Raw genomic sequence first — 144,179 nt, forward strand, 5'->3', positions numbered from 1 at the left:
CTTCTCCTACACTTCCAACTACAAATGAGGACACTTCCTTTGCACATAGCTATTCTAAAACTACTGGAGAACAACATGAGTGGCTGCTTTTTGAGCAAGCAGTCTGAGTGCCATTCACATGGAATACACAGTTACTTCCATGCTCTTACTGTAGTGCTCCTACACTCTCCAGGATGGGAAAGATGAGTCCTCCCATAACTGCATGATGGCTATTTCTCTACCTGGGAATAGCAAAACTTTCTGCAAAACCCCTGTCCATCCTACTGCTGTTGTCTTTTTTCCTCTTCTCACTGTATTCATGATGAAATAAAGAATCACCACCCACCTTTGGATAAATACAGCTGCAATCAAATGAGTTAACACACGGAATTGAGTTCCCACTGTGTCTCCCATGTTTGTCTGATGAATTTATTTATGGAACAGTAGACACTCTGTGCCATGTAGGAAGCAGATAACATGGCATAGGCAAACCTCTCTGATTATTCCTGGGGCTCTTGCAGACCTCACCAAGCCAGGTCAGCCTGCACGTGGTAACTGCTGCTGTATTGGGATGGAAGAAATGAAAAACCAGCAGCACAGGAGTGCAAATGTCCAAGGGTCTGAAGAATTGTCAAAGGGTCACTTGCCCAGGCTGGACATCCAAAATGCTCATTTTCTGCACAGAAGGAATCTGCCAAAGGTTCCAGGGGAGAAGCAAAGGAAGAATTTAAAGACTGTAACAAAAGGAAAAAGCATAAGCTATCATGGATTTGGGTCTGGTTGTAGAGGTTCAAGAGATCAAAGCAGTAGCAACCAGAAGGGGCAAACCAGAAGCACCACACAGATAAGAGAAGAGATGAAAGCCAAAGCAAGCTTGGACAGGAGGCTGACACTGGTAAATGAGGAACTGGGGCTGGATTAAATAGGTAGTGCTTGATGTGTTGTCTAGTTCCTTTTTTAGCTTCATTGGTTTCTGCAGAACTGAAGCTTTGAGGGTTGGGGGTGGGATGGGAAATAAAAAATACTTCTTGCATTTTTTGTCCTTGCCAAGAAAAGCTTCTGTGTGTGAGTAATCTCTGTGCTGCCTGTGGAAGGAGCCTGTGCAAGGAACTGGGACAAGAAGTTCTTTTACACCCTCCTGGGCATAAAAACTGCTCAGAGCTTCAGTGAATCCCACACTGGGCTGTGGCATAGGCTGCCCAAAAGTCACCCTTGTGGGATACAGCTTTGTTCTACATGTTTGGGGGCCCAGATGATGCACAGTGTTTCCTTATAACTCGGGCCAGATGTGGATTGGGCCCTTGGACAAAAAGGGGAACCCTTTTCAGCTGATGGGGGTATCTTTGTTAATTTGGTATACTTTTAATATAAAGCATTCCTATTTCCTGGCCTGAAAGGGCAACCCAAAGATGTGCATTAGCAGATCCCATCATGGCCTCTTGACAAGGAATCAATTATTCAGTCAATGTATCAGGGACTGGGTGGATCCTCTCACTTCTGCAGCTCCTCCAAGCCAGCTCCTCTGGGTGAGCAGGTGAGGATGGTTTCTTCCCACAGCTGTCTTCTGTGAGCTGGGATTGCATCTCTCCTTTCTCTGAGACAGCCCACCTAGGCCTTCAGCTGGGAGAAGGAAGAAGAATAGAGTGAAGAAGAGCAAGAAGGACATGTCAGGAGAGGCTGTGGAGCTGGAGCAGGAGTTGTGGTATGGAGCAGTAAGCAAATCCTGTGGTAGGACTGACTGGGGTAGAGGGAGGGACTTTTCCAAGCAGTGGGACCTGAAAAGGAAAGGAACAAGCAATAACAACAGGCTAATGCTTGCTTCTGGGCAATTTCTGCAGCCCAGCAGTGTGGTGTGGAGGGAGAACAGGGATTGCTCTGAGTTACTCTGCCTAAAATGCATTTGAGGGCTGGCTGGGACCTGCATGAGCAAGTTGGGGGTGGAATCAGGTTGGAAAATGACATCTAAATGATTCTGTAGTTTGAGAGGTTGAGCTTGGGGTGGAGAGAGATGTGACCTGTGAATTTTTAGTTTCCCCCCCTCTCCTACTTCCTGTATCTGAAAGGATAACCACTGTGTCCTTCCCAGCCTCTTCTCTCTGTCCTTGCTGGGGCTCCGGGGGTATCCCCCACCCTGCTTGGGGTGAAAAGCAGGAAGGTCACGTTCCTGCTCGGTGGTGAGACCATGCCCCTGCCAAGGTCACCCAGGATTTGCGGGCTGCACTTAAAGAGCAGAGAACACCCAAATTTCCCTCCGCGATCTCCAGCTGCCATCTGCTGGTAACTGCGTCTGCAGAACCGGGAGCCGGCACATCACTGCTGGGCACCGTCCCGGGATGATGCCAGGTCTGGATGGGCATCCCTGGGGACCAGGACCAACTTGCCACACCAACTGGGGAAAAGCAGGGCACACGAGGTGGCAAAGAGCCGTCTGAGCTAAAGGGGCCTCGCCTCAAGGTCTGCAGGGGTGAATCAATCCTGTTCTAGCAGAGCACTGAAGGACAAGAAGGGTTTAAGTGCTGCAGTAAACTTGATGATTTACTGGAGATTAATTTTTTTTCTGAAGAGATATTAAACCTTCCTTATTAAACACTGGGCACAGAAAGGCAGGTTAGCAAAAAGTGAAAGAGGTTTTTGAGAGCTTGTGTCTTTGACTAGTGGGGTTTGGGAGTTTTTTGTTGGTTTGTTTGTTTTTAATTGAATTGAGCAACTTCAGAGCTGTTCTGCTGCATATTTGCCAAAAAAAAGATACGAGTCAAACAGCTCCCATGAATGCTGACTGTCCCTCAAAGTGTGAGCTGTAGGTTCATAGTGCTGTTTGTACCCCTGGCTGGGCTGGAAACACCCTCTCTTCCCCTGCCCACAGCCTGCACTGCCACTGCTCCTCTTCCCTCGGACCTTGTCAGGTCTGTCACATAACACAGTGGCCAGGCCTGTTGTGTGACCTGCCAGCAGTGATCTGTCCCCTCTGCAGACACCCCAACACGTCACCCCTTCTGCTCTGGGTTATAACACAAGGCCAATAGGTGTGTACATGGCCCTGTGACACCATTCCTGCCTTCCCTGCATGCAGGACTCTTGTAGGTGGGAGGAGAAAAGCCACAGATACTGCCAGGAGTAATCTGAGGAAGTTGTTTCCCTGGACTTGGAAGGGGGATTTCCTGGGGTGATCACAGGGAGGAGGTGATGAGGGTCTCTTGGTCCTTCTGAGCATCACGTCCCAGTGGGTGCATTGGTTAACACTGACTAAATTTGGTAAAGAACTAATAGCTTTGAATATGAAGTCTTTACAAGATTTATAAAGATAAATGATGGATCAGAAGAGAAAGAATCTATCAGTCCCACCACAAAGGAAAAATTGAAGTATGATGTTAACCCCCACAGTCAGTAGGGAATCCACAGGAGCGGTGTGCTCTGACCCTCAAAATGGATGTGTGAGACCTCACACCTTCCTCTGACACCACAGCTTCCTACACCAGGATGTACATCTAAAAAAAAAAAAAGCTGTTTTCATCAGTTTAATTGCTCTCTGAAGAGCTTTTTTCTGGGGGCCTTCTTGGAAACCCGTCCTTGGAGCTGCAGTTTGGAAGGCTGCACATTTCAGAGCAGAGGCTGTGCCAGGACAGTGTGGGAGTGTAAGAGTGGAGGGGGGCCTCAGCTGAACACCAGCATTGGCAATTCTCCTGTGAAACTGGTGAGGTTTATTGTTTTCCCTAAAGTCCCAGTTTCTGGAGTCATGGGACTGCAGTAAACTTCCCAAATTTCATGTAAATATGAGACTTTCTGTTAGAATTCATTATGGTGGAGAAGAGTATAAAAATGCACCCACTGGGAACAGAAACCAGAAAGAGCAAAAAGACTTCTCTGCTGAAAAAGAAAAAGAAGTCCTCATGATATCTAAGCCAATATCATTCAATTTTGGCCCCAAACTCAAGAATTTTTAAGGCTTGGAACTGGCAGTAACAAAGCTTTGCTGATGCTTTGGCAAAGAACAAGGGCATTATTTCTTGTGTCCTGGCCAGTGTCCCGAACTGGATGATTCCCCTTCCATACACTCAAAGCCCTCCCTGGAAATCCAGCTCCACATGGGGGAGTCTTTATCTCATTTTGTCCTCAGCTTCTCCAGGGCATCACGAAACATCAGCATCCTCCCACGCTAAGTCTCATCACACTGTGTGAGTTGATGGTAGTAGTTCATCAAGCCTGATGTATTCCTCAGAATATGAGCTGCTCAACTACAGTATAGGAATAAGTCATTGTTATTATTGTTATTATTATCACAGTGAAGATTAGCATTGGGGATGTTGCTGGAGAATGTCATAGTCTTTCTATCTCTTTATAATTTTTTTTTTTTTTGGTAGTGCAGCTAGGTTTGAAACTGGGCCGAAGAGGCTTTTTATTTTAGTTTTGTTTTAAGAAATCTCAGCCCTGGAGGGAGCTGTCATTTTGGGATGCTGATTACTTGTGCAAGTTGACAGGGAGCAAGGCGCCTCTCTGCGTAGTGATCCCAAGTCCTTTTGCCTAATCAAGCCAACACTGCAGGCTGTGTGTGGAGGATGTGTAACCCTATCTCACTGCCTGACAACTCCTTCAGTTTCAGACTTTGTTTCCTCAGTCCCCACAAACTGTAGCAAGCCATTAAGTTTGATTTTATTATTTTTTCCTGCTTCCTCCCACCCCCCTTCTCCCTCTTTCTTTCAGCAACCATTTTGTCTCAGCCTTCCTTTCTGGTTCTTTTCCTTAGGGATAGTAACCCTGAAGAGTGTACTCACTTCATATATGTCCTTGACCTTCAGAGCTTTTTGACACCCATTTTATCTACTAGTCAAAGAAAATTCAGCATCAATTCAAAAATTCTCTTTTCTACAAAAAAAAAGTATCTTATCTGTCCTATTTGCTTTGAAATGTGTTTGAGTTAGAAATGGATCAACAGGCTTTATAGCAAGCTCTTGCTGAAGCCAAAGAGAGGATCTTGCAGCTATAGGGTTTGACTCAAAGGCATGGACTTCCTTTCCACTCCCATGAGTCCGTAACACAGTGACTACAGGAAAATGACAGTGAAATAGAGTTGTCTTTCATTGAGCCTGGATGTGAAAAGACCACTCACTAGAGCAAGAGTAGCTGCTGCCCCAGACACTCAAGGCTGCATTCAAGGGAGGGTCAGCAGCTGAACTGTGCTGGCACAGATGCTTTCCTTAGAGCCTTGATGCAGACATGGCAAACAGACACTGAGTGAGGAAGCTGAACGTGAGGAGGGGAAGAAGGAGAACAGAAGATCATGGGGGAAACCTTGTAACTTTAATAAAAGCTCTGCAGAGCTCTGGGACAAAGTTCCAGCTGGGAAGAATCCTTTCCTTCATTTCTTCTATTGGACTTTATTATTTCTAGACAAGCGGGTTTGTACCAGACCTCACCTCCTGGGGCAACCTCCAAACCCCCAAACACTGACTGATCTGTCACGAGGGAGAATGCCCTTGTTCTGCCTCCTAACTCTAAAATTGATGGATCTAATTCTTACTTGCCATTTTTCTCCTGTCATGAAGGAGAAGGATTTTTTTAAACAGTCACCAAGCAGAGATGGATCAAGCTGCTGATACTTGTCTGAATTCACAGTTCCAAAACATCCAGGCTGTTGACATCTGTGGTTTAGTCTTGGGGCATTTTCTCTTGAAAATTTTCACATAGTGAAAATGTAAATGCTTTGAATCACTTTTTAGTTGTGTTTAGGGAGTGCTTTTTCAGTTTTTCACAAAGTATGGGTCAGAATCATTCAGCAAGGACTGTTTTCTTCCCCACTGCTTGATTTGTGAAAGGACTTTGCAAGGTCATACTGGGAAACAGAGACAGGCATTCTATTCCCTGTCCTGCAGGAGCTTTCCAGGTGATCATGCACCACCTCCAGTTTTACCAGTCTTGGTCTAAGTTCCATGTGATTCTCAAACAATGGATTGTATCAAGGGAATCTGGTTGTTCCTGTACTACCTACAAAATGTGTGTTTTGCAGGGTCTGTGAAGCATTACCATGCCTGCTTTGCTTTGGAGCATCACTGTCCCAGATAGCACGAGTTGTCTCTCCCTGCCCTCCCCCACAGCTGGCTGTCATCTTCGGGGGGACCCAGAGAGGATCAAACAAAGTGGACACGTTATTACTGCAACTCCTCCATCTCTTCTGCTTTGTTGATTTGTTATTACTAAATCTCCATCTTGCTGGTGGCAGCTAATGGTCACAGCCCACAACACTTTTATTGTGGAGCATCACCAGGAATATGCTAATTTACAGCTCAGATCATAGGGCTTATGTGGCCTTTACTTCCTTGCTGTTTCTCAGACTCACTTCATTTGTACTCCAAACCCGAGACATCTTTCCAGAAAAGCAATACCCAGAGTCCTAATACAGACTAAGACTACATCTCTTCGTGTCTTAAATTCGTTAAAAATGCTCTTATATAAAGATTTCTTTCCAGGGTTTTTACTCAGACTTCTGCATGGAGCTGGCAAAGACATTATGTAATAGCTAAATCTTCATTAGTTATATCTGTTTGCTTTGTGCCTTCATGACAGTGATGAAAGCTGTAAATAAGTATATTGTCCCATCTTAACAAGGATAGCGTATCCATCAATAAGGACACTTACCCTGCTGAGATCTTTGCAAGGCTGTACGGGGGAGTAAATTAAAGGGAGAACAACATTCTTCATCTAAAGTGTCCTTGTTCTGTCACTTAATGTTTTACCCTTGCTAATATTTTTCAAAGTCTGGCTGTTAGTCAAAGAAGTCACTCAGTAGATGTGACATATTTTATCCAGCCTAAGTCTACTTGGTCCTAGAATGATTTTTCTAGGCAACCATGGCTGGAAGTGTGACCTGAAACTCCTTCTGTGACTTCTCACCTTAATTTCCCAGCAGTCAGAGAAGTTTCCCAGTGAGATGTGTGGGGATGGAAGGGGGCAACCAGAGGAGGTTGCTTAGCTGAACAGGGAGGCACAAGCCTTGTTTGGGGTTGGAAATGAGTTGTCTGGATAAAGGCAGCTGGGATGAGGCTCCACTCTCAGTAATGTTCACTTCAGCCAAGAGTGACTGGTTGGTAACACCTCTCCTCTCATTAAACTCATTTAACTGTCCTAATTAGGTGAAGCAAAAGCTTTGTGGTAACTTGGAACTGTCTTGTGTGTCAAGGCTGTCCTTAGTTTACGTGCAGATGACAGGGTTGTGGGTTCACAGTGCTCAGGCAGGAGCTACAGGAGATCTTTGGGAGAGAGTGAGGAGGGGGCAAGTGATGGTCGGTGCCACTTGCTGGGAGAGGTCCATGCTTGCAGCTCCCTGACGAGGGGAAAGCCCAAATGAAGCACCTCCCATGTGAGCCCACCTGACTCTGCACCAGCATTGCATGGCTGAAACTGAGCACATGCACCCTGCTCGGGGACCTCTCCCTGTCCCCAGGAATGGACAGCAGCAGTTTCCAGCCCATGGAGGTGGGAGCTTTCTCCTGGTGTGATGGGGCACAAAGCATCCTGACCAGGTACTGAGATTCCCACTGAAACCAGCACATTCCCTCACTCCTCTGCATGGCATTTTATCACCGCTTCAGCACAGGTATCCCTGACTCACCCAGGATAAACAAACAAACAAAAATAATACAGGGAGTCTTGAAGTCATGGTCTTGCTCCAGGTTTATGGGATGCTCCAAGAGTGAAAATCAGAGTGTGGCCTGCAGAGGGAAGAAAAGAGCTGTGGTAGCACCACTGCACTTCCCGGGGGTCTGCTCTGCTTCCTGCTGCTCCTCTGGCACCGGCTCCGAGCTGAATAGCTGCCTTTAAACGTTAAATACATTCAAAGCCCATTCATATCAAACCAAAATTAAACAGCTGGATTTCATTCAAGAGTCATTCCCTCTGAGAAAGGGCTGAGAAGAAAATAACAGTTAGCTGAATGCCTCACCCATCCAGCACGCAGGAAACCCACCCTAGGAGGCAAGGTGAGAAGCGAGGCTGGGCTATCGCCTCACCTCATTGCATCGGTATCTGTGTGTAAGCCAGTTTCTCAATCCATTTAGAAATTCGCTAATTGTCATCGGAGCTATTTGCTGACGACTGTGAAGTAGCCTGATAATGAAGAGGAAGTCCATTTATTCGTTAGCATTTGCGAAAATAATTGCCTGTCACTTCACCGAGCATCCTTTACCCTAAAAACACTTGCTCTTTGGCACCTTTTTATTTTTTTGTTTGAGCTGCACACTTTGAAACGCCACTTACAATTTCCAGTCCCTGAAGGGCTCATTCTCAGCCGCTGTGACAGCAGTGAGGGCTCACACTCCACAAGAGGACACTAAACGTCCTGTCACTTCTGCTGCAAGGAGAGGAGAGCGTATTAACAGTGCTGCAGGCTGACTGCAGCTCCCAGGTACTGCTGTGGGGTTTACAGGGCTGCTACTCCTCTGCAGCCTGCCCCACACCTCTGCCAGGCATCATGGCAGGGCTGGGAGAAGCTGTGGATGCAGGGCTTGGTGCCAAGAAGACAAGGTAGTCCCAGCCCCACCATCTGAGCTTCAGGGGCTGCCTTCTGTCCCCTGATTGCTATACCTGCTCTCAGCCCTCACAAAGACAACAAAAAGACTGCATGAATCCAGGTATGCACCAGGAAGTAAGTCCTGAAGAGAGGAGGAAAGGTTCTTTGGAAGTTAGAAGAGTGATGTCTCAGGAGGGGGAAGGGGAGAAGAGGGAGATCTCTGTTCCTAAGCTCAGCCCTCTATGCCAGTTACCCCCTTGAGTACAGCCAACACTTCTACCAGTGCCTGTTCCTGCCATGGGTGACACCCCACAACATCTTCGTGCCCTGTGCTCACTGGCTCACCCCTCTCCATCGTGCCTGGTACTTCCTCTGCCACCACCACCGCTCCCATCAACACAGGCAACATAAACAAATTGTCCTTTTGCTTTGGGCAACCAAAATGCAGCCTTGCCTACAAGACCAAGGGGCTCTGAGCCCTCTGCCTTCTGAGGAAGATGGGTTTGCCATGGCAGGTAACCACATTCCAGGTGCCTCACCAGGCCCCTGGAGATGAGTGGGAGAGACAGTGTGTGCCACCCTCTGAATCAACAGAGATCTGCCTGCTTGCACCTGCTGGGTTTATGCTGCTGTCATATCTCTGACTCCAAGGGCCGCTTGTTTGTCAGCCGTGCTGAATTTTTATTGTTCCCTGGGTATGCGAATTCCCACATCTGTTCCCAGGGCAAGGAGCACCACATCTCCTGGGGGTGGATGGCCACCGGTGTTGACTTAGCAGTGCATGGAGCGGGAGATAAGCACTGTCCTGCTGCCGAGACCCAGCGGAGCCGTGCACCCCGCCCTGTGCTCTGTTCTTCTTGCCCGGGGCTCCTGCGGCAGGGCCAGGAGCCAGGGTGAGTGTCACACAACGCTGGAATGCATCATCCCCTTGGATGTGAGCAGGGACTCAGTCACAGCCCCACAGAAAACCCCGAAAGGAGCACACCTCTGCAGCTCATCCCAGGAGTGGGGAGCGGAGCAGCTCCTGCCTGGACAGGATCGAGGAGCTGCAAAGGAAGGGACGGCCACAGGTGCACTCAAGGTACCCTCTGTGCTCGAGTGGCAGCCCCTGCAATCCCACCCAGTTGCTCCAGCAGTGGGGTTGGCCACTGGGGTTTGGGATGATCCAGTCAGCGCAACAACATCCTGCCACCATAAGCCAGTGCCATGCTAGTGGGTCCAATGGGCTCGCAGCTGTCAGGAAGGGCTTGTTAGATGCATTTACTGCTCAGGGTGCAAGCTTGCAAGTGTTTGCAAGGGTTAATTGGTGCTAGTACAGCACCTTGGGAAGGTGGGGTGAAAGGCTGGGTCAGGCAGATGCTGTGAGTTGGGCTTGCCATGTGGAGGAGGATTCCTGGTTTGGGAAGACAGGAGGCACTGGCTGTGTTCACTTCTTGAGCAGGTATTTAATACATTTCAGGATTAGGCAACTGTCTTTTTCAGGTGCTGTGATGTTAAGAGGGAGAAGTGTGTGGGTGAGTGTAAATCAGCTCTGTGCAGAGAGAGCTGCCTGTTTACACCTGGGGATTTAGGCTTCCAGATATTTAATTTCTGGTAACTGTACTTCAGCTTGTTGAAACATTTCAGTCTTGAAAAACCTCTTGCGGATAATGAGACTATGGGGAGGCTCCGCTCCCAGGGAGCCTGAGACTGGGGAGCAGGGGTGGATATGGGCCTCATGTTAGCAGTGCAATTAATGAGCAAGTAGGTATCCAGCATTTGCAAGAGAACTCTAGGAGAGAGTGGGATAAAGCAAAATGAGAGAAACGTTTTGTTGCCTCCCTTGAAACCAAGAACAAGCAGGTTCACCTAAGTTTAAAATGTCCTCTGTGATATGTCATGTGGTGAGGGACTATGGGTGGTGGAGGGTGGGGGAGGTAGGAGATGGTTCTGCTTTGAGGTCTGGGGTCTGCCTGGAGAATGCTTGTGCCCCACAGCCAGCTCTGGAATGACTCTGCCAACCAGGATAGGAACGGTGGGTGATCCTCCCCAAGCTGTCCTAACAAAGGAGCAGAGGGGCTGTGTGACCCACATCCTGTGCCCTGGTTCAGGGAGGTCCCCCCATCTTGTCTCAAACCAGGCAGAGAAATGTCTCTGCTGCACTGGGAGCTGGTGGGACAGCAAGAAAGACCCATGGTTCACAGTTTGTTCTGTCACAGGGGCCTGCCCCTCATACCTGCCCATGCCCCAGGATAGCTGCTGCTCCTGCTGCCACTGCAGCTTCCCCGACTCATGCAGGTGACCTGGCTTGGGCTCTGCTTGTCGTACAATCCGTTTCACTCCTCTGCTGGCCGCATGCACAGGCTGGAGAGCCTGCCAAGGAAACTCAGCTGTCTCCTCCCTGCACTTCCCTTGTTGCTCTGTCCGCTGTCTGCCCACTGTGGCTGCAGGTCTCTGCAGCACAGACTATCCCTGAGCTGCAGCACGGGATGGGGAAGGAGGCACCATGTGGAGTGAGGAAAGGGGGCACCAGTGCACTCACCTGCAGCTGGTCCTGTCCCTGGGATGTGGGTGCTGGTGCTGACCCAGCCTGCAGAGAACCACATCCTTACCACCCCCACTAGGAAGAAAGACCAACTCCCCTCTAGGTAGCTCCTCTTAGGAGGAACTTTCCCCTATAGGATGCTGCAGAGAGAGTGATATGAAACTGGGGTGGGGGACAAGGCAATGTGACCTTTGCCTGTTTGCTGTCTCAGTGGATGTCACCAATGAGGAATCCTCACACTACAGAGCTATGTGGAGGTCCTCACTGATGAACCATGGAGACCAAGCCCCTGCTGGAAAACGTTAGCCACAGCCCTGCCTGGCTCCCACTCCCACCTTCTTCAACTTGTTAATTATTACAGGGGAAATGATGAAGGCCAGTGTGCAGCAAAGTCCAGTCTGAGCGAGAAGATCAGCAGTTTGCTCAGAGCCATGAGCCAGCCGATCCCAGCCAGCACAGAGCCGCCTGTGCTGCCAGGGGACACGGCAGCAGCCTTTGGAGTGGCAGACATCATCGTCCTGGTTCTGTACTTCGCCTTCGTCCTCACCGTCGGGATATGGGTGAGTCCCCGAGGGGACTGGGTTTGGGTCTACCTGAGGCAGAGACACTTAGATCCTCCCTGGACCCCTCCAGGGTACAAAGATGTTTGCCTGCAAATGGCATCCTCTGCACACACGGTTATCCCAGAGCCTATTGAGCAAGTGTGGGGGTGACAGTGACCCTCCTGTGAGCCCTCTCTCCCAGCTCACATGGGGACAACTGAGGGATCATTCCCTGGAGGTCATTGTGGGGATGATGCTTACCTCCTGTGCTGCAGAGCAATCTCATATCAGGGGTGGGCAGGCAGGAGGCAAAAGAAAAGCCTGGGGTGAAGAAGACTGAAACGAGGCTTCAAAATCTTTGGAAAGATTGTTGCTAAATATTTGTTGATGTTGTTTGGTGAAGGCCTCTGTCACAGAGACCTGCAGTGTTCTAGTTGGCTGAACTGCTTTTTCTTTCCCAATTGGTACATTCAAGGAGAAGTTATTAAACAGATAATAAGCAGCTTCTTTCCAAAGAAGTTTGACTATCAGAAACCTAGACAAGGAGCAGCAGAAGCAGTGGGCAAAACCTTGTGTATTTAACAGATCCACAAAGAAACTTTTGGAGCTGATACTGACACCAAGCATTAAGGATTCTCCTGGCTTGGTCTGACTCGAGGGCGGGTGAATGGGAGAAAACACTTTTCTTTTTCCTGTGCTTCCAGTCATCGATACGAGCAAGCCGAGGGACCATTGGAGGCTATTTCCTAGCTGGACGATCCATGACTTGGTGGCCTGTGAGTGAAACACATCCCTCTTTTTCTCAGGGTTTGAAAGCAATTCCAGATGCAAGGAGCGCAGATCTGGTGAGGAGACCCAGTCCCTACATGTTTTGACTGTATTCTTGAGTTGAAGGGGACAAATGAAGGATCCGTCAGGGATCATCGTATTCAGCTTTGCTAATGGGCTACCAGGCTAAAAGGGTAGCTCAGCATCTTCACATTTTTCCAACTCTCAATTTCTTTGCTAAAGACAGCAATGAAATTGTTCCTATTGATGGAAGTGAGGGAGTGCTTACAGCCTAGCTGGGTTTGAAACTGTTCGGCCCCAACCCACCACAGATAGTTGTACCCAAGTCAAGAGAGCATTAGGTAATCTAGGAATGTGCTATCCAGTAAAAAAGCATTTAGAGACTGAAGAAAAAATAATCCCAAAGCCCAGGACTTTCTGAGCCCTTGCTCTTTAGAGCAAAGTTGAGTTTATTGACTAACAATGTAAGGGATATAAACTTCAAACCACTGAAGTATAAATCTTCACTATGAAGAAAAAAATAATGGATTGAAGGCACCTCTTCTTGGGAGTGAAAGGTACATACAAAGATAATTTAAAGTTTGAAAGGAATAAAAACACCACAGGAATAAAGATTCTTCTCAGCCAATGCCAGACTGTATAACCCATATATCTCTCCAGTGAGTCATGGGTAACGGAATGCACTTCTCAACCAAAACACTGGTTTATTTTCTTTTTTTAACTTTGGCTGTGCGTTGCTCATAAATTCACTAGGCTAGATTTTCAGTCTGCTCCATCAGAGACACACATACCTCTCTAAAATATGTCATTTCTTAAATGTTCTTTATACTACTGTCTCGGCCAAGTGACATTTAATTGAAAATACTTAGCTTGATGGTTTTCTCTAATTAGGAGGGGGAAAATTAAAAGATATGAAAATGAAACATTTTTTCCTCAATTTTGTTCTTTTTTTTTCTTCTTCTTTTTTTTTTCCCCTTCTATTAAAAAAGCCCCAAAACAAATCCAAAACATTCTCACTGCTTTTGGCTCCAGCCACAGGTGACCACAGAGACTGTTGGGTACAGGTCAACTCTTGGCTCTTTGGAACCATTTTAGGTAAAAGAGCAACCTCTAATGCTGTTCCCTTTCCAGTTTTGTTTGTCAGAGCTGATTCCACCTCTGCAGCACTCCTGCAGGCTCAGCTCCTTGTGGCCTCCACCTTGAGTTCAAAACTGGCTTACATGTATTTTATTATTTTTTTTATGGGAGTGACAGCTTTCAGCTGTGAATTAAGCAACCTCAACTAAACCCTGATATTAAATTGCTGCCGCTCTGCAATGTATCTTCTCTATTTCTGTGTCTGATCTACATATCAGGAAAACTGGTTACATTTCTTGAGAGTACCAATTGCTAATTCATGTTGCAGCCAGCTCTCTAATCAAGAGTTTTCCTAGACAAGGAGGCAGAGCTGTCAGCAGGAGTCAGTGTGGATATTGATGTCATATTAATGTTTTACCTTGCTCAAAGGTGAGAAGCAGATCAACTATCATTCCTTATTTCACATGTAGCAATACTAAGGAGAGAAAAGCTCCTCCTAGGCAATGTGCCTAAAAGCAGACTTTAGGACAAAAGGGCTTGACTTGTCCTTTTGGTAACTCATTTGAGAGAGACTTGATGCTGGCATAAAGAAAGGAGGTGAGGCTTTGTGCCAATAAAAATAGTAATTTAGTCAGATAGCCTTTGCCCTGTTTAAGGAGCCTTAGAGCTGGCATTCTCCCAGTTAGGGTGTCAATGAGCCATGGTAGGGACAGCCTGCCATGCCCACAGCCTGCAGTTGAAGTTAACCTGAGTCATTAGCATTTTCCAGCCTGCTGCAGAGCTGGATCGCTTCGAACACACACACTGAACACAAAAGACCTGCATGTTTCTAACACCGTCCATGCCACGGTTCGGGGATCTCCTCCCTTAGGAGGAGCTTCGAGGGAGCACTCCTGTCACCGTGGATGTGTGAACCACCACCCCCCATGTTCAGTGTAAAACTTAAAAAGGGGCTGTCAGCAAGACACGGGGAGGTAGAGCAAGGGTCAGCAAGGTCAGAGCAGGCATGTTGCTGGCTGACTAACAAGGGAATGGAGAAATCCGTCACATTTCATGGACACTGAGGTATCTCTGGCTGACACCAGACCTCCCTCACCCTGCTGTTCTCCCCACAAGGGGCCTGTGTCTCAGGAGAACCACTGAAAAAGTGAACTCTGATTCTGAGTTTAAGCTTTGCATTGGGGTGGGGGCAGTGGAAGGGAGCGGGCACACATATTTTAAGATACAAAAATGTAGGGTTTTTTTCAGAAGGTGAAGGAAAACTCAACTGTCCATCAGCATCCAGCTACCTAACTACAAGGAGATGAAGTCCTGGGAAAAGGGGAAAATGCTTGGGCTGATATAGAAGTTCCTCAGGGTGACTCTGTGGGCTTTGTTCCTGTGCCATGTGTTTCAGATTGGGGCATCCCTGATGTCAAGCAATGTGGGCAGTGGCTTATTCATCGGCCTGGCGGGCACTGGAGCAGCTGGGGGCCTTGCTGTTGGGGCCTTTGAGTGGAACGTAAGTCAGTTTTCCTGTCAACTAAGATGTTGTTGTTTACAAATAGACTGTGGGTTTGCCTCCAAAATCAGGTGCTTATCAGTATCAGCAGCAACAAGTGCTCAAGCCTCATGAGAGAAGCCTCCAGATATTCCAAGAGCCTTGAAAACGTGAGACCTTTGTTTTAGTTTAAGTGGAATCCATTAGAATTATTAGCTCTTTGACCTTCTCAGAAGCACGTGGCCATAATTTTAAGCTTTAGTCTGCACTCATGAAGATTAAAATAAAAGATAACGAATGCTGGAAAGGTACTTGGATAATCACAGGATTCTGGGTACAGGGAGTTTAAAAAGCAAAAAAGGCAGCATGTTCTCCTAAATTCAGTGTAAATCCATGAGAATCAGCAACACTGCCTTCACCTGTCAGCTGCCAACATGTGGCATCTCTGGGGAGAACATCTGGGTGTGAAGGCAGGTCTGATTCTGCCCTGTGGAAGTGGCCTGGAAAATTGCCACTGACACCGCACAGAGCATGAAAACCAGGCCCTTTGTGTGCAATGCTAATGAAATTTCTCAGCTGCAGTGATGAGGAGTGAGATTAGTGCCAGCCTCACAATAAACATCACTCACTTAACTCTGAATCTCTTGTCTACATCAGCAGAGAGTGCTAATGGTGCTGGGTACTTGCCACAGCACAGGCAGGGCCCACCGAAAGCTCTTTCCTGGGATATCTATTCACTGGACTGTTTTTTTTTTTTTTTCTGGACCATTAAGATCACCTTTAAGTCCTTTGAGAAGAAACCAGAGACTGTGTTCAGCCTGGTACACATAGGACATACCAATATTGCTGTAATTTAGGAAATCTATTCAAGTCACTTTAGAAGCCCATGAAGACAAGATTGTACGTCAGGGCAAATCTAACTTCATGAGTTTAGATTAATTTCTTTCAGAGTGGAAAGGCACCTTAGATATGCCATTATTCTCTCCCTTTATCGTGGGACTTCACTCAGCCAGAGGGATCATATGAGCATCTTTCACCTCAGCCAGTCTCTGTCACTGCAGGAGCCATGGCTGTTCTCCTCAATCAGTCACAATCTCTGCTCACAGGGATCAGTTTCTTTTCTGAAAACTTAAGTAACTGATTGAAATAAAATCTGGACTAATGTAAGGTACTTGGATGAAAGGTAATGGCCCAAGACAGCCAGAGGGTGAGGTTTGATAATCCAATGACTTTTTTTTACCTTCAAGTTCTCCTGTTTGGGCTTTTACTGGGAATCAGAGAAAAAATACATAGTGGGAGATGCCCTTACACCTTCCAAAAGACTCTTCACCTGTGACAGAGCAACTGAACTGCCCCTTTATCTACCAGTGACAGAAGCACATCTGTGTCAGCCTGCAAGGAGAACAGCCCAGCAGAGTCTTGCCGTTGCTTATTTTTATGCTCCGCAGGGACAGTCTGCTGCCTCAGCCTCATCACTTGCTAATCAAGCAATAAACAGATGCTCCCATCCTGCTCTGAATCACTTAACTCTTCACTGACACAGCATCAGTGGCCTCAAAGGCCACCAAATACAGCACCATCTTTCAGAGAGCCACAGCAAACAGACACACCACCTTGACCGAAAGATCAGGAGATGGAATGGGATGTGCCACCCATGACAGAGAGACACAGGGCTTAGGAGAAGAACTTCAAAAGCTTCTAACTGAATTGTAGTAATTCCTCCAGTGGAGGAAGAAAAAGTTGGACTGCTTCTCCAATACACTGCAAGGCACTGTACCTTTGTGCTTTCTTAGGATGTCCACTGACAGAACAGAGGGAAAAGCTGTTCCCATGTGTTGAATCATGTGCCTTTATGTTCTGTCTCTTTAACAGGCCACCTGGGCACTTCTGGCCCTCGGCTGGATCTTTGTGCCTGTTTACATCTCAGCAGGAGTAGTCACCATGCCTGAGTACCTGCAGAAGAGATTTGGAGGGCAGAGGATACAAATCTACATGTCCATACTGTCCCTGATTCTCTACATATTCACCAAGATATCCGTATGTATCCAATTGAACACAAACCCTGTTGTCTAGGGCGGGGGTAGGTCATCCTGGTACAACTCAGGGCTGCTCCTGGAGAACTCAGATGTCCTTGAGAGGACCAGCTCAGCTCCCAGAAACAACAGCAGTGTGTTTGTGCTGCTCTGCTCAGGTAAACACTTGCCTCTGTATTGATCACAGAGACCTATCCTAAGAGAGAGAGCCCTCATTAAACAGCAACACACAGTGAGAACTTTACAGGGATGTGCACCTAATTACTAAACAGTATAAGTACCACGAGCTGTCTGCCTGCTTTTCCTCTTCTATCAGATCAAACCTGAGGCAATAGGGACAGAGGAAGGGCAGCATTACCCCATCTGAGAATCTGGCTGGCTGCATCTTGTAGAGGTGAAATTCTATTAAATTATCATAAACCTGCTGCTGTTCTTGTAGCTGAGTTTTCAGCATTAGGTATGTTATGGCTATTTCTTTTTCTTTCTATCACTTGTGTTGTACAAAAAGGGTAGAGTGTTCTGGCTTAAGACAAAACTCAGCATCTTTTCTGGATTGCTTGTAGCATTGTACCCTGCTGGTAACCAAAAAGTAATGTAAGCTACAAGGTATTTCCCCATTTAAATGCCATTCTTACAGAAGCAGAATTTATGCTCAGATACTAAGAACTACCTATGCCCTTGGAGGGAGAGGACGGTATTTCAGAGTCCATTACAGGGACTGAAAATGTCAGTCCTTTGTCTCCAGCTCGTTGTCCCAAGGCCAGTGCAAGTCAGTTTTTACTAGACCCTACTGCAGTATTTAGTTGCCAAATTGCCTTGGGAAGCACTGACTGGAGATTTGCTGCTGGTTTCAGAGTCCTTCTCCCAGGCTTATTATGTCTCAGGTCCTGGGAGGGACATGAAGAGGAGTTCCAGGCTGGAAGGGTGGGATAGATTTGCTCCTCTAATGGGCAGCTCTTGGTCATGTCACCCATTGCTGTCACCACTGCCACCAGGAGCTTTGCTCTGTGGGACTGAAGCATTGCCCTGGGTGAAGTCTTGCCAAGAGGCATTTGAAGCCTCCTTACCCATCAGGGGGTAAATGGAAGACCTCTCCTGCCACAGCCCACAGTGTGCACAGCCACACAGCCGTGTGGCAAAAGCAGAGCTGTCTTTCAGAATGACCTTCAGCAGAGCAGAATTTGCCAGTGCTTTTCAGAGCAGGACCCTGGCCCCCGTCAGTGCTGTTTCATCTCAGTGGTTTCTCCTCCGTGCAGCCAATTCACGCGTGGCTGATGGATGTGGCTGGTGGAGTTTATGGGCATGACAGGTGCTTTCTATTAAGGGGTGCTATTGTTTGTGCAGAGCTCATTTAGCGGCTGGCTGGACAGCAGGCAGTTGGTTACAAGAAGGATTTTTCTCCCTGTGCTTTCTGCCCAAACATAGGTTAACAACTAGGGCATTGCAGAGTCTTCTTGGCTTGCAAAGAAAACAAAGTATCTCAATAAGCAGTGTTGTCAGAGGACTGATCCTGCCTGGCTACAGAGGTGTTTGTGTTTCCTGCTGGGAAGTGAAACCCCAGAAGGCACCGTGATTCCTGTGATGTACTGGCTGTGCTAGTCCTGTCTCGGGTTTGCAGAGGGCAGGGATTGCACTGGGTCCTTGCTTTTAAGGTGCTAATAATTTCAGGCACCGCAAATGGAATTCTTGCCCCATCCCTCCTGTCTCCCTTGGCAAATGTCTCTTCACCTGTATCTCACTGCATTCCAGATTTACAGGTGTCCTTCAAACTGATTTCCCAACACAAATATCTCCCATATCACCTTCCGCAATTTTGAATGATATTATCTGTGTAATTCCGGGTTTCACCCCGTTTCTGGTGCCACTCTGCCAGAAGGTCCAAACAAAACACAGCCAATAGGGGTTTCTGTATTTCTAGTGAGGTCCTCAGCAGGTATAACCTGTTTTTTTTGGAGTCATTCTGGTAGGGTGAACTGCATGAACAGAAAAGCAAGCTGTTGACCTTTTCAGATAAATCATGGTGTAAGACACCAGTGATTCTATAGGGGTCTTTCAAGCAGGAGTGTCTCCTGGCCACTAGCCCACCAAGATGTAGTCCTGGGAAGAATGTGGTCTCTGCTTTCTATCCTGTGTCTGCCTGTGGATACATGGGCTCTCCTGCCCACGGATGTCTTCACAGTCAGCAAAAGGAGTGACAATTTCCACCAGTGCTTGTCTGTCCCAGTGAGGATTCTGTGACATGAAGATCATCTCTGTTTTGATGACGTTTTGGTCCCTTGGCATAGGACCTTGATTTTTACCCTCATGCTCCCGAGAACTCTGAGCTAAAGGAAAGTTTTTCCTTTTACTCAGAACAAGGTTCACAGCCAACAGCCCCAACAGCTCTGTCCTCCTCTTCACCTTCGTGGTGTCCTCCCTCGTCGACGCTTTCAGCCGCAGAGGGCTGCAAGCTGCTTTATTAGATTTCACTTGCACGAAGCACCACTAATGCCAGACTGCCCTTGGGTTTTTTTATTCCAGACAGACATTTTTTCCGGAGCATTGTTCATCCAAATCTCTTTGGGCTGGAACCTCTACTTGTCCACTGTGGTCTTGCTAGCAGTGACTGCTGTCTACACCATAGCTGGTAAATAGCTGATTTTAAAGGAAACGTTATGAACTGGAGCCTCAGATATAAGTTTTTCATTTCCTGCATAGGGGAAAGTGTTCAGGGCCTGGTCTGAGGGAGAGATTGCCCTGGTTGCTGGTAGTACCTGCCCTATCACTCCCAGCTGTTGGAGACCTCTGGTTATTCCCTCCTGGCCCAAGGGAAACTGGAATGGGGGAAACATTGCTGTTTTCTAGAGGGTTTCCTAACACTGCACAAGGTGCTCAGATCCCACTGCCCGTATTTGCTATTTTTTTCTTGTTCTGCAAAATTACCACCTTTAGATATTAGGATGATAAAATACCTCTGAGTTCTCTCATGAATGTGGAAAAGCCCTTCAGGCCATTCCTCATGGGAGGGCTTCTGACAGCTGTGGGCTCCTGGGGACCAGCTCAGTACCAGCTTCTCCAAGTGGGTCTGTCCTGAAATCACAGAGTTGGGGCCGAGGACAGCCTTTTTCCAGGTGAGGTACCTGTTTCCCTGTACGTGGTGACACACTCTGCCTGTTGTCCCTGGTTCTCCTGGCAGGTGGTTTAACAGCTGTGATTTACACGGACGTGCTGCAGACCGTGATCATGGTGCTGGGAGCTTTGGTCCTCATGTTCATAGGTAAGGGTTTAATGGTCCCAAGGCCATCAGACCTTAGCAGGGTGCCTCACCCTTTCATGTGTGGTGCAGAAATGAGTTTTAACCGTGCACAGAAGTGGTGCCAACACAGCTCTTATCCTCCAAGTCATCAGACTTGCTTCATCCTTTGCACTAGCTGTATGGAGGTGAGGCTCCAGATAACTTCACCTCGCTGGAGTTGCCAAAGAGCTTTGAAACATCACATTCTCAGAGTCAAATTCATCTCTCATTAAACTCATGTCAGTTCAGAGTAATCCTGCTGACTTTCACTGTTGATTTTGGGAGTTACTGTGGATTCATGTGGGCGTAACTGAGCACTGTAAAAAAATAAAAAGCAACAAGGGACTGACCATCATCAGTCTTTGCTTTAAACCTCCTTGGCAATCAGAAATATAGGTATATCTTTTTCCATGTCATACCTTGCTGCTCTAGCTCTTGAAGGGTGTCTGAGTAAAGACAAGATGCTGAGAACATTGTGAGGATTAGGATCATGGAGATTTTCCAGCATTGATCCTTTTCCAGGATGCACTATTTAAACCACAAGGACTCTGGGCAAAATCCAACTGACTTCTGTAGAAACCCTGACTGCCAAAAGCAAGGGTGGAATGAAAAGAAAGGAGATAAGAGGAAGATAAGAGAAAAAAGTAATCACGAGACTCAGATAAGACAGTAACTTTGCAGGATGTACCAGTCCTTAAATCACTGGCATTTTCTTTTCAGGATTTGAGAAAGTTGGCTGGTATGAAGGACTTCAGGAGAAATACAGCACAGCAATACCAAAGATCACAGTCCCAAACACGACCTGTCACCTCCCACGTGCAGATGCCTTTCATTTGTTCAGGGATCCCATCACAGGAGACATTCCTTGGCCTGGCCTTATATTTGGTCTCTCTGTGCTGGCTCTTTGGTGCTGGTGCACTGACCAGGTAAGGAAAGTCTTTCCCTCAGCAGATGAACCACCATGCTGTTACTTTCAGCCCAGTCCTCAGTTTGTGGATCTGTGAGCTGAAAAATTACCTGTGTCTCATTGTGCAGGAGTTACTACCATTTTACTGGTCTAGACCAGAATATCTCATTCCTTCCACCTTCTCAGCAAGCTGCTAATTTTGGGCACTTCTTAATGCAGTGAGAACAGGTTATTTTCTCCTGTCTTTATCCCACTGTGGTATGGTGAGTACTGGGAGTCTTCATGCAGTTAGCATGACAAGGGTATAAAAATGCTGGTCTGGAACTGGCTCTGCAGTGACCTTGTATAGACCTCCAGACAAGCCATTCATATTCCCAGATGTCTCATGTCTCTTATTCCTTTTCAAGCTACAAACAAGGAAATCTGTCTGTGTTTCTCAAGACACAGTGCTTCTGTACTTTAGGATGGGATAATTATGAAACCCCACCACTGAGCTTTCACCAAACCACCTACAGTCTGCTTCATTCCATGTCTCTTGCTGCCATACAGCTGCTGTCTCCAGCCCTCAAGGTGGCTTCATTTCAGTCAAGGGCGAAATTTTTCCTCTAAGGGAAATTTCCACGCTGCCCTCTCCTGTAGCCTGTGCACTGAGCTTGGAGCAGTGGCAGCAGGCTGCAGTCAACTGAGGTGGGAAAGTTGCCATTGGCATGCGAAACACCCTGGGATCCTGTCAGATGAAAGTCATCCATGAGAAGGAGAGACAGAGAGAGGATGGATCCTGCTCTCTCTCTGTTGTGCTTCCTTTTTACTCTCTGTTCCCTTTCTGCACTGATTGCAGGTGATAGTCCAGAGGTCTCTCTCTGCCAAGAACCTTTCCCATGCCAAAGGTGGATCGGTGCTGGGAGGATATCTGAAAATCTTCCCTATGTTTTTCCTTGTCATGCCAGGGATGATCAGCAGAGCTCTTTACCCAGGTAAGTCTTCCCATGTTCCTTGCCACAGGGCTTCGTATCTGCCAGGAGCACTAATCCCACACAGGTCTGCCAGCATTTTTACATCTTAGGAACTGCTGTCCTGCAGATGTGCTCATATAGATTCCTGTTGTACCCTGGTGTTCCCACACCCTTCCTCCACCTCCAGTTCTCCCACAGTGGCAGAAGTCAGTGGGAGTATCCATATGGGGCATATTTTCCACTGGGGCCATATAGCTCCATCCCTGTGGACCTTGCATCCATTTGTCTGAGGAAATCAGTGAAATGAAATGAAATACACGGAGCACTGAGGGCTGTCCTTCAGGTCCTATGGAAATACATTCATTAGGTATTTTGGAGAGTTTTAACAATCTACCACACAAATTCATTCAGTTCCTTGTGGATTATACAAAAGAACCCTCTGTTATCTCCCAAGGCACTCTCATTGCTGGTTTCTCCAGAGCATGCCTATTCCCAGGAAGAATACCTTGGTTAGGAGGACTACTCTTGGAGGAAAGTGCTTATCTCCCAGATTTCCTGAATAGGATTTAGTCAGCCTGCAACATCCCTGGGAACCCAGCTGACAGGTTCATGGAAACAATCCAGTTCCCACAAATGACAAATCATGAAGGATTACAATTATGCAACATCCAGGAGAGTTTTATCTGTGCCCTGAACAGAATTGCAAAATGTCATCTCAAAGCTTTACCTTTATTATAGGATGTAAAATACTGTTCAGCTCCCCTCATTGTAGCTGCATTCCAGCTGCAACCTCTGAATTTATATGAAACCATACAAAGCATCAGTATTTGTTCCCTTTAACTAAACAACCTGTGGCTCAGTGGGGTTTACACTGACTTCTTGTTTTCGTGTCTTCTACAGATGAAGTGGGCTGTGTGGACCCAGACATCTGTAAAAGGGTTTGTGGAGCTGCAGTGGGTTGTTCCAACATTGCCTACCCCAAACTGGTGATTGAACTCATGCCTGATGGTAAGAAACACACCTAGAGAGATGGCCATGAGCTTTGCACGAGGGGACCGGACTGCCCTTATCCATCCCAAGGATGTGGAAATCTTACTGCTGTTACCAGACATCAGGATGAAAATACCAGTGCTCAGGGGCCCAGGGTCTAGTGCTGATTTTCCTTCCCTCCTTTGCTCCCCCAGGGCTCCGGGGTTTGATGATTGCAGTGATGATGGCAGCCTTGATGAGTTCCCTCACCTCCATTTTCAACAGCAGCAGCACTCTCTTCGTTATAGACATCTGGCAGCGGATCCGCAGACAGGCTTCAGAGCAGGAGCTGATGGTTGTGGGCAGGTCCTTACATTTATTTATGTCTCGTTCCTCTCATCATCTGTTTTGACTGCAGCATTTAAATTCTTCAGGCTGGACTCACTGAGAAAAATCTGGTGCCTATAATACAGAGCAGGAACACAGCTTGGGAAGGAGCATTATGCTTTCTAGGTTCATCTTGGATAGACGTGGTCAGAGAGAAACACTGACTGTATCACTGAGCTGGGTAGACCATTAGCTCTGTCTTCTCTAAACTTATAAATACTGCTACAAATGTAGCTTTTAGAAAAGCCAAAGGTGCTCTGGGGTCATTGTCACCAGAGGTCTTTAAGAAAATATTATTTTTGCATCAGACAGGAGTGATACATTGCAATTACTCCTGGTTTGTGTTGGGGTTTTTTTTCAGGGAAAAGTACAAAGCTGATTCTCCCAGCTCTATCTCTTGTTCAGCAATATGGATAAACCTCTGTAACATGCAGTGCAAAGGTGAAGGAAGGTTATAATATACACCTGAGACCCCAAACCAATTTTAATAAGCAGAGACTGAGCATATTACCTGCTTGGAAAGGTGGCAGAAAGATTGTTTCCACAAGCTTCCAGCTCCTTTCTGTCTCATCCAAGAGCAAGGTCACTGAAGATCATTTCTCACTCTAGGACACACCAGGCTGAAGGGCTGGTTGTGGGTCCACTGCTGTTGTGGATCTCTCCTGCATGTCAACTGGCAAGTCTTAGCACAGCTCACTCTCAAGACTGTGAAGTTACCTTTGGGAATGAGTTGAATTACTTCCTAGAAGAGAACAATTTTCTCTTTTCTTGTGTACACAAGGAAAGGTTCCTGAGAGTGACCTTTGGATTTTTTCTTAGGAAATCCTGAGAGTAACTGGGAGTGTGTTTTGCTGCAGAACTTCATTTTCAGGTGGACTCCACCACCTGCAGAGCTAACAGAGTTTTATCATCATCTTTCAGAGTGTTTATCCTCATTCTTGTGGTCATCAGTATTCTCTGGATCCCAGTCATTCAATCAGCCAACAGTGGAAAGCTCTTTGACTACATTCAGTCCATAACCAGCTACCTGGCCCCACCCATCACAGCTCTCTTCATCCTGGCAATCTTCTGCAAGAGGATTAATGAGCCTGTAAGTGAAATGTCAACAACCAATTGATATGTGTATTTAATTTGATAAAATAAGTAAATATCTCTCCCCTCAGCACTTAGCCTTTGAGACTCTTTAAACTCAGAGCCAGTCCTGCTAAAGTGTGACAATGAGACAACCTTTCCCTGGTGTGTGTTAGTGAATCTTAGCCCAGTCTCTAGTGTGTGTTTGCTTCCAAGAAGTCACTGCAAGTGGCACTTCTTGGCAGTCTCATTTGAAAGCACGAAAGAGAAGTTGTTCTGCAATTTAGGGATGATGTGTTAAAGTCTATTTAGAGAAATAGTTAGGAGGAGATTCTTGCACTGTTCGTGCTCTATCTGTCCCACATTCAAGCACAGAGAGAGAAAATGAGGATTTTTAACTGAAAAAAAATCCCCCTTTGTTGCATGTCAGTGTGGATTTCCACCAGGCATGAAAAGTCTTGGGAGAGGAGAGGGAAAACTACAACCAAAGGTAACATGCAGTGACTTTCTTTGTGCTTGCTTTTCTCAGGGTGCTTTCTGGGGCCTCATGGTTGGGCTGGCTGTTGGTCTGGTTCGGATGATCATCGAGTTTATTTATAGCACACCCTCCTGTGGTGAGGAGGACAGAAGACCAGCTGTGCTAAAGGACTTGCACTACCTCTACTTTGCCCTCATCCTCTGTGTCCTCTCTGCGATTGTCACTGTCCTTATTAGTGTCTGCACCCCACCGATCCCTGAAGAAAAGGTAAGTGACTTGCAGTGACACCCTTTTCTCAGAGCCCCCCTTTGGTTACCAAAAACCTCTGAAATCTGCCCTTTTCTTTTCCTCCCATGGTTAAGAAATGGTGTGTAATGCATATGCTGCCAAGAAGCCCTTGCTCCTCAGCTTTCTATTCCCCAGGTCGCATAGTGTTAATGCTTCTGGGGCACTGAGTGCTTCAAATTGAGTGTGAGTTCCCATGCTGTGCCTGGAGCTGGGCAGACACCACAGCCCATCATAACTGGAATAGAAAGAAAAGAAGAAAGGGAAGGAGATGAAATTATATTACAGAGCACTGCTGAGGAGGAATTAAATATATCTAATTGTAGCATCTAGCCTGTTTCAGCAGAGCCAGCATCAATCTTGCAGGCAAACAAGATTAATATCTTTTGCAACATGGGCATTTAGGAAAATAACATTTTGTCCCAATGTGATCTCAATTAAATTTAATAACTTTGAGTGAAGCATAACTTTCTTTTACTTAGCACATTAAAATGGTGCAGAGTTGGGAGGTTTTATATAAAAAGACCTTAAAGCAACTCTTCCCAGTCCCAAGTTTTAAAGCAGCTGCCAATATAACAAAACTGCCATCCACCTCTAAGCAAAGGTTACTGGATCGATTTAAAAGACCTATTTTTTCCTGTCTAACTGCATGCATTTTCTATCTATTGCTTCCTCATAACCTGTAAAGCATTAACCAGTTCCATCAATGTTTGATGGGAATGTTAGTGGTGTCAAAGACACCCCTCTCCTAAAGATTACATGAAAGCAGGTGCTCAGATAGAGGAGATGAGGGGAGAGAGAGAGTCTTTGTGTCTGCTTGGAGATAAACTCTCAGCTTTTATTAGCTATCAGAGGATCCACATGGGAGAGAGAAATACTGGCAAGGAGGCAGCATTAGTTCTGCCGCTTACGTTGTTCACTACTGCTCAGGGGTGGCCAGATGGTTGCCAGCAATTAATTACTGTGGTTTAATGAGTTCCCACTCATCATCTGACCTGTGATAACTAAACATGTGCAGTGCTCCCTGCCCACAGCAACAGCAAGATAAGATGCATTAACACAGCACTGGCGAATAGGGAGCATCACACTGACAGTCCAGGAAATGAAGAAACTGGCCACAGCACCTACAGGATTTTTGCTGTGACCTCAGAGGTATGAAAACATTTAAGGCATCTTTCAGGAGGGGCAGTTCAGGATGAAGGCCTCCTATAATAGAATTAGGGAAAGAGAGGTTATGATCATAAGAGATTCCTCGGAGGATGTTTTCAGTGGTATTTCTACTGAAATGTGTGAGTTTATAGGTGCTGGATATGAGGCACCTTATTTGAAATATCCTTCAAAGAGCCAAAAAGGGCAGGCAGGACAGGATTTTGTCTGAAATGGCTGTGTGCAGTTATCCCAGAGGAACAAAGGATGAGAGGGGTGGTGGCTGGCACCCCAGGCACATCTGGAGAGCCAGGGAGAGAGGAGAGCTTGCTAAAGAGAACAGTCAAAGTGAAGGTGTGGGGTTTAAGCTGAAGTAGGAGACAGTGCTGCTGCCTGTCTGGCAGGAATCTGAGTGGTCAGCACTAAGACCAGCTATTTTTGTTTTTCTTAGTCAGACTCACCCCAGACATGAGTGCAGGTGTAGGTTTGGACCATCACTCTTGGTGTGGTGTTATCTCATGGTGCCCTGCAAGCAGGGCTTGTCTCCTCATCTCCAGTGAGTCTCTGGCTGTGCTGAGGTGGCTCAAGGTCAGAAGGAAAGGCAGGAGCTAGAAATCAGGGTGGACACGTCAGGCTCCAACTCTCTGGATAGAAACTGGCACAGGCCTTTGTGTTTGGCCATTATTTACCTCAAGTGGCATGGAAGTGGGCAATCCTATGGGGAAGAGCCTGTATGTCCCCCCTGATGGGCTGGTAGTGGGTGTCCTGGGTGACGATATCTGAAGTGCCAGTGCTTCCCAGTCCCCTGTGTTAGTCAGTTCCCTTTGGGAGCCTCGGATATTTCTCCCACAAGGATCGCACAGGGCTAGTCCTGCTAGTTCTTAACCGCAGTGCTTTGAGATGGAATGATGAAAGACATGGTATAAGAGCTAGGAATTGTGTCATTTGTTTTGTCAAGGAAAAAAGAAAAGAAAAACAAGCCAAAAAGACAAAGCCAAGGAAATACAGTGATAGATCATACCTCAGCAGATGTAAATCAGCATAGCTCCATTGCCTTCAAAGAACAGGAACAGCTGTTGAGCACAGTTATGTCGCTTTACACCGGCTGAGGATCTACACTGGACAACTTTAAATATTGAGTCTCAATGCTTTTGAGATAGTAAATGGGCAAAAGGAGAAAAGAGATTTGTATCTGATGTTTTAGTGGTACAGCTAATGTTCCTGGCTTTAAATGAATTACAATCTGAGAACTGCAAGCTGTAGCATTTTCTCCTGCTGTTTTGGACGTTCTCCCATCCCTGTGGTGATTGATGCTGTGCTGGAAAACAAGTATGCAAGGAATTTGTTTGGTATGCTCCAGAGTTCATATGTCTTCATTGTAGGTAGTCCATATTGTGTCACGCTGTCCTTGAAAACCCTGCAAAAGAGCTTACAATTAAATTTGAGACTGTGAAGCTGAAACACAACTGTCAGGTGCCAGATGGCATTTTGGAACAGAAGGATTTATTCTAGTTTACAAACAACAAAAGAAAAACTTTGCTGAGTTCTTGCAAACTCCTTTATCCAAGGAGACTGTGAGGGTGAAAAGGGAGAGGAACAGCCCACAAAGCACAAATGCTAGACCAACAGGTCAACTCCCCATGTGTCAGGGCTCACCCAGACAGGCTGATGGATTGGCAATTCCACCTGATGTACTCTGGGGTTGAATTGTTTTCCCCATGTCTTGAGGTCTGGCTTCAGTAGCTCCTTTTGGTGTATAGCCAAGGAGGAGCACCAAGCCCCCTTTGGCTGACTTGACCTCACCCTGTGCACTGTGAGGTGCTGCAGCTGAAGCTCCCACAGCATCATTTAGTGCCACTGAGAGCCAAACTCGCTCAGCTCCTGTGGGAACCAGGCACTCACAGAGGAGCAAACTAAGGAGGGGACACAGGGCTTCCCAGGGAGTGTCCACACAAGGGTCTGCAGTTGGGAGCAGAGCCACAGGGCTCCCCAGGACCCACCAAGCTGCTCCTTCCCTCTCCCCTGCCCTTGGGCATGGTGGCCTCAGGCAGCATTTCCAAGGTCCAAGCCAGTTATGCTGACACAGCTCCCCTCTCAGCAATTCTTCCTTATACTTTTGCCTGCTTTCTTCAGGCACGCAAAACACCATCATCTGCCTCCCCATCCCATTCCTTTGGAAGTCTGTGCCAAGGAAGCATAGCCAGCCCTGTGGAGGCCTCCATGGCCACACAGAGCTGCTGCTCTGCCCTGCATCTGTCCTTCTAGCAGTAGCAAAGAGGAGAAAGAGGGATCTCAAGGAATACAGTCAGCCAAAACCCACCACAGGGGAAGTGTTGGTGAGGTGCTTCACCAGGGAGCTCTCCAAGGTGGTGGTTTGCTTTGTTTGGCTACGACTGATGCACCAGCCCCTGGGTGGGTCAGTGGGATGATACGTCATGAGGTTACCTGTGTGCCTATACTGCTTTCCATTGGGAATTGCTTCCATCTGGTGGAGTCTGAGCCCCAGGTACACCCCAGCCCTGCCAGATTTTGCTGTAGTGTAAAGGGAGAGTGATTCAGTGATGTGAGGGAAGAGAAGAGAAAAGAAAAAGTTTTGGAAATCTTTTAGTACACTGAAACTTTGCTATGTTCCAGTGACATTTCCTAAGTGATTAAAAAAAAAAAAAATCCCTGAGAAAGATGAGGATCATCAAATCAAAGCAATTTAGCACATCATGACAAGAAAGATTAGCCCTGCCCAGTGCTCATCTTGGTTGAAAATGATTTAAATAAAGCTATAAATCTTCTGGAAATTATGCAACATTTTGTGTCAGCTGGAAACTCCTGCCTAGATTTGTGTGTGTAAAATTCAAAGATTAAACTCACGCTGCTTTGGAAGTGACCCATTTGAGACGTTCATTTCCACGTGGGCAGGGCAGGGAGGCAGCTGCTGCTCAGGCACACGTGTGACTTTGCCTGACCTGTTGTCACCACTGCCCCAGTGCCATCCTGCACCCCTCTGCCAGGCAGCTGTGGGTAGAACAGGAGGACAGGCCCATGGGCAGCTGTGTTTGAGAGGGATTGATGAGCGTGGTCCTTGCTGCCTGGCCTGGCCTGGCCAGGCACGGTTGGGAAGTGCTGATGCCCCCAGCCTCCTTGGTGTGCTGTGGTCAGCCAAAGCAGCCACAGGCCTGGCTTAAATCCAAAGCCCTGAGCCCCTGGGGTGGGTAACTCCACCCCACAGCTGCCAGAGGACCACTGAGAGGTTTGCAAAGTTGCTGCCTCCTGTGCACTCCCTGTGTGCACTCCCCAGCTGGAGAAGACTTTCAGACTTGCCCTGGGATGGGAGTTTCAGACCTTTTTGCATTTGTAAAGCAGAGGAGGTTGCAGACACAGCAGCCTGGCCAGGACTGATCGTCCTCTGTGGCTTTGGATGGTTCTTTCACTGAAAGAGTTCAGAGGGAGGTAATATCTTGTATTGGCCCAATTCTAGAATTGGAAACAAAATCTTCTAATGGTACAACTGCTGTTTGTGCCTCTTACCAGAGAGATATCTTGGCTTATTTATTTAATTTTTATTTGATTGATTTTATTACCCCTCTCCACTGGAGGGCTGCCATTCAGGATGCAGATCATCATTATTTCATGTCAATCATGTGAGACTAATAAAGAGGAAGCTGCTTCTTCCATGGCTACTAAAAGGTTACTCCTGATAGAGACAGGGATGGAACAGGTTATTTAAAAAAATAGAAGGAAAGAAGCTAGATTAATTCACACTTTTCCTCAGCTTTTTCATTTCGTTTGGATGGCACCACCTGTGCAGAAGGGAGGTGAGGGACAGTGGGAGATCACCCCAAATAGTTCTTTCAGCACCATCTTGGACCTGTGCTCCCCAAAGGGGGAGGTGACTGTCATGACACTTTGGGACTGACAGGCAATAACTTGTTTGTTCTCTGTCCCACTTTGCAGCTCTCATGCCTGACTTGGTGGACCAGACACAGAGAAGCACCTGCCATTGACCTGAAAAACTGCAAGAGTGAGGCAGCACAGATCAGTTCAGCCAATAGAGAGAATGACTTGGTCAACAGTGCAGAGTCAGGCGATAAGGAGGAGACAGGTAGGGTGATTGTCTGTGAACAGACACGCTCATGTGCATGTGAGGGCGCAGCCAGGACCTCATGCAAGTCCCTAAAGCTCATGAGAGGCCACCTGTTGCATTTACTGGAGTCTGGGCTTGTATTTACAGGTACAGCAGTTATAAGGATGTGACAAGTGAAAATGTTGTGCTTCTTGGTCCTCCCAACATCACTTCATGTTACAAATCTCTAAATGGTTCAGAAGACCTGCCAAAAAAAAAAAAAAAAAAAAACCCACCACTCAGTAAAGTGCTTTCCCTCCTCCTCCCTAGAACAAATGCAAACTACCCTGGTCCAGTTCTGCCCAAGTCACAGGCTGATTTTAGCACTTCAGGCCTGGACACTCAGCTGTTTGCTGGACTCCTTAGATGAGTTTAATGGGCACTTGGGAACATCCCTTGGGAGGGTGGAGGTCTGTGCTGCAGGGGCACTGCCCCTCACCCCGCTGACACTGGGGCTTTGTGCCATGACACTGCATCAATTTGTGTGCTTCACCAAGATGCCCCTGAGCTCCACAGCACTACTGCAGCCTTAGCCAAAGCAAGCAGCTACCACCAGCACTATGAAAGTCATGGCAGGCTCTGTAATTGCAACTTTCAGCATGTGAAAGTGGCATCCCTTCCTGTCCTCGTCATTGCTAGGATCAAACTCATCCAGTGGTGCTGCCACAAACTGTGTCAAAATAACATCGCGATCTGAAGGGACCGTGAGGCCCAGGGAGCAGACCTGTGCACTTTGTGGATGTTTACAAGCCTCAGTTCTCTCTTTTACATAATGCCAACAGTATCTTTCATCTTCTCTTAGGATATGAGGCATGGTTAAAACTCAGAGCTTAAATAGCTGTGTGACCTGCCAAGGGTATCTAATAAAAAAGAAAGCAAAGGGTCAAATGAGCTTAAGGAGTCATCAGGACCATGTAGCAGGAGATGCTACATAGGCAAGTTCTTTTCAGACTGGACAGAGCTTTATTCTGCAAATCTATTAAAAATTGCAGCTTTCTGGTTTTCAGCTTAACCTTCAAAGGTTACAGAGCAGAAACCTCAGAATAAAGGCACATACACAAGATTTCTTCACTCCTTCCTTTCGCTGGTCAGTCCAAAGGACACTGGTACCAATTACAGTCAAGTCAAACAGAAGTGTACAACTAAAGAAATCTCTTCCTTTTTTTTTTTTTTTTTGACCAGTAGAATAAGTTTTGGGTTGACTGCAGTCATTCAGCATTATTTATTAGTTCTTATCAATTCCTATTTCACTTAACTAGCTCAGATTTTTATAAACAAGTGTCTTGGTACTTTGGTAATTAGTAATGATGGGGAAGGAAATGTGAAACACAGCAGTTGACAGTTTAATGAGGTTTTTTTTCAGGGTAACACCTTTTTTCAAGGCCCTATGACATCCTGCATTTCAAAAAAAGGTTATATTTGGAAAGAACAGCCACTGAAATACACACAGCACCAGGCTGACAATTAAAACACACACTTCACCTGCCATGTCATGTGTAATAAACAAGCCAGGATATCTCTAAATGGACCATCATGCTGTCAGGAATTTTTGAAAGTGGATGGAAGCTGGGTTGGGGAGGAGGGGGAAGAGGTCTCTTAATTAACTAATGAGCGATTGGTGTTGCAATCAACTGACTGTAATCAGGCTGTGCTGTACATGGTTGAGGGATAAGTTTCCCTTTCCCTTTCTCTTTCCCTTTCCCATCCTGATATTGCATCTCCTACCCCAGGTGCCTCTCAAACCCCACTGCAGATTGGCTAATGCACCTCCAAACTAGTGGGAAGAGGGAGGGAAAGTGTCAGTAGGTTTTAACACCCGTTTTGTGGTCTGTCTCTTGCAGCAGCCAAGCCTCCCTGCTGGAAAATGGTGTATTTGTGGTTCTGTGGTCTGTCCACCAGCCCCACACCCACCCTGTCCCAGGAGGAGAGAGCTACCCTGGAGCAGAGACTCACCAGCATTGAGGAAAAGCCCCTGTGGAAGGCTGTTTGCAATGCCAATGCTGTTCTCCTGCTGGCCATTAATGTCTTCCTGTGGGCATATTTCAGCTGAGGTGGGAAGGTGGTTTCTCTCACCTTCCTGTCTAAGCTGGAAGCATCAGGTGACAGAGCCCCTGGTGATGGTCCCTGGAGGGACCCACTGGCACTCTGTGGCACAGCCCTCCCCTGGAGGCACTGCTTGCTGGGAATGACTGTGGGGCTCAGTTTCCCCATAGGGTGAGACCAAGACTCAACACCGGTCACGTCTGGGATGTGGGCCAAGTCTGGAGGTCTGGGGTCAAGTTTAAAGGTGCAAAGCCAAGCCCAGCAAGGAGCAAAGGCTTTGGAAAGCCCAGCTGTGGCTGGGTTCTTTCTCAGGGCTGACTTTGCACTTATGCATTTAGGGGAAGGACTTCTGGTTTACACTGATGTGCAGAAAGAGACTTAAACACACTCTGCAGCTTTTTTATATGGCTAAAATTCAAATTTAATTTTTAATTCAGTGGGAGACCATTGGATTAGCTCAGCAGTGACAACCTTGGCTCCCCAGCAACCCCAGGACCTGTGTTGGACCCCTTCCACCCCACCCCTCCTGCCTTGCTGGCATCAGCAGTGGGAACAGGGAGCTTCTTCCTGCTTCCCAAGCCCCCCATCCTGCCCACTCTGCTGTGTGACAGTGGGTCTCACAACAGCCCCAGCCTGTTTGCTCATCAGGCTGATGCTACCCCTTGACAGCATTACCAGCAATAAAGATGCCTTAGTAACCAAGCCAATCCTGACTTTGGGTTATTGTGGTGATCTGTCCTGCACTGACACACGAAGGGCTCCCTGGGACCACGGTGACCCTGCTGTCTCAGGGAAAAGAAATATCCTTCCCTGGGACCTGATCCAGGGCCTCGCTTTCTTGAGCAAGTTCAGGCTTCTCTGATCCATCCTGGTGCCACATGTGGTTTGTGGCACAGCCATAATCTTTTAAACCATAGAGAGACAGCAATAACCCCTGTTAATATCTGTGCCTGGTGGTTAGGATGCTCACCTAGAGAAGGCTAAAAATGCCCACAAGCATGTGATCCTGCACTCCAGCATCCAAGGGACATGTCCAGGTCACCAGGGATGGGCTGTGCAGGGAAGAGAAAATGAGTCATGATTCATCAAGGAGAGAAGAAACAAGGCTCTGTTTCCACCTGGCTCAGGAAGCCCGGGTCATGGTTCCACTGCTTGTCCTCAGTTTGGATGGAGGAGACTGAATTGGCCATGCAGGATGAGGTCTGTGCTGGCTTTATGCAGGTCAGTATAAGCATTTGCTTATTCTAAGAGGAAAAAGTAGATTTCCATTGAACAAGGGAGATCTCAGCCCCATCAGTTGCCCACCCATCCCTGGGGAAGAGGAATACAACACAGAATTTGTTCTGCCTTTCCACTCTTCGGTTTCAAGCAGGTAGTGCCCGGATCAGAGGGTGCCTCAAAACATTTAGAGGAAATCAAGTTACCAGCTGTGATTAAGAGCTGGTAAATGTCTAATAATAACAGGTACGTTTTTAGTGCATTTAGAAATATCAGGGCTCTCACCTCCTTGCCTAGAGCCGTGAGGTGCTGTGTGCTCCTGAGCCACGGAGACCCTCAGCAGCACTTGGCTCCGTGGCCTTATTGGCTTTTTTTTGGCCACACATCTGCTGAAGCCATGGGGAAAGCAATGCAGGACAGGATGAGCAAAACTGGGGCATTTTTTTTTTTTAACACTTGAGATTATCTTTTTCCCCCCAAGAAAAATTCAGTTTTGCAGAGAATAGAACTGAATTTGACTACGGTTTGTTTTTTTTTTTGGGAGGGGGTTGTTTGGTTGTTTTGGGTTTTTTTGGTTTGTTTTTTGTTTGTTTGTTTGTTGTTTGTTTGGTTTTTGTTTGGTTTTTTGGTTGGTTGGGGGGTTTTGTTTGTTTGTTTGTTTTTGTGGGTTTTTTGTTGTTGTTTTTTTAATGGCACAAATATTTTTGATCTTTGATTATATGATGTTGATTTCTTCCCCTCCCCATCTGACCTCCTGGGCCCTGGAAGATGAAGTTTCCTTTAAAATGCTGATGTCTATGTCAGTTAAAGCAATGTTTCCTGAGAGCTGTGACTGCATCTCTGAGCTTGGCCCTGAGAAGGAATGGAGACATCCGCACTGCCAGATGCAGCCAGCTGTGCACCCCACAGGAGGAACACATTTCATTGGTAAATTTATTTGACTTACTGCTCTGCTTTGAACCACTGAAGTGAAACAAAAGGAAAAAGAATTATTGGGGAGGGGGAGTCCGAAATGTTTCATTGAAATAAACCAAAGCTGTCTCAAAAACGTCCTGACCTTTCCATGTATTTTCAAGGAAAGCAACATAATTAGCTGCAAAAAAAAAAAAAAAAAACCCCAAATAAAAAAGATCTATAGAAGAAAAAAAATATTTTTCCTCCTGGTTGAATACTGAGGATGGGGTGAGTTTCCTTCTCGTGTTATTCCTCATTTCAGCCCCTCTGCTCTTTGAGAGCCGGGGCTTTGGCAATGACGGGCTCATCCGACGGCGGATGCGGTGTCGGCATCGGGATCCTGGGAGGTTTTCCTGGGGAGCAGGCTGTCATCACCCCAGGAGCACCGAGCAGCTCCTCACAGCACGGGATGGATCGCAGCAGCCTAACAAGAACACATCGCTCTCAGGGCTGCAACCAATATACGAGTCCATTGGCAGCAGATGTTATTAATGACGCCAATACATATTTTCTTATTAATCTTCCATACTAGGCTCGTGTCTATCTGCAAATGATTATCATTCATTTTCCTGACAAATCTATCAAGATCATTTATTACTGTTCGGCAAAGGATCTTCTTTTAAACAAAGATTAATAACATTGCATTTTATCTGGCTGGCTGAGCCAAAGGAAATGAAATTAACAATGAACCCTACAAACATGTCATCACTTTAATTTACCGGAAAATATTTTAAAATGTTATTTAAAACAGTATACACTGTGGTGGGCACAATTTATTACAAAGGAAAGAAGTGAAACCACATGCATTTTAGCAGGGTGGAGAGTAAACAAACAGGGCACTATGTTTTCTCTGGTTCCTCGCACTCGAGTTCTGGGCCAAGGAAGGAGCAGCACCCACAGGCTTCCTGCCATGCACAGATGGGCACCTGTGCCCAGGTGAATTGGAAGTCTCTGTATCTTGGTTAAAGTGGCTCCTAACCAGGATCACAAGCTCTCATCCTTGCAGGGAACACTGCCCTCCCTGCGTTCCTAAAAAGGGGAACTTCACCAGGGTGAAGTTGGTGGGGAGAGGAGGGCACATGTGGGCTGACAGAGTACCAGCACCCTTCTGCACCTTTGGTCCCTTAGGAGGAAAAGAAACAAACTCATTAAATTTAGCTGTTTTAGCTACCTTTCTTCTGCACCCTCTTCTTACTGTCCCTTCCCTTCATTTGAGCAAAATAATAACAATAACAATAATAATAATAATAATAATAATAAATAATAAATACCAAAGTACCTATCAGAATCCCTTTCCTACTTTTACTGCAAATAGTAATGCAAAAATTTCATATCAGCTTTGCTTTTGCATTACTTTATTTATACCTATGAACCTATATTCTAAGCCCTGTTTTTGTGCAGATATTCACCACTGTCTCTCCACAGGCCTTTTTCCATATGCCTGGCTCTGGGCTGTGTCACCTCTGGCAGTGGGAAATTACTCCTCTTCCCTGCTGTGGGAGAAGGAGAAGGTTGCTTAAAACAATTTTGAATTATGTAGCCAAGAAGTGTTTCTCCTAGAGGTAAGAAAGTCAACTTCCTACCTTCATTGGACTCATTTTATCTTACCCAGATACCAGGTTGGGAGCAGTGTTTTTAAACACCAGACAAAGGAAAATAACCCTGCTAACCTCACACTGGAGAAGTTTCAAAATGCTGACATACCAGCAAGAGGATTTCCAAGTGTGCATTTGTGTATTTCTGCAGAGCAGCAAAAGCACATGTACTAAACTGGCTGGTGTAACCACATATTTCATTGCTACATAACAAAGTATCCTGGATTTCTTTTGTAATTAAAAAGTCATCAGTGTAGCACAGGTCTTGAAAAATTAATGACAAATAAGACAAACCTGAATATACCCCAAAGCAGGGTTTGGCTCCTCTGCAGATTAAAAGGGAATGAGTTAATAAGAGAAGAAGGATGCCCCTCTGCTAAAACTGGAGCTGTATCTCCAGTGACTTTGGGGACACTCTGTAGTTTGATTTGAGAGCTCAGGCTGCACATGTCGAGGCCATACATACCAAAGCAGAACCAGACTCCAAACTTCTAAAAGGTCTCATCTGCTACTTTTACCTGGCATTTACTGGTAGAATTTGTGATGTTTGACTGAGCAATAACCACAGTGCACGTGGCAGAACATCTCTGTTTATTTCTTTATTATGTTACCAGTTCAGCCACCTTCTTTTTAGCATCATTGTAAATCTTGGCACAAAGACTGCAAGCTAAGAAGAAATGAGTTTCTGGCTAAGGTGTCCTAAAAGCTAAATACTCATTACATGAAAGAAAAAAGGATCTGCACCTTACTTCTGGTGTGACTGCATTCTGCTCCAGCTTTCAGCTGCTGGATTTCATCAAGCCCCTTCTGTTCATGAAGCACTTGTCTGTTATGAACTTAACACCACATAAATAAAAATCACAGACAGTGCATGCAGAGAAATAGGGCTTTATAATCATGGAAAGGCAAAAAAGGGGATAAAGCCAAAAGGAAGTGGCAAAGGACAAAATGGAGTGAATGCAAAAACCAAATTCAAGCGTCTCCTCTCACAGTCCTCTACACACATTTAATGAGGTACATTTATTTTCCTCATTTCAGACTACGCCAGCATAATGTGAGAGGTCCCATCCAACCTCCAGGGTTCTCCAAAGTCAGGGATGAACATTCTTTCTTTTATTTTCCTTGAAGAGTAAGAGCGATATACAGCGTGCTATGAGGGCAACACAAGGAGCAAGAGATGAAAGTGATTTTTTTTCAGCACAGATATAATGTTGGTGTCACAGCAATTTGAGATTTCTGTACAACCTCCTCTGAAGCATCTGAACATGAGTGAAGAAGCCAATTGCTGAGCTCCTGCCCCGACACTGTGTTGCTGTGGTGGCACTGGGCACTCTTCGGAGTCTGGTCAGGTCTGAAGTCCTAAAGGGGAGCAGGGAGGACTGTAGACATCCAATGGCTCTGATTCCTGACCTGGGATCCCATATCATACCTGAAGCCACCTTCATGCCTTCCCTCCCTTTGTCTCAAAAGCAATTTCCAACATCCCTGTGTGTCCCTCTCCATCACAGCACAGGGGTGATGTGATTTAAGCACGTGCCACCTGGCCACAGGCAGGCATCGAGGTATCCGTGTGCCATTCCAGCACAGCCCAAGATTCCATCAGCAAAAGCTGGAATACCATGCAGTGCAGTATTACAGATCAGCTGTCCAAGCAGGACCAGATGGCACCACCATGCCAAGGACAACAAACAGTTATTAAGTTGTCAGACTGAACCAAAGTCAGCCTGAGCTGCTGAGTCCGTGCCATTTCTGTGCACAATTCCCAGGAATAAGCTGTCCCAAAAGACACTGCAGAAAGGCTCCTGGAGAGGACACTTGAACAACTCTCTGTGGGCCACAGGGTGTCCCCCGAGGAGCCTCAGTGCCACAAGAGCTGGGCTGACAGCACTTGGGATTTTGTACTGGGATGGAGATCACCAGGGACGATTCCCCCGCCACTCTCTGGTTTAGACAAACCCAGCAGGCTTTATTTCTGAGTGTGTGTAGGAAGGACCAGCGTAACCATTTTAAGAAACCCATAATTATTGCTGCATTTGTTCAAAACAGGAACACTGTTCAGAACGTTCAGCTGTGACTCGCTCCTGTAGTTCCACAAATGCAGCATTCACTTTAATATGTGAGACTCATAACCAGCTCACACAGTGCAATAGTTCACTTCAGTTTGAAGAAAAAAAAAATTCTGCTGGAAGCACAGGCAAGTAGCAGTGTCAATTTTTCATTAACCTACAGCCACTGTCTCTGTAGACTTACAGCCATAAGTAAGATTACTGTTATAAATTCTTCTGGTCCCTAAGGTGGGGGGACAAAAAACTTCTCAAAACTTTTAAGGTCATTAAAAAAAATCCACCTTTAAATTGGAGGTAGTTTCAGTTTACTTTCATATTTCAAAATCAAATCTTAGCTTCAGCCTCACATCAAAGCAGAAATGTCAGTCGCTTTGTTTCTACATCTCCTGTGAAAGAAGTTCCAGCTTATACATGAGCTGAATGCCAAGTAAATAGATTTTCCTTGGGAACAAAGGCACCTTTTTTTTTTTTGTTTGTTTTAAACATATGTAAATAGAGTCCCAGAAGCTGAGCTGCCTGTCACTTCAACCAGGTTTACACTCATGTCACTCCAGCTGGTTATTTCTGACCGCCCTTAGGTCAGAACTGCAGAAGTTTCCCTCCCCACTCCTCCACACAGTCATCTCCAGCAGCCACTCATGCCCTTTCCTTCCAGTCCCACACCTCAGCAAAAGGAAAACACATTAATATGGATTCCTTTTTTGCTAGTTCTTTATTCTTTCGGGTTTGTTTGTGGTTTTTTGGTTTTTGTTTTTAAACTCTAGTTACAGAATCTCAGAAATACTTTGGCCCTGTGAATACTTTGGGCCTCTGTCACAGACACAGAGATGGTTCTGAGATCTCTTGGCAGAGCAGAGCAGGTACCTGGATACCACTAGTGACCAGTCGAGGCTGTGCCTACACACCAGGCATTTATTAAAGACTGATGGCACCTATTGGTTCATGGTCAAGATTATGGGGGCAGGGAGGAAACAGGAATGGATTGGTAGAAAAATGACTTTTTGTTGGTTTGGGTTTATTTTACAGGAGGGCACCATCAGCCTTGAGATTTCTCTTTTCAGTACCAGACATTTAAAGAGTGCAGAGTTATTTTCCCCAAAGCCAGAGGACACCAAAGAGGAGTATGATCCCTTCACACGCCCATCTTCTAGTACTCTTTTTTCTTTTTTTAATTTAAACTAGCAGATCAATGCAAAATTGAGCACTTAATGCTTGTCATTTCCAAGTGGTTTGGGTTACATCTTAATCTTGAGCACTTGTTTTGGGTGTAATACTGGGTAGCACCGAGGGATGCATCACTTTATAGGCTCTGCATAAGCCGCAACTAAGGAAAATCCTCAAGCACACGAGAAACCTCAATTTTGATTGGCCACGTTCCCGTAACTTATTGATAATTCAAATCGCTCGAGTATTATTCAGTGTTTTCCTTCTCCCTGCTTTTTTTTTATCTCTTGACAAGTTTACAAAGAGAAGAATGGAGCTGAGCTGAGCTGCATTACATCCAATATGCTGCCTACACAAATGCCAGAGAAGCTAAATGAACCCCAGAACATATGGCACTCTGCTGACAGAGCTCCGAAACTGGTTCTGCATGAGCAACAAGGAACATCTTGAAACGCACAAGACATATGTGTTTTAGGAAGAAGATTGAAGTGTTTCATAATAAAACAGGACAAAGTGAAATACAAGTGCTGTATAAAATTTTAATTAAAAACTGGTTTTACCCCTCAACGTGAATATACAATATGTTTCCCAGATGGATTTCATATTTAAGTATTATCCAAACCAAAAACATAAATGAGACAAATAAAGCCTTCAGAAATGGCACAGAGGCTAAAATGTATGTAAACACTAAGATGACTGTGGTGAAAACAAGGCAGGCAGGGAAAGCAACCTATTAGCAAGTGTTTACTACTGGAGTACTGAATGAAACAGTTCCTACAACTATAGTCTTAGTACAACACAATTAGCTAAATATTCAAAAATTCAAGTCAGTGTAACAATACAAATACAAGCACTAGAATTCACCACTGTTCAGTGACGTAAATGGTGCTTTTGTTACTCATGAGTTTCACAGGTTATTTTCTACACCGATAATTCATGGTATAGAAATGCATAATTCATGGCATACCAAGCATCAAACACTCTCAGCGTCTCCCCTGCTCTCAGCCTCCCACCCCACCCTGTGTGAAGCTCTGTTCACTCCATGGCATCAGCTCTACAGGGTTACCCAAACACCTTTCTGTGCTGTATCCTCAGGATCAGCACATTCTTATGAACCAAGAGGGAGGATGTTTTGCAATAGCAAACTTCTTTCCTCGAAGAGGTGAGAAGGTGGCTCAGATCACCACTTCTCAGGCTGCAGAGAGTTCTCTCTGCTAGGTCAGAAGCAATCACCCAGAATTGAAGGGAAATACACACGAAGAAAAAGCACAATCTCCACATAGATCAAGCAAAGAGAAAGATTACAGTTCCCTTATGTTGCCATCCAGACAAATTATCACCACACTTCAGAGAATTTCTCACTGAAGACAAACTGGGAACAAACTGCATGTCTTTGGCAAGCCAACACTGATAAAAGGAGCTACAGCCACATCTTTTACGGGCTTTGGTTGATGTTATTTTGAATTCCACGGGGAAAGCAGCAGAAACCAATGCAATCAAGGAGGCTTGTGCCTAATAGTTCACTGTGTAATAGAAACAGGAATATCAGGTGTTCTCAATCACTTCTCACAATGCTGGTTTATTTGTTGAAACTGAAAGGAACTGGGCAAAGACCAGTTCTCTGCTGCTACCAGAGACCATCACTTAAGCCAGACATCCCTCCTGTCAGTGAGGTAGCTCATCAAGATCAGCCACAGAAGTGCTGTTCTCTCTTAGCTTCAAGTGCTTTCACTGGAACCAAGAGGCTACATTTCATTGACTCAAAAGTTTCCTCAAATTCCTTGATTACTAAACAAATCTCTTGAGATATTTTCAGCATCCTGATAATGAACACCCCCACAACTACTGAAGTAATAACACCGTGACCTTTCCTACGACCCAGAGATTCTGCATTACCAGATTTATACAGTAAGTGACCACTGCTAAATGGCTGAGAATTTCGTTGCATAGTTCAGTTGTTTCAGAAAAAATTTCAAGCTTAAAAATTAGGAAGAGAAGAATTATACACTAAGTTATTCGTTGCATACAGACTGAAAAAGCAGAGATTCCTTCCAACTTACTTTCTCTGACAAACCTATAAGCACAACACACAAAATTTTCCACTGACACGTTGCTCACACCATTGCATCCCTTGTTCCTGGGCAGAGGATGAGAACAAACCCTCGTGTTAACAGAGAGATGTTAATAGTGCTGGTTAGTACACATAGCAAAGAGCACTAAGATATCAGGATGAAATAAATAATTTATAGTTAACCCCCCCTCCATATCATAAGAGCAATCAGTATATGAACCCAGATCATGCAGGAGGCAGAAGTTGAGCAAGATACCAACTGTAAAGATTAGCTCCTAAAAGCACATGTAGTAAAGCAGTTCATTATCTTTTTTGGCCCTCTGATCAGGATAGAAATCTATTAAATCTGATTAAGACTTGTTTAATAATTGTCTGATTAAAACATAATAAACCTGGGAAAATTAAAATAAAGCCTTTTTAGTAACCTGGAGATGAGATGGGACTTCTCAGCCAGGCTTCCATAAAATAATTTCTTTAACATTCACCTCAGGATCCCAAAGCACTTCACAGTCATTTAATTAAGCTTCAACAGAGCACAAACTCCCTATTTTACAGCTGAGGTAACAATGAGAGGGAGTTTGGAAAAGACTATTTAATACTGAGCAGAGCTAAATGTTCTGTTATTTTACCCCAAAAATAGATTCCCAACACCTACAGGTAGATTTCTTTCTCCTCCCACAATTTTGTCAGCATCTGAAGTAATAGTAAAATTCAAACGTGATGCACAATCTAAAGAACAGCCCTTGTCACTTCCCAAGCTGCTCAGCATTGGAGTATACACACTCTTTCCCATCTATCTTACAAAGCTGTTCCCACTACTCCAGCCATCCCTATGCCTCTTGTCCCCAGTGGACCAATTTAAGCTTCTCTTCTTTTAAGTTGAAAACTTAGATAAGGCAAATCATTAAAGTGTTTGACATTTCTGCCTTTAATCCACAACAGGTCAATGACTGAGTGATTTCCAAAGCAACTATTACTCAGCACTTCTACTGAACCCAGGCAAGTCGTTTGCCTAAAGCCACCCCAAGATCCTAAACTATACCAAGTCAGTCACAGGAGAGATGGAAGGAACAAGTAGAAAGCAGGGTCTGACTTACTAAAATGAGTGATAAAATTTTGCACTGGTTGCATCCTCCAAGCATCACTGTGTGCTGAATAGCATTTGGTGAGAATGCTCATAGGTTATTATAACTTGGGGAGGGCAAGAGAAAGACACAGACTCTACAGAAAAACATTAATTCGCTCTTAATCTAGCCCATTATTTCTAGATTTGAGTAGGCAGCTTTCCTTTAGGAGACAAAATGACAGGGGTGGAATTCTGCCATCCCACTGTCACTAACAACTTTGTGGATGGCAAAAGATAAGGAATGAGCATAGAAAATGCTATTTAAAGCTCCACTTAGGAACCTAGAAATTTGCATTTGATAGGAGGGATTTAAATTGTATTAGAAGGCAAGGTGCACTAAACAATTACAGTTTATTACTGTGTTGGTTCACTGCCTGAACCTTCACTTATCACATGCTGCAGCAGCATAGGAACAGCCGTGCTCGTGTGTGTATTAATGGGAGGGTTAGCTCAGCAAACAGGGAAGGGGCCAAGTGCTTCTGAAAACAAAGTGGCTTGCAGATTTTATGGACAGATTGGAGTAATTTGGGTCTTAAGTCACATTTCAGGGAAAAGTTTTCCATCAACCAAACTGGATTTCCAGCACAGCGCTTGGAAGAGAACACTCTTTGCTGTATCACGGCGTATAAGCTGTGGAATGACTCCGACCCAAGAGAGAAACATATCCTGCAGCAGCTGATTCAGAGAGACATTATACACACCATCTCCCCTCACAGCTGGACCAGGGCCAAACACAGAGTCTGTCTGCTTCATTTGTTGTTATGTTGCATAAGAAGGCTACCCTGAGAATATTCCTACTGGTCAAAATTCCATAGATGACACTATTTTCTCCCATCTATTTTTTACCTTTGCTGAAAATGTTTTCATCTTTGATGAAAACTGAAAGTTGACATATTACCATACGCTTCCTTTCTTTAGTTAGGGGAATTAAACAGATACACCCCAGATATTCCTATGGACCCCTTGAGAACACTACTCTGCTTTTTCACAGTGGCCTCCAACCTTCCTCATCTCCTCCTTGTGTCTTGAATTCACGGCAAACTGTGTCCTTACTCATCCATACAAAAAAACCCCACAAAAACAAAGCTTCAGCATTCAGGTTTTCTTACACATCAAACAAACAGGGACTAAAATCTGCTGGATTACTGGGGAGGGAAAAATCAAACAGGTTTTCTATGTCACAGAACCAGATTAGGCCAAAGGGGAGCACCCAATCTTCAGAAGACTGTAACTTCTACTTTACCGTAAGACTGGGAAGGGGATACAGAGAATATTGAATGAAAACTGCAGGATACCATAACACTGAATATTACAGCTCAAACACAAACAGGAAACTGCAACAACCTTTAGATTTCAATAGATCACTTTTAAACCAAAAGCTTGGAAAATATCTCTCAGAATCTGCCCTACCTGTTTAGGATCCATTTCAATATACCTTTCCTGAACAGCAAGAAAATATTCCTTTATGGACCAATAGGGGATCACAGGGATAGGCCCATGAACACCAGGTACTGGTAGAACAACACTCCATGGCCACCAAGCCTTCAGGGGCACAGTTTGGGGAAGTTTTACTTTTCACTTCATAGAATGACTCCACACTTCTCCATAGCATAAGACTGTGAAACTAATGCCCTTTGAAAGCACTAATGTGCTAGATGGCATCAGGGACAGGAAGTTATCAGTGTTAATCCACTTCAACTGCTTTAACAGTTACAAGGAATAGAAATGTCTATATGTGAGACACTTCCTCTGAGAGTCCCCTTTTCCTGAAACAGAAGCACACAGCCTTTCAACGTGCTTTCCCACCAGCATAATTGCTCACCAACTGCTTTCTCAAATCAATTATGTTGTCTCAGCATTAAAGGATGGAAGGCAGAGTAGACCAACTTTTTGTTTATCTAGGCATGCTGGCAGGTTACAGTCATATGTTCTGCCATCTGTACTCCCAGCTTTATCCTTTATCCAATCAAACAGGTAAAATGGCATTGGTGTAACTGAATCTGTTCGCTCACACAGGGAAGGAGCCAGAACAGGCATTTGTTTTTTTCCCCCATTCTGAAAGGAAGCGGGAGATGGACACTCTTGCCCTTTTAAAACATTCTGCTTTTCAAGAGATGGGCAATTTGCCCTGGTCTGCTAATGTGGGATCTGCTCAATGCAAGGCTGAAAAGGTTCCATCCCCAGGGAAAGCATCGAACTGCTGATGAACATTTGGTGGCCTTTAGCAAAAACGAAGCGATTTCTGCCAACGGGATCCCAGCAGACTGGGAAGGACAGGCTCCAAATTAGGTGGGATTGTGATGCAGGAATTTCAGAAGGCCTGTACAGAACACAAGTAGCTTGCTCACTAGTTCTAGTCTTTCCCCCTGCACACTCCTTTGTTATTCATAATTTTTAAAATTACAGGTAAACTGGCAAATGTCACGGCTGCATTCAGGAGAACCTGGAAGCTTTCAAATGCAAAGGGTGTGTGAAGATGACCTTTCATCTGATACAAAGACTGCTGGGCTGGGTGGGTTTCTTTTAAAATTTCACAGTATTAGAATATTTGTGCTTGAAACCACTTCAAAACCATGCCTATAGGTCCTACAGTACCAGCGTTTCTGCCCTTCTCCAAAATAAACAATTCAAAGGCAATTTTCTAGAAAGCAATTCCCTTTGTCCCACATGGGTCGCTTTTAAAACACCACTCACATTCACCCTCCTCTTTAGACCCCCTCTCTGACCACTACCATAGGTTGTTTCTTCAACCAATTCTGTTTATGTTACTAAATAGTTTTAGTTATTTAATAAGAACTGGCTGTAGCTGAAACCTGAGTTGATGTCAGACAGGAATGTCCAGTAGAACTATTAATCTTCAAATGACTCTATTTTCATAGTCTCCAAGGAACAATACCATCTTGTTTAGCCATGGAGGAGCTTGATTTTTTGTTCCATTGTTTTGGGGGGTGGATGTTAATGTCAACACAGGTCCAAACCCCATTTTTCCAAAACCCTGCCCAACCACAATGGCACCTTAAAAATACAGTAAAAATATTCTTATATAAAAATAGGTTTAGTTACAAATGTGAACACTGTGTACTGTGCATTTTCAGGTGAGTTCCTATCAGGAATGTGTTTTTTGGTCTGAAACAGTGCCAGCAACTTTTTGGTACATGTTTCTGTATATTTTTCCGAGGCTCTCTTCAAAGATCGCTCTGTGAGGCTTCTCTTTGTACACAGCTGCACGACTGGACCAGTATTCACCATTATCCAAGTGAACAGGAGCGTTCTGCTGCACTGGTGAACTGTCAAAGGAAAGAAGATAAGAAACAAGACATGGAAGAGGGATCAGAGGCACAAAACTGGCAGAAATACAAATGCAGAGCTGCTAAGCACATATTACCTTTTACAAACTGAAACAAAAACTGCACTGCAGCTACTTCTAAGAAATGGGAACCACAAGTTATTCATTCACACAAATTCTCCCCCACTTACCTGGCTACACTTTATAAAGCCTCCCAAACAGAAAGAGAATTAATTTTCTGAGAACATTCAGTAATTTTGTTGTATTTTTGCAGGCTGTGTGACTAGGCAAGAGCAACACAGTAGGATTTTTGTGTCCTTTGAAGGTTAAATTGTAACCACAAGGAGCTATTTCAATATGAAGACAATCTATCAGGGGTATATTAAATTACCGTGGTTGCAGCTGTAAAGTGCTCTATCGGAATCGTCTTGGAATAAGTATTCTACCAAATACATTATGATATAGTGGCAATCAAGTGTTCCTTCCACACCCCATCTTCTGTGTCACTGTTTTAATACTAAACACAAATACAGGCTCATCTTTCAGTTGCTTTGAGAAATTATTTCCTAGACCCATGAAGTGAAATTTATACTCTGAAAATCATTACAAAGCACTGACAACTCTGAAGCGTTCGTATCTAAACATCATGACTATTTGCCTCCTCTTGATACTTTCAAAACAAAGGATTGTGTCATATAATTAAATGAGCAATTTCCTTGTAATAAAGCATGAAACAAGTAGCTGAAAAATCATCAGCAAAAAATGACTACTGAGGTGACGTTTTTCATGTCTGCTCAGAGATTTAGGCACTGAAGACACTTAAAAATTAGGACTGAGTTATCTTCAGCCTTTTGCAAATGTTCTCAGTTTGGGAAATGAAATTGGAAGTGTGAAGCTTACAGTGACCATCTTCTCTTAGGAAATGGATTACATTTTACAGGGAAGCTTTACAGTTTCTTATATACATATAATTTATTAATGATAGTGTCCTCTATGATCAAAGCAGTACTTAAAACTTTGTCCTCAAGTTAATATCAGCCCACATATGTGACAAAATTTAAAGAAACCTTATGCTAAAGGACCCATGAATACATTTGTACCTCACTGCATCAAAACACAAGGTTTTCACTTCAAGAATGGAAAACACTGAGGGAAGAAGAGGAAAATATAAGATAAGTTTTCTAACTTCACATCCCTGACCTTCCACTGTCCCATGGAAAACAAAAGAAGGAACAGCTTTCGCTTTTATATTTCTTATATTCAAATAGTAGGGTGATGCCAACCTATACCAATGAAAACAACAAGACCTGTGTGTGGTTCCAATATTAAAAAGGGAGAAAGGCCACTTTTACACTTATTCAAAAAAGCTCCAACATTTAAAGTCAGTCAATATCATGAAGCAAATTAAAACTGTTTATCATCCCAAGTGAACTGTGCTTCACAGTTTGGACACAAAGAAACCAACACACCAAACAGTAAAATCAATACAGAAGTTATACAGGCCTATGTGAAATGCAGACAAGTCAATACCCTGGGGACTCATCAACAACTGAAGTTTCACCTCCTCCTTTCTGCAGTTCATGGTACCTGACTTCTGATGGAGAATTCTGAGGCCAGCAAGTAAGCACAGCACTAGGAGTGGCACTTGTAACTGTACAACAAACAGCTCTGACACTCTTTTCCTTGGAATCCATTTCCTGCAGGCAGCCTTGTGCTTGCCTTTTCTTCTCCTAAAAGCTGAATGTACCTAGAGACACTCAAACTACAACCACTGCAGTAAAGGAAAGACTCAAAACCCAACAGTAACTTCCACAAGTTCCTTATTCTGGTACTGACAAAGATGTACAAGAAAACATAACTTAATTTTCCCTTCTCTTTTGGGAGGGATGTGTTTGTATGTGTTTCCATTAGCCAGTCCCTGTGCATGAGATACCTGGCACTGGTGTGGACAAAGATACAGCCAAGCTAGGGAAGAGTCCTCCTGTCTCAGTTGGAAACCAGCTGACGACCCGAGCTAAGCAATCTGGGAATTACACTCACAAATCATATTAACAGCAGGATTTCTGCACGCAACTCCCTGTTCTGAAATACCTGTCATATGCTTTTGTTCCCTCATACATCTCCTTTAAGAGTCCCAGAAGTTCTTTTCTGAGTGAATCATATACTAAATATTTCACAAAACACAGACCTTTTCCTTACTCCCAGTGGTTTTCAATCATCCATCTACTTTACTGCCAAAATTTGGTCGACAGTACCATGTCCTTCCATGAACTCTGTCTCTGTCCTTGTATCCTGTTTATGAGCACTGTGGCAAAGACTCAGCAATCAGACTGTCCTCGAGGCCTTTTATGTCTTATCCCCAGTGCTGTCGGCCTCTAAACCCAAGGAGCAATCCTTTCCCAACTTGAGTGCCACATTTCATATCCCATCACTTCAGGATTCTGTAGTATTAGGGTTTGTTTTTCATTTTTTCATGGTCTGCAGCTTCAGCATCAATCTCAAAGTCCCAAAGCTGCCTCAAAACAAAAACTTGCACTTTCTCTCTCGCAAACACATCCTACACAGTTTAATTGCATCAGCTGTCAGGACAAAGGAAAAGGGAGCAAAAAGGCTACACATAGAGTACAGGAGTGAGCACAGGTACAGGGATACACAACTGCAGCAGCAGCTTCATATGCATATGAAAATCTCAATAACTAGATCCCTTGCACAGAGATGATTACAAACCACAGGAACTGCAAAAACAGACATCAAGTCATAAATGAATTTTTTGGAGCTTACAAACTGCAAGCAGAAGTTCACTATGATGCCCATATTGAAATACCCTCCTTTCAGTGGTATTACAGTGGTGGTTTGGGACGCCTTCGTTGCAAAACACTGTGTCACATTTAATTACCAAAATAAAACCTTTTCTTTCTCAATGGCAACACCTCTCAAATATAGCACCACAGTTCTAGGATTTCTCCCTTAATATAAAGAAAACCAGAAAAGCCATAGGAGCCCAGAAAAGATTTACATTACTTAGTATCTTTCCTCCAACAAGTACCCAAAACGTTGTACAAAATACTGTGTGCACACACAGAGAACATTAATATTGATAACTTCTGCTACAGAAGTTGTCAAAATCAATTCAGCGTTTTATAATATTGAAATGAAACCCTAGTCATGTATGTGAGTAGTACATATAGTAATTAACCTAAATAAACCAGGTTTTTAAGACCTCAGGTTTCCAAGACAGCTTCTGAACTAACATGCTGAATCACTAAACTATGGTATATAAATTTAATGTGTTTTTTGAAAAGGTTTTTTTCCACATATGAGTTTAAAAAAAGAAAAGAAAAAGGAACAAGCCAACGCAAGAGCCTCAAACCATATTAATAAATAAGCTTCAATTTCTTTTTGCACTACTATAGTTTAAAAAAAATAACCAAATAACCAATTGATTATTTTAAAAGTGACATTTGCTCTCTGGTTGATAAAATCCCAAAACTACTGCCCAAGAATCACTTTTATAACCAAGTCCAGTTCCAAAATCAGTGTTTTATGAAGACTATATTGGCTCAGGCACTTACAGTGGCAAAACAACATCAGAGGCATAATTATCTTTAACTGCCTTTTGCTTTTAGGTGAAAAAGCTTGGTATGACTAACTCCTACAGAAGCCTTTTCTTTGTGCAATATATGACAGACTAAAATGGGAAGAGAAATTTTTAGCTACATTTAAAGGGCAATATTGAGTATGACTGTTCTGTCTTGGTCAGAGAAAAACTCCATACCTGCTCTGCAGTTCACTCATGGATAAGGGTGCATTATGTGAAGATTCTCTTGTCTTAGTCACGTCTCCTTTTGATGAGTTACTCTCATCCTAAAAAAAACCAAACAAACCAAAACCAAAAAAAAACAGAAATCAAATTCTCATTACCTTGGTTTCTGATTACAATGATCTCATTTCAAAAATACTTTCTTTCCATTTAGAAGACTATTAAAGTAACTTACATTTCTTGGGGGAGAAAGGGACAAAGTGTAATGAGCCAAATGCCATTTGTGAACACTTTTAATTAAGTTCAGTACGATTCAGCTAATAATTTTAAGGTAATAAACTGGAAAGAATTTCTAGACAGTGTAGATCTAGAGAACTATGCAGACAGCACAAGCTTCAATAACCCCCAACAAACATGTTGATAAAATGTTATGAAACCTACTGCCCACTGCTTTACTTTTGCTTCTTGCAGAAAAGGGGAAAAAGAACCTAAAACTTATTATGATTCATAATGATCTCTCATTATCCTTTTCATGCATTTTACCAGACAGAAGCATTTTACACATCTGAATACTTATATTCCATATACAGGACTGAGTACACGCCTCTTCAAAAAATATCTGATACCCTTAATGACTCTTCAGTGGTATTCTTAGGAGTTGTTAGAATGCAGTCTTACCTTCCAAATGATATCTAGACATTAATTAACCCAGATTTGCCCTCTTAAGTAAGGGAGAAACAAAACACCTCACATGGAGGGAGCCAGTTGCTCACCCGAGATGGGATGGTAGAAATTCAACCAGACACAACCACATTCACTCTACTCTGAAAAGCAAAGACCCTACTTAAGAGGTGATACTAAGTGATGCTTTCAGCAGAAGCCAATTGCTGTAAGGATTCGTAAACAAAGTCATCTTTCATGCTATAGGAGAAATAATTGGAAAAAAGACTGTGCAGTAAAAATAATCACACTTGCTGGTAACACAGAACTGGGAGAAAAGACAATAAATATAGCGGTAGATGGCAATAAGATGCAGAGCAAGCTGAACAGCAGGTGCATGGATGAGGAAAAACCTAAGAGAATTTATTGTGGTGAAATACAAGGTAATAAGTGTGTTTGTAAACAGGAAAGTTCTCTTCCTTCAGCAGTCACAGACTACAAAGCACTGAAGAGGAAATGGGGTACAGTGGTAAATAAAACTCTGCAGCATTTGCCAGAGGCAAATTATGTTCAGGAAAGCAAAAAAAAGATGGAAACATTACGATACTGTCAGAATGTCACAGCAGAAAGCTACAGTGGACACCCTAAGGAATCTGCAGCAGAGCTCCAGTCACACTATTTTTACAGAACACTATGAAAATGAAATTTCGGAAGACACAGCTGGGTACTTTTGGGAATGGCTATTTAGCATTAGGATCTTTGGAATGAAACAGAAAAAGAGATACTTTTTAACCTTCCAAAGTTTGGAAAAGGCTCTAGATTGGAGACAAACTCTGCTCACCACTTCGTGAGCACACTTGCTTTACTATTCACTCACTTTAAAAATGACCCATTTACCTCATCCACCCACTGTGCACCAATGCAGCCTAGATTTTGGGCCATCTGGGAAGCACAACCAATCCTGGTGTATGTTGGAGTACTTACTGCAAGGAGAACCAATATCTTTGTCTATTTTTTTTAATCAGGTCAGTCGCTGTTAGCACAGCGTTCACAAGTCAGCTGTACACAACTATCAAACACCACAAGACTTCTCTGTAGCACCCTTTTGCTCAGTGGAAGAAAATGGAGTGAGATAAACGGTCCTTTACCAGCACTGCTCTGACCAGATTGGTAATTAAAGACCCAATACCCTAATAGCTGGATTTTTTAGGGCAGAAACCAACACAATGTCTGCAAAGTCGTGTGCATTTGTGCAGTACTGCAGTAACGAGTGAATTGCTGCGTTAGGTGTAAGTCACTCTAGAGTAGAACTTTTAAAGGATATAAGCAAAAAAAGTAAATAGGAAAAAATGATTGACTTCTCCTTTACCCATTATTATATTTCACAGTCTTTTTAACTGTATGGAGAGACCATGTAACCAACCATCCAACTCTCATAACAAACTAGTAAATCTTTTATCGTAAAGTCATGGTCTGCTGTTCAAGGAAAGTAGTCAAGGACCACTGGAGATAGTTCAGGATGTGCAAACTTTCATTAAATGTAGGTGCTGGACTGTCAAGAAATCCAATTTGAAATCTTAAGTTCATTGACACATCAGAGAAGCATTTTACATGATTTGTACCTATTCTGAAATGTGATGGGCATCTTCTGTTTGAGAGGCAGCAGCTCACAAAATCACAACATTCATATACAAACTCAGGGAGGTACAGCAAGAACTATATCAAACAGTCTTAGCATGTATGAGAAAAGGTTTTTCTGAGTTTAAAACAAAACCCACAACTAAGCTAAAAATGAAGACTGGACAGAAATGAGAAAATAATCAGATTAGGTGAGAACGAGGTGAGACAAGGAGCTGCCCAACATGGCTAAACCTGGGGACATGATAATTTCACCAGAGCTCCTAATCATAATCTTACCTACCTCTCATCCTTACATCCTTTTTATCTTACCTGTCTTTTACCTCACCTCACACTGAAGACCCTAAGTTCCCTGCAGATGAACAATGTTGTTACTCAGTTGGTACAATGCGTTGGTTTGTGTTGTGCCACAACCGCGCTTCTCAAAATCACAACAGGAAAAGTTTATGTCTGTCTTAAACCACACTTCAAAATTTCATCAAGGGCAAAATATTCTGATCCCGGGCGTAATCACATTAGATAAAGAGCTCTGTTCACTGAAAGCCAGGTAATTAGGGAAAAAATCACACATCTGAAGAATAATATTAGCTCTATAAACAGCTGGATACAAGCAGCTGCTGATGTGCAGCTGCACAACATGTTTAACCTTAATGTTCTACACATCTGTAACATATTTTTTGCTTAAATTGGAAGTGGAGAACCAGATATAAAACAAATAAACCCAAATGTAACTGTCCTCAATAATCCATGAGAGATACCAGTTGCCCATAAAGGCTACACGTAAGGAGGCTGCTGAAATCAATGTGAAACAGTTCAGCTCGCACACCGAATCCGTATTTCTACAATCAAGGCTGTCTCAAAGGATAACATTTTAACAAATCCAAGACTGTAGGCACAGTTTTCTTCCTCAGCCATTTTGGAGAAAAGAAAGGATTGAGTTTGCAGTCTTACTTACAAATATTAGGCGCTGCCTAGCACTGTGTGTTCTTAAAATATTTTTCACTCTTTTATGGATCTCATCTCCATTTGCTGGTGAAGGCCAACCAGAGCTAAACCTGCAAGAAGAAAAACAAAGAGAAGAAATATTTTCTTGTTGAAAAACTCAAACATGCTTTCGACTCAGATTTCCTTTTTTTTTTTTTTTGTAATTATGAAGCATGTATTACTTCCTCCTATTTGGAACATGCACAGTGTTTAGATTTGATTCCTTTTCTCCTCTGGGGTACAAGTAAAGAAACATTTCAAAGCATTGCATAAACAGTATGCAGCCACAACACAAACAGAAGATGCAAAACATGGAAAATGTTGATCGTTTTGTAACTTGAGTATTGTCCCTACAGAATAGAAAAGCTACACTATTCCCAGTGATCAGGTTTCATTTTCCTCTCTTTAAAGGAAGCATTGCACACATGGAATTATTTTCACTGGAAAAAATCAACAGGAAGATAACCCCGGTGTGTGCAAATTGGAAAACACATGGAGTTAGAGAACTGCAAATTCAACATCTTTATTTCATAAGAGGCACTATATTTTAAGTTGCTTTTTTACATTAAAAAGCAGGTTGCTTGCTTGGTATGAGTAACTTGAAACTAACAGCTACTTTTAGATTTTACCCTTTTATGTTTTGGATTACGTTTTTTTGCCATTTTACTAAAAAAAACTCCCTCATCCTTCTCAAGAAGTTCAGAAGCTGCCAGAAATTTCATATCAATAGTTATTCTCAGTCTGTTAAGGGAGGCAAATAAGATTTTAAGAACAGAATCATCTACACACCAACTACGTGTTAGTACGTTAAAAAATGTATTTTAAAAAAAAGGGGACATCAATATAAGGAAAGAATGATTGGGGAAAAGTTATTAAATGTTTACTTACTCAGTCTCATCACAATTGATAGAAACTGGGTGCCAAATGAAGACTGTGCACCTTCATTTCAGTGTTTCCTATGGTATCATCACATGAACAGGGGTCACTGGGCAAGCTGTGAGCTGGCAAAGCCGTGCCACTGCAATCCCAACTCATGGAACAGCAGCCAACAGCAGGGCTGCCATACCCTGAGTGGACCAGCAGCACCAGGAACAGCAACAATACTTTGACAGTTGCCTTCACAAATTTAATGCAGTGGAGAAACATCATGACCCTGAACCCTGAGATTCCACAGTGGGCTCTGAGCGGGTTTGTGGGACTAGGACTGCAAGTCCTCCTGCCCTCTTCTCTCCAGTTTATCACATTCCCCGTGTTATCCAGTCTATCACTCTCAAATCCCCAGTCTGATCGTGCCTGGCTTAGTTCACCTTCACCAAACCTCCAGAAATTTCAACACAGCTAAAGAACTGTACAGCTCCTTCCAAAAAGAACAAACCAAGTATACACATAGAAAGCTTCAGTACAAAACAGTAGCCTTGCAGTGTTAAAATTAATGGAAGCAGGATGCTGAAAATGGGAAGTGCCAGGCTGCCTTACAGGAAGGGCACAGAACTCTTTGCTATCCTTTGGATCAGCCCTTCTATTACGAGAGAGAGAGAGACTGAAATATTAGTAGAAAGTGACCAGTTCTCTGCTTTTGAGTAATTTTCTTCTATTTTCTTCTATCTAATCAACTTATTTAGATGAACTTTTTGTTGCTTATCTTTCCAAAATCTCTCTCTCGGTTCTAAACAGCCCCAGTATTTTCAGCTTATCTATGAACTTCCTTAAATCAAATCACCTATTTGTGAATGTTTCTATATTTTTTCAAGAATGGGTGCCAAGAAATGACACAATATTGAAAGGACAAAACATATAATCCACTGGGGGATGTATTTCCATATTTCTAATGATTTTAACAGTTATCTTGGGATCATTACAGGCAAAAATCTTCACAAGACTGGCCATAACACTCGTATTGGCATCCTGAGCATTTACAATTAATTTCAAGCCCAGGAGCATGTAGGGCAAATCCACACTGCACAATTGTCTTGCACACTAGAATCCAGTGATTTGTTGCACTGAAAGACCTCACATAACTTTTTCTAAATGAAAGTAAAATGGTTTGTGGATTTTGTTAAGAGGAGAAAAGCATGGCCTTTAAAGAAACAGAAGTGTGAGTCCCTTAAGCAGGCAGGAACATTCATTTCCCCAATGCAGTCAAACCCAGTTTGATGTACTGCATTACAATGCATGTGCTCTATCACCACCTGTGCTTTGGTAAAAAAAAACAACTTTATTTTTCTTTTTTTTTTAAAGAACAGAGGTAAAGGAAAGGGGCAGGAGAGGTATTATCATCTTATGACTTCCCATTAGGATTTACAACATTTACTGATACTAAAGGACTTCTGAAATGCATGTTTAAAAATCTGCATCCTAGATGCAGTAAGAGTGAGTCATTTCCCATTTGACAAATAAAAGATAGACCCATGAAGTCATGGCATTTTCTCTTATTTATACAGCAGCTGCTCTTTTTCCAACATTCAGGTTGCTGGCTCTGAGAAGTTGGAATATATTGCCTTTGGGAAATAAATTTTATGAAATTCTTATGTAAGATTTCAGATCATTGTTATTAACCTTAAATTTACAAATATCCTTGGAGGTAAATGTATTTACCTGTAATGTAAAAGAAAACCCAGCTAGATATTGTATTCACTTAGAAAATACACGGCCATGTCTGCAAGAAGAAGAAGATTTAAGTACTTAATTCATGAACTATTAAATTTCTTTCTCCAGGTGATTTTATTGATCAATCCACTAGTGTGCGCTGTGGTATAACAAACGTTGGCCACTCACACGGACCCCAGACTTCATTTACCAAAAAAAAAAATAAAATCAAAAGCTTAAGTGTGATTAAAAACGGTATCAGCTTCTTTTTAATTAGTTTTTCTAGTACTTTTATTGTCTAATTTTAGTAACAACTATAGAGTCTAATTTATGTTTAAAGTATAATGTTAATATTTACACCAACCGAAACGCAAAGTAAAATAAAATCATGCCTAAAATGTAACAACTATAATCTGAAGTGAAACCTTTTTATGATATTCTAACTCTCCTGTTGGAAATACTTTATAAAACAGGCTTTATAGCACAGCTTCTTGGAGTATAAATAAAGGGATTCCATTTGCCCAAAATCACCAGTAACGACTCTTTAAAATGACTAGCTACTTATTTATGTGATTAAGGTGTCACTACCATATTGCAGTGCTGAAAGGAAAGTCATTTCATTTCAATGACTGTTTGTCCTGATAAACGAAATAAACTTCTACAGCTGTATTCTTTGTCATACTTTCAATTTTCCCTGGGACTTGCAAACATTCTGCAGTTACATCAGTTTAAATTGTTTATTGATTCCAATAGATTGTATAAACACTTTGGAAATATAGCTCAGTGACCTAGAAAAAGCCAGATCAATCAGAGAACTTTTCAAGATTAATTTCAAAGATGTTGTGTTGAATCTGATCAAGGAAACAGAACCATTTTCCCTTGTAATGTGACTAAAGGTATTTATTTTCTTTTATGAGATAAGGATTTTTTTTAAGGTCATACAGACAACATCTACCATGATGAAAAAAAGAAAAGAAACCAGGCAGACAGTGTAGATTTTGTGCTAAAGATTATTTTCATGTATAATTTTATCCATTAGGATGAAATACTCCATTAGAAGTACAAACAGGATACATCCACCCATGTACTCTACTCAAACAGCAGCTCGCAAACTTGAGAGCTGTAATAAATAGGAACTTTTAAATGTCAGACAATCCAATCATCCACTTGCACACAGCAAAAACATTAATATCACATTTCAGCAGGAGATACTAATACATTTCATATCAGCAGAATTAATGCAAAATCCTGCTGCAGAATATTTGCAATGCCTATCGTGACCCCTTCCCCCACCACGGCACCTCCTCGCCCTGTGAACGATTCGGTGCATGTGGCCTCCACGAAGAATTCATCAGCTTCAAAGACACAGACTTCATGCTGAGCAAAACCACACACAAGGACAAACTATCAGAGGACAGAAATCAATGAAGTCCTGTAGTACCAGATTCACAAATGGAGACAACGCTACTGTAATTGGGGGGAAGAGGGAGAAAGAGCTCTTAAAGCTCCTGAAAGAATCAGCAACAACTTATACGTGGAACAGGAGAGAGTCTCAACAAAACCAAATATATTTAATTCTGAAATAAAAAAAACCCTCTCCCAGATTTTGTATCTATGCAGGTATTTATTCAGCATTCACAGTAAGGGAAGAAGTTGCTTTATTCTCATTTAAGAGGACATGAAGTGGTAATTCAGTATGATGGACTTAGTTTGCAGTGTATACTAGTCTGTATGGAGGCACAATAGAAAAGCTGGGCTACATTTAAAGAGTTTTTCTGGGCAGTTTAGTCAAGGACACGGTTTTGTTTTGCTTTTTCTTAAAATGACCAATGGCTATGAAACTTAGTGCAGATGCAGCTCTGAAGTGTTTTAGAGACTATCTTGGTATATGCCAGCCTGAACTGTAATGAAGTTATACCAACACAACCCCCCCAACATTCTCACAATATTTGCAGTGGAGGAGGGAGGCTGCATCACAAGGGCACAATATTACTATGGAGCAGAAACAACTACACACAGCCAAGGCCTTAAATCAAAGCACAGAAGCCTAAATATTTGGAAGCAGAAGCTGACAGCTTAGCTGTGTACCAATTTGCTCTCCCTCTTCAGTAAGAAATGAAAAAAAAAAAAAAAGGTAAAAATTTCCCATGTTTTCTATGTAGTTTTTCTTACTTTCCAAAGCCCTGTTTACAACTGGGCCTTGAAGCCTAGTGACAAATTCAGTGCTGAGTTCTTAAATTAGTAAATGCTTTCTTTTCTCTCCTTTTCATATCCAGCCCTTATACATCATCCTCATGGAAAAAGTGAAACTTAAATGGCAGACAGCTTCTGAGATTTCAATGAAAGTCAATACTCCAGCTGAGCAGTTGCCCCCAAAAGGTTGAAACCATTCAGGTACTAAATCATTAGCATGTCACAAATTGGCTGCACCTCCTTATGCTCTTTGGAAGCTTTTCCATTACCTTCTATCTTCTCTGAATTTATTAATTTATACACAAAATGGCTTTGACAGCAATCAATTTTAAATTTACTTACTGCTGCAGCAAAACCAACCAATGAAGATGACAAATAGTACAGATGTTAGTCAAAAACATGAAACAAGGCTCAGGTACTGCTCAGTTTTGCAGAATATAGTATGAAATAACTGATTTTCAAGTGTTGATTCTAGAAGCTAACTTAAAGAATACAAAATAAGTAAACTTCCCCAAGAGGTGAGATCGATAAACCCAAACCATATAAGGACAACCTTCCTACCAAACTGAATTCCAAAAAATCAGAAATAATTACTTTTAAATGGCTAGAAATAGACAGGAAGCCTAGTTTGCAGCCTCTCCCCAGAGCAAGTTTTTTTCCTAAAAAGTCTGCAACGTTTTTCAGTGTTCTACTTTGTAGTAGAAAGTCCTCAGCACTGAAAACATACACTCTCACAGAAGCAAACCCTGTCTTAGGATTCATGCCAGCCTCTAAAGGTGAACTACCTGTGTCTGGATTTTGCTGTGCAACGAAACTAACCCCCAAGATCCTGGCATGACACATTTCAAGATCACTGAACAAATGATTCTGATAACTGGAATTTTCAAGGACTTCACGTAGGATCTAGTATTTCATTAATATCTGTTATCTATCATTATATCTATCATCAGCAATATCTAACTTCATGCTGCTCTTTCCCTACTACTTTGAAAAAGATAATATAAAAATATGGTAGTTAAACAATAGAGGAATATTACAGAAGGGCATCTGATCCAGACAGTTAACCTCTCTCTCACTTCAAAGAGAACTTAGGTTTTTGTTAGATTTTATAGTAGGTAAGATCACATAGCAGCAGCATAACCAGGAAAACATGAAAAAAGATATCAAGCTGTACTTCAGCCTGGAAACAAAAGTAAAAGCGTGCTCTTTCCAGAGCAGGAAAAAGAATCCTTTGATCCCAAATGCATGAGAAGTAGCTTTGCCTCTCACATAACAGAAATAGTCAAATACTCCTATGATTGTTGTGGTCTCTTGAGAAAAGGATTTCTCTTGTGCCAGCACACAGCTCTGCTCAAAGGACTTCTTGACCTTACAGAATCCATCTCACTATTTCTCCTTTCCTTTATGAAAGGTACTTTGCTGCAGGTTTCAGTGTTGCAGGGAAGGCTTAGCTTGTAAGTCCCCTAGAAAAATGCCATCTTCTAGGAATGCATGAGGAGGGATGTGCACGATGAAAGCAAGGACTGGACTCGAATGCTGCTCTCCTGAAGCAGCACTGAGACAACAGAGTACTAATGCTCTTTCCCATGGCATTCAGGATGCTCACCCCTGCACAAGAGGCCACTGATCTCTGCACAACCAACCAGACTGGGGGGGTAAGTCACCTGCCTTGGCACACTGCTAGTCACACACCGAGGGCAGGAACTCCAGGGTATGTATGTACCACTGGTCTGCACAGGAGCTACAACCCAAAAATCACAGAATATCTGGGATTGGAAAGGACCTCTGGTTGTATGGCCACATCATTCTGTTGAGTGTCAGCTTTCAGCATCAGCAAATGGTTTCCTTAAGTGATGTAAATAATGAAAAATGTAAAAATAAAGTATGAAAAATAAATATGCAAAACTTTGCTGTCAGTTCTGCTTCTGTCTCAAACCCAGTGGGGAAAAGGGAAGAGGATTGATTTGTGGTGTCTCTGGCAGGCCCACAGAAAAGGGACGGGAAACTGCCAGAAAGGATACAAAGGGGTTCAGGGAAGCATATGGAAGACCAAAATTTCTGTACCACTAAAAAGTATTGCAGTGGCTTAACAACTACACAGCAGGGCTCTGGGAAGTACTCCTAAGGCAGACATCACTTCACACTGCTTTTTAGAAAAAGAAAGGGAAAAGAGGGAACTAAAGGTCAAGGTGGGGAGTCAAGTTGCCTATTGACTGTGGATTGACTAGCATTAAAAAAAATAGCCTGGATATGCTAAGCAATTTGTCTTTGTAATTCAAAATAAAACTGAGGAAATAAACACCAAATGCTGTGAGATAAGGCTCCATATTCTTTCAATTACACTAACACTGATATACTTTCAGTACTGCTGATTTTTCCTGTATTTCTATGATCTGAACAGCAGTGTTTGCATGCATTTCCAAACACTGACCTCTCAACCATGTTTGTCATTCCAAGTATAACTCTCAATACACAATCAGCTAAAACCATTGTTATCTCAGCAGCATGAAACAGAGATCAAAATTTTTAGACTATGCCCTTTATTTCTCATTTTAAACTTTTTTCTGATGACAGAAGTAAATGGTTACATCTTTTACATAAAGAGATGTTACAGCTCAGAAGAGCTGAGAACATTTGTTCTAATAAGAAGAAAAAACATAATTTCACAAGATCAGAAATCTCTTCCGGAGAGGGGCTCATAAAGAGAAGAAGCAAGAACATTCACACAAGTTCAAGATTAACTTGCAGATGACTAAATTACTATGCATGTAACAGCAGCCCATAGCACACAAGGCTTTCCTCCTATCAACAGAAGGCGCCCCATCAGCTTTAAATAAAATGTGTATATAATTTAGCCCCAACCCCTTCATAAGGAATCCAGCTGAAAAAAAGGATAAAAAAGTCACCATGACAGTATCTCTTCCCCAGATATGGGTAACTAATGCACAAACATTGTCAGAAGAGAGTGGAGAGGCAGACAAGATGACAAAGGAACCTCCTCCAAACCCCAGATACATCCTAATCTCCGCAAAACACTTCTCAAGACACACTATTACACAGAACAACTAACAAACAAGTTTTCAAGCAGAGGAAGATGTTAAAACACCATCTTGATCTTCGTGAGTATTAAAAATTCAGTCCCCACCTGCCATCTGTCATTTTTCTTCTTAAAGAAAAAACTGAGACAGTTTTTTCTATTTTGAAAACAAGCATTAGGTTGTGTGTAGGCTGTAAAATGCACCCTGCAAGCACTGACTACCTGGGGTACCAATGGCAACAGGGATCAAACAGAGAATGAACCAGGCACCAAAGTACGTCTTCAGCATTTAGGACAAGACATCAGTTTAATCCTTAGTTTCTCCCAATTATTTTATGTATTTGTTTACTCAGGCCCAGCTTTGTACACAGTTTTTCTGCTCCCACAAAGCAAAACCCGTAACTTACTGAATTTACAAGAGAAGCACCAAGTACACCTTCTATTCAGCAGGAGGTAGGGAATACTCTCCTTGAAGGACTGGAGGGCTTAAGCATTAAACCATCTGTTGCTTTTTGATAATTCTTCCATTCCACCCTCATAAGATATTGAAGCTGTGAAGTGTGCCCAAAATATTAATCCAGGGATGGAAATCCACTGAACTAAAGGCTATTAGAAACTGTCTCCAACCCAACCCCATTGGGGTCAGTGGAGACTACTAAGAAAACTAATTTAAATACAGCAATTAATGTACACACAATTGCTGCAGAGGCCCACGCTTCAATTCAAACAAAACAAAATCTTAGGATGTCAATAAAGCAAAAAGATTGGAATATAATACATTGAGCAGATTAAAGCTGCCCAAGCATGTTATGCACACTAGTCACACTCTGAGTACAGCACAGCCACGAGTACGTGCTCACAAACACTAGTCCTGAGTCAGAAGGGAAAAAGGTTTCCAAGTACCTCCTGTAAAACCTACTTGACATGTATCTGTATTTACAATCCTGAGACTCTAATTGCCTCTGAAACACTGATGATTTGAGTATTCTCTGTTTCAGATGGACATTGGCAGCATGAAATCTGGGGTGTCATTGTTACAGAGATTTTCACTGCCACATTATTAGGATTGTAATCATTAGGCAGAGAGGTGATGGCAAACACAGCACCTGAGGAAAAGTCAAGCAGCATCATTATTGCAGATGATTTTTCAGTCCCTTCAGCTCACACACCTCCACACATGCAAACTGTAGTCACGCAAGTACTGTTATCATCTGTTCACATTAATAATTCCAGAATTTCATAAGCAAAACCAGGTCATTACCTTTCCCTTAGAGAAGACCGATGCAGCACAGAACTCGGCGAATGCTCCTGAAATGCAGGAGGTGCTGAATGCTCTAATGAACCAGCAGAATGGGACTGTCTGTTGGGTGGACCTGAGAGCTCATCCTCATTGCAAACAACACAACCGTCCAAGTCTTTTCTACGAGCAGATTTTGCCTGAAAAATACCCCACACCAAGCTAAAATTTATTATGAGTACCAAGATGTACAGTTTTTGTGTTTTTATTTCTCAACTCAAAAGGTTAAAGGTTGTACATACACTCAGGAATATCTGTCTGCTGGCAAAAGAACAAGGAGCCTCATTTCATACAAAGAGCCACAGTCTAAAGTAATCAACAAGTGTCAGAGGAATCTGTTGGTAACTACACACTATCTTATGGCAAAGTCTACTGTAACAGCCCTTTTATCACCTTTTCTGACTGCAGAGTTTAAAAGCTTACCCTTTCCAGGAATCACAGATTCAGAATAATGCCTGAGAGTCTGAACAACTCAAATCTTAGACTCCTCCTCACTCTGAGATCTCTCGTTCTTAAGACTTTTTTTTTTCTCAGAATTTGCTGTTCCTCGAGGGAAGACTCAGGCCCATCTACTCATCTTATATTCACTCTTCACTATACTAGTTAAACCTTTCATAGTTCCTCTTAACCTAAAACACATCACTAAAATGTTGCCATGGATCACCTCCTTTTTCCCTGGCATGGGGACTTCAACAGGAGCACTTTCCCAAAGCTGAGGAAAAAAACTGAAACCAGACCAACAATAATAAGGTTATTCATTTGCTCTTTCCAGGCTGCAGGGCTTTTTTTCCTCAACTTTGGGAAACAGTTCCTCTAAAACAAAGCTATATTATATTTCTGTCAAGAGAAAGATACATTCTCTTCAAACCTGGTTTTGTGAGAATCACAAGTGATTGGTGGCAGCAAGAACATGATGAATTAACCTGTAGCTCAGCTATCTTCTGCATTCTCCAATGACTGCTCCTACAATTTACTTTCCCACTGGATGGCAAAGGAGGTGGGGAGGGGCAGAGGGATGGGGGTGATAATGTGACCTTAAAATAAAAAAAGGAAGAGATATCTAGCATATTTAGTAGAAATTCTCTATTTTCTTTACTGTTTCTCATTTACAGCCATGGAACAATCCCAAAGTGGCACAATATATTAGACTCACATGGTACACAAAACTTGGTAATCCTTGGTAATAAAACTTTGGAGTCTGAAAGTGCATTTAACATATATCAAGGTTTATCCTTATAAAATTCCCCTTCTTTCCTCCTCCCTGCTATCACCAGTTTTCCCAGTCATTAGGAAATCTAATAAGGCATACATAATTAAATGCCTAAACCCACAATTTCTACAGTACTTCAGGAACACAGGCAAAAACCAAGTAAATGAGGATGCAAAGAATAAAGGCCACCAAAACCCAAAAGAAGTTTGGCATTAATCTTCAGATCCTTTTAATACACAAAGAAGCTAAAACCTGAAAAAGAAAGGATGCAAAATAAAACAACTGGCTTGCCAGTTCTACCAGTGCTACCTTTCCATACAATTCCAGAAGGAAGAATACTCTCAGAATGACTGGGAAGGCAAATGCAAAGTGCATTTAAAGACTCTTCTATGGCCTTGTTGCAAGCCTTAAGGTCAAGGAAAACCAAGTTCTGTACCTGCAGGCATGAGCATCTTTACAGAGTGCTAAGTTTCCCTTTACTGTTTGTAAATAACCTATCAGCAGGCCTTAACTGGGTTAGACCAGTTTCAAATGTCCTTCTTCTTGCTTTTGATACTGAAATAGATAAAGTTTCAAAAATATCTATGCGAGACAATCCAAGAAGGATTAGGAAGCTCAGAGCTTCCCAAAAAAACATGTTACCAACAGCACTTCACAGTACTCACTTCAGCTTTCTTGGGTCTGTAGCTGCCAAGAAGAGAAGGATCTGGAGAAAGAAAAAAGGTGCATGTCAGAAGACATTAAAAAGAAATTTGAATGTCTTAAATGTTATGAAAAGCTTTTACAAAGCATCTTACCTCTCCTCCCAAACAGAACTAAAGCAATTTATTATTATTATTATTATACTCTGTGAAATTCTAAACAGTCTCCTCAGTATCTTTCAGGAAATCACCTTCTTTAGCTGAAAACCATGACTTCACATCTAATGGAATACAATGTTTATAATAATGAATCAGGGTATGCACCATTTTTTGCATAGACAGAAGTGGCACATTTTGTTATGCTACTCATTGCCTAAATCAATATCAAATCAAGCTCTACCATTCCCCAAAATTCTCATGTACATTACTCTACCTTACTAATCCTCTCTGAACAAGTTTCCTCGTGACCAACTCTCCCTTCTCCAATCACCTTTGCATTCCTTCCCTCGCCACTGACTCACAGACATGAGTACGAAGCCCATGGAAACTTACACTGGGAAACTCTTAGGTCCATACTGGGTTAGGATTTTTCACCAGTGTCAATACGCACCTCAACCCTGGGGGACTGACATTAAATTATGTCTGCCTTCTTGATCTGCTATATCAGTTTGTACTGAACAACCCTCACACCGTGACCCAGGAAAAACAAAAAAGGACTAAACTGTACTGTCTGTTAAGATTTCTAATCCCAGGAATCTGTTTTTTTCAGAAGTTACAGATAAGCCTCAAGACACAGGCAAGTGACCAGTAAATCCTCTGGATATTGAGGTAGATTTCAGCCTCCTAACTACTAGCCAGAAACCACCAACTCAGTTTGTAAGTATGCAGTGGTATCAGATGATAATAGGCCTGTTACATTACCCAGAGATCACAGACTGGTGAGCCTGTTCCCAAAGGGAATGTGAAACCTTTACAATCCAGCACCCAGTGCTATGACACACAACAAATGTAAAATAACCTGTTCATAATGATTTGATGTAAACAATCTATAATTAGTGAGGAAATGCAATAAAAATGAGGCAGAGCAAACATAAACAAATACTGATGAGACTCATTAAAATTCTCAAATTGTCAGACACATGCAATAAAATCAAGTTTTAGGGCACTTCCTTAAATTTCTGGTCCCACACTTTTTATTAAACTCTCACTTACTGTTACCAAAGAATGCTGAAGCAGATATTGGAGCACGTCCTGGATGGTCATTAATAAGGGTAAGTCACTGATCTCACTACTCACAAATACTGCTGAAATAAACATTATTCATTTCTGAAGAAACAGAGCCCTTGAACTTCAAAATAATCAGTACTCCAAGCCTGGTCAACACACCCACAAACCGTGGTGCTGATTTGCTCCACTATCCCCTCAACAAAACAAGTGGAGTGAAACAGAACACTCGCCTGTTTTGCTTTGGTATTCTCTACTCCTGTTTTCACATCATGTAGAACTGTGTTCCAAGTTTCAGGAGGTAAAGGATTATTCAAGGGCACCCTTGGAAGCAGTAGTTTATTCAGTATTTTTCCTATTCCTAGGAAGAACTAACAGTTTTTTGTCCATTACAGACTCACTATTTTATAATAAATAAAACCCCAACAGTATAACAAACCCCACCCAAACAAAATAACCTACTGCAGAAATCAAAAGCACTAGTGAGATCTATAGTAGGAAATACTGACCATGGTCTGCCTTGGCCCAGGCTCCTGCTGCGTTTTCTCGCATGGAACACCAGGTATGAAGTTTAACAACAGGACTTCTTTGTTCAACCTGAAGCAAAAATACTGTTAAAATACTCAGTATCAAATGTATCAATTCCTATTTTTTCTGGTTTTGTTCATAAGATCACATCTAGTAGTTTCTAAAATATTTTACTCTTCTTTAAGTGGTATTTAAAACTATTTTCATAACACTTTGTTAGTGTGTATTAACATTACTGTTCATAAAACAAAACAGTTCTAGAATGGTCTAGAAAACTCTGAATATCCTATTGTCCAAAAAAAAAAGAAAATGCAGATAGTTTATCCTTCATCTGTAATGTCTGCAGTCTTTTTAAACAATTCTTGGTGTCTCATATTTATTCTAAACAGCTCAGATCTCACCAAGAGAGATCTGAATCTCTTCCTAATTAAAAAAGTTACATTTGACATAATCCAGTTTTAATCTTCATGTAACACAAAGTCTCCAGGCCAAAAGAGTTCTCAACAGTAAAGATGCCCTAAAAAGAGCAGTCTCAGTCTAGAAAGGCCATGACAGTCAGGATATGCTAAATTAAGAGAGAAGCTTTTTCATTTTTTGCACAAACATAGCCAAGCATTGAAAATCAATAATCAGTGTTAATGATGCTACAATTAAACTGTGAACTTCAGCTACAGACCAAAAACCAGAAGAATTGAATAAAAGCAGTTGAAAGAAAAATATCTGAGAGAAAGAAACAGTTGATTAATGAATGACTAATGACTTATTGAGGCTATTCTGAATTTCTAAAAGGTACCTATAAGTAGAATAAAACTCGGAAAAGAATTCTGAAATTTGACAAGATATTATTAATTAATTTGTACAGATACTGAAAAAAAACCAAAGTGAGAAGCAAACAAATTAAACACTAGATTATCTCACTGCCTTGGACAATGTCCAAAACTGTAGACAAATCATAATGTCATAGCACAGGATAAGAACAACCCCATTTCTGCCCCTACACGTTCAAAGTGGTTTACTAAAACCAAAGGATTGTTGCAATCAGAAGAAAAATTAAGAGGGGAAAAAAATAAATATAAGCATATAACCTCCAAGTGGCTGGGAAATGTAGTCCCTTCATTTCAAACCTCTTACACACAATTTGTTTAAATAAGCACCTAATCTCAGAACAATTTTTCATGTATGGCAAAAAGTCCTTATGTTATGAACTCTAAGTCAGAGTGTTCGAGATGTAGCTCTAAGCAAGGGAAGTGCTTCAAAGATCACAGGATGCCAACACAAAAAAAAGTTGAAAGAGAGGAAGTGTAAGCGTTCGTAATGTGACTAGGCACTCTTTCTTTAAAGTCTTATTCAGGAATTTTTAATACTAATATCAATTACTTCCAAGCTGAATTTATACACCTATTATCCTGTCTAGTGCGCTGGAAGAAAAGAAATGGGGCCTCAGAGAATTTAACCAAGATATTCATGAAAGAATTTGATCTTTGTCTGTTACTAAAGCGGATAAAAGAAATTTTATTTTAGTTAATTTTACATTTAAATCACTATGTGACAGACTGTTAAGGAGAGAAAAATTATTCATCTAAACTAAGAGCTGAATGAATTTTTGGAGCGGTATTTAGCGAAAGAACAATATTTGATCTGAGCTTAAGCTGGGAGCACTTTGGAGGGAATACAAACCCGCCTAACTACGAACGGAGGTTTATCGGTTTCTCTTCTGAACTCGTGAGGGCCCAGGTTGAAATGGGCCAGGCGCTGTCTGGCTTCTTCTGAGAGCTCACACATCCGTCTTGTGGTGTACGGGGACGGAGAGCGTGATTTCGAAGCTATTGTGGGCTGCTCGTAGTTCTTTGAGCTGTGCCTGCTTTTCTCGGGTGAGAGAGTGTTTTTCTTCAGCACCTTCGTGTGCAATTTTCCATTTGGGGTTGAACGATGTACCCCATTCAGACCAGCCTAAAGTGAAGAAGAGGAAATTACCTGATTTGACAGGGTTGTAGAACAAAGATCACTGAACATAATGCAAACAAGGAACTGATAATTTAACAGAAATAGATGCCACGTCATCTGAATGTCCCCTCACAGAACTATAATCAAACAGCAATTTAAAAAACAACATGTGTTTACCATTTTCTCTGAAACCAGAAGGTTAAAGCACACATTACTACACGTTAGATGTTAAGGTTAAGTGATACTTACTCAATTAGCTTTCTTACACAGTTAGTCTACAAAGACTGTAAAAAATTAAATTTAATTTTGTCACAAATGTATTTTACACAAACTTTACCTGAATTGGACATATACAGATTTGAAGCGTATTTCCATCTGTCTAAACTTTTATTTTAACCTTTTAAAATTCTTACCATCTAAAATAACATATATAAATTAAAATAGAAGCCTATTTAACAATTTAAATTATATCCATTTAGAGTTGCCTAAAAAAAGTGTGACTACATTCTCTGAAATTCATATTTTCTTGGACCATGGTGATTTTTACTAGTTTCTTTAAAGAGTTATAATCAAGAAGTAAAGTTTAGTCAAGAAAAATACTTCCCCCCCACCAAAAAATAACCCCAAAACTTTTAAGACCATCCTCCAAAGATCTTTCCAAATAACAGAATCATTAAAGTTGGAAAAGACCTCCAAGATCATCAAGTCCAACCTTAGAACAAATACCACCATGGTTGGCCACTAACCCTCTAGATTTTACAGCTCTTACCAGGCTACTTAATCAGCAGCATGTTTTAACTTTGAATACTGCAGTGTGGATAATTAGGCTTTTTGGTGAAATCTGGCCCAATTTCACAGGTTGTAAAAGATAAAAAATAATGGTATAGCAAGACTTTTGTTCCTGTTAGAACTTCTTTTTCAATCTCAAGCTAGTTGGCATTAGTCTTAAATCTGCATGTTGCCTGTACTACTTCAGGAACCCAAAAAATAAAATGTCCAGCTTGCCTTCAGTTCACTACACCCAATGATGAGTGAGGCTGAGGTTGTGTCTTTGTTTTGCACCAACACAGTCTGAATTTGACATCACACAGCCTGAACTACCACTTGTGCAGTTGATAGTGAGACAGAGGATGGAACCGGCCCACACAAACTGGACCTAATTCTTTGAGATTAATTTCAGTTTCATTAGAAGTAGGCTGTGCTGCTTCTGGCTTACACCAGCTATGAAACTAAATCTTCACTACAACACAAGCAAATCTGATATGCTATTCATAACATATTAGATACTTTTAGGGACATTCTAAATTTTAAATCAAACTCCCTTATTCAAGCCACCTTCACAGAATCTGGTTTTCTGACAATGACAATATTCACTGATTTTTCAAATTCTTTTTCTGTCCCAATATATTTCATTTGCTAAATTTGGAAGAAACTTCTCAGTGGACTCATTAGCAATGCCACAAACAGGTCAAACTCACCGAAGTGTCTGCACGCAACCCTTCCTGACAACCATTCCATTTTAATGATGCTGCACCATTTTTCAATAATATGGCAAAAAAAGGAGGATGTAAGAGTAACTGTACATGACAGCTTGTGCCAGGAAACCAAACCAAAATTCCAATCTGTGAGACCAGAGAAGAGTACTTCTTCACCTTTAACTTCACTTGTTGCAGAAGCAGCATTTCCAGATTAAAATATGTGATAGCCTTTTAAAAAAATAATAATTTCCATGACTGTTAATGATACAGTTATGGAAAACAATTAAATTAATTGGTTTGGTTTTAATAATGTACCTTGTCTGACTTCACCTAGTTTTCGTTGTCCTTAAGTGTCTGTAACAAATGGTGAGAAGCCATCTTCCCACCTACAAATACACCAGGGACTGACACTTCAGCTGATCACAGAACACAGCAGCTGATAATTGTTTCAGATTCAAGGAACTCTCAGCATTTGCTGTCATGCACCAAACTCACTCTTTACTCATACTTGATTAAAAATTTAATCAAGTTGTCAAGCACCCATGATAACTGCTTTAACCACAACAGAAGAATGAGAAAAGTTTGAAGTGAGCAGCACATGCAAAAATTGGAAGCAAGGCTATCAATATTAAATCTGGAAATTAAATTGCAAACAATTAAATTATGCTAACCTGTATGTGACTCCTTCCTGAGCTTAACAGACTTTCTGCAATAAGGGAGATGGTAGAAAATCTCAATTTTGGTGCAATTCCCTAGAAGAGAGACAATAATTGAACATCAAGCTCCAACTGAAGATAAATGGTATCAAAGAGGTAAATGTCACCTAATGTAACAAACTATTCCTAATTTTCAGACATTTCCTTTGTTAATTTCAGTCTTTAATAAAGATAATTAGAAAAGACAGAACAGCAATGGTAAATGTCAAGATGCTAACATTTGCATTTCTGACAATTCAATTACAGATGATTATACTTCTTTTGTACAACAATTAAGGTCTGACTTTTATTTCAATACATTTTTTTTTATCAAAAGCATTTTTAAAGATTTTTCATGCCACACTATATAGCATCAATAAACATTTCAGTCATGCTCTAGGAGTTTCAATAATGCTAACTTTGTAAACTTATTTATGAACAGTCTCAGTTGCGCCACTTTTTTTTGTAAAAACATTTTGTTTAATTAGTCAATCACACTGCAAATAACTATTCATTTGCAACAGTAGGACTAAGAATACCCTTCATTCTGTAATCATTAGAGCAGTCTGATTTCTGTGGATTGTCTCCCTTGGTCTGTAACCACGTTCCATCTCTTCTCAATGCCCTCTTGCCCATGTGGCAGCCCGACTTTGACCAGCTTGGAATCAGTGGGGTCCAACTGGGCCTCCTGGTCAACCACAGCACACACATACTCATGGCCAGCATTTACGTGGCCAGTTCCCTTTTCACGTGGCCAACACTTTCTGTTCCACTCACCTTGTTTCACTGCAGCCATGGCTAGGAACATAATACCTCGGAGGCTCTACTTCTTGTTAAATTCAGATAGAATTGGGCAACGTATATGAAAAATTTACTGGATGTGAATGGCAGGGATTATGACACTTAAGCATTATTTCCCAAAACAGAGGCATTAAAAAAGGCATAAAAGAACTAAATGACACATATGCTATAAACAAGTGGGAATCATACATGTGCATGCTGCTCTGTAGAAGCAAAGAGAGAATCAAGTGCCCCTAGAAATTTCCACTCCGTCTTCTTTCAACATGGACAGAATTTGCTGCCTGAGGCATCTGTGTGCATGGCATTTGTGCACATGAACACACAAAATCACTGAGATGTGAAAAGCTGCTGGTCTGTTTGTGACACTGTCCCACATTCCTAAGAATTAGCAGGAACTTCATGAGTGAAGTCTATCGCTGAACCAAACTATCCTCTACCACCCGCCTAAGCACACACTGATTTCCCACCAGGGAATATGGTCCAGCCACAGGTTACATTATGGAAATGAAATGACAAAAATGCCAAGAAAGCTCAGTCATAGCAATTAACAGAGTCCAGGATTCAATCAAGTCAAGTTATGGCATATAAAAGAGGTTTTAAACTGATCATCTTTAATCAACTCATTTTTATCACTAATGAATTGTCAAGTGCTATCAACAATGTAAGAAAGGACACATCAGAATTAGAAAGTCTACTACAAAATGCAACAATAGAGCACCTACTGCTTTTACAGAGACTGAAAATGATTACAAAATTGTTAAATGCTCATAGCTAAAAAGAAAAAAAAGCACAAATCCATTGTTTCTTCAAAGAAAGTTTGTGGAGAGGGAATAAGGGATGGCACTTGCATACACAGCCATGGATATGCCAAAAGTAACTTACAAGTCAGAAGCTATCAGAGCAGTTCTGATTTCCACAGTTCCCAAACTCAGGATTGCTGAAGGATATTCAATATAGTATTATGTAAAGACTCTTGTATAGCCCCAAAGACACCTGGAAATGAAAATCCAGCCAGAAAGTTTTTGGGATCTATTCTTCTGCCTCTGGCTTAGAGATGTCTGCAGGCCTGAGCAGACTTCCCAGTACTGCTGTACCAGTCATTAAACAGAAGTGATATGGGCATAACACTAATCTGATCATGGAAAAACTGAAGATATTTAGAAGAAGAAAAGTTCAAACCCACGTTTAATGTGTGCATTTGACTGTAAGGAGTGTAAGTACAACTCTGTAGCTTAAAAAAATATGTATGAATGTAACAGAAGGTCTTATACTGGCATGCTAATGAGAGATAGCATAACTAAAAAGAAACTGCTTTAAGTAACATGGCAAATACTGCATGAGGGTGGGAAATGCAGATAAGAACATCTGTAAGAAGTCACTACCACAGTCAAGGCATAAACATATTCTGAAAGGCAAGGGTTGCAGAGAAATACAGAAGAGCCAGCAAGAGCCTCAGCTGGGCAACACTGGACCAGGAGAGATAACTCGAGGCACATCTTGTGTGCGTATTGAGTTTGTAAGCCTCATAAGACATTTAGCCAGAGACATTATCAGCCAAGTGCCAGATTTCTGGAGGAGTTCTGATCCTCTCAACTTGGGATTCCTTCCAACTGGCAGATTAGTAGTGTTAAGCAGACACTGCTTGTCGCTGCCTATCTGAACTCCACAACCGTAACCTCGCTGTTGCTACCTTTATTTTTTTAATAAAAGACAAATTTATGGGGAATCAAAGTGCCACTGAAGCACAGCTGCCAGTCAAAAATATTCAGCATCTCAGCTAGCCATAAATAACTTTTCATGTGGGAAGAACATGGCCTCACTAGCACAAGAATAATGTGAAGGTTCTCACGACCTTGTTTAACATTTCCCTTTTGCTTATCATTCACATTCAGTGCTTCGTGCCAACAAAGTTAGCAGGGGATACTTGCCAGTAAAGCTCAGGGAACACTGGAAGATGGAGGCACTGGAGACTGCATTTCTACTGGAGGTAAAACTCCTCTCACAGTTATCCCATATAGCAAGTAAGGAGAGGAACAAGTTCCTTTTGGGAGCCTCCCTCCAATGCCATCAAACACAGCTTCTGCATTATTCCCAAAAAGGGGGTCAATATGCCAAAATCCTTCCTCAAACTGTACTTTCTGCAATGGAGATGGAATGGAGCAACAGGTGTTTCTGCAGCCCCTGTTCCAGTGCAGAGATGGATTTAATTTATGCTGCTCCCAAGGACATGGAAGTACATTCGTGTCTTACATCAACCTTTTAAAGCTACTACAGTGCCATCATTCAGCTACATATCCAAATTACTCTGATCACATCATCTCACAGCCCACAAATCATGGCACCTTCTCTTCATTGGAAAATACATAATTTTTGTACTAAAGAATTTAGTCCTTCAAAAAACCCCTCAAACTTCTCTAGTGGCTCTGCTTCTACAGAGACTAATTGTATCGTGTTCACAAAGAAATCTAAAAGCATTTAGCTAATACCACCTCGTTTATCACTACCTCCCTCTTATTTCTCAACACTGGGAAAGTACCTATCCTACAAGCAGCATGAAAGCAAAACAGTTCCACTGCATCTCCTGAGCCACCACTACCATGTGTAGGATGAGCCACCTCAAAGAGGTGCTGTGGCCAAAAAATAATGGTTGTTTTTGCAGGGGCAGTTTAAGCTGCTGCAGAATCGTACGTTTTGTAGGACAAAATCACAGTTTTAATGCATTCAAATGTAACACAGCATTAGACACCAAATTAGCACTTTTAATTGCAAGTGACTGGGCAGTTTCCAGGCTGCCCTTGCAAGGGAAAGATTACACCAGCTAAAAGATACCAGTGACCTTTAATCAGCATTTCCCTCCTGCCATGTGCTTTTAGTCTAATCATAACAGACAGGACAACTGAGTCCCTATCTTCCCAATCCAAATGTCCTGCCAATCCATTAGTAAAACTTAACCAAAATAGACCACACAAAAACAAATCCCCAAACACACCATCACCACCATCATTAATGAGCCTTCCTGAGTTATTCTGCTGACACTTAAGATTCAACAGCCAAACTTTATGAAAGGGCAGTGTGAGATGAATTCATTTTCATTTAATAGGTACTTGAGTCTTTATCTCCAGAAAATTAACATTAATTCATTGCACTCATTCTGCCAATTATCTGTTGTTTATCATAGCTTTTTTGAAACTGTAGAAAAAGCAAGTTACTAAATGAGTGTGAATGACCTGATCAGACCTCAACAAACAGGTTTGGGAACATAAAAGCAATTATGCAGCATTAAGCTAAATTTCAGTAACTTACTATTTTATTGGTAACCTTGCACTTCAGGGAGGCCCACAGGTCAGATGGGATAGCACTGCAAATTTGTAGTGACTGTCATAGTCCAAAACAGTTCCAAAATGGTCTGAAAAATGCTACAGAGACTGAGGAGGAGGGTTACATGGTTTATCTGTTGAGAACCATGCAGTCTATATGACATCTCCCTCTTCTCCTGCATCCCTTCACCACTCCAGCTGCACCACAGATTAAACTGAATGGAGACATGTCATGGTGCCACACTGCAAACCAAGTGGAAACTTACTTTTTTCACATTAAATAATTCCTTGAAGCATTTTGAGAAAAGATTATACTTTCGCCAAAGTTCAACTGCGGATTTGTACATTCAACACCAAAAATGGCAAAACCTGTCAGAAGTAATCGCTTTTCATTTGAAGCAGTTCAAGGGGTTTTTCAGTGAAACAGACTGTGTCATAAATACAATCCACAGACATTCACTCACTGTAAAAGAAGAGGACCTCTTCATTAAAATCTCACGCTCTAAACCACGGTGCCCACGGGTAAGCTTAGGGTCAGGGAACAGGAAATCTCTTGTATTTTCTTCATACGTAGCTAGAATTCTTCCTACTAAAAAGAAAATATATACTTTAATTGGAAAATAGACAAAGCCATATAGCATAGACACCGCACACAGAGCCACACTGAAAATGGGATAAATTTTGCTCTTTACAAATTTTCAGCATGGCTCCAAAACTCCTATCACACCAGGAAATAACCTCATCAAGTTAAATCAGCAGCAGAAATGTGCAGAATCTACTAGGAAACTATGTTTTGATGTTATTGTAAAAAAAAAAACAAAGAAGATTGTGTTAACTGTTCTATAAGAGATATATGAGAAGTTTTCTCTAGGCAACTCTTCAGTAGTTTCTTCTTTCTTTCCTTTCCATGCCACGGAAGAAACCAGTATTTTTTAATGGCAACCAATCCCTTATGAAATACTGTATCATTCCATATCACAGTAGTGGCAAGAAAATAACACAAGCAACACCAAAATAACTGCCCCAAGATTTTGTCAATATCCTGGTTTGCTACTTTAAAAAAATAAATATATTTTATTTAGAGGGAAAGCCTTGAATTTATATTATAAAAAAATTTAACTTGTGCTATTGCAGCCATCTTGTTGAAGTGTATCACACCTACCTCTGACCCCTGAAAATAAATTCCTTATGCAAGATCTTTTACTCTCCCACATAAAAAAAAAAAAAATCCCCATTCAGTGCATTTCTTCAAGTAAACAGTCTGGTGAGTCACCTGAGAGAAGCGATTGTTTCCTTGAAAGTACTAAGGACAAGTGACTGAGAGTGCTTTTAATACCACAGTTTCCAAATGAGTCCTCTTTAAAACTTGACTTTATTTCCAATAAAATGCAGATTTACATTATTCATGGGAACACTTGAATTTCATTAAAATAGATTTTTATAATCACACAAACCAATAACAGAAGTATGACAAATCGCTATTTATTATCTTCAGATATCCCAAGAGACCTGTAATACTTATAGTGAGGATAAGAGTTTTCCCAATGGTCACCATTAAAATGGAAGAAAAAAAATGTCATTCTGAGAACAAGATTATGCACTCTGAAATTTCACAGAAAGCCTCTTTGCAAGTGAATTGTGATGTAGTTAATAAGTATGCACTGGATGATTTCAGTTTATTTTCCGTTTTTAAAATATTATCACTTTCCTAAGTCTGACTATGGTACATTTCAATATTCAGTTATTATTCTTTTTCAAGAATGAGATCCTCTTGATCTATTAACATTTTATATTCAGAAGACTATTTGTTGAAGAGCTTTCTATGTTGTTTGTGTGTTGCAAAAAGTGATTGTGCTGTAATGGGCAATGTCCTCATGGAAATTCACCTATTAAACTGCATAATTTATGAAGAGACTGATACAATACCTGGAGGAACGAGCTGTATTAGTTCAAGTACTGCTGTGTCAACTAGAAGGGAAAAAAGTTTTTTCATGAGTTAAAAAAAACCCAACCCAAACCAAAAAGGAAAAGTAATTCTCATAGTCAAAGCCCAAAAAGCCCAGATCCCTGATTTAAGCTTCACAGCACTCCATACATTGCTGTACTATTTCCACCACACCAACAATAACAGAAAATTAAAAGCAGCTTGGATAAATATCAGAGATGAACACAATGGCATTAGCAGCATACAAATGACAACTCTAACTTGACTTAGAACTTGGTAAGTTCTATCTGCTGCCAAGTTTGTCCTCTTTTAAAGATTATGTAAGTTTTGCCCACTTTTCAGATAACTCAGTATGAAGGTGCATATTCCTGGAGTTTGAATTCAGGGTCAGTGTTTTCTCACTACAGTTCATTATACTCCACATGTGGCAAGATATAATTTTCTGACGAATGAATAATTAAATGAATAATTTTTCAAAAATTGGAGATTTATGCTTATATAATTTGAAAACTAATCAAATAAATAACTACAAAAAGGAACCCATTACCTATTTGGATAACCAGCTGGATTTCCAATCAATTATGACTTTTTACCCTCTTCCTGTTCTAAAGCATGTAGCATACATTTCTAGAGGCATTTTGTTGGATAACAAAGTGCTTACCCACTAGCTATTCAGAGAGCAGGCTCCTGATAGAAAAACTACCACATACTTTAAACCTCCAAAAAGCCTTTAGAGCCCACACATGCATGACATTAATGGATATAACATAGTATACATAAAAGGCAGAACCTACATTCCAGTAACTTCACAAGGTCTCCAGGATCAACTGTGTTAGCAAATTCCTGAAAAAGAAATTAATAAACAATAACAATGCCACAGTCAAAATAATTAGATGGACTTCTGGGGAAAGAGAAGGAAAAAAAACCCCAAAATCAATATTCTTCCTTGCCAAGATGGTTCTCAAGAGCCCTATCCCTACTGGAAATATAAAGGATACTGCAATTATCATTTGGAACATGATCAAATTCATTGAAAGCCAGCAATTGTCGTTATATGCTTTCTAGCCATTAGGAGCTACCTCTCCATATTTAAATTATGAGGTATTGTAAAGAGTTGAAGATGTAGTGGTAAGTATTGTCTAAGAAAATTTCAAGAGAAAAAGATGAATTGCTTAAAGCACTACAATTCCAATAGATGAATAATATATTCTTTAATTTATTGGTAATGCTTTAAGCTTAATTTTCATGGAAGTGACTCTTCATGTACAGGCTCCTGTTCAGGGTTTGGTTTTTTTTTTTAACCTGAATCCCACGTGAATAGATGACAAGGAATAGGGAAAGATGTTGCACTGGATATTCAGTAGGTAATAGATTTCCCCCTAATTCTGTATAAAAGTCTCAGCAGAGTGGTGTAAATCACACTGCTATTCAAGGTACAAAACATTAAAAAACAAAAAGTACTGGTGCTCCACAAGTATCTAGACCTAATCAATAGCTGTTTGTAAGAAGATAGATATTACTGTCAGTTTTCTTGTTCACCTTCTTTTGTAAGTAGATGGTGTCTTGGAGGTTCCCTAAATTACACTGAAAACAGTATTCAGTACATTTCCCTTAAGTAGTTTGTGGTATGTCTGCCTTTAAAGAATGATGGTCTTTCTTACTCTTCAGTAGCCAGTGGAATTATCACTGTTTCTTTCTTACCCACTTCACCAGAGCATCACTGATGTTTACTCAGCCTGGTTTTCAAAGTGCTGGGGGATGCTTAAAGGAAAAGAACTAGAAAGGGCAAAGTATTATTATTCATAGGTAGTCAAGAAGCCAGATCATATCTGTGAGATACTGTGTTTCATTATCCCTGTGGTACTAATAATGAAGCTAGTAGGGACTCAAATATGTGATAAACAACTATAAATTATAGGGCCAGAGTACCAATCTGGGAATTCTGGTGACAAACCATGAAAAAAGTATCTCGAAGGGAGTAAGATGTCACCAAAAAGGCTTGAGCTGCTATTTTGTCCTTCTACTAAATTGAGTCTCCTATATTATATGGTCTTTGTTCTTCACCTTGCCATAATTTTTAGAACAGCAACATGCAGTTCCTTCCAAACTAGCAAAACAGATGCTGAGAAAGGACAGTTCACAAAAGAAGGAACAAACACCTAAAAAGTCTCATCATACATTATAATCTTTAGTATGCATGTGGATAATACAGGCACACATCTCCTTTGTGCTGAAGGGAAGCAGCAGTTAAAATACTGTGCCACCCTCAGTGCGATTGCTTGAGTTCATGGGTTTTGCAGACGGTTTTTGTGGAATTTGGGATGGGGTTTATTTGAGTTGTACTAGCTCTTGACATATCTTACCTTTTCAAAAACCAGTTTTTCTTGAAAGAAGAGTGGAAACACCGCAGGGACACACTGAGTTTTTTTACACTGCCCAAGTACAAAGACACTGAGATAAAGTTCCTCTTTGTCTTTCAGCAGCACTCCAGGACAAGTTATCTGTAAGAGTAACACACTCATTAAACACACTGAACTTCAGATAAAGAAGCAATGGCTGTTTTCAAGATAAAAATGAAACAGTCAGGACTGAAATGGTTGATTTCTAAGAGTCAGATTATAACAGACTAGAGTGAAAAAATTTCCTCTCTAAAGCAATTCTATTTGTACAGAATGATCAGGAAAAATAGTCACCATTTTAAAATAACCAGGACCAAATTCATCTTGCTTAAGTAAACACACTCCATTGTCTTCAACCAAAACTGAAACCCAATAGCCAGGTTAATACAGTTAAAGGCATGCACTGACTATGTAAGAGAGAATTATCTTCTATATGAAGAGTCATGTAGAATGAAGTCTATGTCATGCCAACACACAAAAACCCATCCAAACTTAAGCCTAACTACAGAATGAAGCTGGTAAATGTACATGCTTAGATATCCATACTCTGTCCAGCCACCAGAAAGGGTAATTTTTTGTGCAAATGTTATATTAACTTTGTGTTCTAATATGTAAACGAGAAAAAGCAATTGTTGTTCCATTACTACCAGACACACGATTTCTCTGGGAAGTTTGGCCATCTTGGAGGGTACTGAAGGCAGGAAGGCTTCTCATTAGCTGCCAGATATTGCCACTAATATCTTCTAAAGCTTCTGATGAACATCAGACATTCTTTCTTACGCTCTAATCACAACGATGTACACAACTCATTGCAAAACCATTTGCTACTTTCTCCAAGCAGCGTGGTTTCATTCTATTACCCAGCCCAAAGAATTGACACCTTTCACTTCAGGTCTCCTTTTTATCTCAGTACTATAAATATGAGGTAGTCTCTTCAAACATAAGGTTGCTGGAGAAAGTGTTCAGACTTTCAATTGTCAGGTAGGAAGACAAAGGAGGAGAGTGACAGGAATTAAAATAAGTGGTTTGGTTACAGTCTTCTACTCCCAAATGAACGTTTTACTTGAGAAATTCTAACCGGATTTAAAAGAAAACTATATGAACAGCAGAAAAACAGCCTCAGGTGAAAGAAATAAAAGAAAATAATGTGCAATAAATTATTAACTAAAAAAATTGGGTTTCTACTAATAAATATCCAAGGAGGAAAAAAGAGGTTTCCTCTCTGTGTAAATGAGGGCTTCAAATCTGCAAGAAAAGTGCCAGAATAATACATAACCCAATTGAAACAGCCTGTCAAGCATTAAACAGCTTGTATGACACTCAAGCAGTTGCAAGTGTGAATAGGAGTGAGAGAGACAGATTCCATTCATACAAAGCAAGATGCCCCCAAACTCCATACTACAAGTCATAGTAGCTTTAGTTCTCACTTTTCTCCTCCACATTTCTGTAGAACTTATAAACACTTTTAGTGGAGTTTTGTGCCTTTCACCTCAGAGAAAGCAACCAATATTTGCCAATTGAGGTGAAAAGTGAGAGATTTGAAGACGTCGGAGAGGGTAAAACTGCAAACAACAGGTGCCATTTTCTCCTTGCTACCCTGTAAAAGGAAACAAATTCTTACAAATGAGCATGTGGGCCCATATAGTGATTCTACTGCCCGGGAGATAAACTGCACAGTTCATTGCCTGGGCTGGAACAGCATCAAATCTGCATGTCCATGTAACTTTAAACCAGCTCCAAAAAGAGTGACACGTGTATATCTGCAGTTGGTGACACCTATTCTGTCATATGCGATGCACGGAGCAGCGGAACTCTTGGGAGACAAACTGAAGCTCTTATCTGACTGTGAAGTGCTCAGGCAGGATGAGGGACTATTTTAAAGACTGTAATAGTATTATCCATGGATCAGCTAAGGAAGAGGGATATCAATGCTGCAATTAACTGACCTTACAAGCAACCCGGAGGACTATGAGAACTGTCTAGGACAGCATTACCCTGGACTTCTCTGCTGGAAGTTCCCAGGATGATGGAAAATGTGTACCAGCCCTATTGCTGAGACATCACAAACAGCCATAAAGAACTCACTGAATTAATCTCATGGAAACGAACAGAATTCTATTGATCCACAAGCCTCTATGTCATTTACTACACGCAGTCCTAAAACTGTAGCTGTAGATGTGACCAATGAATAAGGTAGGTCTGGAAAAACCCCTTTAATTGCCCATTGTCATCAAAACAAGAAGAGTTCTCTGTGAAGGGCAATGGACAGTATTGGCTTCTGCTGAGTGTAAGCTTCCAGACACAACAGCATTTTGGACTCAAGAATTGCAAAAATAATCTTCTCAGTATGAAGAAATTCCATTTTAGTCTCCTTATCTGGTAGTAATTCACAATTCTATTAATTTATCTTTATGCTTAAAGATTTATCTACCTTCACTGCCACATTTGTGAATTCTCCATGTAGCCATGACACAAAGAATAATGTGAATTTCTTTCTGTTGCTACATGAACAATCTAAATGCCAGCAGCAGAGGTAGACCCTAAAGTTAGTCTCAAAACCACAAATAACAATGAAATCTCATTCCGAGCAATGATAAATTATTCAATTTCAATTAATGGCACGATAAACGAAACAAAAAAAACCCATTAGTTTTTAAGTTAGGCTTTCCATTTCAGAAGAGCAGCCTCTCAGAAAAGAAGAAAACTAGCAGGGAGATAAACCAAAGAGCTGGTAGACTCAGATCAGAGGTGGTCTTGGAATTTCATTAAGTCAAAAAAAGCACAACCCATCTGTATCCTAAAGCAAGGGAAAAAACAAAGAGGACAGAACTTCTGACACAAGTGGATAGGTTTTAAAGAACACTGAGGAATATGCAGAGCACTGTAAAAGAACAGGAAAATGAATGAGAAATTTGGACAAGACTTAGGTCACAAATAAAGCGAAAATGGAGGAAATGAGTGGATGTAGTGTAAATCAACCAAAAATGTGAAAACTAATAAATCTATGTCCCAAACACAATGGGATATTTTGCCTTGGTTTTAATGATACTTAACACAGAAGCAAAAAGACAACTTAAAGAATTAAATGATGAAAACAGAAGTCATCCAGTATGTACTGGGCCTGGACCAGAAGCCACAGTGATGCTGAATCATATTTAGCCCAGGTTGTGAAAGAATGTTATTTTATTTCCTGGATCTATACATAACTGAAACCTATGTAATAAAAACAGGGGTGGTACCATCTGCTGAAAAATAATAAACTCAAGGCCCATATGAGGCAGAGAGATCTGAAAGATTATAACCCCATCAACCAGAATATTTAAATGTGCAAGAGTGAAAAATAAAGACATGGAGTAAAAAAAAGACATGGAGGAAAAATAAAGACATAACTAGAAAAAAGCCCAGCAGCGCCATTTGCATAAAACCAGATCAATCAAGCAAAACCCTACATTTTCTTAAAAGTCTAGTTTCTGAATAAAGGATATCATCTAATGCCACATGAGAAATTATTACTTATGATGCAAAAGATAGGACTTAGTATCAAAGGTGGTACAGAACTGGCCAAAGGACAGCATCAATAATGTGCAAAAACTGGGAGGCATCAAGCTGAGGTTACTATTAAAGATGTCACTATTAAAAATTCCTCTCTATGTACTCGGATTCATGTCTTTTAACATTTTTAATGACCCTGACTAATATTAAGGCATATACAATAAATCTTGAACTTTTTTTTCCTACTTTACCTAGGGCAACAGCAAGACCCCATTTGGAATGCAGAGTTCAATTCTGATCCTGATCTATGCAAATTCAAAGTGGAAGAGTAGTTCCCATCCTTAAGATGGTGAGAAGACTGGTGAGTCCATACCACAAAATACTACCATAAGAACCAGGTCTACTTAGCTGTTGGGAAATGAAAGAATTGCTGCCCAAAGAACACACTGAGAGCAACCATGGAAGACTAAAAATTATTTAAGTGAAGGGCCAGTGTTGACATTTGTGTAAGAGTAGTCCCTTTCCACCCTTATTTGTGAAGAAGCCTGACCCTGGGGAAATGTCTCCCCTGTACTCTCCTGGCACACAGTTCAGAGCAGTAGGAACAGAAAAGGAAAGCACATCTGGTCCTTTCCAGGAGCCAAGCAGACCTTGGCATTATGGAGACAAACACCAGCTGTTGAGACAGCAGAGCAACACCATGAGAGTGACACCCTCACTACCCACGAGTGGAAACCACAGCTCAGCTCCAGAGCAGCCATTCAAGTTTGGGAACAAACGGCATCTAAGCAACCAGGAACCTCCTGCTCAAGTTCCCAGCACATACGTCCCGGGCCTGCACTTGAATTTTGTAGATGGTACCTCGGGTTTGCCTCTCAGCAGCAAGTATTCTGGCAGCACTTGTCCCGTGAGGAAGCCAAACCTCTGGATTACAGTGACCAGGGCGCACGAAGCCATCAACTCCAGGGTAACAGCGTACCGCACTTCTTAAAAGTTATCAGAATGAGAGATTCTTATTTTGTACTCCCAACCCGGATATAAGCAGAAAACTTTGCAAAGTGCGGAGGGCACACTCCTAATAAGATTAACGTGAAAACCTTCCACTTTCACACCTACAGACCTGACCCCCTCCGTGTAACACCCAGAGCTGCCCAGTGCCACATGCTGCAGGGGAGCACTTCAAAGCACGACTGCTCCTCCCTGGGATTTCTTTTGCTCCGTTTTTTTCCAAGCGTGCTTTTCCCACACCGTCCAGCTTCCCAAGAATGAGCGTCTCTTAAAAAAACCACAACTTTTCCACAAGAAAATGACAACTGTGGGCGGGCACGGCCGCTGCCAACATCAGGGGGGAAGGGGGGGCACAGGGGGGATGCACACACCGAAGGGATGGAGTGACACACGGAGGGTGGCCCCGCTCGCCAGCACGGCCTAGGACAGCCTCCCTTAAGCCCCCTCGGGCCGGCAGAGCGGGGCGGCAGCCGGGACAGGAAAGCGGGGCGGGAAGCGGCGCCGGAAGAGCAAAGCGCGGCTTGTCCTCCCGCCGAGCCCGGCCGAGGGCGGCGGGGGCGCGGCCCAGGCACTCACCGAGCGCAGCTCCAGCTGCAGGACACAGCGCAGCGCTTTCCGCGGCATGGGCGGGCGGGCGGCGGGGCCCGCCGGGGCCCGGGCCGCTGGGGCTCGGCTGACGCCGTTGTCAGGGCAACCGGGGCGCGTCCGGCCCGCGGGCACCGCTCCGCCCTGCGCCCGGATCCCGCTCCGCCCTCCCCGGGGGCGGCTTCGCCTCCTTCCCGCACCTCCTTCCTTCCCGCACCTCCCTCCTTCCCGCACCGCCCCTCGCCGCCGCCATCGCTTCCGCCATGCCGGGCGCGCTCTGCACGCACCCTGCCCGCAGTGCCGGGCTCCGTCCTGTCCCCGTCCCCTCCCAGCCGTGTAGCCCCTCGGTACACAGGCAGGGCCTCCTGCCCTCGCAGAATCACGGAATCAGTTTGTTTGGAAGAGACCTCTTTGAGATCGCCGAGTCCAACCTGTGACCGAGCACCACCATGTGAACCGGACTATGGCACTCAGTGCCACGTCCAGTCTTTCCTTAAACACCTCCTGGGAGAGTGGTTCCCCCACCTCCCTGGGCAGCCCATTCCAATGTTTAATCACCTCTTCTGTGAAGAAATTTCTCTGAATGTCCAATCTAAACCTCCCCTTGTGCAGTTTAAGAATATATCCTGCTGTCCTGTCACTAATCCTGTCTCTCTTCTCTGCTCATCCCACAACCTCCTCGGGTGCTCCTGCCTGCCCCATCCCTTGCCCGTGCTGGCGCTGTCTGCAAGGACTGTGGTGCTGATGGGGAACCGCTGGGGTGTATAAAAAATGGTAAATAATAGATAAAATATAATTTCCGGTTTCTCTGCCTTCTGAAGGGCCGGGCAGTGACTGTGATGGGTGCTGTGTTGGGTGATGGAGAGCTGGTGTGAAAGCTGAAGCATCCAGCACGGGGCAGGGCACCAGACAGGTCACAGACGAGGACGGCGCTGCCGTGGGGCATCCAGGAGGAGTGTGAAGCTCGGGATGTGTCAGATCCATCCAGCTTCTTGGGCCTCCTGCAGAAAGGAGACAAGAGAGCCTTCCCATCAACAAAGGGGTCACAACCAAGTTTTGTACAGCTCTAGGGCTGAATAGCTAAAAAGCACTAAATTGCCACTTTGTCATGTTTTCTTTATTTCTTTTTTATTTCTTTTTTTTATTTTTTTTCTTCTTGTAACACAATTCACCTTCATCCTGTTGTAGGAATCTGGGCCCTTTTGACTCGAGTATCCTGTTTTAATGTCCTCTGTGGGTGAGACATGCTGCATGTGGTATATTCTGACTGGTCCCATGTTCAGAGACTTGTCTGCATGCTCATATCTGAAACTGTCTGTTCATGCTCATCTTTCTGCTTTCATTACTGCAGAAACTCAAATTTATGCCACTGATCTTGATCACCATTTTGATCATATCAAAGATATTCCCCGGTGTCTTTGCTGCTAAGTTGTTTTCAGAGTATTTACAATCACGTACAACACCAAAATAGTCTGACTTTATGTCTTGGCAACTGCAAGTTGTTTCAGCCTCAGACTGTGAAGGGATTTAAGCCTTTAAATATTCTTTCCAAATTCACAAGTACAGTTGTAGAGCAGGAAATTTGAATTGCCTCCAAAAGAGAGCAGTGGCTCAAATGTGTCCTTCGGCTTTCTTTATTTTAATTTTCAATTTCAAAGAAAAATCATGCAAAGTGATCTGGAAAGAAACAGCATTGACAAAATGTTTCGATTTCTTTTTTTTTTTTTTTTTTATTTAAGGAAACTACAAAGGACATAATATGCCACTGCAGACAAAAATGAAATCTATAGATAGACTAAATATCACTACTAATACTTGATATCAGCCTTTTAAAGTAAATAAATTACTGGAAATGCAGTAATGTGACTGCATTGGTTTCAGTAATGTGACTTCTGTAAAAGCTGTGAGGGGGTTTTTTTGTTTGGTTGGTTTTGGCTTTTTTTGTCTGAGCAAAGGATTTTGTATTTAAGGCCTGGAAAAGCCTCATTTTTAAACTGTAGACTTCTAGTACATATATTAAGGAGGAGTTGACACTTGGATAAAATCATTTTCTAAGCATTATCAGTCTCAAGGTTATGAATAGCATTCCAGAGTTAATGAGAAGAAAATTCTCACAGATCCAGTAGCAGTATTAAAATGGTTTATTGCTTATTTTCAGCTACCTTTCATATATACATGCTTTTTGGAGGGATAAATAATGTGTTAAAGATTGTGAAGTATGAGATATTATGGTAAGTGTGGCCATATAAGAACAGAAGATAGATAAATGCTGAAATCAAAAATGGCATCACATTTGTGATGAGAATTTAATATCTCTGTGCAGTGCCCTGGAACAGAAGTACTTTATAGCCCTTGAAAAAGGAGCACGAGGCAGGACAAAAAGCTTCTCCGAAGTGATAAGGCAGTGATGAATTTCAGTGCTTTTCCCTGGTAAACCCTCTAGTCTGCAGAGTTTCTGCTACTTCACCTCTCTGGGCCTTGGGAAGAAAGGCAGCTGCTGCAGTATTTTCCTGTCCAGCCCTTTCTGCAGCACTGCGAGACCCATCTGGACCTTCTTGTTTTTGTTAAATGCATGTTTTAGTCTTACATTTGCACTGCAGGAACAATAATGCAGGAATCTGGGAGACAATGAGGGAAAACCATGACTTTCAGTTAAAATCCATTGCCAATAAGCAAAACTGATAACCAAAGCAGCAAAAAAGGTGCATGCTAGTGTAATAGACCTGAGGTTTTAACTGTTGTAAAGTTCCCCTGCTGTGATAGCACATGCATTCCTTTGCTTTTACAGCAGTAAATCTTCTTGTAACACTGCTTATACTTAGTTCTGTGTATTAAAAGAGCTTGAATGACAGTTCTGCATTGTGTTAATTTTTTTGGTAATCTCCTCCAATTATAAGCAACATCTTTTCCTGTCCTCTGGGCCTTCCAACATGGCTGCTATGGAAGAGCTGTGATGTTATAAAAATATTCAATTTTGCTCTTATTTCTACTATTACAAACTAGAGTAACTGTCAGAAGAGTGAGGTTACACTGGTTTAAGATAATTATAAGATTTATACTACACTGTTGCAGGGCTCATGATGGTCAGGCTTCAGTGCATTGAAATATGTTACAAAATAAGTAAAGTGGGAAAATCAGGAAGAGTCAAGTTTGCAAACAGTGGGTATTCCACAGTTAAAATGTAAAAAATACTGGGGATTAGACAGCATTGGATCAGATAAGGCTGGAGATCAGAGAGCAGGTCTAACATTACCAGTTTTGTCAGAGGCTCACTTTAAGCTAGGAAGCCAGGAACGTTTTTTACTTAAACTTAGGAAGCATTACGCTGGGTGCAAAGTGGTATTGCACAGTCATTCTGGCAATCAGAATGAAGGAAATAAAGGAGCTTTCCACATTTTTCCACCCTCTACTGCAGTTCTTAGGATGTTGTCAGAGATCCATTTCGGCCTACTTTAAGCCCCTGATGTTGACCGAGCAGTTAGAGGAGATGTCTGTCTTAGTGCACATCAAGACCATTATTTAGATATCATCACCAACCACGATTGACTTGTCATTAATAACTGTGGAGAATTCCAGGAAGACATCTGCTCAAATAACAGCAATAAATTATGAGATATGGTAAGGTTTCCACGTTAGAAAGGCAAACAAACAAAACATTAAGACATTTTACTTTGGAGAGGAGAAAAATAAGATGTAATACGAAGGAGGTACATAAGGGATTGAATGACATGTAAAGATGGGTACTTCTGTTTGCCCATGCCTATTTATCCTTTCAAAGGACACAGGCAATGAAATTAAAAGACAACACAATCAAGACTGATAGAAGAAAGTATTTTAGATAGTGGAACTTGTTACCAAAAGATACATTCAACAGTGTTCAAAGCAGAATTGCAGTGCTTTTGGGACCCCACTGGACGATACCCACATGTGTTACTTATTTTGATCTTCTGACTCGCTGCTAGGTTAAATGTGCAATTCATAAAAGTCATTCCCTGTGCAAAGAATTGTAGTCAAGGAAAACAGCCAGCAGAAGTTTAGACTAAACAATGCCAGAGCACTATAGAGCAGAGCTGGAAGAATTTTGTAATGTGAGAGATTCTAATAGGATCTAAGGGGACTGAAGTGAATTGCATTACTGCAGACGGTAATGTAATGGGGAGGTAGTGTGTTAGATTATTGATGAAGACAGAGGATGGAGATTACCTGAGGGTGTCAGCACACTCTTCACAAAATACATTTTCATCTAATCTTTCTACTTTAAAGCAGGAAAAAAGTTGCCCAGAAGTTAGCATTCATTAATATCTATTGCTTTAGAAAAAGGCCACAATGATTTTGTCGATCCTGTCTTATTGAGCATCTTACTCTTTCTCGAAGTGCAAAGACACAACTGGGCAGAGCTCTTGGCTTCCTTGATGAATCTACAAGTTGCTACAGGCAAAAGGCCACCTGCTCATGTTGTTACATAGGCAAGGCAGTGACCTTTCTTCCCTGTGCCCTCCCAGTCTCACTAGTGCCTGCTGAAGAGCATTTTCAGTACATACCTGAAAAAACTCAGGGCCTCTCTAATATTTCACCGTGGCTCAGCCATGGCAGAGCAATTCCTCCATATTGCTGCTAAGTCAATACTCGCTTTGGTGGATGTGACCATTAGCTTCGCTCATTCTTGATGTATATCATGCCTGCAACATAAAAATAGGCAGGCTACCTAAAGACATGGAAGTTTTCATAACATGTAAGCTGTTTTCTAGGTCTGCTAAATTCTTTCTTGACTGGCTGTAGCTAAAGAAATCAAACCTGATTTGATTACAGCCACTAGAGGAATATTCCAGATCTTGAATTCAGTTGTAGTAATTGGAAACCTGTGTTGTAAAGGAATAATCTAAATTCATCTAAGAGATAACTTCTATAAATAAAGTCTTATGAATTCAGAAATGGCACAGATTCAATCAGCCAAGACAGCATTAGCTTTGTACCCCTACCCCTAGAAAGTTCCTAGGCTCTCCCTTACTCGGTTCAAAAGAGGTAACGTTTTCCTTGGTGCTTTACATTTAAAATAAATTGTCTTAGATGGAGACATTGCCCTAGCAAAGTTTTTGCCTAAAACAAAATTCTTCTAACCAAGTTATAAACCTCTGAAAATAGGGCTTTATAATGGGACTGCTGATAGACCCTTAACAATAGCGTTGTGAATGGCGCTGCTATAATTAATGATACTTCAGAAAGATTTATGGTCCTTAGAAAGAGATAAAACAGAAATATCATTGCTTCTTTGCCTCCCATCATTTTATCCTCTATGAAATTTTATGTGAAATAAGTCAAATGAAAAATGTAAGCTCTTAATCTTTTCCCAGAGTCCTGTCTCTCATTTGATGAACACTTTCACAGAATAAATTAGAGCTTTTTATTCCTTATGTATGTACAGCTTTGTATTTAAAAAGCAAAGAATATTGTTGGCTTGGCAAAGCAACTCAAGACGATGGTCATGGAGGAAGCAAAAATTACCAACTATTTTTGTCTATTCTTTTGCCATCCCAGAGACAATAACTCTTGTCCTGCAGTAGTTCAGAGCAGATGTCTTGGAAGTGTACAAAAGTGCACCCATATTCTGCATTGGAGAACCTCTGCTGTTGGAAAGTCAGCCACAATGGCTCTGGCTGCAGCAGGAAGAGCACAATGGCCTGAGCAGAAAGCCAGAATCTGTGGTTTGATTACAGAAGATAATGTTTGTGTTCAAAAATGCAGGATACTATATGGATCTTTAATTTAACTGGGAAAGGCATAGCCAGAAGCAGTGGTTGGAAGCTGAAGCTATAAAAAATTGAATCAGATATTTGGCATTATATTATAACAGAGAAAGGGAGTAACCACTGGAACGGGCTATCAAAGGGAAAGTGAGTTCTCCATTTTCTGACAATACCAAAGGAAAATGAGGAGCTCACTAAAGAAATGTTTTTGTCAAAACAAAACATATTTTAGTCAAACAAAAATAAGAGTGACAATGGTATTTAATGGTCCATGATGTACAGGAGGCTGACCTGATGGTCTAACAGTACGCTCTGTCAGTGAACATTGTGACTCTGTAAAGCATGTTGAAAAATAATGGTAAAGCACTGCTTACTGAGCAGAGAACAGAGGAGAGGGCTCTGAACAGTTTGCCTTGGAGCTTGTGCACTGCAGCAGTTGGCATTGCCAAAGGAGGTGCTGGGAGGGCAGCAGGGAATGTTGGCTTCTGAGGCCCGGAGAGCAAAGGCACAACGCGGCTCAGAGCTGGACAGAGTTGTCTTAACTGAGCTGCTTCTGTGTGCGGCAGAGTCTGCAGGGGAAAAGCTTCACCTCTGGGCAGCCAGGATGAGGCAGCAGCTGGATAGGGACTGAGAAATGACAGTTTTGGCATAGGCCTGAAATGGCAGTTAAAGCTCAAAATCCATCACATCCAGATAGAGTCCTAGACTGTGGCTTCTGTTGGCCTCATCCAGCTCAGATGGCATCTAGTCCCTTGTTTTTCAAAAGCCTCTGCAGTGTGTCAGGAATTTTGTCCCTCTGCCCATTAAAGTGTCAGTGTCTGAGCATCTTCACTATTATTTTGATTGACTGCAGTGAAGTCACTAAAGAACCTCAAGGACTTTCTGGCTGGCTTGTTTTCCTGTTATAAATTTTAACTTTTTGTATTAGAGAACTGAAATGCTTTCTTTAGTAACTGAAGTTACAGTTTCTAACAGGGAGCCCTGAGATCTATACTCAAATTCTCCATAAATTATAACATTACTCCTTTAAAATTTCTCCAATCCATCAGGAACATACAGGGATTCTTTTTTTTTTTTTTAAATGACAAGAACTTTTGGTTTTCAATGAAATTCACTTTAGAGGGCAGAACTTTTTTTTTTCCATTGTAAGAAGATTTGTAAAGGGGCAGGATTGTGGCTATTAATAGAGTCTTTCCTATAGAAAATCATCAAATCCTTTACAGCACTAGGCAGATCTGGGCTAGAAAGTATAACAGGATGGTATAGAGCAGCCCAGATAGCAACAGAGAGAAAATGGAGCGGGAAGAAAGAAAAAAAATGGAAACCCAAAATGAAGAGCAGATGCCAATTAGAATTCTTGCAGGCTGCAGCAAGGAGTGAACATAAGAAGCTGTAGGAAAAGAAAGGATAGAGCGGATTAGTGTTAATCAGAGACATGGGAAAGTAGGAAAGGTTTTAAATGAGCTTTTGAGTTAGCAGCTCGAAAGAGAATTCCAGATCCATCAAGTGTAGGAGCAGAAATAAAATGCAGAATACCAGAAGATACATCTGAGTCCTGAGCAATTAACTTCTACTTCCGAAGGTAATAAGACATTTTTTGGAAGTGGAATCTTTTCTCTCTCTCTCTTTCTCTCTCCAGCACTATTTTCCTTATCCCAGTGAAAGAGTGCATTTAGTATGATAAGAAAGGGACTCCTACCTGATTTCTTTTTCACTGTCCTAATGGGATATACATACAGCACCTTGTTAGAGGAAAATTAAGCACTAAGGAACTAGAACTTGCCCAGTTTCTGGCAGTAAATTTGCACAAGCACACAGTGCAGGAGAATTGCCTCCAAAGTTGGATAAGTCATACCAAGAAAGAAGCTGGCACAGTGTGGGACAGTGTTTGCATTATAGTCATGAGTTGTCTGAAGATCTTGGGGGAAAAGGTGAGTTCCAAAATCCACTAAAGCCATCATTGAATTTAATAAATATTACAGTAGGATGGCTGGACTGTGAGAGTAGGGGTTCTCCTTAAAGCTCTGAGATATGAAATATCCCTTAATATTTCTAGGCTGCCAATTTAACTACCTGTAAAATGAGGACAGTAACACTTACTCACTAAAAGAGAGAAGGGAAAAAAAAAGAGGAAAAAAGAGAAACCCCACCGATTATCTGTTCTTAGAGGCTGTACACTGGTATAATTAACAAGCCTATTTCTGGCTTTGGCTTTATCTGCAATGTAAGAAAGTGTACCTCTGTGTTTGTGTTTCTTTTACATATGAATCATCCTTAAAGCTTAATGAGGAAACTAATGCTATATGAGAAGGTTGTTTTCTCATTAGCTAAATATTTACTTTTTAAAAGCTCTATGTATTCCTAGAGTATTATTAATTTATTATTTGCTAAAAAAAATCTTATCTAGTCTCTCTTTATTTCCTCACCTGACATAATTTTAAGCAACTGCAGTGTCTTAGTTCCAGCCATCAGTTCTGGATCTCTGCACCACTGAATCGCCAGCAGAACAAACTTCATCCAAACAAAGCACAGACATGTACATCAAACCAGCCAGAGCTCCTGACATGGAGTTTGTGCCAGCTTAGTGCCTTGACGTTGGCTTTGCACTGGCTGCCAAAGGACAGAGGATGCTGGATCCAGTGTAACATTAGACTAGCACAGAGAGTCAGTCCATGCCTAACGTAGCATAAAAGCTGCCAGCACCATGACAAACCTTCCATGTTTTTTTTGATCAAATTTAAACCAGCAGAATGAGCATATATGAGATCAGTGCTTTAAATCACATTGCCACAGTAGTTTGGATCCAACTCTAAGGGTCCTAAAATCACAGCCTGGTCAGACCCAAGCATGAAGTCAATTTTTGCTCTCTAGTTACAAGGTGATAAAACACCATTGAATTCAAACATAACCTAAAAGTCATGTCCATTTTTGACGCACTGGGGTATATTATGGTGATGAAAGCAAGTCTTCTGGCATGGTAGACGATGAATCCTGTATTACAACCTCAAACCAAGCCACCCTGTATGTGGCGACCAGGGGAAAAGATGAGCTCTCAGGGAACAGAAACCCAAAAGTTTGCTCAAGTTTCTTGCTCCACGCACGTGCCAGCTTTTCCAGTCGGATGTGACTCTCTTTTAATGACCAAAGCTACACAAAAAAAACTACCCTCTGAAAATAGGGCTTTGTGACAGAAACGCCTACACAGCTGTAACAGCCACTTCTCAAATGTGCCGCTGCTTATGAACCACAAGAATAATATGGCAAAATGTGCCGACTTTTGCAGTTTCCCCCTCTTTTGTTGAAACTAATGAGTCACGATTAGAGTAATGCTTTTCTGTGACTCCGAAACCATTTTGCTTAATGAGGTACTAAGTCTTTATAATTAGGCCCAGAAGGGAACTGGGACATGGCCCCTTAAGAGCAATAATTATTTCAGTTATTTATGGTAATAAAAAATTGAAAATAGGAATTCTTCCTCAGAATGCAACTATTTATTCTTTTACATATTGCCTAATAGGCAATTACCCTATTAAGGCAACGTTTTGTTGCTAAAGACATTAATTGAAATGTAAATTAAATGTAAATCAGCTAATTAAATTGATATGCAATGAACTTGTCATGCAGGCCTTTGAGATCAGATGCATTTTGCTAATAAACAAGTGTTATACTGGTGCCATTGCTCACTGGAGTTAAGGTTGTTTAACGTGTTGTGCCGATAACACTTTCCTGTCCCAAATTCAAAGGTTTGGATTGTGTTGTTAGAGCCCAGAATGAAGCTGGCACTGAGAGTTTCCAGATTTATTCCATCCAATTATTTCCTGATCAACTTCATTGCAAGGTAAGGTGTTCTCCTGATGGTGAGTGCTGCACATCCCATTGGGGTGTGATCCAAGCTCTGTCTATTCCTTCTGCTCCCCAAAAATGACAAAACACTTTGTAAAACCCCTTCCCAAGACAAATGCTGCTGTATTAGAAGGCTTCTGGAGGGGTTAATGTTATTTCCTTCTCCATGAGCTGTGGCCAGTTCAGCAAAGGTAATGAACCCTCACAGCAGTGGGAGGACAACTCTACACATTCCTGAAGTAAAAATAAGATGAGAAATGAAGCAATCAGAATTTGCTTGGTGATTATGTTGATCATGTACAAGGTAAACATCAAAGTCAACACCATCAAGTCATTGCAACAACAGGAGAATAAGCCAGAATAACCTGTGCTGGCCATAAAATACACATAACCTTCATCATTGAAGTGTAAATTAAAGGGAAAGAATAGGAAACTATCACTTCTCCTATGAAACAATCCATTTTCCTGCAGCTGCAATTTGAGCCAGACCTACTAAAATTGCTGGCATATATTCGGGTCCTGTATTGAAGGTATCTTGGAGGACAAAAGCCCCTGCCCTGCCAGATACATGGACAAAACTCACTGCCTCCAATTAAACAACAGTAAAGCAAACATCACACATTTTGCTTTTGAAAAAGTTCAGGTCAGCACCTTATAAAACCTACCATCTACTTCCATTCACATCATGCAGACATTTTGTGTGCACAGTCACAAAGCTCAAGAATATGTGGCAAAAAGGGCTGTGAAAGCAAGAGAATAGAAATGCAGCTTTGAATTGTAGAAATGCTTTATCAGAAAGTTTTCCTGGATCCATCATGCTGTAGTTGTACCTCAGTGTTCATGAATAATTTTTCTGTCTTGACTAAGTCTGATGCTGCATTTATAACTTCTTCTACCCAGAGAACCTTCCACCCTGCCATCCTTTGGGGCCTGGGGGTATTTAATAAACATGTCAACTACCACTCTTTAGCTTGAATGCAGCATCTTGTTTTGTCCTATTGAAGAACACTCCAGTTTGAAGTTTACAGAGCAATTAAAGACCCTCATGGGGACCCTGATATTGTCAGCATATGTAGATTAGTAATTGTGAAGTTTCTCCCTAAGGCTGAAGAGCTCTTAGTCAAATTCCAGAGATCATCAAGTATTCAGATTTCAGTGGGCTTTGTGTCATACACAACATAGTGGAATAATTAAACTACAATGTTTCTTTTCTAATAAACTTTTGGATCTGTCTATGTTTCTATTATTTTTTTTTAATTAGCTATGATCACAAAATAAAAAAAGAACATCAGTCTAAAGCTGCAACTTTCCTGCTTCCAAAAAGACACCCTGAGAGTAGCATTCTCTTCTAAACTGTTGGGGTTTGGGGACCACACTTACTGCTGTGACTTGCAGAAGCCTGATGGAGCACAATACTCAGCAGACTGAAGGCACAATCCCTTCTCTGACTTCTTTGCAGTCAACACGTGGGCACAAGCCATGATGCTGCCATCTTGACTTGTGTCTTTGTTGACCTGTTGGCTTAGATTCTAGCTCAAATTTTAGTCTATTCTTAACTAGTTTTGATGTCTTTGAATGTTGATATAGATAAATATGAGGAGGGGAGGGAAGGGGGGGGGGGAATGGGAGGAGGTAACTGCTCTAATATGGTAACACAAGGAAACAAGAACAACTGGATGAAGCTTTCATGCATTAAGACTGGCCTGTGCATGTTCTACCAGCTGGATCTTCTGCTGTGGTTCCCACATCCATTGTGCTGTGATCACAGGGCTTGGAAGGGGCAAAGTGTTGGTCACTGGCCTGCATCCCTCATTTGAGTCTGGCTCCATTGAATATGTCTGTTTGTGGACAAAGCCTATGGCAAGGAGGAAGTTGTTACAAATCTCTGTGATGCTTTTGACCTACAAACTGAGATTTTAAAGCCACATGGGATCTGAAAGTTTAATTCCTGGTAAAATGAAAAAGAATTGGACTTGGAAATTGTGTAGGCAGTTTTAATAATCTTCATTACTGCATGTTACATAAAAGAGCTAAGTTATTGCTCGGGAGGAGTAGATCTTAATTTCCATGCTGTTCACATTTTCTAGGTAGCAGAGGACAAACTGGTTGTGCTTGGAAATGGACAGAAATCTTATTTTAGCCCCAGATTGCCCATGCACACAGGTGTGTGTTTTGCACAAACTCTCAGACAGATGTGCCCAAATGAGCAATGTTCTCTTCTCAAACTGGTCAAGTGAGTAAGAAATCCTAAAAGTATTTGTGCGTCCAGGAGGATACTATTTATTACCTCCATCACAGCACTTGAACAGCACTTCTTCCTCTGTAAATCCCATCTTATTTGACACAACTTACCTCAAGTGCTGAATACAGGCAGCTCTGAAGGCTGAGATCTGTCAGTAGGCCCAGAAAAACAGCTGAAGTATCCCCTTCCCAACACAGGGGTAACCTGAAGCCAGTGGGCAATTTCAGAGTGGTTTTCTGCAGTCTGAAGCTGATTTTGAAGCAAAGTTCTATTATTTTGCCTCCAAATCTTTCACCTCCAAATCTTTCAAGTCTCCATGTCCCCAAGCCCCTTTGTGGACTAAATTCTCATTTCATGAAAATCACTTAAATTCTTCCCATTGTTGAGTAACACCTACAGATGAAGTGGCTCTTCTCTACTTGGTCTACTGCGTATGGGCAGAATATAATGCTGCTTTCTTTTCAGAGGCCTGTTTTTATGCTAGGCTATGAAAACTGGATCCAAACAGCACGAACAAAATTGGGCCTTAAATAGTAGCCCAAAAGGAGATCTCAAGAGTCCCAATAAAAAGAAGATAAAAATTTTCCTCACATTTTTCCTACAATGATACATCTCAAAATTATTAATTTTGCTTACCCTGTATCATTTCTTAGGCCAAGCTGCTTTTCCCGACTGAATTGCAACGTGGCGTTTGGTTCAGTGGGTTTAACTGAAGCGTGGCTATCTGGAAAAGGCAGTGCTATCTGTAATAAAGTAACTCCTTCAAATTTACTTTCTTGATCTTGTACTTTGGTTGGCCGGCCAGGGACTTAATGCCTGGAAAAGTATCTGTCACCCAGGGCCCTCATTTTAAAGGACTGTAGGTTTTTAGGGGCAGGATGGCGTCATCTCCCTGAATGGATTTTGTCAATGTATTCCTGTGAATGAGCCAGCCTGAGCAGTGTGCTAATTTCCCATCTCCTCTTTGGCTGATGACAGTCCCTGGCTCAGCGAGATTTCGGTTTTGCTCACTGGACTCTTTTTTCCCTGCCCTTCCTGAGATATATTTTCTAAGCACCAATTTCACTCCAAAATTAAAGATGAAATTTAAAGATTAGGGACTGCAGGTTTTTTCCCAAAGGCATTTTCGGTGTCTCATGCTCATTGATTGAGTTAGGTATCTAAATCATCCAGAGCAATCTGGCCTCCATCCCAAATTATGTGATGTAAAAGGCCTATTTGACTTTTAAAGCGCTCTCCAATTTAATCGCCTGCTGTGTGATTAGTGCCACGTGTAATAAACACATTGTGTCCGGCACGTGCAGGGCAGGTGTGGGGTGATGTAATGGATCCTGCCAACTGAATATAAATATATTGAATATAAATGCCAGAAATATCAAATACTGTGTGCACTGGTCTTAGTTCCAGTCAATTCTAATTACTTTAGTGGACTGACTCCAAATTCAGACGTAGCGTGGTGTAACTGAGGTCAGGGTACAGTACATGATTCTTATCTTAATACCACTGTAGTGCTGGAAAGGTCAAACTGAGCATCATTCAAGGAGAAGAGGTAAGGACTCTGTTAATTATTCTCTCCACTCGTTGAACAAAGGAGTGAAGATTGTGTCTCTGCTGAAGAGTGTTCTGACGTTCTGCATATTTAAGTTAAAAAACAAGAAAGAGTGGATTATTCCTGCAATAATCCTGAGCCTTTCTCAACTCTACATGAAATGTCACAGCGGTTGCTCTGCCAATTTTTTAAGTTACAACTGCACCAGAATCAAAGGCCAGGGAGGGCAGCATTCCCTCTCCAGGCAAGGGTAGTTTCCAGTTCTGACCATTAAGAAAAGCCAGTTTTGTCTCCCAAGTAACACGTTCAGAAAACATTAAACCTCCATGTTCATTTGTCACATTCCTGATATGGGAGAAATCACTGACTCATTTGGGCACAGGACTGAGCTTCCCTTTTCACTTGCTTACCTCTATCTCACTTGAACAGCTGTAAAGCACCTCCAGATAGGAATGCTCCCTGCATGCCAGTCGTAGCATTTTGTTCCATGTTTTGCATTAGTTTTAATAACTGTTAGACAGAGAGAGTGCAAATCTGGGTTCAGAGCTGATTGTAGTTGATCACTGTTCTACTGACTGTTATGTGATTTTATCAACTGCCCTGGTTTACAACTTAACTTCCCAGGAGCCCACACTCATGAGACAATATTTTGATCCTTCTCCAAAGGCAGTAGGTAAAGTCATTGCTAAGACTAGAGTGTGTCCCAATCCATAGCTATTCTGTTAATTTAATTTTAGATATCTCTAAAAGTGTTAACTGCTGAAAGCAGAAACATGAAAAACCTCCATACTGAGAGCTGATTAGAATTCAGCCCATGGTATCACCCATAAATAGGAAATAAAGAATACATGGCTGTGATTAATCATCCATAAATGGCCATTGCCCATTTCCTCTACTCCATACAAACACAGTCCACATATTTTTTCAGCTCACCAAATGAGTAATAAGAAGATCATTCCTATTTGTTAGGACCTGGGATTTAAGCAGGTACTTAAAGGGGGGACTCTGTGCTTCTATGTCTGTAGACATGCATGCACATCTGCTCTTCTGTCTGGCTTTCAATATGCATGAGAAAAATAAGAATATTGTTTTTTTTGAAAAGGTGTACTTGTCAATAGATCAATTGAGATGCCAAATCACAGCAATATCAGCTTTAGCTAAGGAAGTTTTATGATATTAGAAACATCAGTCTCTAAGCATTTGTAATAATTGTACTATTAAGAAAGAATGTTTTTGTTGGTACGTGTTGCAACTTGGCCAAATCTGAGGCCAGAACACTGGGGGAAAAAAATATCATGTGATCCACAGAAACCTGACCTGCAGCTCAAAGTACTGGTGGGTAAAGACTGTTTTTACCAGCTGTGAATATGCCTCCATTAAAGCACCAGCTTACCTGGTTCAGCTGAGCTCAGCAGAGCAGAGCTGCCTGCACCACAGTCTCCTTGGCAAAACACAGAAGCATCTTTCCTTTGCTATGATTTGCAGTCCAAGGGCTGCATCCAACACCTTTGGTCTCTGCTGTCACTGGGTGCGACATGCACCAGGCATTTCTCTTGAAATACCACTTGCACAAGTGGTACAGTGGCAGTAGTGGTCCAGGAACAGGAGATGACACTTAGGAAATTTGGTCCCTCTGCCCCTGCCATCCTGAATGTCTTTGAGCAAATCCCTTGGTTTCTGACTGGCACAGTTCCCGTAACTGTTAAACAGGGACGATGAACTACAACCCTCATTAAAAGCACTGAAGACCAAGGAGGGAAAAATGCTGCACAAGAGCTAAATTTTGATATTACTACACTGCAAAATGGTCAGTAAATTTGTCAAAATCAGGTATAAGAAACAGGAAACAGACTCACAGAATGGATGATGTTGGAAAGGGTCCTGAGTTCATCTCGTCCATACCTTCTGCTCAGGCTGAGTTACCTACAGCAGATTGCTCAGGGCTATGTCTGGCTGGGTTTTGAATATCTACAAGAATGGAGACTCCACAGGCCCTCTCGGCACACTGTTCACAGTGTCTGAACACCCTCACAGTTGAAAAGTATTTTGTGTTCAGATGGAATTTCATGTATTTGTTTTAATTTGTGCCCATTGGCTCTTGTGCAGCATGTGGTCCCCACAGACCCCCGAGGGACCAGTGAGGCCCAGACAGGGGCTGCACATGACCAGATGTGATCTGAATTTGTCTGATCACCTTTTAAATACCAATTTCATCCCTTTTTCCCTCTTGATCTTTCTCAACGTGAGATTTACCTACTTTTGCTTGGGGACCACTATCGAGTTGTTGAACCAGTGGGTTAACAGCCTCACATCTCCTGGAGATGCTCTGGCACCATCCTAGGACCCAACACTCCTAGGAAGTTAGCAGAGATTGCCAAGCAATAGGGAGCCTTTTCCAGGCCAGCCTGTCAAGCTGTTAACAGTGATTATCACCACCACCACCACAAGATTGCTCTTTCAGGGGAAAAAAACCCCTCCTGCCTAAAGATGTTATCATGCATAATTCAGGGAAGAAATCCATACTGCATTTAAAAGATTACATCTTATCATCCAGGGTACTTATTAGCTTGATGATTTAAAAGTAGAGGGGGATAGAGTCTTTCCTGCTGTTCTGCAGTAGTGCCTTGGTTTGGGACTGAACTGATTTTCTGATGCCTTAACTGGCCCAGATGAGATGGGACACTCCTGATTCACGGTGAGCAGCCCTGTCCTTGCCCGGGTGCATGATCCCTGTGGGTTACACACCAGACCACCATCCAAAACACAGAAGCATCTTTCTGTTACACCAAGGTTGGTTACACCAAGGACCCCTTCCTTCTTCCTGTTGGGTTTGGTTCTGTTTTGTGGCAGGCAGTAACAAGGGATTAGTGGTGTTTAGCTCCCCTGATTAATCCCCTCTCTAGGAATACACAGCACTCCCATCTTCAGAAGGGCACAAGAAAATGCTTTGGGGCAGGCAAGGGCAGACACCTGGATGCTGAAATAGGAGGTTGGAACAAAATTTAGGCAGATTTACCCTGCAGAGCACCGGTTACTCTGATGACCCTTGGTGATTTCCAAATAAATATTCCCCTTCCAAAAACGTGCCCTTCTTTTAACCTGGCATGTCCCAGGCTGCATGGCACCTAGCTCAGAACAGGGCTGGGTTTCCACATGGGTGTTCCTAGGGTTCTTATCTGTGTTGCTTTCCACACAACCTCTCTCATCTCCCAGATCTCCCAGTTGTATCATGGGCCTAGAACTAACTGATGACCTGGGGACTCTGATGTTTACAGCCATGTCAGGCAGAAATCCTCAGATGAAAATTTAGGAAGTCTCAGTGTGGCTGAACAACATCTCGGTTCAGGTACGGAGTGTACTGAACATGAAGTGTGAGAGTGACAGAAAAGGAAGTTTTTTGCAAAAATCCTTCTTCCCTGTTTCAAGGTTGAGAGGTGTGAAATGTTGGTATTTATCAGCCATTATTAATTACTGTTTAGTCTCTGCCAACACTGCCTTGGGAGCATCTGTGATGATTAAGCCAAGCACTCATGGCCATCACTCAGCTGGCTGCTGTGGCTCAGCCATGGAGTCTCATTCACTTCCCCTGTTGGCTCTGTGACCCACTTCTCTCCTGCTTCATCTCACTTCATCTGCTTGAGTCTCAGGCCACCACGTGAGAAATGGGTATTTCCTCACGTGGAAAAAAAATTATATAAAGCAACATTAGTGTGAGGCAGAAGTCACGAGGGTTTAGATGGTAGAGATGAATCACAGAAATAAATATTCCTCCCCTTATCCTAAATCTTGCAATATCTGATCCATAGAAGAACTGAGAGTTGCAGTCAAGCTTTCCAGGATTAAGTCCTGGCTTTATTACAAATAACAGAATGCTTCTTCACCTAAAAGACCAAAGGTTTCTTTCACTCACCCCTCAATGCTGAACCACAAGCTCTGCTAGACCTATGCTCACATGCTAAAAACGGAGAAGGGGGGGGGGATTCAAGACTCCCATACTAAAGAGCACCTCTATGCTTTAACCAGCTTCCTGAACTAAAGTTAAGTTGTGCTTCTTCACCTTTTTTCTCCCCTCTTCTTCCTACTTCTTAGTCAAGCCTCCTCAGACATACTCTGTATTTCCCACTTCATGACTCAGAATCAGCTGCTCAGACTCTTTGGGAGTGTGACAGGACTATGACCAACTGAGAGGGAAAAGAAATCTGCCTTAGGGGACACAGAAATTATTAAGTGCTAAGTACAACATGAATTTGCCAGAAAACAACATCCCTACCAAGAGCCTGCTGTTTCCCTGCAGGGCTGTGCTCAGCCTTCAGCCTTACCAACACCAGTGAGTGGATTTAGTGTTCATGGCAGCATGGCTCTGGAAGAGGGCATCACACAACATAGATAACGCTCAGGGCCTAAAAAAAATTACACTTCTAGAAATTTATTAATCCAGCCTTAAAATGGGCTATAAATGCTATAGAAAAATCCTCATTAATCTTAGTGGTACATACATGGAACAACACCAAAAAATACGCCACCTTAACTTGGCACCAAAGGGAGGGGAGTACAAATCCTCAGCATTTGTTTAGGCTGCTTTGGCTGAAAGTATCAGGGGTAACAAACCTGAATGCACAAAATGAACAGCAGGCTCTTTATACTCAGTATAATTTTGTGCATGTAACAAGGGAATCACAGTAGGATATTGACTCCCTTGTGACTGTGAGAAAGAATTCACCTCCCCATGGCATAACTTGCTCCTATACCCAGGCTATTGGTACTGCAGCTTAAGTTAGAGTTGGCTGGTTTCTGTTTCCACTGCTTACAAACAGTAAATTTCAAGCCTTACTGGAAAAACAGCATTATTGTACTTCATAAAGTTGGATTCTTTAAAACATTTTCAGTGATAAAGAGCTTCTTAAATGAAGGACTTAACGAAAAAGAAAAAGGAATCTGATTTCAAAGTTCTTTTACATCTGTGCCCATCAATACTCATGTTCTCAGTGTCCCCTGGTTCCTTCCAGAAGGATTCAAGCCTCTCCAGACTCTCTCAAAAACTTCTTGTCCTTCCGTGTGTGCTGGTCTCTCATGGAGGGGTGCATGAAATGTGAAATAAATCACACCTTCCCATACTGACCAGCTGTGACAGCCCCTGACAGCCATGCTGCTGCAGTGCAGTCCATGTCAGGTGCCCTTGGATCTCTGCTCAGAGCTACCAGATGGGGAGGAACATGAGTAATGAGAGGTGCTCCTCCGTGCCCAGGCAGAACTGTAGGAGGATGTATTGCATCTGACCTGTCCTGAAATCCCCTCTCATACCACAAAAGCCCAGTCCACACCACACTTACCTCCAGAGAAGGGATTAGACGATGGTGGGTCACGTTTGCTGGGTCTGGAATGTGTGGCTCCAGGAATTCTGGCTCCTCATGGCTGGAGACGACCTGGTTGCTCTTGCAGGTCATATGGAGGCAGTGGGCAGGCTGTGGCCATCCTCCCCTCTGAATGGGGTTTACAGGGTACAGTGTCTTACACAGATAACGCTGCCTTGGCCACAGCAACTCCATCAGTGCACATCTTCTTGTAGTCCTGGACTTGCAGTCACCTAGGGAATTGCTCTCTGCTATTAAACTGTGGCTATAGACCACTGAATACAGATAATAAAGCACAGAGAAAACCCTCATCAACTCTTGCACAGTGCTTTGAAATCTTTTTTCTGCACAAGGACAGAGAGACTTTAAGGGGACAGAAATCATATCCTTTGCCAGCTACGGGAAATGTTTTCAGCAACCTCCAGTAGAAAAGGAAATGCAGTGAGCCCTGCGTTACCATCCAGCACCTCTGGCTGCTGAGGAACCTGGTTTAACTTATTTTTATGTGAAAAGAAAGAGTTAGATAGACACAAACACACACACATCAATATATAGAGGACACACAGATACAGACACATAATCTAGGAGGCAAGGAGAGAATCTGTACCTGCATTTGCGATATCTTCCTGCACCAGGTAAGGACAGCATCTTTTTCCTTTTAACCGGGTGCTGTACCTACATTGTTTCCTCGCAGTCTATCTTTAGGTTATAGCAGTTCACAAGGTTTTTTTCAGCAGATGTGTTATTCAATTACTTCAGGGCTTTTCCATTTGTAATATTGCGAAGCAATGATAGCCAGCAGACTTCACCTGTCTTTTAGAGATAGCCAGCCTGGTAATTTTAACTCTGCCCATTTTATCCACACCAGTAAATCTCATAACATGGTTATAGAGAGATTCCAATTTTTGTAGAACCTTCTCCTGGGAATTCCTGTATACAATATTGCCATAGTCTGTAATGGACATAACCTGTGATTGGATTAATGTTTCCCTAGTGAAGAAGTCAAAGCATTTCATGTTCCTATAACTGGTTTGCAGCTCTGCAGTAAAGGTCTTTGGTGTGGCACAGAAAATAATTGCAAACTCAGCCCCAATCAGAATATATAATCCCCTCACAGTGAGGGTCCAATTCAGCACAGTTAGGCTGCCTGTGCAGGGGTTTGTAGTGGGATTTTCTTGTCAGGAGAGCAGAATGCATAGAAAACAAGTTAATTTTGGCATTTTAATATTCATGACCCAGTCCTGTACAAAGGGAGGCAAATACATTGCTATTGCTCCAAGGGAGGGCCCTGCAGCTCCCCAAGCAGAGAGTGGGAACTGGCAGGGAGGGCACTGCAATGGGACACTGGTCTCCCCAAAAGAAAAGCCCTCCACTTGCACTCAGATAAACATGTGCCTTTGCTCTGTCCAATTAAATTTCTAGTTTTAGAACCATATTTGTCTCTGAACCTTTCAGAATCCCTGATGTTACCTTACCTTGGACCTAGCAACTAGCAAAGAATTACTGTTGGGTGTAGAACGTGCATTACTTATGGCTGAGACACAGATCATCTCCCAGGAAAAAGAGGTTCGTGGCAGGCCAGAAGTAGGCTCTGAAGCAGCATCTCCCTGCTCAGGTAGAGGAAGAGAATATCAGCACTTGTGTGGGAGGAAAGTGAACTAGAGACTGGGAACAGGAGGTCTTCTATTTTCAGCTCCCATGCTAGTCTCCCCCCAAAAATGGGATCATGCACATAATGCACACTCTGCCATGCACACATGCCAAAGTGTAAACTCTCATGAGGCAAAGACCCTACAGTGAAAGGCTCAGGCTCCCATCCCCAGCTGGTCAGGGAGAACTTTCAAGAAACACGGTTTATTAGTGAACCCTGAAAGCAGAGGCAGGTCTCTGAAGAAATCACTATAGTGTCAGCTCTGCTATGGGGCTCAGGAAAGATTTGATTGGGATCTCAGTGTGGAAAAATTGGGTAGGTGCTCTACCAGAAGGTGCTGGAGACAAACTGAAAGAGGAATGAAATGAGAGGTAAGAGCAAAGGGTTTGAACATGATGTGCTGGAACAAGGATGGGGAAGATGGGTTCCAGAATGGGCGTGCTGCCCAACTGAAGAGCAAGGCAGATGCTTTGGCAGATAACCTTATGTTGAATATTATGGCATTGCTAGGCAGGTGGAGAGGATGGGAGGAAGGTTAGCAGCATGTGAGTTGACAAATGGGATGTCATCATTTCCCATATGGGTAACCATCTCCAATCTGTTCCTTCTATCCAGCTGAAAGCCTGGGGTATCTCAGCAGAAAGGAAGCATCATCACCTATAAATTTCAGGCTGTGGGGCAGATAAAGGTGGCAGAAGACAAGTAAGAAGCAGAGACAGTGACTTCCAGGAAGATCCAGTTATTAAATCTAAACTTAAAAGCCCAAATTTTACAAGTCAAGTAGAGGGAGCCTCTGACAGCTGATAGCAGGGCCGCTCAAGAGCTTCCCAGAATCCACCTGTCCATGTCTTGGTTTTGAAGTTATCTGGAAGCCTCTGAGGAGGAAGGAATGAAAATGAAACAACATACTCATTCCACAACTGCTTTTATCACTTTATTCATATTTCTAGAGTAGACTTTTTAGCGGCTAAGCAAATACTGAAACTCTCTCATTATATATATATGTGTATATAGAAACATTCAAAAATAAATAATGAGGAATTCTGAGTTTTTCCAATGAATATGCAGAAGGAACATTTTCACCCCAATAAACCAACTTTGAAAGTCTCCAACTAAAACCCTATAAAACCCAACGATAGTCATAAATTAGCACTAGATTAATTCAAAGGAGAACTTATCCCCCTTCTGCGTACCTTCTAATCCATATCTCCAAGAGGTCATTTTAATTATCACACTGTCACTGCTACTCATTACTCTGCTTTTGGAGACGGAGAGCCAGCACTGCGCCTTTTGGATGTCTTGGAATCCATCCTATAAAGGCATTTTATTCTCCCTAAAAATGTACACAGTTTAACCCCCTCACCTTGAAATGCTGACAGTATCAGTTTTGCCTGGTGTTTCAAATAATTTTCTTTCCAGTGGGATACCTCCTTCTTGTTTTCAACAGAGTTCTCCTGGTCAGAGAGCAATTAACTAACTTAGGAAAGCCCAGCTAATGGGTGGCTAATGCACAGATATATTCAGCTCAAGTTTTGGCCGACCCTGAGTAGCTTGTCTGTTTGCAGAGGCGTGCAAAGCCAAGCTTTTGTCCTAACTTGTACCTGCTCACTCTTTTCTGGCTGCAGTAATAGAAACTGGGTGGAAACCATGTGCCAGTGGCTTCCAGGAGGCCCATTGGGAGGCTCCAGAAGTGTGTGTGAGGTCCTGAGACACAGAACACAGACCTCAGCCTTGACCCTGCTTGCTTTGTGTTTACTTGTATGGAGGGAAGCTCAAGAACCTCACAGAAAACTCCCTTTTATCCATTGAGATTGTTAAAGAGGAAGTATGAATGCAACCCAAGCTGTTTTCAGCTCTTCCTAGGATCACACCTTGGTTCAGCATTGGTCATGCTCAGGCCTTGCAGCCAGGTCTCCATTACTGAAGAATCAGGAAGTTGTCCCCCCAGGGACAGTAAATTTAAGTTACCCCAAAGGTCTATTTTAGCCTATAGTTCTCAGTTTTTACCATACCTTTTCATTTATCCCCAGGATTCATTTTTCTTTTACACAGGCCATCACGAGGACCCAGCTGAGCCTGACTGTGTTCTTAGATCATGACATTTATGTCCTGGGAAAGAGGAGAGGAACAACCAACCCAGCTCTTACTAAATAACAGTGTCTGGGGCTAGTACTTCTTCAGGGCCACTCCCTACCAAGAGGAGCTTATTCAGTCTTGTTTCACACGTCATTCTTCACCCTCAGTCTGGTTCATCCTCTCCCTCTCTTATCTGCTGAGTCTTGGCACCTTGTCTCCCTCAAGCCACCCTTGCAGACTAACTCCTATCAGAAGACAGTGAAGAAAAGCTGGGTTGAGAAGAGGCACTTCTAAGTGCATTCTCCCTTCCCATTCCCTGTGAGACACTCGGACTCTCCTCAGCGTCACCCTCTTTTAGCCTCCAGTTTCAGAATCACTGGCAGAAGTTTCAGATAGTCACACAATGCAGGAGACAAGATTGTCTAATGATGGTGGCTTTGAGCAGAGATTTCACATGTTGTCCAGGTAATGGAAAGGTGCTGAGGTTTTACTTGGGATTTCTTGCAGTAGTGGCACAACACTATTTGTTCACCCCTTTCACCACTACCCCAGCTCATGCTGCCTCAGTCATACATCTGTTGGGAAGTTCAGTCTTTCTAGACCCCAGCCATTTTTTTGCTTGAGGACCATGATTCCTGCGTGTTAGACAGGTCTTGCATTAAGTTTCATGCCGGCAGCCTGACAGTAACATTTCTCATATGACCCCTCTCCTCAAATGATCTGATAAAGAGCAAAAAACCTAACCATGCAGCGGATGATAAACGGCACACTGAGGAGCACCTGCCTGGCTCCCAGAAGCTATTTATCAGGCTCTCTTAATGCAAGCTAACAGGACTAGCACATGCAATTGGCATAAGAGCTTCCAAGCCTGACACTAAAAGGGGAGACATCACACGGTGCAGGAGGGGAGCCAGGACTCCCTCCTTAGCTCATTGTATGGATTACCCCTTTAAAGTCAGAGGAGGGGACTGCTGGAGGAAGGGAAGGCTTTCTCATTTTAACAAATAGATTTTCAGCCACCGCAAATGATTTCTGCAAAGCTATTAGTTCACTCTTTTTTTTTCCCCCCACAGATAAAAAAAAAAAAAAAAAGCCAAAAAAAAAAAAAAAACCCTCAAATTGATTCACCATCTATAAATAAAAAAGAATCAATAGTAAAATTTCTAGCTAATTCCCCTCTCCCTCTTCTCTCCTTGGACTATTTGTTATCTTAGAAATACTTGTCTGGGAGAAAAAAAAGAGAAACATCATCAATTCCAGACTGCGACGTGCTCCTCCGCCTTGCCCTGCAGCCCTCCTCTCCTCTTCTCTCCTCTCCTCTCATCGTGTGGAGAGAGACTGGTCCTTCAGATGTGCCTGGCTCCTCTTCTCTGGCTTGCTGCCAGCATGGCTGTTCCCTGGGCCTCGCTGGGCAGTGCATTTAAAGTGCGGCAGTTTCTCCTTCCTGCCAAAGGAAGAGAGAGAGGACAGGTATTGTCAGACACTGCGGTGTTGCAGCAGCAGGTACTGTGTGTGTGTGGGGTGTGCTCTGAGGAGAAGCCATGTGTGAAGTCTCACAGTGAAGCGCATCTGCAAGGAAGGCTTTGGCAGCTCGACGCAAATTAGAGGTGGTTAAAGACCAGCTGGTCCCATCATCCTCTGGCCAGAGCAGGGTTAGTCCTTCCAGGAGGCTTCAAGGGCTTTGTGCTAGCTCTGAGCTCTCCAGGAAAAGGGCCCCACTGCTTCCCTTTGGGTGAGGCACTTACCACTGTTTTCTCCTTGTGGTGGTGCATCCACTCATTCACGACGCTCCTCACTGTGGCTCCCGTGCACCTGAAATGTTTCACTTCATTTCCACTTGTTAACAGCCCTCCTATCACTGTGAATATTTCCTTCTGGGGCATGTACCATTCGCAGGACAGCTGGGTTCACGAGTCTGCTCACCACTGGATTTCCCCCACTGCCAGGGGTGTTCACAGTTGGGTCAGACTCTTTGGTGACAGACTCCCACTGCGTGGCCTGGGAACACCCAACACATGATGCCAGTGCTTCCAGCAACCAGACCTGTGCCTTCAAAGAGCTCAGTGTGACACTGCTATTTCATCATGCCTGTTAACTCCAATTATCTAGCAGTCATGCCAAACTTCAGTTGTCACTATTAATTGGAGTGTGGCACTTCCAGTGCCCCTTTCAGGCTACAGCCCTAGCAAAGCAGTGGGAGTTTTACTGCTGGCCTTCAAAGAAGCAGGGTTATGCTAAATAAAAAGTGATGCCCTAAGAGTTCACAGCGTAAGAACTGATCTCCTTACGACCTAGCACCACAGAACCAGCTCCCCAGCTTTCCTCAGCTTGTCTGGAGGAAAGACCTGCTTTGTAAAACTTTGGTTCCTGACAAGTCTAACTACTTGTTTCCCAGAAAAAGCATTCCTGGGTGTGTGTTTACAGTGTGCATGATGAATGTTTGCTACTCCAAGGAAAAGTAAATATCTATTATCAGTTAATTCCGTAACATTTCTATTCTATGTACTTATAAAGCCTCTTTGCTTAGAAGCCTTAATTAAAATCCTCCATTTCATGGCCCAGCACTCTCGCTGCCTCTCCTCCCTCCAGGTCCTGACACACTGGTCACAGCAAGATGGGCACAAGTGACCAGACAGCCTCAGCCCTGGGCTGTCTCTCTGAGCAGAGCCACGTATGGGGAAAAGGGGTCACAACTCACACTATTGTACCCAGAGCCTTTGCTTGATGACAGGCTGAATGTCCAAGGGTGTGGATCCTGCAGCACCATCCCTCGCTCAGGGTGGCTTGGCCAGCACCAGGATATCCCAGAGTGGGAAGCTTCACTTCACAGCTCCCTGCCAGCACTGTCAGGTCTCACTGGGACTGAAAAGGTGCCTCTGAGACAAATACTGGGACCAGGAGCCAGAGGAACCAGCTTTGGCTGCTCACTGACAACAAGGCAGCCCTACAACCCTGCCTGTGGACTGCCAGTGGGGAGAGTGGGGTCCCTCCAGACTCACCGCAAAGCAGCACCAGCTCTGAGCAGCCATCACCATCCCTTGCAGATATATCTCAATAGCATCTCCTTTGTAAAAGCACAAAACCTGACTATCCACTCCCATCCCAAGGAAGGTAATCAAACCGTGCTGTCAGCCTTGCTCACACCAGCCAAGGGGCTCCAGTGAGCCTCTGGGGTGCCCCCTCAGACAGCTCTTGGCCCTTCCAATACCTGTCATGCCCTGCCGATTTTGTTCATTCATCCCCCACTGCTGTGGCAGGAGACAGATGAGAAGGTCCTCTGCTTGTGCCTGATCTACTCTTTGAGCTCTCAGTCTGCTCCCTCAAAGACCAGTTATCTTTACTCTCCATGGCAGCTGCAGACCTCGGGCAGGCTGGTGTTGGTGCTCTACCAAACCATACTGAGACTCAAACACTGGGAAGGAGAGGACCTATCTATCACACAGCCATGTTACCAAAAGTGAAGGCCATGCAGCAGACCTGGGGAGAACTGAAAAGAGCAGAGATGAAAACCCAGGTCTCTACCCTGACTCACCCCAAGGTGAGTCCAAGGAATCGGGCCCCTCTGAAGCTGCTGGCTGTAATGACACAGAGAAACCTGCCTTCCCCAACACACAGGCACATGTTTGTCAGTGCTCCTGCTTTTAGTTGCAGAAGAAGGTTTTAATATGCATTTAAAAATAATTGAAATAATGCAGGAACTGATGGGGCACAGGGCTTAGAGGGCTTTGCCTCCACCAGCCCTCCCCTCCTCACCACTGTCACAGCTGCCTCCAGTTCAGCATCTACTGCATCTCCACAGTGCAATCACCAACCTAAGGCACAGTGGTATTTTGAAGAGAAACACTGAGACAAAAATAAATAAATTAGGCCCCTGGAAGGGAGACCTGAAAGGCACAGTGAAGTGAGAACAAGCGGTTTCTCTGCTCGTGTGTATAATCACATTGACATGTTCCTAGACAACACCGGAGACCCAAACACAGCAGCAGCTGTGGACCAAATGCAGAATCACGCAAAACATTGGAAAGCCAGCCAGCCAGTCCATTCCCTGCCCTGGGGCTGCATCAGCACTGCCCATGTCACTGCTGACAGCCTGCCTGCCTGCTCCCAGGGCACAGCCAGTGCCGGACAGGCGGGCAGGGCTCAGTTCCTGGCTGGGCTGTGCGGGTGTTCCCATACAGGCCTCATTTCTCTGCACCCACTGGTCCACTCCACTGGAGCAGCACTGCTGAATGTCATTCCCATTCTCCTCTGTGCAAATGAAGGAAATGATATAATACAAAATATGTAAAGAGGATAAAAATGGGTCTTAAACTTCCTTCCTTTTTCATGATTTGACTAACACAGAAAAGGAGATCTTGCCTTACAGGTGGGATTTTTAGACACTGGTCTTTTTGTAGCCATCCAGGCATCAACTGAACTGAAGGATCATGAGTATCAACCACTCACATCAGGTACTTGTGACAAAGTGTTTTTTTGGGATCTACAGCCAGCTGAGAGACAGTCACAATCAAACCACAGCTCTGCTACATGTTCATCGCACAGACAACAGTTAATCTTGCAGCCGTGCAAACTGTTTTGCAAATTGAAATCTCAGAGGCATAGCAATTACAATACCAAATTTATACCACATCTCTCACTCAACTAATTGTACATCCAAAAAATCACCACTTGAATAATCTAAATACATTCACCTTTACAGCTAAAAAAACCTCCACTACATGCTTGATCTCAACACAATTTTGAGTTACAGAACCCCATGGGAAAAAATGCCAGCCTCTGATTTCAACAGGAAAATTGCTTCTATCTATGTACAGCAGATGCATAATTCACACTGAGGTCTAAAAGCTTGGTGTTCCCTATATACATCTACTCTGAATGCAGTGTATATGTTCACATCCAAAATTGTATCTGGATTTCTAATTGGTTGGAAGTCTTAAAGGTTTTAAAGTGAATCAGCAGACACACAAACTGGGCTGATGTTTTGGATGAGCTGAGATTTAGAGAGCCACCACCATGGGCACGCTTGTGCCACCGTGGCATTTTAAGCTCTTTCACATACACATGTTTTGACTTTTGTTTCCATTTGGTGAAGCAAGGTGAGGTGGGGAGATTTGAGTTAGTGACTTTGCAGCTGGTGTATTAAAGAAAGTAAAAATAGAAGAGTCTTGGTGTTTAAATTGTTGCAAAGGGAGGAGAAAATTAAGTTATTCGAGCCATGTGAGCAGGATAGAAAATGAGTCATCAAGGCTGGAAAATGGGTAACCTCTGATCCCTGAAACTAAGAAATGTGGCTGCTGTCATGTTGCTGCTGATCTAATTTTTACACTTTCCCCTCCATCCTGAGGAGACACGTTTCCATTGCGCCCATCACACTGAACAATCATTTCCTGATCACTTCCAATGCTTCACTCTCAGGGATGCACAATTAACCAGTGCCATGTTTGACACTGCAAGGGGAGCACAGTATTTTCTGGGAGTGCCTGACAAGTTTCAATCGTAAAGAACACAAACCAAATGACCCGGCAGATAATGACAGCCAGTGCCCTGGCAGTTAGATAATGTGCATGCTCCAAAGCAAGGCCAATTAGAAGCAATAAAAACAAATTTGAAATGTTAGAGCAAAGGTCTTTTTTTTTTTTTTTTCCAAGCGGTCACCAGCACCTATTTCCAGTAAGTGAGCATATAGTCATGCTTGCCAGGTGACCACCCATCCATTACAGCAGATTGTGATTTCTGGGCCTTACAAAGCCCACTAATGTGGTGTGTGGAGAATCCCAGCACTACCTGGAAATCTCATCAGGTCCATATCCTGTGGCTTTACCTTTCTGAATGCAGGGGCTGGTCCATGCTGCTTGTAGAGAAGGCAGATATTAAAGCCTGCTCCCCAGGAGAGTGTGCAGATGTCTCTCCCTCCACCACAGAAGGGATCCTGTTACTTGCCATTCATCCCTCAGCTCCTAGCCTCCCTCTCTGGCTCAGTGCAGCAAGACACACCTGCTTCATGCAGGAGACAATGCACAGAGGCAGGAATAATTGGCTTGTGACTGGAGCCACACTATCGTGCAAGTGAAGAAGTGGCCACCGCACGTGGCTCACACACAGCCACCCCTGTGTATCTTTGCTGACCCTGGAGCAGGAAACTGCAGAGAGGATGGGCATAGGTTTTATCTTGCCTCCTGTCCTCCCATTTCCTAAGGAGCAGCAGAAGAATAATGGATTACACTTACCTGAGGAGATGTAGCAGAAAATGACAGTCTCTTGAGCTTGTTCAAGGGAGCAATACAATACTGGGATTCATGTGCTGTGTGCATCAGACACTACCCATGTCAACCCACCCTTCACACAAGTCCCTGTCTCTGCTTTCAGAGCAGAGTGCTCTGTCTTGCTCTTTAGTAATACAGGAAAAGCCCATACCAGGGTGATGCATGAAGTAAATCTGCTTACTGAGCCCTGGCTTCCTCAGAGCAACAAGACCAGGGAAGGAAAAGGAAAGCAGGTGGGTATCTGCAAGCATATCTTTGTGAAGATGCCTGTGAGAGCTAATCCAAATACATTTAGGGTATAAATGCAAAGCTGATTAGTGAAACCACAGCAAGGTCCTATGTGGATATGCTCCTTCAGAGTTAAAGTAGCCATAATTCAATTTATTCATTTAGCTCATTTCCAAAAAGTAAATTAAGGTGGAGTAAATTAAATTAAAACAGCTGACAGCACCTTCATTTTGAAAGGGATTGTTAACATGGACCCAATCTACTTCACGCAGTAATGCAGATTATTTTCTCCTGCTAGGCCACCCGTCAGGCAGATTGGCTCCCTGTCCTTAAGTAATTTTACACACCCCCTGAAAGCAGGACGTGTATTTGGGTGTTTGCAGGTTTTTGTGCTTAAATCCAGGGTAAAATCCCTGCAGCTGGCATTCTGTTTCCCAAGTGTTTGAGAAGCTAATTGTTGTAATGAGGAATTTTGGTGAGGCCTCTGCTGGGAGCTGGCCAAGCACTGCACATCTCCCTAAACTCCGTAAATGAATCCTTTTCACTGAACCCACGCAAATGTGTCACCGTTCAAAACCTGGAAGGTGTTCTTTAACGACAGCTACAAGTATCAAGAGTTGCATAAAACATGCAGACGCATGTGGGAGTGAGCTGACAGATTATAATTACCAATAAAGAAGGGGAAAAAAATCCAAAAAATTAATTTTTGAGGCAAAACATATAACTTGCTTTTAAACCTTAGTAGCGCTCCCATTACTAATACAATTTACAGACATGAAAATCAGCTTGAAGGTCTTTTAAGTCTTCAGCAGTTTTGTGGTGCTTTTTATGTTGGTTTGGGTTTTTTAATTTTTTTCTTGTTGGTTGGGTTTTTTTTTGGTTGGTTGGTTGGTTGGGTTTTTTTGGTTTATTGTTGGATGGGATGGGTTTTTTGTTTGCTTGTTTCCTTGTTTTGGTTTTGGAGGGTTTTTTGTTGGTTTTTTGTTTGTTTGTTTGTTTGTTTTAATTTTCCTTTTAAGGAAAAATTACAGACCAACAAGAGATGATAAAGCAATGAGTATTTTTAGACACTCCTATGAGCTTTGCACTGTTTGAACACATAGGGAGCCAGGTAAGACATCTATGGACCAGGTCCTGGTGGAATCTCTGAAACACGTTGCAGTCCTCCCACCAAGGAAGCTGGATGGTGATGGGGAGCTTTTTTCTGCCCTCATTCCATTTCCTTCCCCTACAAACTGTAAGGCGTTTTGCTGACCTTTCAAATTTGGTCTAGAACAGTTTTTTCTGTTTATGACACTCTGTACTCCTCTTACCCACTGAAAATGGTGGGAGAAAAGACAACAAGACAATGATTTAAGTTTGGGAGAATTGAGGTGGGGATGGCAGCAAACAGAGCTCCTCAGGAATGACAACAAAGCATCTCTATAAAGCAGAGAGGTGGCTTCACTCCCAGCTCTCATGTCAGTCATGGCCGGGTCAAAGAAAGCACTACCAAGTGTAGGTAAAACCTCAAAAAAACATGAAGGCAGAGACTAGAGGTGTAGAGAGGAGCTTTTCTGAAACACAGGAAGAGGTGAACTGGGAAGAACATCCCAGACCCCGTGGGGCAGAGGGACTCACCTATAGCACATGCCAGAGAGCAACACATCCCTGGGATGGTATCAGTCTGAACCCATAAGACACATAATCTCTGGACACAAATGTTTAGTGTCGAGATGGGGCTCAAAACCTGAAAGGCAGAGTTATCCTGGCAGAAGGACCTGCCTTTGATCAGCCTGTGCCCACACACAGAAAGACGCCCCAGCTCCACCCGATGTGATGCAGAAGACGGTGCCCATCGGCTCTGAGGAGGATGGGACAGTCCCGTGGGCCTATCCAGCCTGTTGGATACGCAGCTGTGCATTCATACATCATCATTAAGGCTGCGAAGTCAAGCAGCAAAAGGAGGAATTGCCAGAATAAAGGCTGTCAGAGCAATTTTAATTCAAGCTCCTGGCGGATATGCCTTCTGATGGGGTCTTTAATTACCTCATCACAGTCTACTTTTTCTTCAACAAGGCTGCTGCTTTATTCAGGGCACGAAGGACGGGCAGCAATTAATGAAGGGCCAGTCAATATTTTGTTCTGTCCTTTTTTTCATTCAGTGTGTGGCCCCAGGCATTATTTGCCGCATGCCGTCAAATCCCTGCTCTTAGAATTATTCATCTTCTCCTGGCCTTTTCTCTCAAGTGAATCAGTGCAGCAACTGTGAGCTTCCCACACAGGAAGGCATTTCTTTTCCAACACTCCCGTGAGCAGAGCACCTGGGTTTTACCAACTGGAAAATATGGGGCAGGCATGAGCTGCAGAATGCTCCACCAGTGAGGCCCAGGTGGGATTTTTCAGGGTACCCACATGATGCCTGTTCAAATCCCAGCTTCCCTAACCTCAGCCAGAGCTGTTTGCAGACTCAGCACTTCAGTGTGTTCAGAATATGAGAAACATGGAACCGATGGCTCTCAGATAAAAAATGTCAGTGGTTTAAGGAGGCGAGAGCTCCTTTGCTGATGCTGTGCTGGAGCAGGGCTCTGCTGCACTGTGAGCCAGAGTGAAAGAACAGAGCAATGCTGATATGGGCAAAGGGATCGACTTCTGTCCATTCAAAGGGACTGGAATTTGTGAATTTTTCAGCAAAAAATCTGTTTTCTTACCTTAGCCTTTCCCTGTAACAGTTCTACTCTGCTTTCTCTTAATCTCTTATGAATTTTTCACCTTTTACTAACAATTTCAGTGGAGGACGTTTCTCACTTTCAACTCAAGCAATCTTAACCATTCCTTTGGCACAAGTAGAAAGAGGCAAGAGCAAGACAGAGACTCAGTAAGAGGACAAGCTCCCTATGCCACTGCCAGCATCAGAGGGAGCCCCACTCAAATGGTTCTCAGTGAGCGCACTGGGAGCAGAACTCGCTGGTCACTAAACAGCTTAGAAAAGGACAATATCAAGAGGAAAGAAAGGGCATGAACCTTCACTGCTGCCTGACAGCCCCTTTCTGCACTGGGCTCTCCTGCTCTGTGCCCACTTAACCCACCCTTTGTGTCCAGCACGGGCTCTCCTGAGCCTCTCTCAAGCACATCTAAGTGGCAGTGCTCTCTTCTCCAGCAGCTTCTGTAGGCAGCACAGCGTTCTCTCTCACCCTGCTAGAAATTCATGGGCCTGCTGGCTTGTCACGCCAGAGAACATCCAGCATTTTCAGCAAGGCTTTTAATTCATTAGCTCACATAGGAAAATATTCTAACCTTCCTGCCCTCCCCGGCTGAGTCATTGACGCTTTCCTATCTCGCCGCAGACACATCACCTTCAGGATAATAATTGCTTAGCACGCGGATAACAGGGGACATTATCTTTCTGAACCGGGTGTTTGTTTGGGATCACAGGGTCTTCCTGTGACGAGGACTGCAGGACACATTGGGGTTACTGTTTAAAACAAGTCCTGACCTCCCCTTGCAGGCTGTGGGAAACCCTGTGGGGTCCCTGGGCTTGCTCTCAAGGGGAACTGGGGGAAGGGGTCAGAGGGAAGGGGCTGAAGGGTTCTGGGAAGGATTGGATGAGCTGTGGTGGGAGGGAGGGAGCAAGGGAGAATAACCATAAAAAAAATAAAGAGCTGTCTAAGAAGTAAAGACAGTGCTAAAAAGAACACCCTCGAGGCATTTAGTTTTCATGTCTTACCTCTCTACAGACTCAGTGCATAGGCCAGAGGTCTTTTCAGGGATCTGAGCTATTTGGGGACTTGAGATTTGGCCAAAGGCTCCTTTGGATACAGAGGGAGCAGAAGGTTCTAAACTTGTTGTCTGCAGCTGTGACCACCCCCTCTCACTGGTGAGGACACACTGGGAGGGAACAGGGTTGCCCAGAGCAGAGTTAGGAGCCCCAGAAATCACCCCAAACCTTCAGAGATTATCACCACAAAGATAGGTTCAGCGTTATTTTGTAGCAACCACCTACTCATAGATGAAACACAGCACCCCAACTGCCCTTGCCCATGCACAGAAGGCTCAGCAAAGACTTGAGGGCTCCAGCCTAAACATCACATTCATGGGAGTCTCTCAGGAAGGCGGGAGAGCCTGACTCCTGGGAGGGCAGTGGCCATAGTTCCATAGCAAGGAACTGAAGGCCCCATCACTGGAACACGTTGCCCAGAGGCTGTGGATGCCCCATCCCCACAACTGCTCAAGTCCAGGCTGGATGGTGCTCTGAGCAACCTGATCTAGCAGAACGTGTCCCTGTCCAAAGAAGCGGGGTTGGAACTGGATGATCTTTAAGGTTCCTTCCAACCCAAAGCAGACTATGATTCTATGACATGTTTATCTACAGGTGGCACTTGACCCAAGGGCTTCTGTAGGCAAGAGCTGGTGGAATTTAACCACGGGTCCAGCCAACCAGTTGGACTCACTTACAGGCACATAAGCACATTACACACAGAATCACAGAATACAGATATAGCTCTTTCTCTTGACCTCTTAAAATAAGCTGCACAAGCATTTGGGTTAGCAGAGTACCTTACCTCCAGCCTAAATCTTGGTTCTGTAACCAGGGCTGTTGCATCAGTTCTTGCTTCTTGCTCCAGGTGATCCTAATTCAGTTCCCACTGAACTGCCTGCATTGCCTATACTGTATGATGGCTGCTCTCTGGCAGCCTGACTGCATGGACAAAGCTCTTGACAGGTGCCTAAATTTGGGTACCAGCCCTATTTCTGACTCTGAGGTCCATCTCCTTTCTGTGCCTAAATTTCCTTCTCTGAAACATGGTGATTCCAACATAAACATTTCCTTCGTTAAGATCTTTCTGTCAGATGTGCTCTGCAAGTGTTGCAGGTTGTTGCTATTTCCAGGCCTATCATTATAACACATTTTGGCTGCACTAATTCCCTCAAACAGAAATTGTTCTGCCTGTAGTAGGCTGGGACAAAGCAGCCAATTAGTTGTCCCTTACACGTTTATTAACTCTGCAGCTTTCTTTCAATGAGTATGTGGAATCTGGTAATGTTTTAATATATTTTCATAAACTGTGGGCACAACATGTCCTGTTACAAGCTAATAACCGTGCCATATAATTAGTCCTGATTACACAGATATTTAGTATCATTTTACATATTCCAGTCCTTTCCTAGTGCCACTGCCTAGCCAAGGCATATTTAAAGCCACAGCCATCTCCCTTCTGTTTCCCAGCAGTTTGAAGCTGTTAACTGCAAACCTCTCCAAAAGGAAATCTTTCAAAGAACAATTTCATTTCACTGGCGTACATTTCATATATATACAGGCTCTGATCAAATGTCAGGTAACAAAGCCCAGGATACAATTAGAAGGCATTTGTCTACTTGCAGGGAAAAGATGGTATTTGAAAGCCATCAGGAAATTAACAACATGAATCTTTAAAAATCTATTCCTTAAACATCTGTTGGCATTGGGCTGAACATTTACCTTATTTAGGATTTTACTGTGAGGTAGCACTTCCCAAACAAAAGATCTCTCACCCCATTAGGCTCTGGTGGAGGAATGAGAAAAATTTGCTCTGTGCAACCCTGATTGTAGATGTGTATCTTTCCCTGCTGGCGTGGCTGTCTCTATAGAGATGGACATGGATATTTGATGAGATTAAAATGCTTCAGTTACCACTGTCAGTGGTTCTTTAATTTAAAATGAAGAAAGCAAACAAACATTCCTTTTGATGAGGTAACTGAATGATGCTACAGAAAAGCACTTTGCTGTCAGGTGGTAATTAGGTTCAGTAATAGTTGTGGGTTTTTAGCCTTGGAGGCTGTGGCCCCTGGGAGTCTGAGAGAAATGATACATTCAATTTCCGGAGGAGAGGAAGATGCTGGATGCTTTTCTCTGCTATCCCTGCAGGTCTCTGCAGATAAGAGCATTCAGAACTGCAGTGCTGACAATCCTCCTTGAGCCAGCCTAAACTGTGGTGTCAAGATCACAAACAGAAAAGGGAGATGGGCTCATAGCAGGGTGTTTAAACACCTAATGCAGGCAGCCTGGCTCTGACCATATATATAAGTTGCTGCCAGAATGGCTGCAATGAGAGGATTTTTAAAGGCTGCAGAAGAAGCTCCAGCAATTGCTCTCTGGTCTGGGCTGATATTTGTAACATCCATCTTACACATCACTAGAAAATCTTCAATAGGAAAGTGTTCCTTTGCAAACAAGTAACTGTTCCAACAGCTACTTTTTTAAGGGAGGAAAAAAGTGGGGAGAATGAGGGAGTGAATCTCAAGGCTCAGCTGCCTCCCTTGCCAATTTGGAATTGCCTTTTCCATTGCAAAACATAAATTATATTTGGTTGTGCTGTTAAGAGTTGAAACCCAAATGAAACATTGCAATTGACCCAAATGCATTTAAATGAAAATTTTGAGTTTGGGGTATTATTGCTGTTTTCTTAGAACAGAGGTAAATTCTGAATATGGTGTTTCCCATGAAACAGGTCTGGTTCCTGCTCTGCTTCTCTCTTCATGTTGCTACATGGCTTTTCCAGTTCAGGGAATGATGGTTCTCAACAAACAGTGAAGTGGTATCTCCCCTGCTCCTCACACAAGCTATGGGACACTGAAAGGACTCAGTTGGCCAACACCAGAGACGGGCCAGCAGTGCTTCAGGGAGTCAAGCTGAGGCATTTCATGCCTTTGTGCATTGCTCACCAGTGCCTTACTTCATATCCTACTTCCCTTTTGATTAACATCCACTGAGCTGGTTGTAAAACCAGAGTGAGGACTAACAGCGAGGGGAGATCCCCAGGTAAAATGTCCCAGCTGGACTGGCAGAAGGAACCTGCCACCTGGCTGCCAGCCCTGCAGCAGGTCCAAGGGGTGATGGAGAACTCTGCCTTTAGCAGAAGCTTGCCAGTAATTTCCCAAAGCACTGAAAAAGTTTTCACTTCCAGAATTAAAACTTTGTAAAATAAAGTGGGTCTGATTCACTCTCGGGAGATAAATGAAGGGTAAGTCCATTAAAGATACTGGTGTGAGATTGGTGTACAGCAGACAGAATTCAGGAAAGATATCGATATCTCCAAAATCCTCTGAATACTTTTTCAGACAGAAACCAGGTATCTTCCCTGAACATAAATGCTTTATTTCCAAATGGAATTTCAATAAAATAGGCACAGTTAGACTAGCACGCTTATTATAAAGCCGTAATGCAGTAGAACTGAAGTTTAGTCATGAAAGGTATTAAAAAAGCAGCCCTGCTAAAGCAAGAGAAATTGCTTTCTGACCTACCGAGTTTTAGGAGTAGTTCCTAGTGGTCTCTCCACCAAGGAGTTCAGCCTGTAGTAATCCAAGAACGTCCTGGCCACATTTCTTCCAAGCTTCATATCTGTGAGTTCTTAATTAAGGAACATTTTTTTAATCATTAAAAATAATAATAATAACAACAATAATATTAAAAGCAGCCTTTAAAGGTAAATTATTGCTATTTAATGCAAGAGCAAGTTTTACATTAACCATCCCACAGTGCTCAAGCTTCAGGCAAAATGACTTATGCAAGCAGATAAGGTGGGGGTCATCTTGTTTGCTTCTTGTTTTCACAGGCAGATGCTGCATAAAACCACAGACAGGAGGAAACAATCTCCCTTTCCCCCCCACGCCTGGTTGCAGATCCCTGTGGTTCTCATGAAATAATACACTAGACAAAAGGGGCCCTCCAATTTCCACATTCAGGGAAAATAATTACCTATAAATGCTTGGATACAGGCAGTATTTCTGTGCTTGTATCCAGGAAACGAGGTCAGCTACATCATGGTATGAACCAGCCATGGACCAGTCTGCTGAAGGTTGGGATTAAAGCTGTAGTCCCCCCCAAAACATTTGGCTCTGACCCCTTCTCTGTCCAGGGAGAATATGCTGTTCTTTACCTTTGTTGTATTCAGGATCTGAAAATGGTGATTTTAGCACTGAACTGGAAGGACAGTAGGTTACCTTAAGGAGTTCAGCTGTAACTCCAGTGTCTTCTCTCCTCACTAGCCATGATTTCTCCTTCAGTTTACCCTGAGCCCAGCATTAGGCAGGTGGTCACATCAGAGCTGCCACAGAGACCTCACATGCACAGGAGTCAGACCTTCCTGAAGACTCAAGTGCCTAAAAAGAAGCTGAATAACCTGTGAATGCATTGAAAAATAATATCCTAGACAACATGTACATAGGGTGACTGTGCTGCTTCTGTGAAATGTCAGCACTAAGTCTGCTTGTTACAGAGCAGCATCTCCTTATCTACAGGGTGGGAGATATGAAGAGGATGCCATTATCCACATCTGTATTATGGGGGCTGAAGATTCCTTTATTTGCCTGTTTGGAACAGATGCCTACCCACACTACAATAACCCCACACTTCTTCAGGGCACTTCCCAAATGGTCACTGTGGTGGGCATCTCAGCAGTGCTGATGCAGCAGGTGAGGTGGGAACATAACCTGGGGAATCTAAAGAGACCTTTGCAATCCACACCCAGCAGTCCAGGAAAATAAACCATTGCTGGGTTGTTATGTGTGCGCGCGTGCATGTTCTGCTTTATCAATAGTTATCTGCTGATGTTTCCATTAGAGGAAAATTCCAGAAGTGCAGTGTCCCAGGGGCTTCCAGCAGCGCCTGTGAAGACGCTGGCTTCTAAATGAAGCTTTTATTACCCGCCCACTTACATTAGACACATCAAAACAAGTGAGCATGAGACATCAGGTTCAGGCATCACTGTGAGATCTCTGTTTACCACTTATTTATTTATTTATAAGGAAGGTCAAATTGACATGACAGTCTTTAGCTCTACTTCTGCAAAAAAGCCAGCCACCAGCTCTGCTAGTGCTGCAATGAGGTCCAGTTCTAGTGGCTAAGGATGACTCCTGATGCTGCTTTTCTCCTCAATGATCTTGTCCCGCTTTTCCAGTTCCCACTGCTGTGCCTGGTGATGGTTACACGGATCTGTCCCTTCTGTTTTGGGGTCTGTCCTGATACGCTCACTGCGATCCTAATACCATATGTGCTGCGGGCATCTATATCCTTCAGCCCAACAGCGCAGCACAGCCTGAACAGCTGGTGTTCCCGGCTGTTGTCTGTGTGGACAGGGAGAGCTGGTTGTGTGAATCAGCACCGGCTGTTCCCCGGCTGTGGCCGTGCCCAGCGAGCTCCCCTGCAGCCAGCGCCGGCGGGCGAGACCAACCCTACGTGCAGGAGACTTCAGCAAGTCGGAGACAGCCTAAACTTTATCAATTCGAGGGAGGGCAGTGTTGCTTTGGAAGTGTTTTGTGATTGCCACTGGAGTTTGGGGGTGGCTGGGGGTAGCTTGGTTTCTGCGGATGTGAACTCAAAGCAGTGGCGAAGGTTAAGAGTTCAGAGTAGTCTGAGGAAGCAAGAAAGAAGGGGAGAGGGCTGTCAGACACTTAAGGGATTGAGAAGACTAACGTGGCTTGATCTTGTAGTTTCTTTCATTTACTCACCACTTTAAAGACATGAAGTGGTAATTGGACTCAGTAAAGTCTCTAGGACATTTTGTCAGTGCCAGTCTCAGAAAGCTCCTCTGCCAGAAATGGCCCTGCTGCCCTTTTCTTTGCCTGTCTACACTGCTTGTGTTTGCACAGTGGGAAACACCTGGCCTGCTGTCCTGGGGGAGGAAGTCCTTAGGTGAGAGTGGGTGCAGCCGAGGAAGTGGCTTCACGAGCTCCTGCCTTACAACTCTGCCTTAACCCTAACCAGCAGGAATCCAATTCCACTGCTGAGCTCAGGTCTTGAGAACAGCTTTCTAAACCTAAGGATGGCTAACCACTGGAACAACCTGCATTAGCACATCTGGAAACCTCCAGACCAGCTGTCTTCAAGAACAGGTTAAACCCACAGCAAACATAAATGGTTTAGGTCTAACTGGTCCTGCATGGAGTTTTGGTAAGGAAGTGTAGAAGGGCCTCTAAGGCCACTTCACCCCATTTTTCTACGGTTCTGAACATACTTTGCAGCCCACATGGAGGCCTGTTTGCTTTGTCAAAAAAGGTAAGGGTATTTTGCAGAGCATGGACATACGGATGGAAAGTGTGAAGAAACTGGAAATGCAAACCTGTGCCATGTGCAGCCACCAAAAAGTCACAAAATGGGAATAACTTGCAGTCAGCATTGATGGAAGGAGACTCAAACCAGCATGGGATAAAAAATGTGCATGTTCTAATGCTGGTCTCTCCAGCTGTCCTACCCCCTCTGCTCTGCCTGTCGCTCCCGCAAAGGATGAGCGGTTTCTGTCATGGAAATCAGGCATCTGATACATAAAAACAGAAGCAGCAGTGTCAGTCTCTCCCTGTGACTGTCCAGCCTGGGTGAGGGCTGGCATGATTCACTCAGCAAGCGCCTGCAGCACATGTGTGCAGGACCAATGGAGAAAAACAAATTAAAGCAATAACAGTTGCATTTATCTCAGGTGCATGGAAGACCCAAACTCCAGTTTGGCTTACAGTGTATCCTGAGCACATAAATAACAGCAACTGCAACCAGAACCCACTTTTGCTACGTGGTTTGGTTTGTTGGTTGGTTTTTAACCAGCTTCCTTTCTGCAATCACGCATACTGTGTGCCCACAGGAACTCCCTTCCTAGCTTGAACTGCACTTGGCAGAAGGATATTTCCCAGCTATTCCCATCACGGGAGCTCAGCTCATACGAGACAGTCAAAATCTACTTGGGAGAGTCATGGTGGAAACATGGGTGCATCTGGGTGTATCTTCACTTTCACTAGTGTCTGCCGTGCCCTTTTGTCTCCCTTCCTCCTCCATAGACTTGTTCCTCCATGCTCCATATTTTTATCTGGAAGTGGAAACCGGTGTGCCCAATGTCCCTCTTGCAAACGCCCTTCTCACAGCATTCAAGCTTTGAATGGCATGAGCAGATCTGGGGAGATTTCAGGACATTCTGTTTATGCACAACTTTGCCAAATTTCACAGATGTTAGGAAGTTCAAGAATTGTGATGGGTTCTCTGCAAAATCCCGGGTATTTATGATCCACACCATGCCCCACAGCCCAAAGCTTTCAACCCTGGTAAGAAAAGAGGACACAGGAGTGGGAACTCTCATAAGGCATTACTAGTTTTCAACTGACACGATTCATTGATCCTATTGTGAACAGTCTACTTAAGCTCGAGCCTCTGGAAGCGCAGACACAGCCTTGTTCTGTCTGTGCATGGAGGCAATAAAAATCTCAATTTGGAAACCAGTTAGCAGTACAAGTCATTAGGGGAGGTACTAAATGTTGCTGCTTTAATAGCTCACTGATCCTTTAATAATGTCACTGCTGCAGAGCATGGTGGCACCATTCGCTCGCTTTTGTTTTGCTTTTTGAAATTCAGGGTCATTCCACTTTCAAGTGAGTGGATTATCTCTCTTTCCCCCTTCTGCCAGACACTGCAAACTGCTTTAAATAATTAGGAAAAGGATGGCTCCTTCAAATTCACCATCTCATTTTCATAAGGTCCAGTGTCATTGCTTTGGAAAAGCAAGAGAAGCCGTGATGGTGGTAAGGATTTGACAAGGGCAAAACAGTTAGCAGCCCCCACTCATCTTTGATAAGTCCTGTGGGGTCTCTGCCAAGCAGATTGGATCTCTGGTTTTATGTCTCATCTAGAGGACGGCACCTCCATCAATTTGAAACACTGTGCTGCGTTATTAGCTTATGGAATTCATCCAAGTTTAGTCCTAAGGAGGATTTGAAATCATGACCATTCAATCCAGAGGCACCACTGACTAGACCCACACAAGTCTTTTGTTTCAGACAAACAGCTTTAAGTTATCCTAAAGACAGACAGAGGGGAAGGGAAAAAAAAAAAGAAAGGGAGAAAGAGGGGAAGGAAAATGAGAACAAAGAGAAAGATGAATCTTTTTAATAGCTCAAATTAAAAACCAGAAGAAGCTCTTTGTTTGACACAACTGAATTCTACAGCAAATCTCAGTCCACCACAACAACAATCCTGTTATTTATGAAAAGAGGGTTATTTTGTGTGAGAGTCCCAGATGACTGTGGTCAGCGAGCATACTGTCAGCTTTGTACAATCTCAAGAGAAATATGGATGAGGTTTTCTCATCTGTGTATAACAGCTTCCATCAATGGATCAAACCCCTTCCTGACTTGAACAAGAGCTCTAATGGAAAATGGCATTACACGGCTTTAAACCACCATGTTTTATCATGCCCAGCCTGATCAGAGCTAGTCCTCTATTTTAGTAGAGCTGTTTTCACCAGTTACTTACTTATTTTGTTTCACAGTGCTGACACTGCTCTCTAATAAACAGGTGCTGCCCATATCACATCTCACTGGGGGGCCCACTCCAAGCAAAGTGTGACTGAGGCAATGTAGAGACTTGGTGGTGAAGGGGGGGGGGGGGGGGTGAGGGGGAGAGGGGCTATTCTATGGCTTTTCACCAGCATTTAACATAGTGCTGATGATGCATCCTTCTCCAAGACTCACTCCAGGGAAAAAAAGTTCTCAATGTCTAGTATATCTGGTTACATATTTCAAAATCTTTATCAAAGGAGGAAGCTTCTAAAATGAGAGTGTGGGGAGGGGATAGGACTTACCCCGTCCTCCCTGCTGACTTCAGAGGGAGCAGAACCTGTCCAGGCAAGCACTGAAGCTTCAGGCTGTTGGTTTTGCAGAGCCATGAGGTGCATGTGGCCACGCTTTCTGGGGAGAGTCTGGTGCTGCCAACAGGAACAGGGCTTTTCGTAGCTCCAGTGTGAGACACAGGCTCAGTGTGGTAATTACTGGTGACACTGCCTCATGGTACTCGGCAGGTCAAATTAGAGAAATGCAACCAGACCATCCAGCCTTAAAACCTGTAAATGCCCTGAGCACTGCCAGCGTGGGAATAGCAGAGGGACTTTCCCCTAGGAGAATATTTTCATTCCTAGCAGCCTCAGCTCCTGATCCCACATGGGACAGATGCTTTTGGAAACGAAACTTAACAGCAATGACGAGCCTTCATTTTTATTCCTCTTGTGTGTTGTCAGGGAAGGCACCAGGCGGAAAACCCTGACCGACTATTTCAGGCTTTCAGGCCCTTTTCCTGAAATGCTTGATTGTGGTGGAAGAAATTACAAAGATGGGAGCTGTGCTCTCGTCTCCCTGAGTAATCAGAGGCCTGTAATTTTCTCTCCTCCTCTGAAAGAGGAGATTGAAGAACAGGTATCTTGGAGAGCACTGTTTTAGCTCTGCCAGAGGGAGTGTGCTGGAAGGACCACGCTGTGTTACCCACAAGCTCATTTCAGTACCAGCTGTTGCTTTTGTCCTGCTTGGGAACTAAAATGAAACAGGAAGATCCCACCTAAGATCTGGATGTGGGGAACAAAGGGAAAAGGCAAGAAGGTGGAAGTGCTGCATGGGAGCCAGTGCCTGGACAGAGCCAAGTGCTCCCAACCCTGCCAGGGTACTGCCATCAAGGGGCAGCAGAGACTGAAAGGAAGCAGAGGGGAATGTGGTGGAGCACCAGTGGATGCCAACTCTACCTTTGCAACCCCGAGTCACCTGTGAAGAAGATACCCAGCTGAGCACATTCTACTACTGATGAAAACCTGGATGTGATACTGAGCTGCAGAGTGGCCATAAAAAGGGAGTGTTTGATTCAACACAGGATGTGAGACACAGACAGGGACAGGAAATCTGTGGTTTCCAGAGCAAGCACCTCTGAAGCAACACTGGAAACACAACAGGGCCACAGCCCATTTTACCTGTGAATCCAAACACCCTTTCTCAGTGCTATTGAACATGATTTTACAGGGACTTCTCTGACTGCTGCTCCATTATCCTGATGCCATCTTCACATTGCTCCATGAAAGTTACATTTTATCCATCTTATGGTCCCGTTACACCACTGGGAGATGGAAGTAAATGTTAATCTGGCCTAAACTATAAAATGACCAAAGAAAATGGTTTATTTAGTATCTTGGCATTGCTGACTCCTCATGAGGTTTTCTAAGGGACAGAGGTCAGAACCAAGCTCACAGCTGAAAAAGAAAAACCCAGAGTGAATTTCAGCACCACTATATTTGAATTCATGAAAATATCATATCAGCATTGCTCCATAAAGGGTATGCTTTTAAAATTATACACTTAAAACATGACTGTAACAGCTTCCATCAAATTGTCCCCAAATTAATTTGGGCCTGAATTTATTGGCCTCACATTAATGTCTGATGGATCTTTAATAAGAGTATCAGGAAAATACTAGGATGAATCTCTTGTGATTCTAACATTTCTGATCTTTGCTATTGTTTAATTCTGGTCACTTGCCAGCTCTGGGAAGGAGTCCTTGTGGATTAGCTGACCTCAGCTCTTTACACAGTCAATGAAAATTACAGAGCTGATTCTCTCTGATGTACTGAAAAGGGATGAGGACAGGGGAAGAAATTTCCAAGTGAAAATCCAGCATCCACAACCTTCCCCTATCACTGATGAATGTTCTCAAATGCACAAGGGAAAAACAACATGAAAAATAAAGTCTTAACAGTTGTTTTCAGCTTGATTGGAAATGCAAGAACAGTACAGTACTTTCCAGTTGTAATTAAACCCCTTGAAAGACACTTGAAAATCATAAGGTGAACTCTTTGGGGATCCTCTTAGTCCCTCACATCTCAGGTCAGAAAAATTATGATCTCCATTGTTCCATGTCTGGAAGTTTCCATTAGACATTCCACCCACGGCTTTGGGCATAACATTCACCACTACCCAAAAAAAATCAGTTTCAAGATAAATGGTAGAAAGAGTGTTTCGACACACCAAAGTGTGGATAAACCATTTTTCATCTCTCAATTGTTGGAAGCTCATGAGTTGTATAAATCACAACTAGGCATCAGTAATCAGTTGTGTGCTGCATTTTCCCTCTTCAGCTGCAGCTTGCATCAGACAGGGCATAGGCAATAGCTTTGACAAGAGCAATCCTAAAAAGAGGAAATTCAGCAATAAGATTAACTAAGCAATATGAGGAATTAAGAAATACAAGGGTTGTGCTCCTTTGTGTCATAAGCCTCCATATAGCTGGTTTATAAGTTTTTGAGTAGAGGAAAGATGAAGAGAATTGAAGAATTCTGACAGCAATTGCAGGACTCACTATGATTTGGGGGGACCTTCCTCCCCTGCCTGGGAGACTCCAGACTCTTCTGTGTCCAAGTGCAACTATTTACACTTGGGAGCATGGGCAGCTGCTCTCCAGTGTCTGAGCAGATGCAGATGACCTCCTGAAACCTACCTGAGATCACCCATCTGGAAAAGGACTCAGTCCACTGCCTGTTAGATGGTTTCAGTCAAGATGCCTCTTCTTCAGAACCTCCTCAAAGACACACTGGATTCATCCTGCCTTCAGTCAGTCTTTGAAAAGTCAAGACAAGGCCCCATCTGCATTTGCAGTGGACAAAATGCAGGGAAGGGACCACTCATCCTCAAGAATTGGCTTAGCTCCTCTTTCAGACTGTCCTAGGAGGAAAAAGAACCACTGTCTCAGAGGCTGTACCTTTAAAAACACTTGCAGTCTTCAGTAATAGTCATGCTTCAGTGTGTTCAACATTTCAGCTGAGCTCAGTACAAAGTGCAGTGATTTAAAGCTGGGAGATCAGGCGGGATTCAGCAAATTCAGAATTATTTATTTCTTTAGAGCAGAAAGTCGGGCTGCAGATTATTTACTGCAAATGGGTCTGCTTGGGGGAGGGGAGGAAGGCAAGAGGGTAGAGAAGGTGTGATTGATTGAAATTTTTTCAATTAAAACAAGCAGTTTTAAAAAAAAAGATTTAATGCTTTATTGAAAACTGTAAAACAATTCAAGAGTCTGGAGCTCTGCTAAGTGCAGATCATAGAGATGAGGATGGGGGAAGAAGAAAAGAAAATTTTATTCTGTGGGAGAAAGAAGGGAAGAAAGAAAAAAAAAGGAGGGAAGAAAAAAATATCATTATCTTTGTTTCTTTGTCTACGTTAATGTATTTCTCTCCCTGAGTTATCTCCAGTATCTGCAAGTATTGATTCAGAATAAGGCACTGTTGGGTAGGCTGCAAGCAGCAAAAAGCTCTGCTGGGAGTGGCATGTTTCCAGGGCTGTCAGAGCACAAAGAAGATCCAGGGATTGGTTTTGCAATGGGAACTATGCCTGGACAAAGCAGAGACAGGGTACCTGCCCTGGCTGCAAGGACCAGGCTGGGCTGGGGTGACAGAGCAAGGGGTGGATCAATGATGAAGGATGTGTGTGGGTGCTTTTCTTCAGACTGAGTGGCACTAAAGGACGAGAGGACAACCAGAGCTAAATGAAGGGAGCTAATATGGGAAGGAAGGGGCATTAGCCCATGAATGCCAAGACCTCGTTTCTGCCTACAGTGCCCGCTCAGACTCAGGGGTCCATGTCACACTTCAGCTCAGGATATCTGCTCTTGGGGGTTTTCCTCCCCAAAGCAGGGACACATGAGCTGGGCCAAAGCTCTCTCCATATCAGCTGGACACACCTTATTGTTAGGTAGTGACCCCAGAGAGGTGGTGGTGAAAGGTAAGAAAAGGATTAGAGCTATTACTAGTAGGTAGAGAAACTAATGCTTTTTTGTCTTTTTAGGGAAGAAGTAAAATATTAGTAAAATCTCCACCACCCCCAAATTAATTGCCTTTTTGCTATTATAATTCCCATTCCCAGATAAATTTAGCTTTTTCTAAACCCTTTGATTTTTCCTTTGTGTTTTATACTCAAGCTGGAATGCAGTGATAAGGCTCTACACATACATATATATTTAATCTACACACACACACAAATATAGTTATATATAGTCCCTGCCACAAATAACATTCCTCTGACTGCTGTCACAAAGCCCTTGCTAAAAAAGCTACTCACCCAAGCTGGCTTGTTTTCCTACATCATGTCCCCTGGGGAAGGGCTGCTGGCAGCAGTGGGGCTGTGTCCCAGAGAAAGATCCTGGAAAGGTCTGCAGGGTCTCCTCCACTGCCCTTCTCTTGCCCTCACTTCTCTGATGGGAATAAGCCATTGCCAAACTTCAGATCCACCAACTCCTATCCTTGTAACAACAGCCAACTTTACTGGAATGGCTGGCAGTATCTCACTGTACAGTCAGTGTAGGAGAGGCCCTTAAGTTATAAAAAAGGGCATCTCCAGTTCTTGCTGGGGGATTGAGCATTAACTGGTGGACCAGCTTTAAAGCCATTGCCATCCTTGGTGAAAAGGGCTTTCATAATAACATGCTTGTGACCTTAATTTAACCTCTGGTTAAATTCTTTTATATGATTTTTTCCCTAATAAACCTTCATATTTTTTACCTCACGTCCTATTTTGCTATTGGCACCATCTCACTCTGTGGTTGTGTTGCCTATCTCTATCTTCATGTTATAACAAGAAATAATTTCAGGAGCACTATTTTCCTCTATTCACAGGTTCCAGTATCATCCCAGAGAAGTTTCACTGACCCACAGCTCAGAACCAACCTCTGCACGACCTGGAGAGGGCTCCTCCTTCTCAGACCCACTTGTGACTCTGGTGTTCACATTGAACCACCAGGGAATATTCACTCATGAATGCCAAAGGATGTTTGCTGCAGCTGTTGGCCCTGATGCAGAGGGCTGAGACTGACTTCAGTGAGCAGCAGCCATCTCTGGTCACTGCAAAGCTGGATGGCTGAGCTCCCAGCTGCTTCCCAGGCGCTTGCAAGGAGCAGCATTTGGCTGTAGAGTCACAAAACTGAGTTAAACCACCTTCAGGAGCAGCAGAGTTTAATTTCAGCATCGTCTTGAAACTTTAGGGGGTTTAGAAAGGCTGATGAGAAGTCCAGAAAACCCAAGGAGGAAAAACTGAAAAGATTTGTGGACTTTGGGCCACAGAATTGTGAAGAGAGAGAGTGTACAAATAAGTAAGGGCTGTTGTAGAACAGGATAAACTTTTCAGCTCTGCTAGTGATGGAACAAAAAGCAATGGCCTTAATTTACAATAAAACAGATTAAGATAAGATTTAGGAGGAGGCTTTTCAGTGATAAGACTAGTGAAGCACAAGAAAAATATCTTCTGGAGAGGCTGTGGCATCCCCATCTTAAGACAGAATTAGGAAAACAGCTATGGCTACAGGGGAAAGGAGAACCAATCCTGACCAGAGGGGCCAGCAAAGGGTTGCCCTGTAACTCAGTTCCTTAGGTTCAGATCTTCCACTCTCCACTGAGTTTTTCCTCAGCCCTTAGTGAGACAGTTATGACAAGCCTCTGCTCCTTTTTTACTTCCAGAAAGAAGAGTAAGAGGCACAAAATCACTCCTCTGTAGCCCACAAGCCCCAAAAGACCACAATAACCAGCTAACGACACACCGCTCTGGTCTGCAATTGAAAATCCAGCCCCTCTTTAAGGCACTATATTCTACTGTCTTCAGCTGGACTGAATCCCAAGTCCCCTGTCCCACATTCATCTGCTCTTACTTCTGAATTCAAACACTGTTCTTCTTTAAGAGCCTCTCTGCCTTTTGCTGCTAATTAAAATATTGGTTGCACTCTGGCTTGCTTTTCCAAGAGGTCTGGACAGCATTGCAGGCAGTTCAGACAAACAAACAACCAGACAAACAGGATCCATTAGGAACTGCCACTGCTGACTGTCGCCCTTTCGCATACATCACATTGAAAAGGTTAATGCTTCCCAAAAGGGGTGGAAGAGACGGGCGGAGGGGAAGGGCAGGAGGGATCCAATCCTGCGAAGACCAGATGTCAAAGATGCTCAATACCGAGCAGAATGGGCTCCCCTATGAGCAAGGCAATCGCCCATCCCTTGGCAAAGCTTCCCTTTGAGGGATCTATAATTTATTAGGGAAGGTGGAGTGCTGAATAAATTGTGCATAGAGATGAAGCAGCGATGATCGCTAACTCAAATCCCTGGGAGCTTGGCATTTTCAATCTTCAGCTCCCATTTGCGTCCCCCCGGTCCCTACTAAGTGAGCAAAGCCAAAGAGCTGAATATCGACAAAACATAATGAGCTCATTGAGATCTAAGCGTTGCAATTAGCAGGGTGGAATGGAGCAGAGGGGCTGGGAGGCAGACTGTAATTATTTATAATGTTGATAATCACCTACATGTAGTTAAAAATATAAATACATCCCCATGCTTGATGGCATTAACTACCCTTCAATTAGCTCCATGCCCAATAAGTAAGCGATACCCAGGTACTTACAGCAGAAAGGCTAAAGGTCTCTGTCTCATGGCTGTACTCACCAGGAACTACAAACTGTTGGTGAGTGGGTGGAATAAGAACATTTAAAGGAGATACCTTTGTGATAGCTCACACCACTACCTAATGCTAATGGAGTTGTGGAGAAGACAGCTCTGACAAGTGGTTTATTTTCATAGAGTGGTAGATCACACTCTGCCATCTTCTCTCATAAATTTCATGAATCCCATCTTTTGGGTATCTCCACAGGTTCTCACCCAGATTAAATCAAGGGATGCCAGGTAGAGAGAGCCCCAGTGGAGGTGAGGAGCCCTTTGCTGTGTGGCAGGCTGGTATCTCTGTGCTGCAGTCACAGAAGTAACTGCAGTGTATTACAGGGCTACTTGAACTCAAACTACTGCACCCTGTGTCTCTGTGCAGCTCACCTCCTGCTGTTTCTCCTGTGCCTAAGCCAGCTTGTTTAAAAATGGCCTGAGTACCTCTGTGCTTCAGATACTTCCCCACTCCTGAAGATTTTGACCAAAGCAACTCTTCCACAGAATTATCCAGTCTGGATGATTCCAGAGATGGACAATCAAAACCTTTCCTTATTTGTAGAATCCCGTCTTGTTGTGGATAGTGAATCAAAATGTCTCTGTTACAAAAACATAGGAGATTTTATGAAAAGTTGGTCCAAATATAGTCATGTTTTACCAGCCAGAGGGAAGGGAGAACAGGCAGTGGAAAGCAGCAAGTCTGAGTGTAGGCAGGTTCTCAGGGAAGATTATGTACCTAGGAACACCTTCATCTGAACAGTAAGCAGCTGTGACCCTTATCATCTCCATAGTGCAACCCATTGGCATAAAAATAAAGCATAAGTCAAGTTTTAATGGAAAACGGGGAAGAGTAAAACCACAAGGGAGTGGAAGATTGCTGTACATCAGAAAGAAAGACATTTTGGTATGGGAGAGTAGGTAAAACCCCAATCTGCCTGTACTGTTGATTTCCTTCCAGGTGAAGGGAGCATTTAACACACTGAGGTTAAACTTGGACCCTTTTCAGTGCAAATGTACAGAAAGGACAGCAGTGGAGGAACGGTCGCCAGAGTTTAGTGAGGGAGCTTAATGAAAACATGGAAAATGTGGAAAGAAAAAAAAAAAAGAAAGTGAAAAAGGAGGGAGAACAGAAGCAGGTAGTATTGCAGTTGAAAAAGCTCAGAGAAAATACAGGCAGTGTTCAGTGAAACTGAAAAGGAAAAGAGCAAAACCAGAGCAAGTGGAAATTGTTCAAAGATAATTGAATGTATGTACAAGTGCTGGCGTGCACCAGCCAAAAATAAATACACTGCCTGTGAAAATAAGCTGGTACGGGCAAAGCGAGGAACTTCTTAAAGCAAACAAGAGGGGAAGCAAGAAGCATATGCAAGTGGGGCTCCAGGGCTAGAGGGTACAGGAACAGGAGACAAGAGATGACAGGTTAGAGAATGGAGTGGTGAGGCTGGAAATGAGGCAGAACTATGTGTCTTGAACTGCATTCAAATAGGACCCTCAGGCCTACCTCAAGGATACTGGAAACCTGAAGGAAAGGCAGCTGGATCACACTGTAAGGGCCTGGCAGCAGTTGGGGGAGTTGATATTTTTGGGACTGTGTTCTGGTAGAATAACCATTCATTTAGTAAGATGGTACAGGAAATCAGTCTTTGCTCTGTATATGACTTTGCAGGGGCTGAAGCTGCTAAGAGAGAAATATACCTGAGCTATTTTAGCAGACAATGAACAGAGAAAGCAGAAAAAGGACAGGGAGTTTCTGTCCTGTCTAGAAATCCCCACAGAGAGCAGGAATAAAGGATTCTTTCACAAGAAATACCAAGCCAGGTCAGACCAAGCCTGACCTACTCCAACAGCCTGTCTTTGTCACCAGCCAGCGTTCAAAGGAAGAATATATGATTCACACTGAGCAAAGAGCCCCTTCTCCTGGTATAGGGAGCAGTATTGCTCCTGCAGGAAGGAAACATCTCTGAGCCGAGCAGATCAGTTAAACTGCCCCAATTTGCTTGGGCACAGAGCTGGATAAACATGGCTCAGCCATTTTCAGAACCAATTTCCCTTTTCTGTGGCCTGGAAAGCTTACTGAGGATCAAAGAGAACATCACACGGGCACAACCTGAAGTCCTGAGCCAGGAATCAACATTTGCTGCAGCACATTCTTTAAAGTGGTGGTGTTCCCAAAGCAAAAATTAATTCTGAACTTATGAGGCATAAAGAGTTGGTCATCACAACAAATAAAACAATACCTGCCAACAGCAAAAACGTTTCAAAAGCTGCTGGGCTCCTCCATCCTACATAGATTAAAACCAAAGTGCAAAAGGGGATGTAATGTTTGCAATCCCAACAAGAAAATGCAGCAGCACAAACAGGAAAAGGAACCATGTCCTCACTTGGTCCATTAGAATATGCCTGTCCTTGATCAAGGTGATTCTTGTGTGAGAGGAGGCAGCCTAGACATGTGGTCTGGTGAGGAGACCAGGGACTAGCATCAAAAATATTTCCACAAAGATTTTCTAGAAGAAAATCCCTTTGCTCCAGTTACATTTGTGCTGGCTGTACATTGCCCTCCTTAGAGTTTTCAGGAAATTATTGTTCCACTGGCTCGCCTCTCACAGCCATGCCTCACCCATGTTCAGTCATTTCAGGCACAAGGAGACAAACCCACGGGAGAGGAGAGCCCACTGGAAGCAGATTGCCTGTCAAAGGATAAAGCTCCCATGAAGAACAGCTAGCAATTGAGCAACCACCCAAGAACTGCTTGGCAAAGTAATTTTGAGCTGATGTAGCTGAGAAAATGTGGGTCTGTTTGCAGATCATTTGTCAGGCAGAAGAGTATGCCAGACTGCTCAGAAGAAACACTTGAGCTTCCTGCAATTCTGGTTGTTCCATTTTTGATTTTAAAGCAACTATAAGTGCTTTTCTTTTTCCAAATCATGTGTTTTCAAAAAAGAACATGTGTTAGTATCAACTACTGTTTAAAATATGGACACAAAATTTAAAAAAAGGAGCTTTACAGTGGAAACAACCTCAGTATTTTCAATGTTACAATTTTTTCTCTTTTATGAAATCAGATAAACTCTAATTAGTTCTGACTAAAGCATCTGCTTTACCAACACTTGATCTACAAGCCAGTGAAACCAAGAGAGACTTCTACTTATTTCAGTGTGCTTTGGAGAAGTTTCATGTTGGATTAACCAGTAAATCCAGTCAAAAACCTATAGAACAAGGGTGAAAGTAATTCATACTCCCCAGAAAGGGGTGAAGAGATTCTGCCAAGCAAAATCTGAAAGTGGAAAGGTGTCTTGATCAACACCCTTTCACTTACCTGTGTCTCTTGCAGTAACCTGATGTACATTAGATGAATTTATGATGGAAGGAGCCAACTCAGCCAAGCCTACAGTGGTTCCAGAGCCCTGCTTACTCCTGTCCCAAGAGCCCGATTCATTTATTGCACTGTTTTTCATGGATGCTAAAATCCCTTTTATTCTCCTCTGTGCTGCTGTTGCCTTTGTACAGAAGGGATTTCTAAATGCTTATTTACTATCATCCTCTTATAATGCCTGCATCTTGGAGGAAAGAGAGACCAGTTCATTTTGAAGCAGGATGTTCATCTTTTCGACGGCTAGCAGGGACTGGGGCATCAATAAATTAAGGGTTCTAGGAATTAATTGATTGGAACGAGGTTGGTTAACTTTAAGACTAAATGGGAACTAATCTGTTAGCAGGCAGACTGGAGCTGGGTTACATTTGTCCTCCGTGAGTTTGGGCTGTGAAAATGAAAATTTGATGATGATAGTAGTAATACAAACAGGGACGCTGAACGGAAAAGGAAAAAGGAGGTTTTCCTCCCTAAAGAAAATGTACACAGGCTCTGCTAGATCTGAAATGATATCTCCCTCAACCTCCTTTCTTTGTGAAAATCACTACTTCTGAAACAGAAATTCTAGTGAAGGAAAGATCCTATTATCAGCAGCAGTCACATTTCACAGCAATGTGATTAACTGCTGGTCACATGCTCCCCTCGCTCACCACTTGTAGACAGCTCAATAATTTTAACGAGGAAAGAAGAGCGTCTTTCCCTTTCTTCCTTCCTTCCTACCTTCCTCCCTTCCCCTCCCCCTCTCCTTTTTTTTCCTTTCTTCCTTCCCCTCCCCTCTCCCCCTTCAGACTTCCCTTACAAGGCGGGCAGTTGAAGCTGACCCTTAAGGAAAACCCCACTGGGACCTGGATATCACTTATCAAGTCTAAATACGCTGTCCTGGTCTAGGTTGAGGTGAAGTGCGGCAGCCACGTCTCAGAAATCTCCCCCTCTCAGAACAAAACCAGTCACCTTGGCCAGGAAATGTACTACCTCCATCACAGTCACACTTCAATCACCAGCCTCTCCCTTGTCTCAGCTCCTGTCCTTGGTTTGGAGTATTTACAGCCCATCTGTCTGTCTCAAACACACTTCTCACTCAAGAGGGAAATTAATCTCTACTTCGCTCCCCTCTCTGCTTTCTCTCTCCTTCTCTCTCCCCCTTCCCCCAGCACTTGCAATTTGCCATGAACAGCTTCCCTTTTCTCATCTAAAATTCTCGATGACTTTGAAAATTGACTGCACCCACACACCTGGGCACGGTGAGAGATAATTGATTGCATTTTTATTTCGTCTCTTCCCTAAACTGTTTTCCTTGCTAATGGCCAGTTCTCTGCCATTTTTTTTTTTTAAACTGACACACTGTGTGAGGGACTGAGGGAAAGGAAGAAATAACCAGCTGCTGAATATTGTCTCCTCTGCCTCTCTGAGGAATTAAAAGCTCGGTGAGTGATGAGGATCTCGCGCAGAGACAGATCGGATCTCGCAGGGTCCAAGTGATAGAAAGCTTTGCAGGAGACTCTCTGGAGCTTTGCAAAGGGACATGTCCTGTGGCACTGTTAAAAGCAAAGGTCACACAGGCTGCACAGCCAGTAACTAGGGGTACCCCCACGTTTTTCAGTTTCAGCTTCAAGACTTAAATTACTCACCCTCTTTCCAAACTGCGCAGGCTCCCTATTTTACAAGCAGAGAAACTAAGGCATGGTGGAGAAGGGTGATTTCCACAAAATCTCATGAGATGGGAGGCACTATAACTGCCAAAGCACAGGACTGGGAGAGGAAACTCCCTACTTTTTTGCCTAGATTGTCCAGCTTGGTATCAAGTGAGGACAGAGGAACCAAATTATTCAGATATGGGTATTGACCTTGGCTCTTAAAACTGAATGAAGGCTCTTAAAGCCACACAGATTTCTCAGCTAAAATACCATCTGTAATGTCTCTGACTCAGTTTCCCCATGGTAATAGGGTCAGTTTGGATGTGAATCTGCCTCTCATTGTTAGGAATTGGTGGCAGCTCTGTTATGTCTTTTAGGCTGACAAGATATTACTAGCACATTTGTTCCTAGCAAAACCCTGCTTCTCCTCCCATCCTCTAACTCATATGGAAATCTAACTCCAGAGGGTGTAGTAGAGATTATGGAAACTGAAATTAGGATGCAGGGATAAAGGATGGGTTTCATAGGTGGAGTCAAATGGAATTGCTAAAACAAAGTCATCAGCTGAACCTAGAAGGAATCTGCTGGTTAGGTGAATACTTCCTTCTTGTGATTACCTCCTAGAGGCTTTGCTTCTTGAAAAGTAAAAGTTGTTCTTCATGCTGTGTGGTGACTCTTACCACAGGAATGTGCCGAGGGAAAAGCACAAGTTTCTGGGGTGTGCTAGGTCACCATCTGCAGCTGGAGGCCCAGCAAGATCAGTCTGGAGACTGAAAGAAACTCAGGAGAAGCCACCTGTGAAACAACACACAGCATTTGACCCTCAAATCCTGACAGACAGAGCCTATGTATCCAGATTGCCTGAAGCAACTGAACACACCCCTGGGCAAAATCACATTTATATCTTACAAAACAAGTAATAACTGAAAAAAAAAAGGCCACAGTCCATAATTCAAGGGAAATCATGAGCATCTTACAAAGCATTTCTCTTTGAGATTCTGTGTTTAGCTGTGCAAGGAAAAGAAATGGGGCTCCTGAGGAGAAGAGAGGAAAAAGTCTGGATTCAGATCTGCAGTATGAGTATGCCTCTGGTTTTCTTGCTATCTATGACCATCAAGATCCTGGCAGTGAAATCAGCCTTCAGCTTAATCCTATATCTGGGAGCTCAAGACTGAGAAAAACTTGAAAGAGTTTGCAGTTGTGTAAGATTTCTGCACTGCAAGACAGCAGATAACCTGTCGAGTGTCTTGATTTTGCCAGATTACTTGTCTAAACCTAAAGATATTTTGGCACTATGAAGTTTAAGATCTACTCTGTGCTTTATTTCAAGTCTGTACAGCAAAACTTGATCCAAAAGAAACTTCCCCTTCTCCATCTATGGCTATAACCTCTCCAGCAAACTATGAGTTTGCACTTAGGTGGGCTTAGCCAATTTACCTCAAGTCTCATAAAGCCAAAGCTACTCTAACATTTTGCTAATCTGTAAGAGACAAGAACATCCTTCACTTCTAACCTTTCCAGCACAGATCAGCTGATTACATACATCAAATACCCGTGTCAGAGATGAGCGAGAGCAGCAGCAGTGGGAAATAAGATTTAGCCCCCACCTTCATTTAATTTTTATGATCAAAATGTTTCAAAACCCAGTTATGTCCAAGGGTATCCTCAGGCTGGATCAAGGTGTCAGGCAGATACTGGACCCTTCTTTTCTCTTAGTCCATTGCAGAAGACAGAAAGAACAGAACTGGTGCTTCCAGGAATGCAGGACAGGTTTCTAGGAAGCAATTCCTGGGGGTGCATGTCTGAAGGATTTCAAAGTAAGTCTTACCCAACAACAGCATTTAGAGGAGGGTGGATGATATTGTTAGGGAGAATATAGGTTTGTTTGAAATATTCATCCTCTCTATACAAAATTGTTTCCTCTTTCATCTATTTCAGTAAGTATATAGTTCCTCTCCAATTTTATGCTACGAGATGTTTATATAACCTTCACTCAAGGACGCCAGATTCAAGCAGAAACATGTTTTATCCTTTCCTTTCACCTCATCTGTGGATTTCTGTAACTGCAAGAAAGAGGAAGCGCTCCCAAGGCAAGCTCCCCTCTCATCAATGTGCAGTGACCTCAGGGAACAACCTCTGGCTTTGCCAAATGTGTGCAAACACAAAATTTGTACAGGGATGAATTCCAATTCTGTTTTAACATTCCCTTTAAGAGTCGAACCTCCTTGTTATTTACTGTCAGTCTTCAGAGCAAAGCAACAATACCCATTCCTAGCGTGCTGACCTGCCATGACCTGCCCAGCCTTCTTGGCTATTCCCAACATTACCAAAATCCATTTACAGAGACGGTGACTGTCAGCAAGAGTTAACTTTTACTGGTCCTACACGGCTCTATCTTCAGCTGCCTGAAGGCCAACAATTGGCAATTTCTTTATTTGCCAACTGGAGAGCAACCTCCCTTTTTCTGAGTGCTCCACTAAAAGGCACTCCCAGACAAAAGGATGAAGAAATCCAAATCCCGGCCCAGTGGGAAATCTTCCTCCATGTCCAGGCCCTGGATCAAACTTCTACCCAGGTGGTCATTACTTGAAAAGAAAGAGCTGTTGCAATCATCTCTGGAGCTAGCACAGGGCAGAGAATCATTCACAAGTGTTAACCCTGCTCTGGTCTGCCAGCACCTCAGGTCCTTCCCTGCCTTACGGTGTAATTTTTGGGGTCAGCCATCTCTAACTCAAGTACTGGATATGACCTTCTGCACTCCTGTGGGAAAGGAAAATCTTAAATTTGAAACCCAGAAAATGTAACCTCCAATGGGCCACATGCCTCTCACTCTCTCAGCAAGGGGTTTTGTCTTTGCAGCCAGTCTGGGCCTTTTTTTTTTTGACAAACGTATTTCATACAACAGGGGAAATGTAACAAATCAGCCATTTAATTAGCAGGTACTCCAGAAAGCAAGAAAAGAGCAATGCTGTACAGAGGGACTGTGCTTCCTTTCCATTTATTTTCACACAGACAGAAGTGTTAGTGACAGCAAAAGAAGGAACAGTGATTCCTGAAAGAATAATTTAAAAAAATACTCAAACAAAGCCAACAACAGTTTAACAGTACTCTTTCTACATAGTCTGTAAAATGAGCAAGACCCTACTTGGTGCAGACAACATTTGATCTGTCCTCTTTGGGATGTCCTATAAATGCAATTGATCTTCCACCGAAGCAAGGGAGATTCATACTGATCCCACCCAATATCACTAATTAATGTCTCCATAAGGCAGCAAAATTTTGGAGGATCAGTATATACATTATGTAAATAGATTTTTTTTTCTATTTCTCTAACTAGAGTCCAAATGAGCAAACACTTTAATATCTACATATATTCCAAAACTTCAGGTCCCCTAAAGGGATCTGACCTTGGTTAGAGCCATGATGCAGTCACTGCCATGACTCCACTGCTGCACAGACCTACCAGATGGCACCTGAGAAGCACCAGTCTTAAACCTGTAGCCCACCCCGAGCTGCTCCACAGTTTCCTGAACGGACAGAAACCACAGCTTGCCCGAGTTGTATGTGACCTAAATATGGTTTGATGCCAAGAGACCACTATGGAATCCAGAATGATATCACTAGTTTCCTGTTCAAAAAGGTTTACCACTCTCACGGTAGTCATGGATACTTTTAAAAAATGTGATTTTCAAGCCAAAGAAGGATTCAAAGTAGGTCCTGCTACTTCACAAAGCCATAGAAGACAGAAAAACTGGAGTAAACAACAGAGTACCCAGTGTAGCTTAAAATTAGTGCTGCTTCTGTAGGCTTTGTCTTCTGGAGCAGGTGAGATACAAGCGAACTACTCTGCATAGAGCACCAGAGCCACTGTGCCAGCAGTCAGGCTCTGAACCTGCCAGACCTAACAGGAAAACGAAATGTAATTATTGTGTTTGCAAATGCAGGGATGTTGGGACTCTTGTGTAAATAAGAGGTATCCCTAGCCACAGAGAACTGAATTTAATGATATTTGGTAGGAAGAGCTATGAGCACAGCATGATAGGAATTAACCTCTAAACTAGAAGAATCAGATTCTGAGTTTTCAAAGAGGAGGAGCCCATCGAGAAAGCATGTGAGAGAGAAAAGACAGCACAGATACTGTCAGGATCTGAGTCTGCAGGAGGCTTTACATGAAAAAGAGTCAGAGATATGCCAAAGGCCACCTTACAGATCTGTACAGTATTCCCTGCCAGGAGAACAACATCAAGAAATGAAGAGGCGGTGCTAGAGCTCCAGAATGCTCACCTGCATCCAGAGAGACAAACTCAAACCTTACTTTCTATAAAACACCCAAGGCTGCAGGTGAAGGTGGTCTCTCTCCAAATAGAGGTGAACAAGAAACTGATAAACATGTCTAGACTGGGCCTGGGCTTTAGAGGGGACAAGAAGGTCAGGTGGGCACCTACAAAATGCTAGAGAAAGTCAGCTTGGAGCAGATAATGATCTGAAAAAGCAAATCCACCATGTGAATCATGCAGCTGATGGGAATGTGGTGGTCTAAGGTCCATTTGCCAGTGGAAATGTGTCCACAAGACAAAACCTGCTGACAGGGTTGGCACCCTTGTTGCACATTTTCACAGAGAAAATAGGCACGCAGTGGGCTGTTGAGAAGTCTTTACTTTCACCTCTAAATCTGGTTCCACCAGATGAGAGCTGAGGCACAGTGGCATGGGGAAGCTTTCCCATGGATACATTTTTTGGGCTGTTAATTCAGCACTACATTCACACACACGGACAACATTCTCATCAGAAGATATAAAAGCAATTCCTTGTATATGTCACACCATTCACAGTATCTCACAGCCACTCTCTGGAGTATTCAAATTCAGCACAGTCAGACCTGTGGGGACTTAGAGACACTGGGTCACCTCTGAATGCACAGTTCCTATCCTTTCCCTACACCCTGGTGACCTGGCTGGTAATGGATGTTCCAGGGAAGGGCCCAGAAACACAGAAACTGTCTCACACTGATTGCCTTTGAGAGTACTGTGCTCTGAAAAAGACAGCCTGCACTCAGCAGCTCTCCAGAGCAAAACAAGCTGGAGGCAGCTGAAAGCACCTGCTTCTTCAGGGAAACCTAGACCTGCCTCCTGGTATCCAAGAGAAATCCTTCTGAAACACCCAGCTGCAGCATGGTAAATAGCAGTCTCTCTTGCTGTACTACTTTCTCATTCAACTTGAGCAAACACTTCTCCGAGAGCTGGAAGACAGTGTTGATGATGCAAGTCTCCTAAACTGGGAATTCAGTCACTTGTGGCTGTGTTGCTCTACTCCTGTCTCTCAACCTCAGTCAAAATCTACTTATCTACCTGACTGAAACAAGTCTATTCCTTCTTGCTATTTTCTACAAAGAATATAAACACCTCCAAGTGACAACAGGTGGCTTCTCTCTGTCAGTATTTGCAACAATTTTATGACACAGTCAGTGGACCCTGGGACAGACCATACCATGAAGTCAGGTCTTCTGAACTCAAGACATCAGTGCTTGCAGGAAGAGCAACAACAGGAGGGAATTTGAAGTGTGCACATTCACACAAGTGCATTTTAGTGAGCAACAGGCCTGTAATGCACATCCACAAGGTCTTATATGCATGTGCACCACGCAGCACGTGCATGTGGCTGTGCCCACCCTTATTTTGGCTGAGTAGACCACAGCTGCTGACCAAGGTGATCAAAATGGAATTTACCCACCTGGGCTTGTGTTTGCTTCATGGCCACTTGTGGAACAAAGTGCCTGTCAGTCTAGAAGCAATCAGTGCTCACCCTTTTCAAAGCCCCAGTAGGAATGGAAAATGTGAGAAAGAAAAATAAAATTCGAAAATTAATTATATGGTTTTGGTAACAATTAATTTTGAAAGCTAAAGCCCACTTTTTAATTTAGCACAGCTTTAACACAGCATGGTAAGGTCAGGCTGGATAGAGCTCTGAGCAACTTAGTCTAACTAAAGGTGTCCTTGCCCATGGCAGGGGGTTGGAACAAGATGGTCTTTGAGGTCGCTTCCAACTCAAAACATTCTCTTATTCTATGCATAAAGTGCAGTTGTCTGTCTCATTTGCTAAAGCACTTCTTCCCCAGCACGGTGATGACTATACTCTTCGGTAATTCAGTTTAATTGAAATTCTATGCCTGTTAAATTCTGAGTCCTGTATCGATCAACATATGTCAACTGTGGAAAATTGTACTAAATTGTGTTGTTTTACTGTGCAGCAGTCAACTATCCATTGGTGTCTGAAGTTAGTTTATTTCACCTACTCAAAATTGGACCTGGACTGATATTACATCTAGAATTGGATTTTCTGTTCTTGATTTTTAATAACTAGGATTTGTACCACACTCAGAGAGATAAACAGAGCCAGCAATTGGGGCTGTGAATCCATCTACTCTTAAGCATGAAGCAGAGCCTTGCCTGGTTTGGAGCTTCATGGGAAGCCTCCCAGGACCAGTCAGCTCTTGTACAAGGTGCTGGAATTTCAACAAGTAGCCCTCTCCCCTCTCTGCTGGTCCTAAATTGATCCCATTACACAGACTACATGGCACTTAAACATGCACCTGACCTTATTTTCCACAACAGGTTTTTTTTTCAGGCTTTCTTTTCCTGTTCTGAATCATCCTCTGAGGCTTTCTGCAAGGATCATGGTGCTGAAATGTCACATCCTGAGCTGTGGAACATATGATCTTCTAAGCCAGGCAAGATTCCCCCAAATATAAAAGAAGAAGAGAAGGATAAAATTGTGTCACTGTATCTGCAGAAAGCAGATAAAACAATAGAGGGTGCCTGCTGTTTACTACACCAGCATGGAATTTAAACCAATGTGTTACAAGGGATCATCATTTGGGTCTTCTGGTACACCAGTAGCATTAGCCTTCAGGAACCATAACTCAGGATCTCACACTCCAGAAACAGAAAGAGGTTAGAGATCACATTTTGGAGCTTAAAGACTTTGAAATTTTCCACGGGTGAATTTTCCTTCAGAGCAGTTCTCTTCATGGGGCTAACAGGTGTGTTGTAAAAGAGGCAAATAAAAATATTTTTTCCTCTAGTCTAGTGCTAAGGATGTATTTCTAAAACAAAAGTGAATTGAAGGCATTGAATAATTACAAACAGACTTTGGGATCTAGAGACTGTTGCTATATGAGTATTTTCTCCTTTGGATTTATTTCAGCTGGAAGTAGCTAGCAGGGTTACTTTTTTTCTCCCTTCAATCACGGGAAAACAAAAATCTTTCTTCAATATAACAGAAAAAAGTAGTTTTTCATTCTTTACACCTCCTTTTGGATTTGCTGTCCCTAGATCTTTCACATTAACTGTTTATGGCCAAACCTCAAAAGCTGGCAATGGTGAAAGATAAAAGTGCAAAGAAAAATTGGCTAGACAAGAGAAACAGAGAATGAGGGGGAGTCAGTTTTACCAATCTGTTCCTAGACAGAATCTGGCCATAGTTGTCTTTTCCATTTGTTAGCCACAGGAGAGGTGTTCCAAGCCTCTGATCACTTCTGCATCCCCCCTCTGGACCTACTCCAACA

At 42.9% G+C, this 144,179-nt stretch overlaps 3 protein-coding genes and 1 long non-coding RNA gene across 11 annotated transcripts in view; 2 read left to right on the forward strand and 2 right to left on the reverse strand.

The window, feature by feature from the left end:
* The first annotated feature begins 11,400 nt into the window (after positions 1 to 11,400).
* Positions 11,401 to 33,630, forward strand: SLC5A9 (solute carrier family 5 member 9). Its single transcript, XM_027648993.1, has 15 exons — positions 11,401 to 11,563; positions 12,250 to 12,321; positions 14,808 to 14,912; positions 16,764 to 16,928; positions 19,445 to 19,550; positions 20,100 to 20,180; positions 20,919 to 21,124; positions 21,944 to 22,079; positions 22,959 to 23,066; positions 23,243 to 23,393; positions 24,336 to 24,504; positions 25,015 to 25,230; positions 30,343 to 30,490; positions 32,353 to 32,573; positions 33,620 to 33,630. The coding sequence occupies exons 1-14, from the start codon at positions 11,435 to 11,437 to the stop codon at positions 32,559 to 32,561; spliced, it is 2,001 nt and encodes a 666-aa protein (XP_027504794.1). The 5' UTR covers positions 11,401 to 11,434; the 3' UTR covers positions 32,562 to 32,573; positions 33,620 to 33,630.
* A 967-nt stretch (positions 33,631 to 34,597) lies between these two features.
* On the forward strand, positions 34,598 to 39,002 carry LOC113949886. Its single transcript, XR_003528601.1, has 4 exons — positions 34,598 to 34,699; positions 35,006 to 35,210; positions 36,152 to 36,288; positions 37,520 to 39,002. It is a non-coding gene; the product is annotated as an uncharacterized LOC113949886 (long non-coding RNA).
* A 1,068-nt stretch (positions 39,003 to 40,070) lies between these two features.
* Positions 40,071 to 83,550, reverse strand: SPATA6 (spermatogenesis associated 6). Of its 8 annotated transcripts, none has more exons than XM_027648995.1 (15): positions 83,448 to 83,550; positions 78,336 to 78,473; positions 76,767 to 76,815; positions 75,954 to 75,995; positions 74,492 to 74,613; positions 69,886 to 69,966; positions 67,470 to 67,742; positions 65,774 to 65,861; positions 64,065 to 64,105; positions 63,113 to 63,223; positions 62,154 to 62,329; positions 53,048 to 53,147; positions 49,810 to 49,898; positions 40,656 to 46,035; positions 40,071 to 40,625 (listed from the first exon to the last, which is right to left on the reverse strand). In XM_027648995.1, the coding sequence occupies exons 1-14, from the start codon at positions 83,493 to 83,495 to the stop codon at positions 45,855 to 45,857; spliced, it is 1,539 nt and encodes a 512-aa protein (XP_027504796.1). In that variant the 5' UTR covers positions 83,496 to 83,550; the 3' UTR covers positions 40,071 to 40,625; positions 40,656 to 45,854. The 8 variants fall into 8 exon arrangements, with proteins under 8 accessions (XP_027504796.1, XP_027504795.1, XP_027504797.1 ...); XM_027648994.1 differs by having other exon boundaries at positions 74,492 to 74,616; XM_027648998.1 differs by lacking the exon at positions 40,071 to 40,625 and adding an exon at positions 52,405 to 52,444 and having other exon boundaries at positions 46,018 to 46,035; positions 74,492 to 74,616.
* A 21,198-nt stretch (positions 83,551 to 104,748) lies between these two features.
* The window catches only part of LOC113949901 (BEN domain-containing protein 5-like), a 910,469-nt gene continuing 871,038 nt past the window's right edge, over positions 104,749 to 144,179 (reverse strand). Inside the window, exons 12-13 of the mRNA XM_027649026.1 lie at positions 119,664 to 119,760; positions 104,749 to 107,356 (exon numbers count right to left, since the gene is read on the reverse strand). Of these exons, the coding sequence (XP_027504827.1) occupies positions 107,233 to 107,356; positions 119,664 to 119,760 (221 nt within the window). The 3' untranslated portion in view covers positions 104,749 to 107,232. The remainder of the gene's footprint in view (positions 107,357 to 119,663; positions 119,761 to 144,179) is intronic.

The sequence above is a fragment of the Corapipo altera genome, unplaced genomic scaffold (assembly GCF_003945725.1).
Source record: "Corapipo altera isolate COAL_440 unplaced genomic scaffold, ASM394572v1 112, whole genome shotgun sequence".
Taxonomy (NCBI): domain Eukaryota; kingdom Metazoa; phylum Chordata; class Aves; order Passeriformes; family Pipridae; genus Corapipo; species Corapipo altera.

What these genes read in the sequence shown, in the direction of transcription:
- SLC5A9 (XM_027648993.1), top strand. Translation starts at nt 11,435, where the DNA reads ATGAGCCAGCCGATCCCAGCCAGCACAGAGCCGCCTGTGCTGCCAGGG. An exon ending in ACATATTCACCAAGATATCC is followed by an intron (nt 16,929 to 19,444) that starts GTATGTATCCAA and finishes TTTTTATTCCAG; the next exon opens with ACAGACATTTTTTCCGGAGC. An exon ending in TTTGGTCCTCATGTTCATAG is followed by an intron (nt 20,181 to 20,918) that starts GTAAGGGTTTAA and finishes TTTTCTTTTCAG; the next exon opens with GATTTGAGAAAGTTGGCTGG.
- SPATA6 (XM_027648994.1), bottom strand. Translation starts at nt 83,495, where the DNA reads ATGCCGCGGAAAGCGCTGCGCTGTGTCCTGCAGCTGGAGCTGCGCTCG. An exon ending in CAGGAAGGAGTCACATACAG is followed by an intron (nt 67,743 to 69,885) that starts GTTAGCATAATT and finishes TCTTCACTTTAG; the next exon opens with GCTGGTCTGAATGGGGTACA. An exon ending in ATGAGTGAACTGCAGAGCAG is followed by an intron (nt 46,036 to 49,809) that starts GTATGGAGTTTT and finishes TTCCTTTGACAG; the next exon opens with TTCACCAGTGCAGCAGAACG.